The following is a 144179-nucleotide window of genomic DNA, read 5'->3' as shown; positions in this document are numbered from 1 at the left end:
GACTGACACTGTATGAAAGAAATTACATGCGCAAAAGTCTGAAATAGAGGAAGTTTAAGTTTTTGACTTATTTTGACAAGGGGATAGCTAGAGAATACAGCAAGATGTTCATGAATAATTTGTATAAAACATAACATGAGAGAAATCATAACACAAGACTGGATTTTGTTTCCTTCAGAATGAGACTTATTAGAGAAAATAATACTGATTCACATGAATAAACATGTACTCATCAGTCTTATTCATTAAATATAGAAATTATTATAGAAAGGTCATATGTTTAGCAAAACTGAGGTGACATTTATTGAAAAGAAATATCTAAGTATTGTTCAATTATTAAAGCTTTATATTTTAGGTAAAATATAAATCCAATGAAAATTTTAATTCCATATTTATATTTAACTTATATTTATATTTAACTTAACAGTCCCAAATATAAAACCATTTTTGGTATTGAATTATTTTATACTGTAAACTGAAGGGTTCTAAGAGTTGGATATAGTGCTTATTCAAAATCCAGACAACTAGTAACACTCTACCTTTTGCCTTGGATTACAGGTGTGTGCAAGCATGCATACTCACTTTAATCCTTTTTATTTCAAAGATTAACAGGAAATAAAGCTACATTTATTAAAACACTCATGAATTTCTCTTTAGTTTATATTACCTGATTTTTATTTTATTTTTTATACCCACCAGAGCTGGCCCCCTGGGAACATACTGATGTCACTTTAATGACGTGATTACAGTACAATCTAAGTACCCTGGAGAGGACTGCTAGGAAAAAGAAAGTGCCACCTTCAAAGAGAGACCAGAGATGGGGTAATAATGTTTTCACTAATTCAACTTCAGGAACTTCACAGTGTCTACCAACTTGTACGAAATTCTAAATACCAGCTCACTCTATTTTTTGTTCTCTTTTTGTTTGCTTTCCAAACAGTACTTGGCACTGTGGCTGAAGCTCAACTGATAGTTTATTTAGCATGTATAAGGTTAGAAGGATCCCCACACAAGTCTTGAATTTTGGATGGGATGGAAACATTGAAGGGCATCCTTAGCTACGTAGGAAGTTTGAGGCCAGTGTGGATTATGTGACAGACTGTCCACAAAATACAAAGCTATAAACACGTCCTTCAATAGTCTAAGAATGTTCAATCTCTACAGAATAAGGAGTTTCTTGATTTAAGAATAATGTTTAGCTTGCAACGGGGTTTGATTTCCTAATGTCATTATGCCCTCTACCACGGAGGACATCCCATATCCAAAATCATTTGTGATTGTCAAGTGAAAATGTCACAGAATTTTAAAGATTTTTATCTAGCAATAATAAGTGTCATGCTCTCGAAGCATATTGCCCAATCCAATGTTCTCATGACGTCAGTAATATAAATATCATTGTCTTCAGTTTACAGTGAGGCAGTGGGATTTCAGGAAAGTCATAAGCATGAAAAGACCATTCAAAAAGTGGTTCCCCCTGTCACTGTGGCGGAGATGAGACGCAAATTAGGTTATTTTCCATTGTGGCTCATCACTATCTCTCACACAAAACCACAGAGAAAATGTGATACTAAACTTAAAAATCAAGAAAAGAGAAAACATTAAAGACTAATTCTAGTGTGATTTTTAATTATGAAATAAAGCCTGAATATAACAGTTGCAAGTGCTGAAAAATCTTTGCAATGTACGTAATAACAGAGAAAAATAAAAATCAAAATTAAAGCTTTTAGTGACATAAATTTATTTTATTTTATTTATAAAGAGACATTGTGAGGGGAGGAAAGTCAGCACTTTCTCAGGTTTCCCTCGTGGTAAAATTTATTTTATTTTGTTATTATTATGTCTGTGCACGCGTAGATATCTGCATTTGTGCACGTGTGCATGTATGTGTAGGCATGCTAAGGCTTATATACAACAACATGCGTGTGGAGTCAGGTTCTCTCCTTCCACCTTTCTGTGGGCTCCAGGCTTGCATGACAAATGCTTTTATCCCTTGAGTCCTCTTACCAGTCCTTCTCATTTCTTTCTTTTCTCTCTTTCTCTCTCTCTTTCTTTCTCTTTCTTTCTTCCTTTCTTTCTTTCTTTCTTTCTTTCTTTCTTTCTTTCTTTCTTTCACATTTTTTTCTCTTTGTAACAGCCCTGACTATTCTGGAACTCAGTCTGTAGGCCAGGCTGGCCATGAACTCAGAGATCTGCCGACCTCTGCCTCGTTAGTGCTGGGATTAAAGGTGTCCTGCCAGATGGTGATAACTTAAAATAATAATAAATATATTTTCTTGTCCTCTTGACCAATATTTCTTAGATATTTTCTACACATTGTTGCCCATGCTGTTTTATGGAACCTGGGGTATGTAGATAAAAACATGGATACGCAAAACACATATTTACTGGTAATAATCATAAAGAAATGTTTAAGACAATTCTTTGGTATGCACACAATTTTACTAAAGATTAATGTAAGTTTACATATTAATGATCTATATTTGTATTGTTGTTATTAATAGTGAATTAAATCTTGACAAGAGATTAGGTTCTTTAGAACACAGAGAGACTTCATGTTTTCCAGAGTTGATTTATACTTTGACTTTATAGTCACCAATGTTGAGAATTCCATTTTAACCAATATGTACTATAAAGTACCAGAAGTACATTTATGATTATCTAAGAAAATTGTGGAAGCTCTGCTCTACTTGCATCCCATAATTTAATATTTTTTTTAAAAAAATGAAACTCAGGTAAACAACCCAATTAGCAAATTTTGAAATCTAAAGTTCTAACACAATGCAAAATAAAGAGCTAAGAATTTGATAGTTGCGTGCTAAGGAATGAGAACAGGAACATATTAAGATTGTTTGGTTCCCATAATTAAACCATCATGTTTCTGTAAGAGCAGAAAACTGAGCATACGATAAAATCACTACCATTCACAGCATATGATTTCATAACACATATGAATATGTTCTTGAATAGTCTCGAATGTGATGTGAGACGTTCTGGGCAGTGATTATGAGAGCTGTATAGTGTGACTCCATGCACAATGCAAACCATGATGTTGTGTTCAGAGCCAAGGCTGCAGTGACGTCATGGGATGTAACTTAGCACTGCCCGAGAGACCTCTGATTCACTGCTGAATTCACCACTGAATTTGGCTGAATTTTGATCATTGATGTAACTTTTAGTTACACATTTTTGTGCAGAATATGGGGTAAGGATACACAGTTTAAGAAGTTAGGATATAATCGGGTGGTGGTGGCACATGCCTTTAATCCCAGCACTCAGGAGGCAGAGACAGGTGAATCTCCATGAGTTTGAGGCCAAAAAAAAAAAAAAAAAAAGCTAGGATCTAGAGTTCAGGAAGTGCCTTTAGTGCCTGAACTAAAGCGCATAAAAAGCAAGATAAAGGAGATACAACAGAAGTCAAGAATCAAAGACTGGGATGAGACATTGGTGTGGTGCATCAAAGCGTAGTGACAACTTTAGAGGAGTTCTTGGACTGAATTTGTATCACTGTGGGAAGGTGTTTGCCTAGTGTGTGTCACGGGAGACCTTAGAGTCAATCTCCAGTGTAGCAAAAGGTAAAAATAAGATAAAAAATGAAAAAATAGAGCACTCCACAAGGATGTAAAGGGATGCCTCTGATTTTTCCCTTCCTTATGATTTATTCTTCTTAACTCTACTCTTTGATTTTTTTCTGACATCGTTTTCTAGTCAATAGCTTCTCTATTGCTCAGAAGAAACACCGCATGCTATAGTGGCTAGAATCTGACTCAGTAGGGAGGGATGCACCGCCTTGTCCGCCCTGCCCTTTCCCATGACTCTTGGTGTCAGCATGCTTCATCCTGCCTCTTTGCTCTCCACAGTGTGAGAGGCAGACAAGGCAACTCTGAGCTGTGAGGCACTCCAGTTTAGACAGCAGTAGGACAAGACCAGGGCTTAGTGATGTACTCTGCAATGCTCAGACAGAAGTCCCTGTAGCCAGCCAGAAGAAATTTCTAGCAATAAGCGTCAAGTTCAGGGTGACTCTTAGTCAGAACCTGTTGTATGTATTTTGCATACTGCAGACACATCTTTGTATCAGTAAGGGGTGGTGCCACATACGAACATACAGAAACGATTTCTTACCTCGTGACGGATCCACTAACTGGTAGTCTTTTACAAGTATAAAATAATTTCCATAAATGTTTACTTTTTTTTTTAGATGGTGAAAAGCCAAGGTTTTATTTATTGCTCAAGGATAAAGTTGATGTATCAAGGAACTCAAACATGAGTCAGGAGTTACTTAGGTCTTGCATTTTAATAAATGAAATGTCTAAATGCAGTATTTTATTTTACTTTTGTCAAAATCAAAATTAATTTAGGTCACCTGTTTTCTAGTTTATTACACACACGCGTGCACGCGCACGCAGACACACACACAGTGCACGCACACTTGAAATTCAATGGCTGTCATTTCTGTACACATAGACAAGTTTATAGCTTGGACTTCCAAGAGTTCTCTTGAGACACATCCATAACTGTTTGCAGAGTGTTGCCACTGAACTGCATTTCTGTTACATCAAATTTACCCCGTCTCAACTGCACTGGATCTCTCATGGATGCTATTATTCTTCTAGTCATGTGGATGAGACTAGAAAAGTCTGAGTCATCTTTTACTTTCTTCACGCTTTCATCTTCTAATCATGACCTGTCTCCAAGCCTACCATTCCTTCATCTTTGCCCCGCTCCCTTCTCTTGGCGTTCTCAGTACCCCCAGCTTTCATCACCTCCAACATAAATTACCGGGAGAGCCTTCAGGCTGCTCCCCTGCCTCCACTCCATCATCCTCTACTCTGGCTTCAGATCAGGGGCCTGTCAGTTTCACAGCCACTGGCTAGTCCAAACACTTCTTTGGGGATGTCTGGGTTGTTCTCATCTGAATCTGCTCTCTAAAGTAGCCCAGCATTTACTCTACACCCATGGGAGCCCATTTTCCACCCCACTCCTGCGCAGATCGCTCTGTATCTGTCTTGTCTTGAATTAATCTCTGTTCCTTTCTCTCTTTTTTCCTCTTATTCATATTGTATCAATTATTGGAAACTCGACGCAAAATTAGTGCTGCCCATGTTTGCTGGTCGCCTCTTGACAGTGATTCTCCGTCTTCTTAAGCCATGACTTCCCTTTTCATCATTTGCCTTGGTCCTTCATTACTCTTTAGTATATTAATGTGTTGATCTTACTAAACATATAGTTCTTGTGCGACATTAGTATTTCTTCTGTCTTTCATAGCTGTTGTGAGGATAAAAGTAACATTTTTACTTATGAATTCAGTAAACAAGCACCATTGCTTTTATAAATACATATGAAAAGAGGGTAAGGTTTCCCTCAATGTTAAATATTTTATGACTTCTTTAGATTTCAAATGCCTAATGAGTTTGGTTTTACTTAAATCTTATTCTGACCTAAATATTCAGAATACTCTTCTGTTAAGGGGAACAGTTTACTTGAAATAGGAGACAGTTTACTTGAAAGCGCGCGCGCACACACACACACACACACACACGTGTGTGTGTGTGTGTGTGTGTTCTTCTTTACTATTTTATTCATTTATTTATTTTGTTTTTTCAAGGCAGTATTTCACTGTGTAGCCTTGGCTCTCCTGGAACTCTGTCTGCACAAGAGGCTGGACTTGAAATTAGAAATTCTTTCCTATTTCAAAACACATTTCTTTCATGTGTGCTTCATCTTTTAATTTTCTAATTGTCTTGCTCTATTGAAGAATCAAAACAGATGAACATCTGAGCCTCTACACCTACTTCAATATCACTATTGATTTATGTTAGCAGGATAATTTCACAGACTAAAAAGCTGAAAGATGCAAGGCCTGTGTTTAGGTGAGACTGGATTTAAATAAGAATGCGACTATGTTGAGCTTGTGATTTTTCTGTACTCACTCAAAAGCGTTGTGAGCAAAGACAGAAGAGAAACGGTTGTTTCTAGTAAACCGAAACTGCATAAAATCCCAGCAGTTCAAACCGCGGCACTCTGGATCTTTTCAGAAATTACAACCGCCAGTTTAAGAGCCAGCCTTTGGGACCTCAGTGCACCAGGTAGGGTATACTGTTCCAGAGAATAACTGCTCTCCGGGGAAAAGGCATTTTGGTGACTTTCATGTTAGAAGCCAGCGCAAGTCAGCGGGTCATTTATCATCGGTGAGTGTCACTGAAAAGGTAAAATATAAAGGAAAGGGTCCAATGACAGAACTTTCAGAGGGGAAAAAAAATGTACAAATGTTCGTGATAATCTGACTTACAATGATTCTTCATGTTTCAATTATACACAATTTCCCAAATCTAAACGGAATCTGATCAAATTTTAAAACTTGTTTTACCGAATAAAAGTTTCATGTTTCTACAATGAACTGGTTAGGGTCCGCATCATATCACAGCAGAGTGAACCGAAAAGAAGCCATGTTCTTAACTGACGGAAGTGGAAACTTCTCATCTCTCTTTATAGAAGTTCTGGTTTTATATTTATTGACTTCAGCATAAAGAAGCGAATTGCGGTAAAGGCACCTATGCCATCAGAAATGAAAATCATGCTGGAAAGGCGTTAACAGGAGAAGCCCGGGGTATTGCTTTTCTGGTTGTCATTCACTTTTGAGACTGTAATAATTTTTTTTTGCCTTTATTTTTCCCTTTTTCTTATTTCTAAGGCTATAATTTAGTTATAACACTCCTTTCTTCCCTTTCCTCCTCCACAAGCCCCCATATACGCCTCTTCCATTTCCTTCAAATCTATGACCTCTTTTGTTAATTCTTCTTGCATACGTATTTATATGTGCATATGTATTCCTAAACATAACCTGTAGTGTCCGTAGAATTTTGCTCGTATGTATGTTTTCAGGGCTGGCTGCTGGCCCTGGACCACCAACAGGCATGCTGTTCCCGGTGCTGGTGTTGCTTTTGAGTCACGTGACATCCCGCTTGAAATTGCCTGCGGCAATCGTGAAAGAAGTCTACCTGCAAACTTCCAGGAGTGAATTGAGAAACAGAATAAACTATCGTATGCAAAACCTAACAGAACTCACTGTCGGCGGATCCAGCAGTGGATTCAGAAGCCGATTGTCCTCTAAGTGACATGACAAAGTGTTCCCGAAGGTTCCGCTTCAGACAACAGAAGCCACCTCAGGAAATCCGTGCTGGCACTTTGGGAGGTTGCGAAGGAGCTAACTGAATCAAAAGAGAAGCTGCAGAAATCGCCTGAGTCCTCACCCAGGTTCTTTCAATCTCTGTTACTAGGATGGCGATGGCCACGCCCACGTGTGTCCTGGTGTCACCGGAGTGGAGAGTTTAAGGGGTCTCTCAGGCATTAGGCTCTCCGCAGTCATTCACTTCTCTTATATTCTTGTTGCTGGGTAATAAGAATTCGTACCAGGTTCTGTGAAACTGTGTTCCTTCCCTTCTGTCTTCCACCAACCCTCCACTGCCCCATGTTAATAATTAGGGCTATGTAGATCTCATTGAGGCTAGGATAAATATGGTCCGGAGAATTAGTTTGACTGTGCTGAGGTGTGAGGAAATACCAGACTGAGAGTGAAATTTAGTGAGCTAATAAAAGTCTATATGTCACTGTACCATGTTGTGGACTATTAATTTAAGACGCATTACATTTTTAATGCTGTGGAATATTTGTTTAATGACGCAAAGATGTGCTGCGGTCTTTTATGTTACATTTGCTTAACCCTGCAAAGCTGTGCTACTTTGCCTGCCTGAAACACCTGATTGGTCTAATGAAGAGCTGAACAGTTAGGCAGGAGAAAATAAACAGGAGGAGAAATCTAGGGAAAACGGGGACGGAGCAAGAAAAAGAGAAGGAGAGGAGGGTCCCAGGAGCCAGCCACTCGGCCAGCCGTGGAGTAAGAAGGAAAGAAAGATATACAGAGTAAAGAAAGGTAAAAGAAAGGTAAAAAGCCCAGAGGCAAAACACAGTTAAAGAGAAACGGGATCATTCAAGTTAGAAAAGCTGGCTAGAAACAAGCCAAGCTAAAGCTGGGCATTCAAAAGTAAGAATAAGTCCCCATGTATTTATTTGGAGCTCGGTGGCAGACCCCCAAGAATAAAAAGCACCAACACAGTACCAGACACAGTTTATCAGAAGAGAAAGTAACATGTCCCCGGGGAATCTTATTCCTTACTTTTGACTCCTGTCCTCAGGTCAGAGAGGGAGGAATAGATAGATCTAAAGAGCCACAGGTCAAGCCTGCTGCCTGTAATCCTTTCTCAGCAATCTAAAGACTGGAGAGAAAAAGTCTCAATGAGTTGGAGGCCAGTGTAAGTTATATAATGGATGCATCTCTAAATAATAAAAAACTAAACAACAACAACAACAACAACAAAGGCAGCAACAAAATGAACAAAATCCGTGTTTAACATCCTGGGTTTTTGTTGTTGTTGTTTAAAGATCCACACCTAATAGAGAAATGGCAGAGCTATGGAATTTTACGGTTTCCATCAACTTTGTGGCTCAGAGAAAGAGGCAGGGGTGTGGAGAAGATAGAGGGACAACCCATCCAAAGAGGATCTTCATCTTACGTAGGTGGCCACAGGCAGAAGGGTGACAGAATCTTACTGTTGGTGACTGAGGTTGCATTTAGAAACCCCGACAAGCTCTCCAGAATCACAGTGCTGACTGTGATTTAATTGACAAGATTGTCACACTAGCTCAGATAGCCAGTGTAGAACCAAGAAGTGACTGTAGGCCTCAATGCCTTAGTTCATAGAAAGGCATCCAACTACTGTTCAAAAATAGACACGGAATCCTTGCTCACACAGCTGCTTCTCATTAGAACAAAGCAAGAGTAGAGCCCTCTGTATATGTAAGTATACACTTAAATGTATTTTGAAAATATGTGTCTTTATTACATATATATAATATAAAGGATACTTCAGCTTTAGTATCAAATGCAAAGACAAAAGCTAAATAATCGAGCGGAACATAAAGACTAGCAACATTTTAGAAAACTTGAGAAGTATCTGAACAGAGCCTGAAGCTGTTCTCTCGGAAAGTTCTGGAAAACATACCTTCCTGATTGGCAATCTCAAAGCAAATTTTTCTAGGCCTGCGTTTTTATTAAACAGTAATAGTTTCCTTCCCTATCTCTCCTGATTGCTTTTGACTGGAAGTCGAGCTTGTCAGATATTAAAATGGCGTCACCAGGTTGCTTCTTCGGTCTGCTTGCTTAAAGATTTTGTTTATTGTTTTGAATTATGTGTAAATGTGTGTGCGTATGGACATGCGCAAATGCTCTTAGAAGCCAGAGCCATTGGATTCTGGTGAGCTGGAGTAACAGACTCTTAGCACTGCGTGAGAGGGGTGCTGGGAACTGAACCCAGGTCCTCCGGAACAGCAACAAGAGCCGTTAACCTATGAACCATCTTCCCAGCCCCAGAAATTGAAGAAGCAAAAGCTCAGGTCACTAATGACCACGTCCTCTGCTAGGCCCGTTCTCGATGTTAAGGACTTGCCTTTTAAAGCACAGCCTGAAGCCACACGTCTTTAGTACCAGCAGGCAGAGGCAGGTTGATCTCTGAATTCCTAATCAGCCTGGTCTACATGGTGAGTTCAAGGATAGCCAGAACAATGTAGGGAGACCCTCTCTCACCACCCCCACAAAGCTCCCAGAACAAACAACAAGCAAACGAAAAACCCTTTTGGTAAAAAAGAAAGCATCCAACTTGACATCTATGGATTATTTCAACCGAGCTCAGTAAAATATCCAAACAGTAAAAAAAAAAAAAAACCCGTCAGTTACTTGACTTCCATATGTCTAAACCCAGTCAGTATGACAAAGTGATGTGAACGGTGAGGATAATACACTCAGAAAACATGTATCAACTACAATTTAAAGTGATCCATTAAAAATTTTTAATGTTTTAATTTATGAGAAGATTCAGATTTCAGAATAGCTTGGAGTCTCTCTTCTCTGTTAGGAAGAAAACGCATACCATATACGCAAATGTCTTTAATTGTTACTACATATAAATATTGGAGATTTGTGTGTATATATGTGCATATATATGTATATATGTAAATATACAATCTATGTATATGCCTCTATCTCACACCAATCTAGAAAGAACGTTGGGTCTTCATGTCTTGCTAGATAGTTTTATGTCTAAGTGATACAAGCTAAAGTTCTTTAAGATAAGGAAACCTCAAGTAAGAAAATATCTCCATAAGATAGGCTATCAGCATTCTTAATTAGTGATTGATGGGAGAGAGCCCAGCCCATTCTGGATGGTGCCACCCCTGGCCTGCTGGTCCTGGTATAGAAGAAAGTGCACTGAGCAAACCATGAGGAACAAGCCAGTAAGCAGCATTGCTTCCTGGGCTCTGCATCAGTTCTTGTCTCCTGGTTCTTGGCTGGTTGAGTTTCTGTTCTGACTTCCTTTGATGATGAACAGTAATCGGAAAGTGAAGGCCAAATAAACCCTTTCCTCTCCAACTTGTTTTTGTTCATGGTGTTTCATCATAGTAATAGAAACCCTAACTAAGACAAATTGGTATCGGTGTCATGGGATATTGCTGTGGCAGACCTGACCATGTTTTGGGGCAGATTGTGGAGGGACTTTGGATCTATAAGCTCAAGAAACTGCAAGTATTGAGAGCTCCTTGGAATGTTCTCTGGGAGCTTGAAAGTTAAGAATGTTCTTACTGATCCATGAACACAGGAAATCTTTCCATCTTCTGATCTCTCCTTCAATTTATTTCTTCAAAGTTTTGAAGCTCTTGCCACACAGTTCCTGCATTTTCTTAGTGAGAGTTATACCAAGATATTTTGTATTATTTGAGGCTATTTTAAAGGGCATGAGTCCCTGGTTTCTCAGCCAGTATATCATTTGTATATAGGAGGGCTACTAATTTTTTTGAGTTAATCTTTTATCACTTGACTAAAGGTATTTATCAGCTGAAGAAGTATCCTGGTGGAGTTTTTGGGGCCGTTTATGTATTCTATCATATCATCTGTGAATAATGATACTTTAATTTCTTCCTTTCCAATTTGTATTTCTTTGTTTTCTTTTAATTATCATATTGCTCTAGCTACAACTTCAGATACTATATTGAATAAGTATGGAGAGTGTGGACCACCTATTACTAAAAACAATCTATAGAGTCGATTAAACCCACATTAAAATCCCAACACAATTCTTTACAGACATATGGAAAAACAAAAAACCCAGGATAACTAAAAACAATCCTCCACAGTAAAAGGACTTCCAGAATATCACCATCCCTGGTTTCAAGCTCTATTACAGAGCTATAGTAATAAAAATCTCAGGATATTAGCATCAAAAACGGACAGGTTGAATCATTGCAATTGAATCAAAGACCCAGATGCAAAACCAAACACCTATTGATACCTGATTTTTGACAAAGAAGGTGCTGGTCTGATTGGATGTCAGTGTGCAGAAGATTCCAAATAGATCTGTAACTATCACTCTGCACAAAACTCAAGTCCTTAGTGGGTCAAAGACCTGAAATAACTTAAGTTACACTGAAGCTGGTAGAAGAAAAAGTGGAAAATAATCTTGAACATATTGGCACAGGAGACAACTTCCTGAGCAGGCACTAAGATTGACAATTAATAACTGGGACCTCATGAAATGGAAAAGTTTCTGTAAGGCAAAGGATACTGTCAATAGGACAAAACAGCAGCTGACAGAGTGGGCAAAGATCTTCATCAATCCCACATCTGAGAGAGGGCTTATTTATAAAATATATGAAGAACTCAAGAAATGAGATACCAACAAAGCAAATAGTTCTATTAAAAAATGGGGTACATATCTAGACAGAATTCTCAACAGAAAAATCTCAAATGGCTGAGAAACACTTAAGGAGACATTAAACATCCTTAGCTATCATGGAAATACATATCAAAACAACTCTGAGTTTTCATCTTACACCTGTCAGAGTCTTTGAGATCAAAGTAACAAATGATAGCTCATGCTGGAGAGGATGTGTAGCAAAGGGAACACTTCTCCATTGCTGGTGAGAGTTCAAACTTGTGCAGCCACTTTGGAAGTCAGTGGAGCAGTTTCTCAGAAAATTGGGATTCATTCAAAAGTCTCAGCTATATCACTCTTGGGCATATACTCAAAGGATGCTCAATCTTACCACAAGACCTTTGTTCAACTATGTTCATAGCAACTTTATTTGTAATAGCAAGAACCTGGAAACAAGCTGGATACCCCTCAACTGAGGAATGGATAAAGAAAATGTGGCACATTTACACAATGATTTTACTCAGTTGTGAAAAACAAGGACACCAGGAAAGTTGAAAGTAAGTGGATGGAAAAAGAAAAGTAATCATCCTGAGTGAGGTAACCCAGACCAAGAAAGACGAACACAGCGTGCACTCACTCTGCAGTGTTGGCACATCTAATCTTCAACCTACAGGCCTAGAATATCAGGCAAATTTTAATCTAATGCAAGAATTTTGAAGGACTATCTGGTCTTATTTTATGGCAAAGTTCAACAGTCTTTTGTCTTTGTGTCCTGCGTGTCCAGTTTGCACAATGTACTGTCAGCAGTCAAGCATGGGCAGTTTGTTGCCTAATGGCTAATTTTCCCATAATGAATGTAAATTCCATATGGAGTTTCTTGGATGCCCATTATCTTCTCTGAAGTAAATGGATGATGCTAGGAGCAGATGTGTCTCACTCTCATGAAAAGCCTCAGGTTATTAAACATTAAAATGTCATATTCAATAGATCCTTGAAGTGTTTGAATACCATCTATCTATCTAAATATATGGTGAACCTTGAAAACATATGTATTTATATATATAGACGGTCAGGCCTGTCAATCAAAACTGAGAACCACCCATGTTAAGGGTGGTTACCCTTTAGACACCAAGCTGCTCCTCCTCTTGAACTGCATAAAAGAAAGCCCAAGCAGTGATTGAAACCCTTGAATAATCTTTTAATTATATGACCTGCTTCCAATCTCAACAGTATATCCAGCCTGTGAGACAACTGTTTTGAATAGCGTTACCTTGGTACAATTTCAATCTATGTGCACTTTTCTTTCTTTCTCTATTTTTGGTTTATTGAAACAGGATTTCTCTGTGCAGTCCTGGATGTCCTGGAACTCACTTTGAAGGCAAGGCTGGGCTCAAACTCAGAGATCCTCCTGCCTCTGCCTCCCGAATGCTGGTATAAAGGGCATGTGCTGCCATACCAAGTTTTACTTCATCCTTTTATCTATTTAAACATTACAATTACCTATTTGTTGTATGTGTAAGGCTGTGCATATGCCATGACATGGATATGGAGGTCAGAGAGCAACTTGTGGAAGTGGATTTCTTCTTCTAGCATGAGAATCTTGGAGATTAAAGTCAGGTCTTTGCTTGCCAGTTGGTGTCTTTACTTGCTGAGGCTTCTCTTTTGCCTTCCCTCTTCAGTAAGACAGCAAGAGCCTGAAGACACCCAGTTCAGACTGACTACCTTTCCAGTTCCCTTCGAGCAAGGAATTGCTGAGAACTAGAACAAGTACATGATTGAAATATTTTTCAATTTTAAAATATTAGCACTTTTAACATAATAATTCATAAAGTACGAAGTTTCAAAATGGGATTCGAATTGTTTTGTAGTTGATGTACTGGGAAGCAAATCTAAGACCGTGGGCACACTAGGCAGGTTCTGTATGTACCCCTGGTCTCTACCCTCAGCCATCTGAGTGTGTGTGTGTGTGTGTGTGTGTGTGTGTATTTGTGTTTGAGACAAGTTCTCACTAGCTTTCTAAGATGGCCTTAACGAACTTTATAGGCCAGGAAGGCTTTGGGCATGCACTCCACCTGCCTCTCCCTCCTGAGGAACGGGGGTTATAGACCTGAACCACCAGGACTGACAGGAGGACTTGGTCTTAACAGTTTTCTTTTGCATACCCAGTCTTCCTGCACATCTCCCACTCACTTAAAAATATCCCTCTAGTCAGGTGGTGGTGGCACACGCCTTTAATATCTGTGAGTCTGAGGCTGACCTAGTCTACAAGAGCTAGTTCCAGAATAGGAACCGAAGCTACACAGAGAAACCCTGTCTCAATAAGCAAACAACAACAACAACAACAACAACGAATCTCTCATCACTGAGAGTATGCAGAAGATTACATCCACTTATGTGTTTGGGTACACATGGAAGCCAAAATTCCCTCATGTCCATGGTAAATTCTAAAGTATCTTATCGTAAAATTAGTGTTAGAATTCTCTGTGTTGAAACAAGTTTCCTGATGAAGTAGCTTTCCTCCAGTGTCTCCAAGACTTTCTCCCTCTAATTAATCTCAGTCCTTTGTATGGCTCAATATCCACAACAAAGTCTTTGTTCAGGTGTTTGGTGATAAGGTAATAACCTTATCCCAGAAAATGGGTTTTCTAAAAAGCATTACATGGCTGCAGGTTACTACATATGACAAAGGTAAAGAAGCGCGTGTACCTTGGAGTGACCTGAACTTGGAAGGCAAGTTTTCAGCATCACAGTAAAGCAGAAATTTGATGTAAGGAGAAATTGTCCAAGAGTAAGTTCACATCTCCATAAGGATGGGAAGAATTCTTGCCTCAGCATTTTAAGTAAAAAAAAAGTCTTATCTATATAGACAAATAAGCGTTTTTTTATTGCCTATGTATAACTGGTTGATTAGGCCATTGAAGATTCCTTAGTCCTAGAGAAAAGAAGCAACTCCAAAATTAGACAATGCTTTAAATGATGTCAGGAAAAAAAATAAAGTTAGACTAAAGGAGAAGAGTCATCTTACAAACAGAAATGGCCCCACAACGTGCAGGACCTGGTGAAACATAACTCGAGTCTCTTCTTCAGATGTTATTCAAAGTCTAGAAGTTTCAAGAACATTAAATTCCAGAGAACTCTGAATGCAGGGTCCCAGGAAGCTGCACAGCCTCCACATATATGAAGTATACCTTGCTGGAAACATGGAAGTAAATTTGAGCGACTCTTTTAAATAGCTTCAGAAGTTGTAAAGTACGTATGCTCTCAAAACAAAGACAAGCTAACTAGAAGAACAAATAGGAAATATAAAGAAACTCAGAAAGATTAAATATGTTTTAGTATTTACGAAATTTTCCCTCTTTCTCTAAATTTGGACTTTGTTTTAGCCTTGGTCTTTGTAAGAGTAAAAAATGGTAAATGTGTACTTGGGATATAATTTCTAGTATTCCTAAATATGTGTGTGACTATTGGAGTCCCCATGAATTATAATTGCTACCTTGATGCCAGAAAGGAAATAAAAATGTCAGTCAGGTTTATCTCTATATACTATTTAGTTCTCTCATTGGAAAGGATCTCAACATATACTAGAATTATATCAGTTCAAAAAATATGCAGGTATTATTGCAACTGTAAACTTCTACAGTATTTAATGATGACTCCATCAGTTGGTATGTTGTATATAATACAGGTATTTTCAAAAATTAAAATGAGAAATCAGCAATTAGTTTGAACAAATTTTCGTGAATCTAGGACATCAGGTTATCGTACAGAATGTGAACCGTGATGCTATTGAAGTAGGTAGAGATCTTTGTGCTCAGGAGTTTCTGCAGCCAGAACAGTCGTATAATAGCTATAGTCAATGACTTTGCCGAGAGAACCAAACCAGAAATTGTTGATGACAGCTCTATTATTTACCTCATACCGTGTTATCTTTTCACAAAATCTGCCAGTTACTCACAACATTATCCTTGTATAAATTACTTAGAGGTTGTGATTGTATTGTTTTCTTTTTAAAACCCCAAATGATGTGTTTCCAAAGAAACTGAAGCACTTGTATATGAGTCACTTGAACAGAATGTATTTTACTATGAAAAATCCTGAAAAGATAATTTCAGCCTGGGTTCTCCCGCATACCAATGCCAATAGAAAGCGAGTGAGAGTCAGCTGTGGCAGCTGGCAGACTGTCAAGCCCCCGTCTGCGTGCCAATCAGAGAAGATGAAGTTTTGTGGGTCTTAAGGAGCAGGGATGACAGCAAGCTATCTTTGAAATGAGGGTTCCGAATCATAACTAGGCAATGTGAAAATGACAGAAAGTGAGGAGCCCTGAGTCAGGTCACCATAACTGAGGAGTGAGTTGTCTCCTACAGAGAGCAGACGAGTGGCTGGAATTCCATCCTGTGGAACGTTACAAACCTTTGTTATCTTTGCACAATGCTGAGTTTCATTTGAAACTTAAGTTTCACTTATGCAATATCTTGAATCTTGAAAAGTACTTTTTTCTTGCACGTTGTTGTTAATTGCTCTACACTAAATAGTAGCATCAATTTTTTTTAAAAAAACTGATCATAAATTTGGATGTATCTCTCTCTCTCTCTCTCTCTCTCTCTCTCTATATATATATATATATATATATATATATATATATATTTACACACACACATATATATGTATACAAACATATATATTTATATATTTCAAATTCTTTTACAATTTTATCTACTGTATATTTGTGTGTCTGTGTGTCTGTGTGTGTCTGTGTGTGTCTGTGTGTCTGTGCATGTGTACATTTGGGAAGTCAGAGAAAAAGCTGCCTGAGTTGGTTCTCTCCTTCATCCATGCTGTGTGCTGTATATTGAACTCAGATTATCAGGTTTGGGAGAAAGTGCTTTTCCTTGCTGCACTACCTCATAGGCCCATGGGTATATTCTTGAAAACAGCCTTTCAGGGGTTGGGAGGATGACTCAGACAGCAAAAGCCTCGCCACACAAGAATGAGGATCTGAGTTCAGATGCCCAGTATGTAACAGTGAGCATCGTTTGCTAACTCAACACACCTGGGAAAGGAACTCTACAGAGAGCAGTCCTGTCCATCAGAATAGCCTGTGGGCATAACTCTGGGGGCATTGTCTTCATTGATAATTGACCTAAGCGAGCACAGCCCACTATGGGCAGTGGCATTCCTACCAAGGTAGCCCTGGACTCTATATGAAGGTAATTGGAGGCATTCCTCCATATTCTCTGCTTTCATTCATGCGTCTACGTTCCTGCTGGAGCTCCTTTCCTGGCTCCCCTTCAGGATGTACTGTCAATGTTAAAAAGAAATATACTCTCTCCTTACTGCATTGATTTTGGTCTGTGTTTAACACAGCAAAAGTGAACCAATGTAAGACTCTACATAGACAAAAGAGGGTAACGTGCATCTATATTTCTAGTACTCAGGGTGGTGAGCACAGACATATACCTTGGCCAAACTGGCCAACTAGATAGCCAGTCATAGTGTTCTAGGTCCAGTGAGAAACTCTGCCTAAAAATTTAGTCTACATTTATTCTGCCACTCCTGATGCCAGGGGTCTGGGCTGCCACCTAGGGCCATGTTGGTATCTGAGGGCTATGCAGCCACTGTGGCCATGCCAATCTGAGTTGCCTGTTCTGCCACCCAAGGCTATGGTGTTGTCCAGGCAGGGTTGCTGGCAAGGGCCATGTGTGGCTCCATGACCCTGCAGCAGCCAGGGTCTGAGTTGATGTCCATGGGTTCTGTAACTACTGAGGTCTGTGGGCGTGCCTAGGGTTTGGTCAGCCAGCTGAGACCATGTTGGTGTCTGAAGGTCAGACTGCCACTGGAGCCATACTCATCTGAGTAACCTGTGCTGTTATCAGGCCATGATGATGTCCAGGCATGAGCTGCTCTTTTTCTCATACTGGATTGCCTTGTCCATCTTTAATATAAGCAGAGGTACTTAATCTTAAACCAACTTGATATGTCATACTTTATTGATACCCATGGGAGGCCTACCTGTTGGAGGAGGCTACTAGTTTGTTCCCGGCCACTTAGCCCCCAAATAATCACACAGAAACTGTATTATATAAAACAACGCTTGGCCAGTTAGCTCTAGCTTCTTATTTGCTAACTCTTACATCTTAATTTAACCCATTTCTAGTAATCTGTGTATGGCTACATGGCTGTGGCTTACTGGGTAAAGTTCTATATGACTCCAGTTGGGCTACATGGTTTCTCTCTAATTCCACCTCCTTTCTTCCAACATTCCATTCAGCTTTTCCCACCTAGCTCTGTTTCCCTAAAGCTCTACTATAGGCCCAAAGAGGTTCCTTTATTCATTAATGATAATCACAGCATATAAAGGGGAATCCCATATCACCTTCTATTTTCTGTTTAAATAAAAAAGGAAGATTTTAAGTTTAACATAGTAAAATTAAATATAACAAAACAGATATCAAGCAAGAATTACAGTTACAATATTTATATATACTTTATCTTTTATCATGTCTAAGAAAAACTATAATTATAACTATTCTTCAACTTCATCAAAGACTTCAGAAGGATATAATATTACCTAAGGAAACAGGAAGTGCATTGTAAGCAACTTCCAAACTCTAGAATTGACAGAGACATCTCACCGCCTGGACAGTCACCTGAAGTTCGTCTGTGCCACCGCGGCATCCATCTTCAGCCTACAGGCCCATAGTATCCAGCAGGCTTTTCCATAAAGCTGGAAATTTCAAAGACAGTTTCGCCTATATTGGGCAGTTTTCAGTCAGTTTCTTCTGTGTCCTGCAGAATGTCTGGCAAACTCTTTTATGAAGGAGGAACCCCAAAGGCAGTCTCACCTTTAGGCAAGTTCAGCAGTCATTTCTCTGTGGGTCCTGCATGTCCAATTCATACAGTATAACATCAAGCAGTCAAGGCAAGTGCAGTTTCTTGTCCAAATGTCTACCAAACTCCATAAGGAGCCTCTCTGATACACATCTTCTTTAAGTAATTGGTGCTGCCAGGAGCATATATGTCTTATGTCATAAAACGTCCTAACTTCTTAAAATATTTTAAATGCCATATTCCATAGTCTTTGAAAGGTTTGAAGAATGCCTATCCATCTGAAATACATACCTGTCCATCTAGAAAATCTAACTAACATGACTACAAACTTGAGTATTATAGATGACTCTATTAACCTATATTTCTTAATTATATTTTATACTTTTAAATAAACTGCACAAATACAATACCTTAGTGAAGAGCAGAAATATACACCTAACAATATTGACTTTAAATCTGTATCAATAAACCAAGATCTATACCAATGTAAATATAGCATATCCTCCTTTAAATGTAAACAAACATTTATAAACAATATTTGGGAATATGGATGTAGTTCTTCTCCAAACTGCTTCCTGCTTTTTCTTAGGCAAAGTAATTTTGGGGGGGCATTCATGGTGACCTTTCAGGGGCTCTTGGTCCATCAAACCATATTAATCTGGAAGATTCCACAGGCTCTCATTCACTGTGAAAACAGAAGAAGAACCTCTTTCCAAAGCAACATATCCTTAGATCCATATTTTGAAATCAAGATACCTTTACGATATATATGTTGGTTTAGCTTAGCAGCCAATAAAATGAAATATCTCTCTGTACTTAGCTCCTTCACAGTCAAAAAATTCAAAGAAAACACAATAATATGCACAATCCAGACTCTCTCTATTCTATCTTTATGGGGCTTATTTGTTTAAAATCTATTACTTTTTAATATTTATTTTATTATCTTTATTCCTTTAATCTATAGAAACTGTACCCTGTCTCTTTAAAGACTTTACCTTTTTAAAACTGTTTTTATTTTTTTTTCTTTTCTCTACCAAGCCTACATATATCCAATGTGACCCATTTAAAGGACTTTTCCATCAGAATTTGTCTTTATTGTGTAGCTGTAATTATTCTCTGACCAGAAACACTTCTTTAAATGCTAAGGCCTTCTTATAAACTTCAGCTGCGCTGTTGCTAAGGGAAATATGGCACTTCCTGCTTGCCTTGCGCATTCCAACATGGCAGAGCTGCTTGCTGCTTCTAAGAGTCATGCACACCACCCCGCTTCTGGGCACACAGCCAGTTCACATTGCCATCATTAAGCTGCAGCATACTTCTCTCAAACCCCATCCAAATGCTCAGTCTTCTGAAAGAGCCAGAGGTTGCGCTGGCAGCACAGCCCAGAAAGCCAGCATTTCAAAATGGCGTGGCTTTTTTCCTGCTACCACTGAATCAGAAAAACCTCTTTTAAAGGAGCTGTGGCATGCCACCAGCAAGCAAAACCCATTCAGGAAAATAAATGTGGCTAAACATTGTTTTTAACTGTCTAGAATTGATTTCCAAGCCCCCTCAGGTTTTTCAGTGGATTTTAGTTGACCACATGGGCGCCAATTTGTTGTAAGGAGGCCGCTAGTTTGTTCCCGGCCACTTAGCCCCAAAATAATCACACAGAAACTGTATTATATAAAACATCGCTTGGCCAGTTAGCTCTAGCTTCTTATTGGCTAACTCTTACATCTTAATTTAACCCATTTCTAGTAATCTGTGTATTGCCACATGGCTGTGGCTTACCGGGTAAAGTTCTGTCCGGCTACAGCGGGGCTACATGGCTTCTCTCTAACTCTACTTCCTTTCTCCCAGCATTCTGTTTAGTTTTCCCTGTCTAACTCTGTTCCCCTATTGCTCTGCTATAGGCCCAAAGGAGTTCCTTTATTCATTAATGGTAATCACAGCATATAGAGGCGAATACCACATCACCTGCCATTTCTGAACAGAAACAGAGAGTAATAGATGTAGAGAGAAGGTAGGCAGAGGGAATGGTAGGAGAAGAGGCACAAAAATGCGGTCTTTATGCAAAATAAATAAATAAAAAGAATTATATGCAAGAAAAAATAAACACACACACATATATAATAAAGAAATGAGCAATAGAAGAGACACACAAAGTGAACCTCTGGTTTTCACACACATATGCATACATATCCAGCCATACATACAAACACACAAATAATAAAAAATCACTGTTTCCTGACATTTTCATATCTTCTAGTTTTCTTGGGTTTCTGAAGTTCCACTTTCTTTATGCATATATACATGACCTACAATCCTAACAAAAAATAATCAATTTTACAATGTTCCACATATAAAACTTGATGGATTTATAGGTATATAAATCACGCATTTGTACACGCATGACCAAACTGTTGCATTTGGGAGGGATTTCTGTCAAACCTGGAAGAATATGGTACCATCTATTCCTTGTCTCTTTACAAAGTTTCTCCCATGCTACACTGACCCTATGTCCTCCAATTATACTAGCAACATTAGCTATCATTTGTTAAATTATTTTGGCACAACAGACATTTTAAAGACATTATTTGTCTTTCAACTCAACACAGTTCTGAGAGATGTTTATTGTTTCCATGGTTTGAAGATGAGCGTAGCGTGGTTGAGAAAATTGAAACAAATCACATCAATATTGTCTCAAGTTTCATGGCTGTATCAAGTCCTCTAGGAAACTACTCTTTAGCCCTTGAAGAGAAAACTTAATATAACTTTGCATATTCTTTTTACAGTGCTTTCTCAAGACCAAGGCAGTCTATGGGTACTGGGGAGCTTTAACTCATCATGTACACAAAAGGTGCTGGGTGCTATTTTCATTCCTAGTTATTTCCCGATTTTTGGTAGTTCTCAATATTCACTCTCCTGTAGTGATATTTTCTCAACGTTTTGCTACAATTTATGATTACAAGGTAAAAACTTTCCAAGTACTTTCACTTAAAAAAATAAACAAACCTATCCTAGAGAATCTTGAGTTTCATACTTTCAGTATTTAACATTTACATGAAAGAAGTAATTGGGTAGTACACTCTTCTAAAGATAGATGATATTATTTCTTTAAGAACCAAAAAAAAAAAAAAAGAACTGAATGACATTTAAACAGGTGGTCATCAGAGAGTGAGGGTGCTTTACTACAGAAGTACTGAAATGAGTGGCCATCTCAGTAAGTTGACCATTTTAAGGATTTGTTATGTCTTATTATATCCTTTATTATGTTATGAATAGATTCTGTCTTGATATGCAAACTAATTCTATAGGTCGGGTTCAATTGTAATTTAATTTTTTATTTCTTAGTTTAGTGTGAGGTCGTATAGCATTCTCACAAGTAAGAGTAAAGGTAAATGTCGCACTGATTTCTGTTGATACTGATCCTGTCCCATTTGGATGGGCAGCACTTTAACTCATAGGATCTCGTAAACAGTTGTCCCTTCCTACTCTATCTAGTTTGTGGACTTGGTTCAAGTTGTCACATAGAACCATAAATATTAAATAATAGCACAGAAGAAATTGAATTCGTTGATTTAAGTGATAGAGAATTGTTAAAGACTACATTGTCAGCAAGAACACATTGTTTTCGCAGGCTGATAATGTAGCTCAGTTTAAGAACACTCACTTGACGAATGTGTGTGGGACCCTAGGTTCAGCCCCTAGCATTGCAACAGAACAGTCAAAACACACAAAGAAAAACCCTCAATAACAACAACAAAGAAATTCTTTGATTGATGATAACATTTCTTCTGTTTTCCAAAACTATCTAAAAATGTACCTTTTCATGTGTGATGAAATGGCACCCACATCTTACATGCTATTGTTTTAACCTCTAGTTATGTATGCCGAGTTTTTATCACTTACACAATTACATGCAGAACAGGTTATGAGAGACTCTGTGGTACTGTTAAAAATACAAGTGTCTGGACTTGAGTCAGACAGGCAGATCTGTAGTTCACATTAGCAGTGGCAGTTTGCACACAACATGTCATGTCAGAGCTTGCAGACCTTGGTTTCGAACCCATGAAGAGTTCCTTTGGTTAAACTATGACTGATCACCCTTAATCTAAGGCTCTTGCTTCTCTCTGCTTTTTTTTTTATAAACTAGGGAGTTGTAATAATGAGGAATGAGAAAGGAAGACTTCAAAATGTAAAGTTTGATTTCTTTTTAATATGGACCATCAAAAAAAAGACACTTGCTATTTGTGCTTCTTTACCATCTATCTATGAAGCTTAACCATTAGACAAATTCACTGTATGTTCTCTGGTAGACTGGTAACTATTAACTTAATGTGACATTTCTTTCTTAATTTTCTTCCCAGAGAAAAGAATCAAACTTAAAAGTAAACACTGGAACCCTTATTATTTCATTCTCTGTAACTGCATAAAATGGCTTACAAATGAGATTAGTACGAATTTGAGAGAGAAATGTGCAGGCTAACCTTCTTGATATTAGTTAATTGTAACCTTCTGTCAGTCTTGGTAGCTTTATTTCCAGGGTTAGAGCCAGTTTTTTCCTTTCTTTTCTTCTTCTTTTTTTTGGCATTAGTTCTTCCAAAGGGACCACATGTCAAAGATCCTTGGAACAGGGTACAATTTAAATTACTGGTGGTCCACTAGTTATTTTTAGTCTAAGAGAACAAACACCAGATGTATTGTGGACAGGCTTTAAAGAGCGTACAAAGAGACTACAGTGGACAGATAGTCCATTTCTCAAACTGTGGGATACACAAAGCATCACTTGGCTTTATAATCTCATTCTACAAGAATTCGATTCATATATCATCATGCTCTTTGAAATAATTCCATGAATGAAGAGTCCATCTATAAAGTAATTTTTATAAAAGCTAGACATGATTCATTCTTGATCAAGAGACCCAATTTTACATGCCTGAGTAAAAGTGAGGCATGTAGAGTTGATGTTTGGTGTAAAATCTTATGTTAAGATTGCTTGATAATGTCCAACTGTTTTTATTTATGAAAAAATATCTATTAACTCAAGAAATAGTTTAGAGTCATGATCTGTGAAAGAGTTCTGCTTATTAAGGACCAAACAAGTTTTAAAGCCATCTTCCTTGCTTATTAGACAAATACACTGCTGCTATGTTTAATTTGTCTCCTTCCCGGCCGGCCTTTTCTCCATTCTTCTCCTCTCTATTCTGCAGACCTCCGCCGCTCTTGGGGTGACATTGAAACGCAGCACAGCCACTAAGCGTGGTTTTGCTAACTGCTCCATGAGGTCAGGTGTGAACAGAGCAGCCACTGTGGCCAGCTGTGTGAAGCCTTTGATCTTTTATTTACATGTTGGTTTCATGTGTTTGGTGCTAGATGAGAGTTCTTAACCACTCTTGGCTAAATGGATTCTGAATCTCCTACAAACTTTAGCCACTGACAGATACAGGGAAACCTGTGATTAATGCTTGCAACATAGGGCTTTAGCACAATGAAGTAAACATCTTCCATTTATGTTTCCCAGTCGTAGAGAAATAAACACACTTTTCCTGTGGCAAATGGATTTTCTATTGTGCTATAACTATTTCCGAAGCTGCATTTCCACTGTGAGTAACTTCAATAAAATTTATTATTTGTACCATTTCTTAAACGTCATTGGATGATCTGAACGATATCAAAAAGAATTTTGTACTTTAAGGTAGCAGAGGTACAAATGACCTCGTGGTGTTACTTCAGGAGATCAAAATCTGTTTGCGAGTGAAACCTGTTACCAGGTATAGCCTTAAATTCTTTAGAATAAAAGTAGTAGGATGAAGGATCTGGCGGCATGGCTCAGTATGTTAGCATTTAGATATTGAAAGTTTAAGTATTCAAGACTTTTAGTTTTCTAAAAAAAAGTTACATTCTTTGTAAGATTGAACTCACTGTTTATAGCACTAGGGCCTAGTTAAGTAATACACTGCTTGCCTAGTGTGTAAAAGCCTGGAATCATTTCCTAGCATTGCAAATAACATAAAAATATATGGAGTTGATGATATACCTACCATTGCCATGTTGGTAAAAGAATAGTACAAAACTTAGACAGTTAGAAGCAATAATACTATTCTTTGATTTACAAATGTGTTTCTATAATGTTTAATTTACCTTTTCATGGTAAAATTGTTTTAGAAGATAAATTGTTTTAGAAGATCCTGATTTAATTAATTACAATAAATCTAGCAACAGTCAAGTCAAGAGTAAGTACATTGTTACCTACTGGGACGTAATGGCTGACATTAAAGATCCCGTTTTCCCCCTGGACAAAACAACTGTGGCTTTCACATTTGCCTTGCAAGTTAGATGAGGATTGTTAAACCAAATATGGGATAAGAGATTTAAAAACAAAAACAAAACCCCACAAAACAAAGATTGCATTTCCATTGCTCCCTCTGGGACTTTTCTTGTAATGGTCAGGTCCTAGTCTCAAAGGTGCACACATCTCCTGACGTCAGTTTTCAGGGCCCGGGAGACCCGTCAACATCTATAAACACTTCCTGTTTCTTCTGCTTTCTCATTCTTTACATTTGGTTTTGTTTGTTTGGGGTGGTACCCTGAGATGATGCTTTCAGTAGTTTGCTAGGGTTTTGTTTTTGTTTTGTTAGCTTCTAGTTTTTGCTTTAAGATACTATCTGGAAAATAGTCACAAATGCTTCCATTTGTGGGAAGACATTACTGTCAGAATATCATGTCTAAACAGATTGTAGGAAAACCACATTAGGAACATTTTCAAAGAGCTTTCTGGAATTGACTTGAAGATTAGACAAACTTCTGAATTCAAGATATTAGCTTAGAAGACACTCTTAATTTAGGTGCCAGAATCAGCTGAAGGGTAATTTTGTTTTGAGAAGAAAGACATGCACACACAGTGAAGGTGGGAGATCATGAGAATGAGCCAGAACCCAACTGGTTCCTTCCGACACAGTGAACAATCCAGAAACACTGACGTATGAAGTACAAGGCACGCTCATAAAGTTTTCAGCACTTCTGATTAGTTTTGCCATTGTGTTGAGTCATGAAGACTAGACATTCTGATTGGAAACAGCTTGATTGGGAAAATGCCTATGTCCCAGACGATGGAAATCACAAGAATTCATCAGGGTAAAGTTTTCATAGCTCACATTTAAGATCAAAATTTTTGTCATAAGATAACTTCAAGTATAATTAATGGAATCATTGGGAAAATGTAGACTATTAATAGAGTAGTATAATATAAATAATATATAGTACTGTTGTGATGAAAATAACGGTAACTATTTGCAAAACAAAATTGATGAAAAGGCATTGGTGACTGAATTAACATGAACGGGAAAATATTGTGGTGTGGACGTTTTAATAAATTTCTATAGGCTGTAGAGATAGGGTCTCCAAGGACTCAAGAGTGATTCTTAGTACCAATATAAGTGACTCACAACCAACTGTGACTCCAGGTCCAGGGGACAGCTCTGGGCTTTGTGCACCCACGCTCACGTGCACCCACCCTCATGTGCACCTACACTCATGTGCACCCACCCTTACGTGCACCCAAGCCTACCCCCACAAACATATACATAATTTGAAAAATAAATCTTAATTTAAAAAAGGAATTGATCCATCTGTCTGTTTTTATGCCAATACCATGTGGTTTTTATTACTATAACTCTGAAGTAGAGCTTGAAATCAGGGATGGTGATACCTCCAGAAGGTCCTTCATTGTTTTAACTCTCCTGGATATTTTGTTTTTCCATATGAAGTTGAGTATGATTCTTTCAAGGTCTGTGAAGAATTGTGTTGAGATTTTAACGGGGATGCATTGACTCTGTAGATAGTTTTTGGTACGATGGCCATTTTTACTACATTAATCCTGCCCATCCATGAGCATGGGAGATCTATCCATCTTCTGATTTTCTCCAATTTTTTTTTCAAAGATGTAAAGTTCTTGTTATACAAGTCTTTCACTTGCTTGGTTTGAGTTACACCAAGATATTTTATATTATTTGACACTACTGTAAAGGGTGTTGAATCTCAGCTAGTTTATTGTTTCATATAGGAGGTTCACTGATTTTTTTGAATTAATCTTGTGATCAGCCACTTGACTAAGGTTTGTTTTGCTTTGCTGTTTTGTTTTGTTTTTTTTTAAACCAGCTGTAGGATAGAGTTTTTGGGGTTGCTTATGTATACTATCATATCATCTGAGAATAATGATACTTTGACATTTTCCTTTCCAATTTGTATCCCCTTGATTTCCTTTAGTTGTCTTATTGCTCTAGCTAGAACTTCAAGTACTATATTGAATAGGTATGGAGAGAGTGAACAATATTGTCTTGTTTCTGATTTTAACAGAATCACTTTGAGTTTCTCTCCATTTAATTGGATGTTGGCAATTGGCTTGCTGTATAATGCTTTTATTATTTTTAGGTATGTCCCTCATATTCCTCATCTCTTGTAAAACAAACAAACAAACAGACAAATATACTTATTTTAAATAAAGACATTTCTTCAGAGATTCAGAACGTTAGGGATTACATTAAAAGGTAAATAAATTCTGGATCTGGAGAGATGGCTCAGAGTTTAGGGGAGGACATTTTTGTAGAAGAGGACCTGAGTTCAGTTCCTGTACTATATGCCACTTTCAACCACCTGTAACTCCAGCTCTAGGGATCTGTCACGCCTGTCTGTCCTGCTTGGGAACCTGAACTTGGGTGCACAAAGCCCCTACATATATTTAAAATGTAATAAATTATTAAAAATAAAATAAAATATCTTTTGGAACCTGTAGACATAGTAAAACTATCCATGCGGGTTGTGCTTAATGATTGCCAATCTAAATCCAGGTACCAGAAGGAGAAAGAGCTATAACACAAAGTCACCATGTTGGAGTAGGCTTGAGACTCTTGGAAGAGCAAAGTGTTGGTTATTATAATAACAATCATAATATTGATGATCAGCAAACACTCTCTTCAATTAAGTCCTCCAGATCTAAACTGGCATGAAGACACAGGTATGATTTACTGATAAAGACAATGGAGAAGGAGGAGACAAGACATGGAAAGAACCAACCCCATAAAATCTTTTTCTTAGGCAGACGCCTCCAGAGGGGAGTTGTGCCAGTTACAGTGGAACTTAGGGTGTGTAGTTTGTCTTGGGGTTGCACTGCATGAAAGTAGTTCCCCTTAATATTGCCTCAGGACCATCCCAAGAGAATAGAAAGTGCTAAGCACTTTCAGTTCACTCTTGGGTGAGGATTCCCAGATTCTAGATTCTAAACGAGAAACTACCTTGTGGATAGTAAGGAACCAGCAAAGCAGAAGCACCACCCACCTATAATGGTAATGCTAAGGCTGTAATAGAATTCCTCTCGAATATAAGTGCTAATTGTTAAAAATCGGAAGGAATGGAATTTATTTTAACAGCCATCAAACAGCTAAGAAAGTCACAAACACATATACAATGTTCTTTCACCTCTCTTCATAAGAAAAAGGGCGCCAAAATCGATCCAGACTCACAGCCATTTAGCCACTGAGGTTTTGGAAAACTCATTGAGTGGACTAAACCTTCGCCTGTTTATCTGACAATAGGCCCACTGCATAACTTATTTGAACTGTTAAATGTATAAGCTATTTTGCACAATTTTTGACACATGGAAAAGCACCGTATAACTGATGGGTAATAAGAATGTTTTCTGCACACAAGAGATTTAGAACTTCAGGGCCATAGAAGGAGTTCAGCAAATTTATGATGTTAAATCCTGTTCTGTGATTCGTTGACTTCTAAAAATAGTGAAAAGTGGAAAATTATGTTGCCTCTCTCCTGCTACCATTTATGTCCAGTGTGAACTGAGCATAGGAAAAAGGCTACTTTTGGAATCACAAACTTTTTAGTGCACATATAACTTATAAACATTTTTAAATGAGAGGAATCTTCTGTATTTTTTGCTTGCATGTTGTATGAGCACTTATGAAGTAAAATATCAATTACTGATAACGTGGTAATTTTTATACATGAGATAAAAATGGCCAAATGGCCAACAATTTTTAATTAGCAAGACTGTTGACTCAACTGAATTACAGAAGTTTATTAAGTTTAAAAAGCGTGATCAAACAGGACAATCATTTTAAGGGGCTTTGTGCTTTCTACCTACCATGAACATGTCCTGATTGTTTTTGTTTGGTAGCAACCTAAAGTTTTGCTCAGTGTTTCACACTTCATCACTGTTACCATAACAATGAACACAGGAAAATTAATAGTCCAGTCTCTATACTGAGAATAGTTAGGCATTTAAGTTCTTAAAAATATCATTTCTCTACTTGTTTCTAGACTAATTGAATTCTACCATCTATAACTAGCTTATATTAGCCCACCAGGGACTTCTGAAAACGATTTGATCACAAAACGGAGCTGAATATCTTTAAGCAAGGCCAAATATTGTTGACACAAGGCCTTTCATAAGAAAATGCTTGTAAGGAGCAGTATGAGGAAGGCAGCTGGGCTACATCACTTTCTGCTCGTCCAGTTTGAGCATTGTTGACCAAGAATTTGGAAGCCATGCTTTCATATTAATGCTCTATTTGCCTGCACCATCCAGCTCATTGTTTAGTCTAATGGTCTCTCTGCTTAGTCAGTTCCATTCACGATTTTCTAATTCCCTCCCACTTGGCTCTTGTTATGCATTCTTGTGACTGGGTGGGCATCCTGAATTTCCCATTTTTCTTATTGGGAAAGAATGTGGAACATAGACCTATTCTCATTTTGATTTAGTAGAATGACATTCTGTAAGACTTCCCTGAGGAAAGAATTATAATGCCATTAATAATGTGGCTGAAAGTGTACTCAATCTGCACGAGGCACTGCTATGCCAATCATCAAGCATTCGCCATTTTATCCGGCTCTCAAAACAACAATTCTTGACTCTGCACCATAACCAGAACACTAATAGTCTACTGACATCTGATAGAATGACAAAGTGTGCATATTGTTAGCGAATGATTTCATTTTATGTCATAGCAAGTTAGTGGTAGAATCAGAGGTTGAGTCTCTATGGATGACTCCAGAGAAATACTTCTGAGTAATTATTGTTTGAACATCTCAGGACTTAGGAAAAACACACATGGAGTGAATGGAGATGTCCTATGCATAATACCTATCATGAACAGTAGTATCATTTCAATAGTTGTTATAGTCATTTGGGAGAAGTCAAAAGAATTTGGGAATTTTTCAGGAAATTGGAAGTTTCTGACTTTTGTTGGTTTTTCTTTTCTGGTTTGGAGAAAAGATGAAAAGTAAATCAAACGTTCCAATTAGAAATTTTGGAGTGGAAGAGACAGGTGTTGGTGATGAAATCAGTGTTCTTTTAGTTCTTAGGGTATGGGTTCTGACTCAAATGCATCAACTGGGTCCGAGTGATTGAGAAGAGTGAGGCAGGGAGCTTTCACGTTGCACACCGGGTCAACTAGAGAGGGCAAGTGACTCCAAATCAGCTCTGCAGTTCTGCTACGAGGTCCCAGTGTCATGGGAGGATTAGAGATATTCATAATTAAGCAGTCCTGGTCAAGACGTGGCTCCACCCATCACTGGTCCTACTTGGTTTATGCTGCAGTTATAAATTATCAGTACCAGGGCAAAGAAATCGCTTCTTAGGAGACCAGTTCCTCCTTTGCGTCATGCCAGGATTTTTGCCTTTTCCTTTGATCCTGTGGGATGTTTTTCTTTAGGATTTCTGCTATTTCAATAATCTGATAGTTCAGGAGAAAGGCTCAAACATCTCCTTAGAAGATATTTCTTCTGCCAGGATGGCTGGAAAACATTTCAGTGGCAACACAAAATCACCCAGCTTCTTCTAAAGGGCCGGGCACCCGCTGCAGACAGGAAGGCAAGAAGGTTTGTTTTCTCATGGGCTGGTGTCTGTTTAAGGGTTTCTTGGAGAGCTTCTGTCCCTGGAGCCAAACAGTGCTGTTCCTGCTTCCTCTGGAACAGCTCTGCTCTTCTTGGCGCACGTGTGGAGAGGTGTGCACTTCAGCCGACAGTGTGCTTGACCTGGAATCATCGCTTGACATTTGGCCCTGTGTTTTCTTGAGAACTCGGAGGCACACTAGCCGAGCACACCTGCTGATAGGTTCAGCAGTTCACACCACGCTTCTGCTACATCCTATCTTCTGCTCTTTCCCACAGACTGAAGTAAAAAGGTGCCCAGCAAATGAATTAGAAAAAAAATCAGAGAAAAATTCTTGTGGTTGCTAGAACAAGAATGACTGCTTTTTTATCCCCCCTTCGAGAAGATTTCTAAGTAGTCGAGATTTAATTGCTATTACAATCTTTCTTCTCTCAGATTAAATGTGGAGAGAGAGAGAGAGAGAGAGAGAGAGAGAGAGAGAGAGAGAGAGGAGAGAGAGAGAGGAAAACGGAGAGGAGAAAAGAGTGAACTGGGTTTCTTTCTCCTTGCTTATAATTATTCTCTCCAATCAGGAGGTAGTTTCGAGGGTGGCCAACACTGTCAATCACCCTGTTCCTCCTTTGAAACTCACTGATTATGGGAAAGTGCTTTGCATGTAATCACTTCAATTACTCAGTAAAACTTCCTGTGCTCTTTCTGCTGTGTCTTGAATTTAGGATTTTAAAGAAGCCTTGGTGCATTTTCCTTACTTTTTTATATATACACAAAGAAATAGAATAAAATAAGTCTGAAATGTGACCACACATCGAGCCATCCAAATGAGCTTACCCTGCGTAGTCTTCTAGGATTAGCATGGACAATGGAGATGGCAACGTCACAGAAAGGAGCTTTCTGCAGAGATTTAATCCAAGGCTGCAAATTCCAGGGAGATTGCAAGCTGGGAACTTGGTCAGTAAGCTATTGCATTCGAAACCATTCATTTTGTCAGAAATTCCTTTGGCATGAAGTGCTGGGGTTACTTTATGGGTGATACACTTCTCTGGCCTTGGACTTGGATGAAAACAAAACAAAACAAGCAAAAAATAAATAAATAAAACAGAATCCTGAACCATAATGTGCCCCCGAACAAAGCCTCTAGAGCGAAACCCTCCGTTGCTGGAACTTACAACACAGGGAACGGAACTTGAAAAAGAGATGGCGGCCTGCGTTTTTGAGGGCAACGACCTGCTTCACGGTATTATAGTTAGTCTGTTGGCAAAGCTGTCAGGGGAAGTTGCCAGGCTTCTGACCATGGGTGGTGTGGGGTTTGTAGGACTAAACTGAGGATTCTGCCCCAATTGGCTCAGTGATGGCTGTCCTTTCAGAATGGCCAGTCACTCAAGCGACATGGTGCCAGGGGTCATAGACTTCTCCGTGTGAACCTCCGCACCCTTAGAAACCCAGTCATGGGCAGTGTAATGAGATTTCAGTCGTTTCGCATCCCGCTGATAGCCTTCTTTAATTTCCGCACTCCCGACTATGTCAGCGTCTTAGGGAGGCTGTGCACACAACTATTTAACCACCTACCACCCTGCAGAACATGCACAGCACACCAACAGCACGGAGGAACCCGAGGTCTGAATTCTCCCTCCAGGAGGTCACAGCTTAAGGGAGAAGGACCTTTTCCCTATGTATGATGATCAGAAGCCTCCCTACTTTTCAATGGACTCATTATTCATTCCCAGAGTAAGAATAAATAAGACAACTGTTCTCCATGGCAGTTTCTGAAGCTAAATGTTTCTTAGAACATTTATCTATCCAACACGAAGCACGTTGCCTTGTATCACCCAGAAGAAGATAGCCTCTGTTATTCAGGTAAACAGGATAAGAAGAACTCAGAACAGTGGGGTAGCAGACTCCTGGCGAAGCATCAAGAAGCCACTATTTGCATATACTAAAGTGTAGAGCATTGCATCTCCTCTGTTACAAAGAAAACTTCTTCAGTTTCGGTTAGTAGATGCTCATTGTCTTGGGTCTACTTCACGAGGACTGTCACAGACAATGTCTGCAGACCATGAATAGTTGTCATTACATTTGACCACAGCTCTGTTTACTTCATGATTCATCTGTGGAAACAGCATACTACTTCTCTGGGTTTTCTTTCGTCCCTCCATTTGAGTTGGGAAACAGCAATGGAGACTCAAAGCAACAGTGTGAGCCTGAAAACCTACTGCAGCAATCCAACTCTACTGATCCCATTCCGACAAGATAGAATTGAAATAAGCTTCAGATTCGCTTAAAAATCTATCTATCTATCTATCTATCTATCTATCTATCTATCTATCTATCTATCTATCTTTCTATTTATCTATCCATCCATCTATCTATCTATCTATCCATCCATCTATCTATCTATCTATCTATCTATCTATCTATCTATCTATCTATCTATCATCTATCTATCCATCTATCTATATATCTATCCATCTATTGATTATCTATCTATCTATCCATCCATCTATCGATCGTCTATCTATCTATTTATCTATCTATCTATCATCTATCTATTTGTGTGTATACATGTAGAAATGTGTCAGTCCCAACTCACATATGGAGAGCAGACCTTAAGAGTCATTCTGTTCTTCCACGTAGACTCTGGGGATCAAACTCATGTTGTCAGGATGACATGTGATGTTTTGCTGACCCAGCTTCTGAATTTTTAAGCCTATTCTTAACTAGAGCTACTTAAAAGTTTTCCACTTAAGAAATTTTGGTCTGACCCTGTACACATATTTTTGTGGGGAAACCGGGGTCTGAATCACCTTCCTCACACTTTCGCAGCAAGCAGTCCACCCTGGAAGTCCTGTTTTCTAGGGCCTCCAGAAGTTGGCTTTCTGCTGGGATGTAGCTTAGTTTTGTAGAGTGCTTGAATCCTTGGATCCAATACTTAGCACTACATAAAGCAGGAATAAGGGCATACACCTGTAATTACGAAACTCATGACGTGGAGGCAGGAGAAGCAGAAGTTCAATGTTTCCTGTTGATGCATAGCGAGTCTGAGCTATGTGGGACCTTGACGGGCAGAGACAGGTTAAGTTCCCAGGTTGTTTTATGAATACACTTAAGAGATGAAATAAAATTGAATAATTAATTCATTCAGCAACAAAAATAAAAAGAAATTTTTACATAACCCTGATATAGAGATGTATAATGCGAGTATGCCAATCAGCATTTACTAGTACTAAATCATGCAGAAAATTACTTTCAAGCAATTTTTGATATATATAATTTTATCACTTATTATAGACATGAAAATTTGTATACTAATGAGATTAATATGCTTATTTGTTTTAAGTAAAGAATTCAATGTTGGCTGAATATTTGATTCTGCAGGGCTTAAAGCATCTTTCAAGTCTTTTAGAGCTGATCATAATTTGGCTTTGTAATTGTTAATGTTAAAAGTTCCACTCTACATACACATGTAGTACAAAATGGCAGAAGTATATTTAGGGTCATTTGATAAATTATTAGCACATTTGTTCTAATTGAAAATCACTTCAGCTTTTTTTAAGTCCAGTTAACAGTTCAACTAGCCATTAAATCAAAACAAAACAAACCGACCAACCTATCAAACAAAATGATTTAACCCAGTGATAAACGAACTTGATGCCAGGGAATGAAGTAGGAAAATATTACATCATTGAATGCCATAATTAATCCATTTCGCTTCAATAGAATCATAAAAGCGTGAGTGTGTGTATGGTGTTTTGGACAGCGTTTGTAGGATTCGTAGTGTATAACAGCACACACAGAACAAAATGTTTACTGTGTTCTGAAACAAGGCTACAGTGTCGCTGCACAATGTAACACAGGAAAGTGCTTGCGGAAACTGCATGGTTTCGTTATGCATTTGATTTTAAATTTATTTTTGGTCCCATTTCACTGTATTGCTATATTTGCTATCAAATCTTGACCCAAAACTATAAGGAACACAGTATATAAGAAAATACAGAATTGGGGAGACAGACGCCGGCATATCTCTGAGTTTGAGGCCACCCTGGTCTACAAAGCAAGGTTTCAGAACAGCCAGGGTTACAGAGAGAAACCCTATCTTGAAGCCCTCTTCCAACAAAAAAGGAAAAAAACGATGATATGACGTTTAAAATGAAGTGGAAATGCACTTCTCAGTTAGTATTGGTGTAGGATTTGAAGAAACTAGTTATTTACTGACTAACTTTAGAGACGAGAGACGTCGATGCAGACAACATGAATGCTATGATTAAATTTGCTTTTTGTCTTACTTTTATTTGAAAATAAGTAATATGTTTAAAATCACTATAAAGTAGTTGCATTCATGTCTATATTAGGACGTGAAACCCTTGAAAGTTTCCACTGTAGGCCATGAAATCCTTGAAAGTTTCCATCATGAATCTTTCAATTACAAATCTTGTCTCTTTCATACAGAGAATTCATGTCCTGAAGTCTCAGGATTGGATCCTAGAACTCACTTCTAACCATGTGGAAGAGAGAAACACATCTTATGAACACATTAGCAAGTCTTTAGGGGTGAACAATGAATTTTTCAAATTGTTTTCATTGAGCTATATTTTTTTCTCTGCTCCCCTCTCTTCCTCTCCTCTCTCCTTTTAACCTCTCCCATGATCCACATGGTCCCAATTTACTTAGGAGATCTTGTTCTTTCCTGCTTCCCATGTACATTAGATCCATGTATGTCTCTCTTAGGGTCCCCTTTGTTGTTTAGGTTCTTTGGGATTATTAATTATAGGCTTTATGTCTTTAATTTTTGCTTTATGTCTAAAAGCCACTTATGAGTGAGTACATATTTTGTCTTTCTGGGTCTGGGCTACCTCAATCAATATGATATTTTCTAGATCCATCCATTTGCCTGCAAATTTCAGAATATTATTTTTTCCCACTGTGTAGTACTCCATTGTGTAAATGTACCACATTTTCCTTATGCATTCTTCTGTCGAGGAACATTTAGGTTGTTTCCAGGTTCTGGCTATGACAAATAATGCTGCTATGAACACAGTTGAGCACATGTCCTTGTGGTATGATTTAGCATCCTTTGGGTATATACCCCAAAGTGGCATTGCTGGGTCTTGAGGTAGGTTGTATCCTAATTTTCTGAGAAATCACTATACTGATTTCCAAAGTGTCTGTGTCAGTTTGCACTCCCAGCAGCAATGCAGTAAGGTTCCCTCTACCCCACATCTTCTCCAGCATAAGTTGTCATCAGTGTTTTTGATCTTGGCCATTCTTACAGGTGTAAGATGGAATCTCAGAGTTGTTTTGATTTGCATTTCTCTGATGGCTAAAGATTAGCATTTCCTTAAATGTCTTTCAGCCCTTTTAGATTCCTCTATTGAGAATTCTCTGTTTAGGTCTGTACTCTTTATTTTTTATTGGATTATTCGTTCTACTGATGACCAATTATCTGAGTTCTTTGTATATTTTTGGGATCAGACCTCTGTCTGATGTGGGGTTGGTGAAGATATTTTCCCATTCTGTGGTCTGCTGTTTTGTTGACAGTGTCTCTCGTTTTACAGAAGCTTCTCAGTTTCTGGAGGTCTTACTTATGAGGTTCAATGTGGCTGGCTTTATGTTGATGTCTTTGATACACTTGGACTTGCGTTTTGTGCATGGTGATAGATGTGGATCTATTTTCAGTCTTGTACATAATGATATCTAGTTATGCCAGCACCATTTATTGAATATGCTTTTTCTTCCACTTGGTATTTTTTGCTTTTTTTTGTCAAAAATCAGGTGTTCAAAGGTGTGTGGATTGATATCCAGGTCTTCGATTCAGTTCCATTGGTCCTCCTGTCTTTTTTTATGCCAATACCAGGATGTTTTCAGTACTGTTGCTCTGTAGAGTTTGAAGTCAGGTATTGTGATGTCTCCAGAAGTCCCTTTATTGTACAGGATTGTTTTGGTTATCTTGGGTATTTTGCTTTTCCATATGAAGTTGAGTATTGTTCTTTTGAGGTCTGTGAAGAATTTTGCTGGTATATTGATGAGCATTGCATTGAATCTGTAGATTGCTTTTGGTGAGATTGCTGCTTTTACTATGTTAATTCTACCTACCCAAGAGCATGGGAGATCTTTCCATTCTGGTATCTTCTTCATTTCCTACTTTAAAGACTTAAAGTTCTTGTCATACAGGTCTTCCAGAGTTATCTGAGATATCTTATACTATTTGTGGCTATTGTGAAGGGTGATGTTTCTCTGATTTCTATCTCAGCCCACTTACCATCTGTGGACAGGAGGGCTACTCAGTTTTTCGAGTTAATCTTGTGTCCTGTTACATTATTGACAGTGTTTATGAGTTGTAAAATTACTTGGTAGAATTTTGGGGGGTAGTTATGTAAACTATCATATCATCAGCAAAATAGTGAGAGTTTGACTTCTTCTTTTTCTATTTGTATCCCCTTGATCTCCTTTTGTTGTCTTATTGCCCTAGGTAGAAACTCAGGTACTTTACAGAAAAGATATGGAAAGTGTGGATAACCTTGTCTTGTTCCTGATTTCATTGGGATTGCTTTGAGTTTAGTTTGATGTTGACTGTAGGCTTGCTGTATATTGCCTTTATTATGTTTAGGTATGTTCCTTGTATCCCTGCTCTCTCCAAGACCTTTATCATGAAAGGATGTTGTACCTTGTTGAAGGCTTTTTCAGAATCTAATGAGATGATCATGTGGGTTTTTTTTCTTCCAGTTTGTTGATATGGTGGATTACATCAACAGATTTTCATGTTTAACCATCCTTGCTTCTTTGGAATGAAGCCAACTTGATCATGGTGGATGATGTTTCTGATGTATTCTTGGATTTGATTTGTTAGTATTTTATTGAGTATTTTTGCATCAATTCTCATGAGTGGGATTGATCTGTAATTCTCTTTCTTAGTAATATCTTTTTTTGTGGTCTGGGTATCAGAGTAATTATGCCTCATAAAAAGAATTTGACAGTGTTCCTTCTGTTTCTATTGTGTGGAACAATTTGAGGGATATTGGTATTAGTTCTTTGAAAATCTTGTAGAATTCTGACTTGAAACCATCTGGTCCTGGATTTTTTTTCGGGGGGAGACTTTTGATGACTGTTTCTATTTCTTTAGCAGTTATAGATTTATTTAATTTGTTTATCTGGTCTTGATTTAATTTTGGTAAGTGATATCTGTCCAAAAAATTGTCCATTTCCTTTATTTTTCCAATTTTGTGGAGTACAGGATTTCGAAATATGATCTGATGATACTCTGGATTTCCTCCATGTCTCCTGTTATGTCCCCCTTTCATTTCTGATTTTGTTGATTTGAATATTCTTTCTCTGTCCTTTTGTTAGTGTGGATAAAGGTTTGTCAATTTTGTTGATTTTTCTGGAAGAACCAATTCTTTGTCTAATTGATTCTTTGTGTTGTTTTCTTTGTTTCTATTTTGTTGATTTGAGCCCTCAATTTGACTATTTCCTTCCATCTAGTCCTCCTGGGTGAGTTTGCTTCTTTGTTTTTTTTCAAAGTTTATTAAATTATAAAAGTTTCCATTTCCGCCCCCCTCCCAACACCCTCCCACTCCCCCCACTCCCTCTCCTCCTCCCTCTCCGAGTTTGCTTCTTTTTGTTCTACAGTTTTCAAATGTTTTGTTAACTCACTAGTGTGGGATTTTTTTTTTGCCAGTTTCTTTATGTAGGCATTTAGTGCTTTGAAATTTCCTCTTAACACTACTTTCATTGTGTCTCATAAATTTGGGTATATTGTGTGGTCATTTTCATTGAATTTTAGAAAATCTCTAATTTCTTCCTTGACCCATTGATGATTCAGGTGTTTAATTTTCATATATTTTTGGGCTCTCTGAAATTAATGTTGCTGATGAATTCTAATTTTAAGCTGTGGTGATCTGATAAGATCCATGAGTTATTCCAATTTTTTGTATCTGTTGAGGTTTGCTTTGTTACCTAGTATCAATTTTTGAGAAGGTTCTATGAGGTGCTGAGAAGAAGGTCCATTCCTTTATGTGTGGAAGGAATGTTTGTGAAGTCCATTTGAGTTATAACATTTCCTAGTTCTCTTATATCTCTCTGTCTGACAGACTTGTCCAGTAGTGATAGTGGGGGTTGAAGTCTCCCACTATTGGTGTGTGGGGTTTAATGTGTGCTTTAAGTTTTAGTAGTATTTCTTTTACATCTGAGGGTGCCCTTGTATTTGGGGGATAGATGTTCAGTATTGAGATTTCCTCTTGATGGATTTTTTCCTATGACTTATATGAACTATCCTTCTTTGTCTCTTTTGTTTGATTTTTGTTTGAAGTCTATCTGTCAGATATTAGGATAGTTACACCAACTTGTTTCTTAGGTCTATTTGATTGGAGATTATTTTCCCAACCCCTTACTCTGAGGCAATGTTTGTCTTTGAGATTGAGATGTGTTTCTTGTATGCAGCAAAAGTATGGATTCTGTTTTCTTAAATAATCTTTTAATCTGTGTCTTTTTATAGGTGAGTTGAGTCCATTTATATTAAGGGATATTAATGACCAGTGATTGCTATCTCCTGTTATTTTAGGTTTCATTGTTGGTGATATTACTATATGTGTTTTTCCCTTTGTTGGAATTTGCTGCTGGGAGATCATCTATTGCCTGTATTTTTTGTGGATGTAGCTAACTTCCTTGGGTTGCAATTTTCCTCCTAGTACTATGTATAGTTCTGGGTATTGGTTAAATCTGATTCTGTTATGGAATATCTTGTTTTGTCTGTCTATGGAGACTGAAAGTTTTGCTTGGTGTAGTAGTCTGAGCTGTATCTGTGATCTGTTATTGTCTGCATAATGCTTGACCAGGACTTTCTGGCTTTCATTATTTCCATTGAGAAGTCAGGTGTAATTCTGATAGGTCTTCCTTTATATGTTGCTTTGCCCTTTTCCTTTGCAGCTCTTAATATTTTTTTTATCTTATATGTTTAGTGTTTTGATTACTATGTAGTGAGGGGATTTTATTTTTGGTCTAGTCTATTTGGTGTTCTGTAAGCTTCTTGTATCTTCATAGAGATATCTTTCTTTAAGTGGAAAAGTTTTCTTCTATGGTTTTGTTGAATATATTTTCTGTGCTTTTGAGTTGGACATCTCCTTCTATCCCTATTATTCTTAGGTTTGGTCTTTTCATGGTCTCCCATATTTTCTGGATATTTTGTGTTGAGATTTTTGTTATTTAATGTTATCTTTGACCAATGAGTCTATTTTTTCTATTGTATCTTCAGTGCTTGAGATTCTCTCTTCTATCTCTTGTATTCTGCTGTTTATGCTTGCATTTGTGATTCCTGATCATTTTCTCACATTTTCCATTTCCAGAATTCCATTGGATTGTGTTTTCTTTATTGTCTCTATTTCAGTTTTCAGGTCTAGAATGGTTTCTTTTATCTGTTTTATTTGTTTTTCTTTAAGGGATTTGTTGATTTCTTCCATTTCTTTGTTTGTCTTTTCCTTCATTTCTTTGAGGGGATCTTTTATTTCTTTTTTAAGGACCTCAAACATTCTCCTAAAGCTATTTTTTAGATCTTTTTTTTTTGCTTCATCTACATTGGGGTGTTCAAGTCTTACTGTTGGAGAACCATTAGTTTTTCTTGGTGTTGTGTTGCTCTTTGTGTTGTCTACCCATCTTTTCCTCTGATTGGTGTAGTTGGGGTTGTGTCTCGGGTGATCAATCTTCCAGGTTTCACTAGATGCAAGGCTCCTTGTTGTACAATCAGGGCCACAATTCCACTCACTCTGGAGATCACTATATATTCCTGCAGGTTGCTTGGCACTCCTAGTGATCGGTTGGCAATGCTGGAGGTTGCTTGGGCCTGCTCCCAAGAAGGTTTCTTTCTTGGGGTTTTCCCCACTGTTGTTACTGGCTTGGACCTGCTCCCAGAGGTCATTGCCTAGGGCCTGTTTTCAGGGAGGTCTCTGGCTCAGACCAGGTTCCACAGTGGTCTCTAACTCAGGTCTGCTCCCTCAGCAGTAGCTCCCTTCTACCTGCTCCTGTGGAGGTTGTTGCCTTGGACTGGCTCTGGAGGAGGTTGCTGGCTCGGGACTATTCCCACAGATGTCCATGGCTTGGGCCTGCTCCTGCGGAGGACCCTGGCTTGGTCCCCTTGTTCTCTGGCTCAGACCTTCCCCCTTGGTGGTTGCTTTCTTGTACTTTCTCCTGCTCATGTGGAGGTCCCTGTCTCTGGCCTACTCTGGCAGAGATAGCTCATGAATAATAATTTAATGAAGTGATTTTTTTTATTGTTCTCTTTTCTCTTCTTTTTGGTGTTAGGGATTGGTCCCTGGTCTTGTGTATAACATGCTATTGCTATTACCACTGATTTTCATCACTAGCCCCAGACAGTTCTCATTCTTAAATCAAATGAATTGATTCACTAAATTTTGTGGAGTTTATCTTAGAAAGATGTTACCCTACTAGACATCCTTAATGAGTAGCTGCCAACAGTTCTGTAAATAAGACAAACACAGTTTTGGTAAGATGATGTTTTAGTGCCCAACTACTGACTATCTGAAAAATATTTTTGAATTTATGTATTTTATCTAAATACATCTCAAATATATGCAAACACATTTATATACATACTCATTTTCATTAATATCTTCTTAAATTATTATATGTAAATAAATGCAAATCATAGCATACAAAATTTGGAAAGCATTTGATCATTTAACTATTCATTACAGAACACTGTTGTTCCAGTATTTAATATCTAATATGATTATCTGAACCAACATAGCAGAAAGATGATTTGCAAACTACTGCATAAATTCAAGACATGGCTGAGTGGTGGGGGTTTAGGTCAGTGTATATGTTTAATGTTTGCCTGGTATTAATAATACCCTGTTTTAATACCCTGGAACTGAAAAAAGACAGAAAGCAGTTGAGATAAATTTAATATAGAGAGCATCAGGTTAAGTGGCAGCTTCACTGTCAAGTGTGGGTTCATCTCTCCTTCATTTGAATGGCAAAGATTTACCTTGGTGAGATTCTGATTGCCACCCTCTGAACAGAATGGAGTATGCAGGAGGCAGGAGGCAGCAGTGTGCGTGCGTGTGTGTGTGTGTGTGTGTGTGTGTGTGTGTGCGCATGTGTGTGTTTAAAGGAGAGGCTATGGATACGACAGATAAATGCTTAGGAAACCTGCTTTGGGCTCTGCCAGATGAACTGAAGTGCTTATTTTTCTTACTCATTTTCCACTTCCTTCTGGAGGAGGGCTTTTTCTTCTTTTGCTTTTTGCACAGGCAGTCGGCCAAATGTTAATAAATTTAGTGAGATCTGACAAGCCTGTTTATATTTTTGTGAACTATGAAGATCAGGAGGGTCCTGGAGCAGATATGAAAAGAGTGTAAGGTGTCACAGTGTTAATTTAAAACACATTACTGGACAGTTATTCTTGCTTTTAATGCTATTGTAATTGAATTTTGTTCCTGTTGAAAAACAAGAATTTCTGGTTTTGAATGTGGATAAATATTTCAAAGACCTTTCTCCATGATTCATGTATACTTTTGTAGCATTCTTTCTTTCTCTCATTTTTGTGTTTTTAACAACTCTCTTAATGACAAATATCTTTTCTGAACTATTGTAAATTTCATTTTGGATAAACGGCCAAAACGTCTATGATTAAGTATTTACCTGTTAACACTGTGCAACTGAACCACATGTAAATCTATGGACTGACAGGCATAACCTCGTAAGCCTGAGCTAAAGAAAAGCTTACGTCAGAGAATCATACTTTAAAATTATTGCTTGTAAAAGGATTTATTATGTGGGAATGTTTTAGAACATCATTTTAATACTGCTATAAAATATATTTAGGCACATTTATACTTTATTACTCAAAAATACCCACCAAGTAGGTGAAGGAAGTGTCATGAAACTGCTGAGAGTGATACTGAGCGGGCACTGAGAGACTGGGAGAAGGCAGTGGCGAAACATGGAAAAGGGATGCTTGCATCTGGGTGGAAATGGCGTGTGGCTCCACCTACAGTGCCTACCCCAGAGGCTGGCTATGGAAACAGAGTGTTAGACAATGGTCTTTCCAAGATCTTGATATATAATAACTTACCAACAGATGGCAGGGTCAGCCCTGAATCTAACTGACACCACTGTGGTTTCTAGTTTATATTCTAAAATGTGTGCACGTGTGTGTGTGTGTGTGTGTGTGTGTGTGAGAAAGAGAGAGAGAGAGAGAGAGAGAGAGAGAGATCCTTCAACATTTGATGCTTTGATTGGCTGATGAATGAAGCTGTTTGGGACAATGGCTTAGCAGAGTAAAGCCAGATGGGAAATCACATCAGACAGATATAGAGAAAGTAGGTGGAGTCATAGAGACCCCATGTAGCTGCCGAAGGAGGACATGCTGGAATTAGGAACCTTGGTGATACACAGATTGATAGAAATGGGTTAATTTAAGAAGTAAGAGCTAGCTAGGAATACACTAGAGTCATTGGTCAAACAGAGCTGTAATTAATATAGTTACTGTGTGATTATTCAGGACTGGGCGACTGGGAACCAAAGAGCAGTCTCTCTCTCTCTCTCTCTCTCTCTCTCTCTCTCTCTCTCTCTGTGTGTGTGTGTGTGTGTGTGCGTGTGCGTGTGTGTGTGCGCGTATGTATATAAGTTAAAGGTCAAAATTGGGATGTTTCTTAATCATTCATCACCACATATTGTAGAGTCAGGGTCTCTCACTGAATCTGGAGCTAATCAATTCAGCCAGACTGATGGTCCATCAGCGCACAGAGATCTACCTGTCTTTGCCTCCCAAGCACTGGGCGGTATGCACTGTTGCCCACATGGGTGACAGGAATCTGAGCTCATGTTTATTCATGCTTGCATAGCTCTGACAGCTGAGCTATCTCACTAGCCTTTTTTCCCTCCTCTTCCTGCTTTTTTTCTTTCTGCTTCCCTTCCCCTCTCACTCTTTCTTCTCTCCTTACCTTCCCTCTCTCTTTCAATTCCTTCATTTTTCCTTTTGCCTCTTCCTTTTTTCTCTGCCTCTCTTTTCCTCCTCCTGTCCTTCCTTCTTTCTCCCTTGTTTCCTTCATACTTTTCCTCTTTCTCCTTCTCCTGCTGATGCTGAGAACTAAGCACAGAGGCTCACTCATGGTAGACAGCACTTTACAATTGAACCTAGAAGATTCAGAGGCCGTTTGAACAAGAGCATGACTGAGAATGTCTAGCTACAGGACTAAGACTTCTGATCACCTCAGATGTTGGGAATAATCTTATTTCCTTTGGCTTTCAAAGGAAAATTTATGAGAATTTATGAGAAACTATGAAGAATTTATGAGAGTTATAAGATACTAAATTTGAGAACAATGTGAGGGAGAATTTTTTAATGCTGCAACAATTTAACAGCAGAAAAAAACTACAAATGATAGTGAATTTCTGGTCTTTGAGGAAGAAATGCGAGAGAATGAATGACATATCATCAATATATGGTTGAAAGTGTTGTCAAAAGCAATGGTTTAACTAGGGTGCTACAACCAATATCTTATTTCAATTTCCAAGAAATGTGTGTAATTCAAGAGATAATCCAAAAGTGACATAGAACTATATGAAGGATTGGGAAATTCTAGAAATGGCTAAGACAATTAACCCATCTATCTTTCCCCCTAAGAGATGAAAAACTTCTTGTTATCAATGAATATAGTTCTATCCAATTTCTACTTTCAATTCAAGTTCAGAATTGAAGAAAACCCTTACCTTCAACTACCTGGAGGCTATCTTTTCTTTACATGTTCATAGCTTGAATGTTTGAACTTTAATCTAACATTTTTTTTGCATTTTGATCATTGATTTACTGTAACTAAACTCAACACCGACCTATTGATGGAGGTAGAAATAGCATCTATCCCATATGCTTGCTATGGGAATAAAAACTTATTGGAAAATCTGAGATACAGAAAGTGTTTAGAATAGAAATTGAATTGAAGCCCTTTTATTTATGGCCTTGAGTTTATGCAACTAAATATTTACTGAAAAATTAATATGAGAAATAGCCCAAGAATTTCATGTTCATATTTCTTACATTCATTAAAATGGCATTTTTACTTATAGAAACTAAACATAAATATGAATAACTGGAAAAGTACGACTCTTTGGCCAAATGACTGACACTGACTGAATTTTAGAAAGTCAAGAAGGAAGAAAGATGTGTAAACTGGGTTCTACTTACTCACCAGTTGAAGCATTACAATGTAATTCAGAACAGAGAAACACAAAGTTGAAGACAATGAGATAATGTTATATACATATACCTATACATTGTATCTGAACTTTAATAACAACACTTAGGTTAGTACTCAGTGGCTTATTGGTCGAGAATGGTTCCTTCTTTGAATGGGAACTGTGCCACCCATTTCTTTAAATGACTTCATGTCTATCAGTACATCGAGCACACAGTGGAATATAATTGTCACTTCCGGGCAGGTGGAGAAACTGGAGAATGTTTTCAGCTATGATTTATGTTTGTAATAAGATATGTAAATACAGCAGTCATCGACGGCATAGTAAATGGGACAATGAGGAGAGGAGGGAGAAGCGCGCTGTCAGTTCCTTCCTTTTCACCCACGGACTCTGAAGGACCGGACCAGGCCTTTGTCTTTTCTCAAGTTGTGCTTTCCAGACTTGATCCAATTGCTAAAACTAGTTTTTTTTTCTTTCTGTTTTTTAAAAATAAATGATGTGTTCTTTTTTCCTCTCTCTGCTACATCAACTTTTCTATTCCGTTTTGCACAGGCGCTTCGGGCCTCCATCCCAGAGGAGGCTCTGGGAAGCCTTAGGGTATCAGATAAACTTGTGATGGAGGAGAGCCAGGAGCACAAAAGCATCTCCAGCTAGGAGAATACCAAGCCGTAAATTCCTCCTTCCTAAGGAATCTGACTAGATAAAGGACAAGTTAGTTTTGCAACTTCCCTTTGCAGTGATACAGATCTCTGTCTTTCAAAATAGCACTATTGTTCGCCAATCTGCCTGCAAAGTCAAGTGTAATTTTGGGGCTTTCTCCAGATCACTTGAATAAACAGCACATTGCAACACGCTTCTCTCAGAAGGCAGTGAATGCATCATTACACCGGCAAGGAAGACACGACCGGGGGGGGGGGGGCTGAGATTGCCATCAGAATCTAATGAGGACAGACTCTTTCTTTAGAAGAAAAAGCTTCCCTATTATATTAAGCACTCAATCAAGACTATTCCTAACACTCCGTACATAGCATAGAAATAACTACACTCTGAAAGGGTACAATGCGTGGTAACAGAGAACTACAAATTTGGTGCCTGTAACATGAAGAAGGGCTTGCTTGTTGGGTTTCTGTCCAGCCCGGTTCTCACAGCTGTTTAGCTCCAAAGAAAAATCACACGAAGATCTCTGTAAGTTATAAAGCTGATTGGCCCATTAACTCAGGCTACTTATTAGCTCTTGTAGCTTATATTAACCCATTATTCTGATCTATGTTTGCCATATGGCTCAGTATCTTTTCAGTGGGACAGATCACATCCTGCTGCTTCGGTGATCTGGGCAAGAGTGGGAGGAATCAACTTCTTCCTTCCCAGAATTCTCCTGTTCTCATTGCATCATTTCTACTTCCTGTCTGGTTTTCCTGCCTATACTTCCTGTCTGGCCAATCAGCGTTTATTTAAAACATGATTGACAGAATACAAACAATTCTCCCGCACCAGGTGCCGAAAAGGAACTCAACTAGATTCCCTTTGAAATTTAGGTTTTAAGTCTGACATTGCTCCAGCCAGAATAAAGCCAGGTTAACTTCAAGCCAACATTTATTCCTGAAGACTCCAGGAAACAATTTCTTACACATTTCCAGCATTTATAAGCTCACATCATTTAGTCTGTGGTTACCTTAGACAGTCTTTAAAGCCAGTGACTTTGTATTGGTGCTTTAGCCCCCATACATTTTTCTGGACATGGTTGGGAAAGGTTCTCTGATGTAAATACGTTGCAGGATGGGCACACCTGGATGTAAAGGTGCTGGAGTTTGACTCTTGAGGATACCCCAAAAGTCTTATGTAAAAAAGTTAATTGCCAGGTCAGTGATTCAGGGATATGGTAGAATCTTTAGAAGAAGGGGTTCAGAGCAAAGCCGTTATGTCACTGGGAATGTACCTTGTGGTAAAGGAGGTTGCAGGGCCTGCCTCCACGCTGCTGTTGCTCCTGGTCACCGGTGGGCTGTTTTGCTACACCATGCTCTCTTCCCAAAGGCTACATTGCTTTAGGCACAAATCAAAGGTGCCGGTCCTGACAATAGCATGGGAGGCTCAAAACTGTCATCCAAAATAAACCCCTTGTCTTTATAAGTTGTTTATTTAAGATGTTTTGTTACAGCGACGCAAAGTTGACAAATACGCAGGGATCATTTCATCACCAAAATCACTCCTTGTCACATGCAAGCCAAGTCATTTTTGCTGTGTAAGGAGTTATAGCTTGGGAATTAGTGCATCAGTACCATTGGGAGGTATTGTCTAATACAATACTACAACACACAAAAAAATCCTTGTCTAATCTTAGAATTTAGAAGGGTGCCCCATAAATATTTTGAATCAATGAATGAATATAAATATGTGTGTGACGTTATAAGGATATAAAGAGAGCATAATTAAGTTCATGTACACCGACTGCAGAAAAAACCTTAATGTCTTGTGTGTGACTCCAGAAATGTCTTTAAACTATTTCAAGGCAAAGATGCAATGATTTCAATGTAGAATTTGTAAATGTATACTTATTTATACTATTGGAACTATAAAATTGAATTCTGGTGTCCCCTGTCAATACCTTGTAAGTTTTGCTATTATAAACCACGGGCAAAAGAAAACTCAGTCTTCTCAATGGAGTATCACTGCGTGTACCAACTACACTCCAGGGAAGGCCTCATGCCAAAAAAAAAATTGGCCAACAATAATGAACTCTATAGTGTTTATCGTGGACATGGATCTTGAATTTTGTTCCGAATCTACATATGAAGATATATATCAGAGAACTGGAATTTTTTAGAGTTCTAGAAACAAACCCTTTCTAGTTTCATTTCTTTGTTTTTTTTTGTTTGTTTGTTTGTTTTTTTATTTTTTTGATTTTTGAGACAGGGTTTCTCTGTAGTTTTTGGTGCCTGTCCTGGAACTAGCTCTTGTAGACCAGGCTGGTCTCAAACTCACAGAGATCCGCCTGCCTCTGCCTCCCGAGTGCTGGGATTAAAGGCTTGCGCCACCACCGCCCGGCCTCATTTCTTTGTTTTACAAATTGTCAGGTCTTAGAGACTATAAGATCTAGTAGATCACTATGTGGTAGTGGTTACCATCAGAGTAATTTATGATGTTGTATAGACAGATTTTACTTAAGCATTTGTGTGTGTGTGTACATGTGTTTGCCTAAAACTAAACGGTGAATTCAATATTATCTTGTTTTGTTTAAAGTAGTGGTTCTCATGATTCTCAATCTTCTTAGTGCTGTGACCCCTTAATACAGTCCCTCATGTTGTGGTGGCTCCCTACCATAAAATTATTTTCGTTGTTGCTTCATAACGGTAATTTATCTACTGTTACAAATCGTAATGAACGTATTTTTGGAGAGGGAGAGATTTGCCAAGGGGTTGTGAACCCCATGCTGAGAAGCACTGGTTTAAAGACAAATGCAAAATACTGAGTATGCTGGATGTGAGTAATACCTACTCAGAGTCTGCAGAGATGTCTTAGTCAGTGTTCTATTGCTTTCAAGAGACACCATGGCCATGGCAACTCGTATAAAGGACAGCATTTAATTGGGTCTTGCTTATAGTTTCAGAGGTTTAATCCATTAGCACCATGGCAGGAAGCATGGCAGCATGTAGCAGACATATCACTGGCGTAGAAGCTGGGAGTTTTCCAACCTGATCTGAAGGCAGCAGGAAGAGAGAGCCTCTGGGCTTGACTTCAGCTTTTGAAAACATCACAGCCCATTTTCATACCATACCTTCTCCAACAAGGCTACATATCCTAATCCTATTAAATAGTGCCACTCCCTGGTGACCAGTATCTAAGTCTATGAGCCTATGTGGACCATTCTCATTCAAACTATCAGTAGTTTTTGGTAGTTGCTAATATACGCTGTTAGAGGTTCCTGTTTATGAGATAAATGTACCTATTCAATCACATACTCTACAAACAATAATGAGTGGCTATCTTTGTTCGTTTGAATTAAGAGAAAATCAATTAACATTTTAGCATTGAGAAATTTATTCAATAGGAATGTTTTGGACCAAGCGTGTTATTGATATGACTCCTTGCATGGAACAAACACAAACATTCTTAATTTCTGAGACTCTATTTTCCTTAAATAACTGCAAGAACATTATTTTTAAGTCATGGCATATTGGCACACACCCTTTAATCCCAGCTGCCAGGAGGTAGAGGCAAGTGCAATTCTATGAGTTTGAGGCCAGCCTGGGTTACAGGCTGTTCAGGACAGCCAAAAATACAGAGTGAGAAACTATTTGAGAATTTTACAAAAAGAAAACTTGATGATATTTATCCAGGCAAGAGGCCAGAGCAAAGTTGGGCATGATCGAAACTATTTTATGTTGTAAAAACATCTACTTAATAATTTTTTCATTAGAAATATTTTATAAAATGGGTTTCTGTTTTTTTTTCCTCTCAACATGAGTTAGTATATGGAAACATGGAAAACCTAGTTCATATTTGGTTTCATATAAAGTTTATTATAATATTAGCAGATATTTTGAATTAAATAACTGTAAAACACGAAGGGACTTCCTAGTACCCCTATGCCAAAATCATGTCTTCACTCTTTATTTTAAATTAGGTGTTTTCCATTTGAGATATCTTAAATGTTTTAGTATCAAAAATAATTCTAATAACTAAAACTGAGTATATACTAAAATGTGCCCCTGGAGTTTTGTATTCTTATGCTCTGTAACCAAGTATTAGAACTATTTTTATGTTATAAATATTACGATAAATATCTGTTGCAATTTCTATTAGTGTAAGTTTTTAAAGAAATACAACAATTTTTTTAGGTTTTTCCCATTAATAAATTACATCATTATGATTTGAACTATTGAGTCTGGACTTTACATTACCTCAGTATGTACAGTAAGCTGGAAATAAATAAATCCGTAGCAAGAACCATTAATAGCCAGGTGTTGAAACTATATAGCATGGTAAAATAAACAATTAAGTAAAGTACATATTTTTGGAAAGTAACACTCAATGCTGAGCTGCAAGAAATAAGATGCACTGTGAGAATGGTAGTATAGCTTTCAATGGGAGAAACTAGAGAGATGCACGGCTTACAAAAATGTTTTGCTTCACTCCTCGAGGACAAAGCTGCAACCTTACATATTTATATCAAAATGATAAATTATTTCGTCAGCCATGTGCAAGAGGTTGTACAATTTCAAAGAACACATTTTGTTTATCCGGGCAAGGAAAATGATTTTTTTTCCTCTTTCTTTAACCCAGGTGTGTGTATGTGTGTGTGTGTGTGTGTGTGTCTGTCTGTCTGTCTGTTCGGAGGTGAAAACAGTTCAAATCAGGCGCTCTACCCCTGAATCACCTTTCCCGCCTCAAGGTTTTATTTTGTTTTTTAAGGAAGGTATAATCTAATGTTCTTCATAGTGGGTGTTCTGCTTAATGTCATCGCCTATTCAGTAGATGACGCGTGGATCTGTTTTGGAGCTGTGGTGTGGGAACATTGGGCTCACTATTTTTTCTTTTTTCTTTCTGGACTAAATGAAAGCTTTGGAAAAGGTACTCCATCTATTCTTTACACTTTACGTGGTCTAGAATTCTGCTGTTTCCCAATAGCTTTGCTGTGACTTGTGAAACCACGTGGAAGGTTAAATTGTTTAACCATGGCAGCGTTAAATAATTAAAAGGCACAGAAGTTCCAGATACCAGGGGTTTCTATTTTACACCAAATGTTCCATAGCTAGAGAAAAGCAATGTTTCCGGTGGATTTGATAGCCCCTCAGCTCTCCACTGCTGCCACAGGCCCGAGGAAAGCCAATATTCCTGCACTCAGGGAGAAAAGGAAGAAGTTTACCAAGGACTCTCCCACTTACCAGGAGGACTCTAAAGATTATAGATTAGGGACTCCTGTGTAAACTTTGTACAAACCTCAAAGACCGCCATAAATTATAAACCAGACATACATTGAGCCATTCAAACTGTGTTATATAGCCACCACGCTAACATCACATCAACGAGGTAATACGCTGTAAGTAATTGTGAGTATAGCCAACACACCAGATAAATTGTGTACAATATAGCGTGTATGTATATGCGTATATGTATGCATGTGTGTATATATGTATGTATATGTGTATGTGGAGCTTTTTCTCCCAAGTTTGAAATGTAATTCCTGTACCTAGTACCATCTGGCAAATGGAGTTGCCCTCAGATATCCCCCAAGACCACAATAAACATGCAACATGAACAAACAGTGAAAGAGAAACCTCAATTTTATGACATAGCTTTTAAGGTGCAAGATGAATGGATTAAACAGTTGCTTTGAAAATCCCCTCACTGTGAAGACTGCATTTTTTTTTTTACACCAAGGTTTTTTATCTTCATTGGATTCTAAAGTCAGACAAAAGAAGGCGATTTCCCCCAATTCCTGCGTTTTACTGATATGCCTGGGTTCACATGCCAGGTGTGGAGTGCTTAGGGTTTATAACATTCGGGCACGTCAGATTTAACAAAGCCACCGACACCTGGAAATACATAAAAGCTGGCCTTTAAGCTCAAGGTGATGAGTGTTAGTTAACTAGGCCCCTGGATCCAGGGAACAGTCCCACGTGGCTCAGAATACAAAACCTAAGAGGCAGCGTCAGAGTTTAGTTTCAGCTCAGATTTCCTGGGGCTCTCAACGCCTGTCTTCTCTCTACTCTGAAAGCCAAGCGTGTCTCAAGCCATGCCTGTTATAGCACAATCTCCGCATACGTGCTACGGTACTGTTGCTTCATAGGTATTAGTGAGCTGGATGAAAAATTATTCCTGCCTGTCTATCTAGCAAATTTCTAGAGAAGCAGTGACCCTCGTCATTTGAAACGTGACGATTGCTACCCTTGATGATTCGCTCTGACCCTTGCTGGCATTTTCCTGGAGGCTGCCTTGTGGTCTCACCGCAGGTTCTGCAACACATTTCCTGAGGGTGTGCCCAAAGTCCTGGGGGCGGGGCCGAGTGTCTGAATTAATTGAGTAACCAGTAGAGTCCTTTGAGAGATTCATCAATATTGAACTAATTAAGAAAATCAGCTTTGCCTTAAGTCTATAGTGTGTCCTAAAATCCTCTTACTTGTTTCCAATTAAGCCGTGTGCTTCCTCCGCAGAGCACAAAGACTTGCGTGTTTGCAAGTTTCAGAGACCTCTTGGCTCGGCGGATTGCGTCACATTCCTCCGTAGACAGGTGTTTTGTGAAAAATGGCTATGTAAGACCATTTTTCTCATGACCGTGTTCCCTGGGTTTGTTTCTCACATGGACAACTTCACGAATCTTCCAAATAACGAGTTCCTTTCTGTCACTGTTTGTTGCTTTATGGTCAGTAAAACAGCTATATTTGTTCAGAGTGTCTAAAAGTCCGTCAGGAAGTATAGGAGTTCACATCATAATGACACCAACAAGCACTGTTTACTATTTCTGGGTTGTTTATATTTTGGTTGTTGTGATTTTGCATCGTTGATTGTCATTGACTGGCTCTCCCTTTCTGGTTGAGCCGATATTGACACGAAGATGGCAGTTAATGAACCATTTCAGATTAATTAGTATTATATCCAGGGCTGCTATGAAACGGTAGGAGTGCTGGTTGGTTCTTGTCTGCATAACACACACCTAGATATATCTGGGAAGAGGAATCTGAACTGAGAAATTGCATCCATCAATTGGCTTGTAGACAAGTTTGTGGGGCATTTTTTTTTTTTTTTAACTAACGGTTGAAGTGGGAGGGCCCAGCTCCTTGCTGATAGTACTGGCCCTGGGCAGGTAGGGAGTCCTGAGGGTATTAAAAAGCAGGCTGAGCAAGCCATGGAGAACAAACCAGTCAGCAGCATTCCTCCATGACTTCGGCTTGAGCACCTGCCTTGATCCTGCTCTAACTTTCTGGAATGACAGAAATGACAGTCATCTGGGATAATTTTTGGGGATGCAGCTGCAAGCTGAAATAAACCCCTTCTTCTACAAGTTGTGTTTGGCTATTGTGTTTATCAGAGCAATAGAACCTTAACTCCGATGATTGGAATATTCTGTATATTCATTATCTATTACGGGAACTGCTAACCACACATGTGGCCACCCAACACAATGAGCGAAGCCTCTTCTTTTTCCACAATTGCAACTATTTAACTTAAATCCTCAAACTCACCTGTGTAAACCATGCAGGACAATCTCTACCTAGAGAGCTGCACTGCTGTTGTGTCTACAAAAAGGTATCTTCAAGTGATGCAGCGTTCCACATGTCTGCGTGTGACTGTTTTCTCTCTCGGTCTGCAAACGTTGAGTGACTCAAGGTAGTAATAACCTTTGTAATATTTCCTACAGTAGGGGCAACCAGCATAAATTCTCCAATAGAGAGGTCGAAGTGAAAAACAATAAAGGCAGAAGCATAAAAGCAAAGGAATGAGAAAGCACAGGAAGGAAAGCTGAATCCGCGATCTCAGGTGTGTGGAAGCATCAAAGAATTCACATATGCACAAGAAGGGAAGTCTGAGCCTGCAAGGAATGTTGGGAATCTTAACATAGAGTTTCTCTAATTGCTGTTTCAAGAAATATATACAACATCCCTCAAAATAAAAGTATGGGATAATAAGTAAAAAGTGCTTAGCAGCATCCTGTTTTGGTGATAGGGAGGCTCAAGTACTAGACTAATTATAATTATCTACTAATAAATTTAACAAGTAGCCTAGCTAGGATTTGAACCAGTCTTATGAATGACTTCAATCTAAAGAGTGCTAATCAGAGAGCAGAATGCCAAATGTTGTATATCAGGCACTTAATGAATGGAATGATTGTCCTTATGCAGGAACTCTATAGTGTTCTGAGACCACATGATCACATCGTAAATTCAACTTACTGAGGATCATCTTTGTATGTATATCACTTAAAGTTGACAAGGACAGACCTTTAAAAAATATCAGTGTGTGTGTGTGTGTGTGTGTGTGTGTGTGTGTGTGGTATTGTCATTCCCCATGCACCAAAAATTTATCTTAGGACCTCATGCATACAAGGCAAGAACTCTACCACAGAATTGTATTCTCACCACAGGCATGTGTTCTAAAGGTAAGAAGGCATGCAAAATGTACATTAATATACTCTTTTCCTTTCAATCCATCTAAATTATATAATGCACAGGGGAGCACGATTTTAGGATAGAGTTAGAATGATATTTTACAGCAATGGATATCTGTCATTGTTAAAATAATTGCATAAATTACAGTAAGTAAAATATTCTCTTAGAAAACTTCTAATTGCATCAAAATTTTTACAAACATATTTGAAAGATTTATAAAAGTCAGTCAAAACCAGAAGGGAAAATTGTTATGATTTAGAAAATGGAGCGATGGGCAGGTAAAACAATGGCTGTATTAGTAATTTATTAAATTTAGGCATTCCATAATAGATTTAGAGGTTTTTAAACTTTGTGTTGAAAATATTTTTAAAGATAGGGTTCTAGTATGTTCATAGGCTTGCCTTGAACTCATTACTTCCCATGTAGCTGGGATATTAGACTTTGTGGCCTAACACGCCCTAGAATGGCCCCCATATGCTCACATGTTTTCATGTGAACTGCTTGGTAAGAATGAGGAGGTGTATCTTTATTAAAGTAGATGTGTCACTGTTGGGAGAAGTGAGACACTGGGGGTGGGCTCTGAGGATTCAGCAGCCCACAGTAGGCTGAGACTCTCTCTGCCTGTAGCCTGCCAATCAGGATGTAAAGCTCTCAGACACCGCTCTAGCGCCATGCCTGTCTCCTTCCTGCCATGATAATTGACTAGCCCTGTGAAGCTGTTAGCAAGTCCTCAGTTAAATGCTTTCTTTTATAAGAGTATCTTGTTCATGGGGCCTCTTCACGGCAATAGAAGGCGAGTAAGACAGGCCTGTACCAGAATTCATTATGTAAGTATTTAGCATCTCATAATTCAGTTGTAGACTAACTTTGGCCATTAGAATCTTGAACATGTAATTCCAGCTACCCATGAGGCTTAAATAAATTTATCCCTGCCTACAGAGTATGATCAGTCTTAGTGAAACCAACACCGGAATAGTTACTATTTTGTGATCTTGGGCAAATTCACTTGCGTATAAACAAAATTTACTTATGTTTCTTTGACTATAATGTGGGGAGTAAAATGATTCTTTTTTATATTTATCCCAAGGTTTAAATCAAACAATATAAAGACTTAAAATGCTTTGCATGTTCTAAAACACCAGTGAATATTAGCTAAAATTTCAATGAACCAAATAACTTGTCAGAATAGATTAAAAACAAGGCATACTTAAGTAGGTGTAGAGTGTTTACTGTATTTGCTGACAGTTAAAATTTATGAAAATATTCCTGTGTTGCTCTGTTTTATCACAGATTTATTTGGTCCTAATCTTTTAAAAATGCTTGTAGTAACAGTTATTAATTACACATAACAATGAATTTCACTATAGCATTTTGACATGAGTATATTTTGATCAAAGTCACCCACAAATTATCCTTTTCTTGTCATTTTCCTGCTCTTCTGCCTCCCCTTCCTCTTCACATTGAGTCCTTTTCTCCTCAAGTGTTCATTTATTTGAAGGATGGTGTGATAAAGTGATCACTAGAATTTTCACCAGAGTGTGGGCAACCCCTGAGGAAAATGTTATTCCCCCAGCAACTATTAACTGCCTGTAGATTGACAAGACACTCAGGACGGCAAGGTCCTCGTGAGGCCTTCCCTGGTCTGTAAACTCTGAAGACTCTACACTCTGTGTGAGAGGAGAATCTCTCTCTCACACACACACACACAGGAGTCCTGATTGTTTAAGTTCTTAAAAATTTACAGGGAAAAATGTTTTCTAAAAATCCCTTTTCTTTCCATCACAGCATTAGAGTTGTTGGGAAGTAGCTTGGAATCATGGTCAGTTATATACTGAAATTTAGATGTTTTTAGAAAGTTCAGTGAACTCTTAAAAAAGTAAAATAGACAATTGGAACAGTGGACAGGAACTGAAAAAAAAAGTGTGTTTGAATTAGTCTTTACACAGAAAAGTGTTGAAAAAAAAGAACAACAGGAAACAAGTAATATAAAGTAGATCCTTCAAGGGGGCTGGAGAAACGACCCAGCAATTAGGTTAAGATCACAGCTTGTTTGTCCAGGGTTCAACCGACCACTGTTTAACTCCAGTTCCAGGGGATCAGACGCCCTCTTTTGGCTTCTGAGAGGAACAAGCATGTCAGTAGTAAATAGCAAGTAAAGCATTCATACACATGAAATTCAAAAACAAAGTGTGAGTTAGTGAGCTTCCCCAAGCTCAGGTCAGCTGTCTCTGACGTCTAGGGGGCCTGCATGGCACCAACGGGGGCCTTTTGCATCCGGGTGACAACTGTGTCTTTGGTGAGACCCAAGCGGTGGGACCAGAACGGATTCCTGATGCATTAACAGGCTCTTCGGAACCTATTCCCTACTGTGGGATGCCTTGTTCAGCCTTGATGCAGTGGGGAGGAGCTTGGTCCTGCCTCAGCTGGCTGTGCCACGCTTGGTTGACTCCCACAGGAGGTCAGATCCGAGGTCAGATCCCATCTAAGTAGAGATGGAAGGAGTGGATGGGGAAGGGGTAGGAGGGAGTTGGAGGGAGGGATTGGGAGGAGAGCGGCTGGAATATAAAATAAATAAAAGATGATTAAAAATGTTTAAAAATAGAAAGAAGTAATGTGTAATGTTATTTATTTCATCATGCCAGTTATTCCTAATTAAAGTCAGTATTTAAATGAAAAAAAAAACCAACCCAAAATTCCTCAAAGGAGTTCTCCTTCATGGCTAAATACCCCACAGCCTAGTTTCTTTCCTCTTTCCTTTCCCTTCCTCTCCTCCTCCCTCCTCCTCCCTCTTCCTATTTTCCTCATTCTTCATCTCCCTTCTCTCTTCCCTGGCTCCCTTTCTCCAGTCTTTCCCTCTCTCTTGTCTCTGCAGGTAGCTGTAGCTGTTCTGGAGGAGGGTGAAGAGAACTAACTGCCCTTGCTGATAGAGGTAGAGGAAGGCCATCCTGTTACTGACTTTCCTTTCGCCCTTGGTTAACTCTGTAGGTCAGCAGGCTCCTTTAGAGAGAGAGAGTCTCACATTCTGTTGGTGTTCCCGTTCCCGAAAGAGGTTCTACTTCCTGTAGGTATCCACCTCAGGAATACACAGAGGCAGCTATTCCTCAAAACCCACGAGAAAGGAAGTGCTCTGTCCTCTGAAATGTCAGAGCACACCCCCCCCCCCCCCCGCCCCGTGTTGGTAATAAAAGGAGAAGTCTGCGCAATGATCTCACCAAAACGTGATACTCAGGGATCACGGCCCCTCCACCACCCGCCAGTGCGTCCTCCCTCTCCCTCAGACTGTGTGATGCTGTGGGGGTGTGCAGGAGGAAAGAGGTGCAGACAGTATTTATGAATTAAAATAGCTCAAGGGATCTCACGTGACAGTCTTAGGGCACACATAGTGGCAGGCATACATATGTGACTGGGTACAAGCTCAGAAGGACGAGCATCTGTTTGCTTGTCAGGGACAAGCAATGGGCATGTCTACCCCTTAGACGGCTTAAGAGAAAGCATCGCCAGATACATCAGAAAAGAGACCTTTGAAAAAATGTATTTGGCATCCATCTGTGGTGGCTTGGTGTAGCACATCTCGCGAGGAGAGCTGCCTGTCCTGAGCCCATTAGACAGGGCAGTTTTCTGGCCTGAAACCCTGGGCGCTTTGCTTCTGCTGTTATTTATCCACATCCCTCAAGGCCACACCCGTTTTTACCTGCCCACTTTCTACCTGGGCTGTCCTAAACTCAACCCCCTGGCTCCCTCCCTCTGCTGCCACTGTCCCTTAAAACCCAGGGAACTGGGGTCAGTGTTCCATCCATGGGTCTCTCCAGCACTGCAAGTTCGCAGCCTTGGGCGCTCGGGCTCATTTGGCAGAAGGGCTGCTCCGCTTTCTTCTCATGCTGCTTCCCCTTCCTCTTTTCCCAGATAGATATGTAAACACATGCATTTTCCTGTTCAAACGGGGCGAATTGCTGTTCTGCCTGTTCCTTGACTTAGCGATTGGGCTGAGCCTTGCTCCTCCCTTCTCTGCTCGGATAGGAGCCACAAGGATCTGGAGCTCGGGCTTCCAAATTGCAGCTGGCCTCGGGCCAGGTGACCTTTGCTTTGTAAGTTTCTTTCGGGGGGGGGGGGAGTGCGTGGAAGGGGGAGCTGGGTTCTGTTGGGTGTTGGGGGGGGGGGAGTTGAGGAAAGGAAGGGGCTGGAAGCGAGTAAAGGGCTGTTGTTAAACAGTTTCTTACCGTAAGAGGGAGTTCAGACCTGAATCTTTCCAGTTAATCACACAACAAACTTAGCTCATCGCAATAAAAGCAGCTCAGAACCGACCGGCTCGCAACAGGATTCTCTCAGCCCGGCATCTCCTGCAGAGGGATCAGCCTGCTCGAACTGCAAGCGTGATGTGGGGGACCAAACTTCTGCCGGTCCTGTTGCTGCAACACGTCCTCCTGCACCTCCTCCTGCTTCCTGTCACCATCCCCTACGCAGGTAAGTTTACTTCTGCTTCACGGAGGTGCTTGAACTCTCCCGCGGACCGGCTCTTTCCTTCCAAGAAGCTCTCTAAGCCACTTTCAGCATCCTTTCTGAACTCCATGTGTGGTGCGGGGCTTCCTAACCCTTCCTTATGCTTTCTTCTGGCATTCCTTTCTGTTTGGAAAAAAACATGTAAAATGATCATTAGCATCCCTCTGCGATACCCCCACCCCCATGGAGCCCCACCTCATTTAGCCAAGCTGTCCGGAATTATGGGATAGGAATGAAGTGCTAACCCTGGCTGGAACTTTGCTTGTTTGGCCAAGTTTTTTTAAAAAAAAACAAAAAACAAAAAACAAAAAACGAAGACAGACTTTGGCTTGAAGAGGGGAGAGTGATAGTCCATCTAACCGGGGACCCACGATTTCCCAAAAGGAAAATTTCCTATAAGCGTCCCTCCAGGCAACCTCCAGCTCCAAATTATGACATTGCGCAGGTCTCCACTTGGAGGAGGCAGATTAAGCTCTGAGTCCATGCATGTTATAAAAATGAAACAGAAAGCTTTTCCTTCCAAGCTCCTCTTCTCTCGGGGTATGGATGACTACCCTGGATGCTGCAGCGTGGGGAGGAACCACATCTGTGGCTTGTATGGATGCAGCAGAATTGTCCCTCTGCCTTTGCTTGGTTTGTAGATTGGGGAGGAGACCCTTGATCTCGTTCAGATTGCCTGAGTTTTGGAGGGTCTCAAATGCTGGTAGAGGAGGTTTTCTCTTAGTAGGGAGAGTGGAGCAAACATCTGTATTGTGTCATTGCTGCAATGGCCGGCAGGAGAAGCTGAGGAACTTTAGGGTAGGGCCCAGGGAAATAAAGACTGTAGTGGGGGCCTCGACAGCAGCTAGGTGACCTTGTAAAAGCAAGAGAACAAGGAAATGGCCTCCTAATTTAAGATAAGTTAACTATGACATTTATCGCACCTCTGATCTAGTATCTCATGTAACACAAGAAGTAGCTAGTGCTAATAAAAGTATTGAACCCACCTGTGTTTTTCTGCCTTGGGAAGGGACTCCTTTTCAAAGAAAGACACGTTGGAAAGTGTCCTTTGAAAGGGTGTAGGCAAATATTTCTGAAGAAGTGGTAAAGAACTTAGAGAAGCATCATACTAATACCTTTAAGACATTGTTAGGTTAAGGGGTGTTAGAATTAATTTTGATCTTGGTCCAGTTTGTTGGTTTCAAAGGCTAAAATGTTGTTGCCCTGAAGTGTGGTTACCTGAACTCAGCTAAGCTAATGCAAGACCTCGGTTTGGAAAACTCAAACAGTAGATCGACCAAAGACAATGTCTCTTTATTTTTCTGGCGTGCAGCACACACTTTTGGCAGGAGATAGACATTTGTAATTATCTTTCACTTTGGCTAATGTTGAGATGACTTTGTTTCCTGAGTATACAGAGAGCAGTCTGAGAGGGTGCCGGCAGGCCAGGATGGGGCTGTTGGGAATTCCAGCTATATGCTATGAATAATTCCTGAAGTGGGCAATACTAAAATTGTCATCAAAAGAGGGCCCGTCTTTGTTGCGTTTGCAGCTTTGTTTCCACAGTCTCCTTGTTCGAAATGACTTCCAACATGGAAACAGGTAGTTTTTTTTTTCGAACATGTGATGGGAGTTTTGCTCTATGACTTTCCATGTGACGTTGAATATTTACTGTGTCCTTGTTACTTGAGTGGCTATTCACCCGACAGCAAGCGGGTCCTCTGACATGCTGAGAGGCAGTCGTGAACAGAAGATGTCATGGAGATGTTTTTTTAAAGAGGTTTCTTGAGAAATATTTGATGCGGATGATGCAAGCGGTTTTGATAGGAGCTTATCTACGACATAGCATTACCATCCAGTCCCTCACACTGAATACTGCAAGCATATGTTGAATACTCCATTGGAGAAATTAAACATTAAATGAGCACCTGTTGTTCAAGGGTCTGAGGGAAGGCAAATGTGATCAGATGGGAGAAGAACTGTGTTTCTTGAGCTATAGTGCTAAGAAATGAAACTAAAACTCATTTAGTCCTAACACCTGCATTCTTCAATCTATTTGACATGTAAAAAAGCGGGGTTTGAACATCTTAAAAGTTATCTTTGTTAACTACGGTACTGACCTAAAATTTCTGATTTCTAAGTGAATGGAAAATGTAATTTTTCTCTTATACTAAAGCCCAACACTGCCATCAGTTCAAGCATACTTATGAAAAATCATTTGGCTAAGTGATTAAAAAAGGAACCAACATTAGCAAAAAGGAAGACAGAACATTTTTTTTTTTGCATTAGAAAATGTCATTACAGTGTAGAGGAGAGTTCCTTACTTTAGTCTTCATGCTTAGTTAAAGATGCTTGTCGTACCTAAGTCAAATATGAGAAGATGAGGTACAGCATTGATGGGTACCCTGGTAGGATTGTTTCAGGAGTTGCCTGAATCCCAAAGGTAAGAAAGTGTAGGAGATGCTTCAGAAAGACCTATAGACAGCAAGGGAAGATCACTTCTAAGGGCTGGTATACTGGGTTCCTAGTGGGAATATAGCCCTGTGGTTGGAAAGGGAAGGTGGGATAGAATGACAGCCTTGCATGTCATGCGAAACCAAGGGGTCTCAGTTGTGAACATCGGAGGGAGCAAGTGAAAATTTTGCACGCACAGGACACAAATAGCTGCACTTCAATGTGGTTACTTTACTTGCTGTGTAGAAGAGCGTTGCAGCCAGAGGGGGGCAGAGGCAAAGGAGATCAGGACAGGACATAGACAATGAGGAATCCCAGAAAGGAAGTAGGTAGATGGGGAGACACCCAAGCTCACCTTGAGCACTTTATCCAGCAAGTCTTCAGGAGAGAGGTTATTGTGTTGCTTCTCTACCACCATCACTCAGTCTAAGCTTTTGATTCTCACTGCCTTCGTTTACCGTGAGATTAGCTCCTCCAAAAAGGGGGAGCACATTGCTGCCAACGAGTCAAGTCTGAGTCCTAGACGGTAGCAGTGGAAAGTGGGACTTCTTTTGGTGATCCCTATCTCCAGGAGTTAAAATTCTCTAGGCACAGCCATTGCCTTCCATCAATTCTTTGTACACTTTCCTCTTAACGTCTTGACAGTTCAAACTGTTAATCACTAATCATGTGGGTAGTTGTCTTCAGTTACGGGGAGCCAGGCTCCTACTCTTTCCACACCCTGCAAATCCTTCCTTGGCCTGGCTTGCCTTTGAAGTCCACGGTTCTTCCACACAGAAGGAAATATATGAGGTACTGAGAGAAATGAGCGTTGGGCCCAGGGGCCGTGGGAGAAATGCGTCTGTCTGTGTCTACCTTCACATGCTGGACGCTGCTTTCTGTGTGTAGGTTTCCACCAATCTCGGTTCTAAACCAGGGACTTCAGGTTGTGCAGGAAATGTACCTTCCAGAATATTTTCCTAAGCTGGGAAAAGAGAAAGGAGCATAATTGAAAATACAGGAAAGTGGACAAATTTGCAGGGCTCTCTTACCCTTTGATTTCACTTCAGTATTTTCTTTATGAACTTTAACAGACACGATCAAAAAATAGTAGGCAAAAAAATCTGTTCCAAACGTATTTTGAGCCCCCCCCCCCGCCTCCCCAGGTTAAGCTTGGCTTTTTAATTGTTTTCAGTAAAACAAGCATCAGTTGCTACACGTGGAAAAGGCAGTGACATCTATTTTCAGCAAAGGAATTCCATTTTCAGATGCTGATTTTGAGTGGCTTCTGTTTTGCCTTTTTTCTCTTATTGAAGAAGTAATTAATTTTATAGACGCGAGAAGTGAATGATGTATACGCACTTTGAACTTCATATTCTGGACTAATGAGCGAGTGATCTTGTCTAGAGACTGAGTTCTGAGGGGAAGTTCAGATATTCCAGTGTCAAGGGACTCCTGGTATCTGGTTCTGACTGGTTCTTATTGGCACTGAAGCTCTGGGGCTGCGACATTACACAGCGAGGCGAGATTATGGATTTACTTATTTTTCAGGACGCTTTTTGATCTGTAGTCGTTCAGCCTCTACTGGCAAGCAAGAGGAGCTGGTTCTAGGAGGCAAATTCGTGCATGGACACATTTCAGTAGGACAGCGGAGGATCTGTAAAGTTAATCAGTGCCTCCTTTCCAGAGATCAGTGTGCACTCTCTTATAGCATTGGCCAGTGGCTCTGTTCGGATTGATAATTACTAAAATAAATGCCTTAGGAACTAAATGCTTATCAAAGCTATTTTGAAATTACTTTTGTGTTTTTAATATCCTTAGACTCATACATAAGACCAATGATATATTCTTAGTTGGCAAAATTCACATATACACATATATATTATACATATATATACTATACCTATATATAGGTATATATATACTATAGGTATACATACCTATATATAGGTATAGTATATATATGTATGTATATATATGGTTAATTTTGACAAAAGCTATTTTTAAAACAAATATTGCTCAATGTAAGCTCCTACCACTTACAGGAAATGCTTAAATTTATAAGGAATTAAATTATCTTTATGGTATGAAGTATTTAGGAGCACCAAAGAAGTAGAGAAATAAGGCCGCAGAAAGAGGAACTCATGATGGAAAAATTATCTCTCATTAACAAGATTCAATGATGAGAATGTGGATCTGCCAGTAGCATGGCTTTCTTTCTTGTAAGAAGAGCGGTTGTGCCAGAAATTCAGTGATAAAATTTCAAAAATAATACCAGAACTCTAAAACATCCATTTCGTTGCAATTCCTAATTGTATTCATAATATTTACTTAATGAATATAGCTCAAACAGCTCTATTGATTAATTTAGCCTTTTTATTTCTAGATTGAACAATCAGTATCTTAAAATTTCATGTCATTACACAAAGTCAATTGGCAAGTCAGTAAAAAATCCCAGCTTCAGCTGCCTGTCAATGTTATGCAAGGAATTTTTGACCCCAATTTCATGAAATAACATACTGATAGATTATTTGATTGACTTTATGTATCAAGGTTTTGTTTAAACAAAATCTCTGACATCATAGTAGTTGTATCTTATAGCCCAAGGGAAAGCATCACCGCAGGGGTTAGTACCAGTCTGTTGGAATCTGTGTTCTGGAGTTTTGCAGAGAACTCAGACCTTGGAGAAGTGCATGTTTTCTCTCATTTACTGTTGACTTCAGGTTCGGATAGACGTTAAGGAGCAGCATCTGCATCCTTAGTAAACCAACCGGTGCCGGTTGTTGCTGGCAAACGGGATGATGCCCTTCTCGGCACTGCACTCCGGGAGCCATCTCCCCAACTTTCCCGACCGGAAAGCTTCACCCTCCTTTCCTGACAGACTTCACAACATCTAAAGAGAAGGAATTCATTTCCTGTGGTAGCTTCCAAGCTTCTCTTCAACTGATAGCTCTGAACCAAATGTTCAGGAAATGTTTACAGAGCCCATGTCCACATACATTCTTAGCAATTCTTAGATAAAAGATGGCCATGTGAATGGGTCTGGGTGCTAGCTTTGAAGCTGGGTCTCTGCTTTTCCGGTCTGAAGTCTTCGAAGCGCTCAATTCATTGCTCCCTATGTCTTTCCTTACCTCCAGCTAAAAATGAATGCACTAAATCGCCATTGTCTTAAGGGATATTAAATAAGCGGATGGGCAGATGTGCATGGTCCCATACTTGTTTTGCAATAGCTGTGGTGTAATAGATGATTGGTGCAAATTAGTTTGATCAGTATTATAATGGGGTACTTTTGGGAAATTAATAATGAAGGAATAAGCCCGGCGGTGGTGGCACATGTCTTTAATTCCAGAACTGTGGAGGCAGAGGTAGGTGGATCTCTGTGAGTTCGATGCCAGCCTGGACGACAGAGGGAGTTCCAGGACAGGCCCCAAAGCTACACAGAGAAACCCTGTCTTGAAAAACAAACAAACAAACAAGCAAAAAGAATGAAGGAATAAGTTCTTATTACTTTCAAATTATACATAAATTTAAGATCTTTATGAATTGTTGGTTCTGTTTTTCAGGTTTATAGTAAGTTTCATGCTATCTAAAGGTCTTGCCCCTTCATGAAGAAAATTGGTATTGCTACATTAAAGGATTAAACTTTCCAGACATTTGATTTACAGTGTTTAGATTGATCTCAAAACAAATCGTTTCATGAAATTGAGAAAGAGTGTCCCAAACACGGTATACATTCTTTTTGCACAAAACTAAGAAGAGAGGGGCTAAAATATGTATAGTATGGAGCACTTAAAAAACAAGTCAGAAGAATTTGTCCAGTGCAAAGATTTTGTGAGAAGTTTCTCACTTGCCTTTGAATAGATTTACCTAGTTCGCAGTTTAGCTTCTATAAGGAACCACTGAGAGGAGAATTAATTACAAAGTATCCATGTGCCTCTGGCACCGATGTTTGATTCTGTGTTGTCTGGAGAGCATCATCTCTTTAGGGTGAGCTTTGTCCTAATTTTGAAATAATTATTCTTTAAGGTTGTTTATTCTTTGGGGTGAACTTTGTCCTAATTTTTCAATGCAACCTTTATTTGAAAGGATGTAGATTAGTGGATTTACATAGCAACTATCTGTTTTTAAATACTTATAATGTTCTTCTCTCTTTCTCTTACACATCCTCACTCAACTCTGTCCAACCCTTAGAGGTATGCTGTGTTGTTCTACAAAATCATTATTTTGAGGATGTTCCTTAAGACATTTCCCCCTCTATAAATATTAAAAACCTTACTTTCAAGTTGAACTATTTAATTTTTGTATTAATAGAAGGACAGAAGAAGAGAAGAAATACACTTCATGAATTCAAAAAGTCAGCAAAGACTACTCTCACCAAGGAAGATCCATTATTGAAGATTAAAACCAAGAAAATGAACTCAGCGGATGAGTGTGCCAACAGATGTATCAGGAATAAGGGCCTTCCGTTCACTTGCAAGTAAGTCTCTTTGTTTCTTTATTGGGTATTTTTCAAATAAAGTAAGTATATAATGACCATATTTTCTCTTCTTTTTTGCTAGCCAATGCAATGGGTCCTTTCGAGTAAGTTTGAGTCTAGCTTTAACTCATCACAATAGCAGACAGAGCTCTCAGCCGGTGGAAGCTGAATGAGCATGTGCGACTCTGAAAACTGCCTTTCAAAGTAAACAGTTGCATTGGCTATGGATTTTCAACAATTAACATGGAGCTAAAATTCAATTGGACTGAATTTTATCTCTTTTTTGTTTTGTTATGTGTCTTGTTTTCTTCCATAGCAGAACGTTGCAAGGATTTTCTGGGTAGGAACTGGGCAACAGCCAAAATTTCCTGCAACCTCTATCATCTCTGTAGGGATTTCAATAAAACGTGTTGATAGACTCATATAAACCTAGAGCGACTGGTGTCAGCAGCACAGACTGCTTCAAAGAAGCTGGGGAGATGTTGATAAAGCTATGGCGGAGAGGGGTGGAGCCATTCCGAGGCTCGAGTGGCTTCAAGTAGAGAGGGTCTTATCTTTTGACAGCCCCCTTCTCCCTAAGAATTCCTCATTGCCTTGCCAGTGATCTCAGAGGCGAAAGCTTACAACCTTGAAATAACAAAGTGAAAATTTCATCTGAAGTGGCAGTAAGAACATCAATTTCCTGAGCAAGGTGTAGTGCTGCATTCTTATAATCCCCAAATGAGGAAGTTGGTCATTTCAAGTTCAATACTAGCCTGGGTTACAAAGGTATACACACACACACACACACACACACACACACACACACACACACCATACTTAAAAAATGTGTTGTGTTGGTTTATTTTCTAGTGTTGTTTAAAAAAACAGCACTGGGTGCTGGAGAGATGGTTTGGTGGTTAAGGGCACTTGCTGCTTTTGCAGAGGACCTGGTTAGTTCCCAGAACTAATATTAGGGGCTTCCCTAACCCCCTCCCCCAGCACCCAACACCTGTACCAGTTCCAGGGTATCTGATGTCCTGTACTGGCCTCCAGAGACATCTGCACACATGTGGTACACATTAATTCCCTTAAGCACACCCATATAATCTGATAATAAATAAATCGTTAACAAAAGATTATGTGCCTGGGATGTAACTCAGTGTTGGTGTGTCTGCTGGGAATGCACAAGACCCCAAATTTTATAGATGGTATTAAATATGAGATTTTTGAAGACATTCTATGAATGTTCAATTCTTGCATATTCTGCTTTTTGACAGTGGCCTTTTATGAGAATACAGAATTCAGTGGTTTCATGTGAGTGGTACCCATTTAGTGTTCCCTGGCTCAGAGAAATGAGGATTATGGGCCCGTAGGGCAGGACATGGTCACAGAAGGTCTTCAGCAGACTTAGGCAGAGGAAAGACTATCTCTTCTCTGTTTTCAAAGCCAACTGCCACTCCCAGGAAGACATTTCCTGGCAACCACAGTGGGAACTGGATTTGCAAGCTTGTCCCTAGGATAACTGGGTTTCAGTTTGACTTTTGTGTAAAGGCCTCGAGATTGGGGAAAATGAAGCAGGAAAGATTACTCTCAATCAGCGTCCAAGCTGCATGAATCTATGGAGATGTTCTATTGGCAATTGGGCTGGCGTTGGGTCTTCTCTCCTCAGAGTTGCAATGGAGGGGAAAAGCAATAGAAGACGCACATTTTATTGTGATTATTTAATGCAGAACTTGAAGATAAGGATGAGGTAAATTTAGAGAAAAATTCAATGCTAGGAATGTGATGGTCCCACATACTTCACATAAAGGAATACCATAAAGAGCCTATGCAGTTATAATCAGAGGAAGGAAAGGTTCTATACACTGGAAATCAAAACTGCTTTTCTGACTGAAATTACCTTTAAAAAAGCTAAAATATTTTCCGGTATTTATCAATTTGTTTTAGTTAATACTTTTAGTAAGCAATGTGAAAAGCAGTATAATATTTGCTGCAGGAATAATGGGGACACATGTAGACGTCTTCCATGAGAATATGAATTAAAAACATATTGTCTAATGTTAATAGTTTTGAAATAAAAATGTATATGATAAACTTATTTCGGGAGTATTGACTTAGAAACAGTACCTTATAGTGAGACATCCATTCTATTTAGTAAATTTCACATTTTATGGCTCACCAAACAAGGATATTGTATGACAGTTTCCAAATATTTCACTCAGATTCTTCTTTTTTAAGACACTATTTAGGGGTGGTGATTTGCCTAATACAGTTTTTTTTCCTCAAAAATTTCTTGTATGCTTAGAATATATCTCAGTCATGTCCAGTCCCCAGTGCATCCAACTCTTCTCAGGCCCCCAATACATCTTGCTCTAAAATTCATGTCCTTTAAAAAGAAAAAATGCCCACTGAAAGACACTTACGGAAATGTTCAACATCCTTAGTCATCAGAGAAATGCAAATCAAAACAACTCTGAGATTCCATCTTACCCCTGTAAGAATGGCCAAGATCAAAAACACTGATGACAACTTATGGATGTGGGGTAAAGGGAACACTACTGCCTTGCTGGTGGGAGTTCAAACTGATGTAGCTCCTTCAGATATCAGTATGGTGATTTCTCAGAAAAATAGGGAACAACCTTCTTCAAGACCCAGCAATATCACTTTAGGGTATATATCCAAAGGATGCTCAATCGTGCCACAAGGACATGTGCTTGACTATGTTTATAGCAGCATTGTTTGTCATAGCCATAATGTGGAAGCAGCCTAGATATCCCTTGATTGCAGAACAGATAAGGAAAATGTGGTACATTTACACAGTGGAGTACTACACAGTAGAAAAAAATAATGACATCTTGAAATTTGAAGGCAAATGGATGAAACTAGAAAACATCATTTTGAGTGAGGTAACCCAGACCCAGAAAGACAATTATCATATGTATTTGCTCATAAGTGGTTTTTTTTAAACATAAAGCAAAGAAAACCAGCCTATAAATCACAATTTCAGAGAACCTAGACAAGAATAAGGACTCTAAGAAAGACATACATGGATCTAATCTACATGGGAAGTGGAAAAAGACAAGATCTTCTAAGTAAATTGGGAACATGGGGCCCTCGGGAGAGGATTGAAGGGGAGGGGAGAGGCAAGGAGGGGAGCAGAGAAAAATATAGAGCCCAATAAAAATCAATAAAAAAAGTTCCCACTGAGTTCAATTCATGGTACTTACATGTGCATGACTTTGGGTCGTCTAGTGAAACATAGACAATCTACTAGTGGCCACACCCCTGAAAGAAAGGTGACCCTTTCTCCCTTAGCAGCCATCGGCTGGCCATGGCTCCTCAGGAGCCGGTCATCATTCCATGCTGGACACAACTGGCTTGGTCTTGTGTGGGCAGCAAGAGCTGCTGTGAACTGCTCTGTGGAACGGCCAGGTTGTGTCCAGGGGTGGCATTATTTCATAGCACGCCTCCCCATCCCCCAGCTCTTACACTCTTTCTTCCTTCTTTTGTAGGATGTTCTTTGAGCTGGGGGGGGGGGGGGGCAGGTCCCTACAGTTACTGTTCTTAGTACTTCGGCGGTTAAGGAGACTGTGCATTAAGCACTATCTACTTTGATAGGAAACTTCCTTGACCGAGTATAAGAGATGCACAATGCTATTTTTTCCAGGAGCCTAGGGACACAGCCTAATGCATCTAATCATTCTAGCTATTTTATTGCAAGACTGAGGGGGGACATCTAAATCTCTATCCATGCTAGGACATGAATTCCACTGACCTATATTCCTAACCGTTTTATATATTTTGTTTTGTTTTGAGCCAGGGTCTTGCAAAACTGTTCATGTCTGCCTTGAACTTACTCTGTAGTCTATATAGGCCTTCAATATATTTCTCCAATCTCAGCATCCCTGTAGCTGGACACAGGGCTACATCATTAGGCCCACAGGATGTGTTATTTTGAGAATACATTTGGATATTTACCAGCTTTGCATGCTAATTAAGATATCGCAAACGTAATCACTTGATTATAACTAAAACCTTCCAACTAACTGGACACTTCCAAAACTATTAAAAAGTCTTCAGAAATAATCTAGGTAGTTGTTATATGCAATGTTGAAACCTTCAGTTTTTCTACAAGTCATTGTGATTAATGTCAATACTTTCCAGAGTATTGATCTGGTTTTCTAATCGATACCTACAAAATCTTTGTTTTGTCCTTCCTTTTTGTTCCATCAAAATCAGGAACACACACACACACACATGCACGCACGCACACACGCATGCACACACTACTGTATTTTAATATGCAATAATGCCCTATTCTGTATGTCCTCCTTAGTAAACCATGTGTCCATTAAAAACAAAAACCAAAACTGTTGAATTGTGCCATTCTTTCCTTTCACTCGGCTGCCTTTTTCAGGGCCTTTGTTTTTGACAAGACAAGAAAACGATGCCACTGGTTCCCTTTCAATAGTATGTCAAGTGGAGTGAAGAAGGGATTTGGCCACGAGTTTGACCTCTATGAAAACAAAGGTAATGGCCTTCTTTCTAAGCACTACATGACGAGATAAAGGGTAATCCCAACACTTGCATTTTCTTGCCACTAGGTCTTCCATGCTGGTGTCCTGGTCAGTCCTGACCTGTGACCCGGTCAGGCACTGATTAAGGCGGAAGAACCTGGTGCCTTGACTATGGTTGTCGGGATACCGCGTTAGACAGAAGGCTGTGCTTCCCAGATTTCCCTTCATTTAGATCCATCTTCCGCCTCAGCTTGTCTTTTCAACATTCATTTTCTGATGTGTCATTTAGGCTATGAGATCAGCATACCCTATACTGTGGCAAATTTTAGGATTAAGGTAGTATTTTCAATTATAACAACTTTGTGCAGCTCATTATATTGGCGGTTGGTGATGATAACAAAGCATGAAGATTTGGGGCAAATAGGTTGAGTTCATGTGTGCATGCTTTAAAATTATTTAATTAAAGAATTAAAATTGTTAATTTGTCTATTATGTGAAATTATATTATATATGATATAATATGTAACTATTTACACTGTTTAAAAAGCAAAAATATACCAATGAGATAATTATATAATATTAAATATGCTTTTGGCAGGTTAAATATTTCATTATGTGACATAAAAATTATTAATTGAACTTATGAAAATGATCTTTATTTTATTAATTTTTTGTAAGAACCTATTGTAGCCTCTTGAATTAGAATATGGATGCCAAACATAGACACCTTTAGGTCAATTTATTGGATCTTTAAGTAAAAGCTAATAGTAGGAAGTAGAACAATTTTTACATACCCCAATAATTTTACATATCTGAAGTCTAATTTGTGATCAACCAGGCGTCCTTTTACTCAGTCTTCCTCCAGTTGACTAGCTGCAAAGCCTCTTGTCTAAAACTCATATGCTCCTGTTTAGAATTCAGTTCCCTGTGCTAGAAGCTGATGTTATTTGAAAGTGCAGAACGATAATTGACCCTGCGTAGTTATTTCACACCACCACACACATACACACATAGAGAGGTAATAACAACCGCGAAACCAAACAAAACCACATGACTTTGCTGAGCTGGGAAAGACAAATCAGTTTCACTTTCTGATATATTAATTCATAATTTAAAATAGATTCTGGAAGTTATCTATGTTTTGCTTTTAATATTTTCTTAGGTGTATTTATTCAGTCAAGTTCCAGTGGTCTACCCAGCGGAGTTTGTAAACTCATTCAAGTAAAGGATGAAGAATAATCTCTGTACTTAGCTTCTATTATACACACAAAATTGAAACGTGTGACTGCTTGACTTGCTTGCTTTGCTTCCCTCTGAAATGTCCTGCTTTTAAAACACTAGTGCCAGCTTTCAGTATCGTTGGAAATGGTTTGTATCAGTCAGTAACTCACGTGCATAAGTGGATTCTTACCTTTCCTCTCCAGTGAGTACAGCACGCGCTTCACATAGTTCTAACCTTCTTTCCTCTTGGTTAATCAATAGACTATATTAGAAACTGCATCATTGGCAAAGGAAGCAGCTACAAGGGGACAGTATCCATCACCAAGAGTGGCATCAAGTGTCAGCCTTGGAGTTCTATGATCCCCCACGAGCACAGGTAAGAACAGCATGGGGAAAAGAGGAAGCAAGCTAGCCTGTCTGCATGGGAACAGTTACTCGTTAGTTCTCTGGCTAGTTCAGCCTTCCACCATTGCTCAGTCAGTTTGCTGAACTACACAAGGCCAAAACTTACACAGAATTTTATGGAGCCATCAAAAGATTCACAAGTTTATTATTTAAATATGGCCTAGCTTTTTTTTTTTTTTAACTTCAGTGTCTCAGTTTGTTATTGAAAACGATTATCTCTGCTTTTTGCCTTTGAGAGGGTACTTGGAATTCATGGGAATCCATGATTTAGACCTCACAAAAGGTGCGCTTAAACCTTGGTAGGTCTCGGCTACGGCTGCAGGTTAAAATGACTCACTGAAAACCTTGGAAACTTCCACTACCAAAGTTACAAACAGATCGACTGAATTAGATCCTCCAGAGTAGGGGTGGGGATAGCGGTCCTCTATTGGTTCTGAAGGGCAGATGAAACTGGAGCCCATTAGTTAGTGCTCTCTTGCCCCAGATTAACTGGCTTGCTGCTTCTTATGTCACCTGTTGTTAAAGTCTTGAGAAACATTTTTCTTCCACATTACACATCTACACCGAAGAGAACTTTATTCACTATAGCAGAAGAAAAGGATTTGAAGATCAATAAAGATAGTATTCATAGGCTTATGAGTTTCTGATCATCATGGAGGAAAAACATCAACATTTCATATGCACCAGAGAATCAAATGTCCAGACCTATTTCACAAATAGTCTCAGTAATAACTCAACTAGTTTGAAACAGCTCTATCTGGTTAGAAACTTCAGCTGATGGTTAAGTTTACCATGTTAGACAGTTAACCCGGTAGACAGTTAACCTGATTTTTTTCATATATTCCTTAGACAAATAACACAGCACATGTCTTTCTGTTCTTAGTTACGTAGTGCAAATGTAGCCCAAACAGTCTAGTGTTTTCAAGACAGTTTCCCAGGGAGCCCAGAATGTGCAGCAACCAACCCTCCAGCATGAGATCGTGACTCTCCCTGCAGTGTGTCTTTTCTGACTTGTCTGTATTAGCAACACGCGATGCCTTTCCTTGATGAATACACATTTCATTCCTTTCTACATCGATTTTTTAATTCATTTTACATAACAGCCACAGTTCCCTCTCTCTCTTCTCCTCCTCCCTACCTCTCCCTCCTCCTCCCATCCACTCCTCAGAGAGGGTAAAGCCTCCCATGGGGAGTCAACAAAACCTGTGATTTCAAGGAGAGGAAGTACCAAGCCCCTCCCCTCTGTATCAAGGCTGACCATGGTATACCACCATAGGGAGTGGACTCCAAAAAGTCAGTTCACGCTCCAGGGATAAAACCTGGTCCCACTGCCAGAGGCCCCACCAAAAGACCAAGTCACAGAGCGGCCACCCACTTTCAAAGTGCATGGTTTGGTCCCAGACAGACTCCCTGCTGTCGGCCCAGAGTCCGTGAGCTCCCACTAGCTCAGGTAAACTGTCTCTGTGGATTTCCCCGTCATGATCTTGACCCCACCTTGGTCATATAATTATTCCTCCCTGTCTTCTCCTGAACTCCAGGAGCTCGGCCCAGTGCTAGGCTGTGGATCTCTGGGTCTGCTTCCATCCGATGAGCATCATATTGGATGAAGGTTCTATGATGACAGTTAGGGTAGTCACCAGTCTGATTACAGGGGAAGGCCAGTTCAGGCACCCTATTCCCTATTGCTTGGAGTCATCCTTGTGGATTCCTGGGTGTTTCCCTAGCCCCAGGTTTCTCCCTAACCCCATAAGGGCTCCCTCTATCAAGATATTTCTTTCATTGCTTTCCCTCTCTGTCCCTCCCCCAAACTGACCCATTCAGTTCCCCCATGTTCTTATCTGCCTTCCCCCCTCTCCCCACCAGTTCCTTTCTACTTTTAAAAAGCATATGCTTGCTTGCAAGATTGATTTTGTTTTAGCAAACATATATGAGTTAACCAACTGAGGTATAATGTAAAAGTTAGGTTGTTCAATGCTGTAATGAAACCTTGGGACTTTGCCTGACAAACCCTAGCTAGTGACTGTCCAAGTTAATTGAGTCTGTAGTAGTATTTCAATAATAGGAAACGACAACGTTCCAAAGTAATTTACAACAGTTTTAAAAGAATGTCTCTAAAACATGATATTGCCTCTAGATCAGAAATAATATAATGAATTTTGTTCTTCCTTATTATAGGTGTGCGTAAGGAAGAAAACTCATTGGTTGATAGTTAGACCTAACTTTTCACTAGCAAAGAAATCCGATCAAAATCAATCCAACCTTAGACCAGGAGAGTTCTAGACTCAGTTGAGGTTTTATTTTAACCCGAATTCTCTATAATTGTCATTCTCTGCTTGAAGAGTAAATGTGAAATGAATCTCCCTGGGAACTGGCTTTTCTATCCAAGTAGATATTGTGCCAAGGAACATAGGCAACTTACATATTATTCAAATCCCCATTTTGTTCAAGGAAAGCAATACTTAATTTTCATCAATTAGCAGTTTAAGGGGGCTAGCTTCGTGATAACTTAACACTTTAAAATGAGGTGGTAACCAAAGTTTAATTTAAAAAAGAAATATGTTTTTGTCTAGCAGAGTGATTTATTGTTGACTTTCTAAACTGAAATATTTTACAAATGGCTTAATGGAAAGATGATGATAGATGTTGAAATTAGTACAAAAGCTTAACAGAGAATCAGGTGACCTGATATCTACATCTATATCCATCACTGGCTTCCTAGCATTCATTAATGAAGCAGATGATAGAATAGATCAAGTTTTCGATGAACACAGTTTATATTAAAAAGAAAGAAAAAAGAGGGAGCCTAGCACCCAGAAGACCTAGTTTATGGTTTAGAGTATATTTGGACATAACCCAGTTTTAAATATTTCTTCAACTTATCTCTCTTAAACTTTGCTAACAGCAAGGACAGAGATAAAAATAGTATCTATGTGAGTAACAGCTCAGTACAGACCCCACGGGCTGGCACAGGCCTCTTGTGGAACAAGCTCTCATAAACATTCGTCTAATGAACACCTATACGCGAAAGACCAGATGAGGCTTCATACCCTGACCAAGTGTGGGATGTTGCCTGAACACCTTGTGACACAGAAGAAAGCCAGCTACCTTGGGGGAAGGTCGAAATCACCAAATAAAGAAACGAGAAGCTCTTTAACCTCTATGACCCAAAGAGAAATTTGATGTCAATTGACTCATAATTATAAAAACAAGAACATCTTTTCTCTTCATTTTCTGACTTTAACCCCAGTGAGAATTTTTTCTTCTTTTGGCCATGTTCTTCCCCCGTCCCCTCCTCTCTTTCCCTCCACCCGACCTCCAGCTACTTTCTACTTTTAAAAGAACACATTCTAAAATCACTAGTCTCTTCCTTCTTTGGTTATACTGGGCAATTTTATTTTATGATTTGAAACTTTTTTCCTTCTATTAAAATCAGACATTTTTTCTTACACAGTGTATCCTGATTATGGAATACCCTTCTCTCAGTTCCTCCCCACCTCCCCTCTCATCCAGTTCTCTGAAATCACTAGTGTCTTCAGTAAAATATTGTTCCCTTGACAAACCTGTAACCAAATAAATAATTGTCTGGGGAGCATCATTCCCACACCAACCAGGTGATAAGTATGTACATATGATGCAGGGATGGCTCTTAACTAATATTACCACTGCCCTTTCCTAATGTAAATTTACAATAGACTTTCCTTAAGTGAATGTAGTTGATGAGTTACTTCATCAAATATATAAAGTAAAAAAATCAGTTTTATTTCTCATAGAGCAGTATTTTGTTATAAATTTACTATGAACATTTGGAGAAGTGCTAATCAATGAAAGAAAATATATGTCAGGCAATATTACAAACACAGGACACAGACACAAAATTCTAGAATGACGGAACTGCCTGCAACTAAGAAAAGATCAATGGTTTATCTTTCAGAATCAATTCTTGTGAAGGCTTTAAAAATTATAATTATCTTTAATTGCATTATTTAACTTCCACCAATCACATGACCTAATGATGTCTTATTTCTATTTCCTTTGTTTAAAATGCGGGTGAAGCAAGGATACGAGTACTTTATGGAGCTACACCTTGCAATTGCTTAATTCTTACAATGCTAGTTCGGTTCCTTGCCTATGTTTAGTAATGTCTTAGATTGGCTATTTAATTTTTGAGCACTAATTTATGTCTTTTGAAGGCCTGGCTGTGGCATTCCTTCATGCTCAGACAAAACCTTCTATTGTGAAATGTTGCTTGGAACAGGATACACGCCAGTATTCATTCTGTGGTATAACATCTTGATTTTTAAAACGATTCCTCTCACTTTCCTTTTTGCTTAGTACATAATAACTTTAAGTGTAGTGAATGATATTTCGATTTATGTCATAGACCAGCTCTAGATAATTAGCCTATCTGCTACCCAACTATCATGTCACTCGATAGAGAACTCATTTGAATCATATTTAATGAGAGACTTAGCTCTTTATAGCTTGTATTCATGCACAAAAGTGAGGCCAATAAACGTAGAAACATCTTTTAGCAAAAGCCCAGTTAACTACTAAACTTGTGACTGGGTTGAAATGTTTTTACTGGCATTGTCTATTGAAGAATGGTCTTCTGTTGTGATGCTTTGGAGTGAACAATTAAAGGATCTGGTACTGTAAGCATTACAAACAGAGACTGCTTTCACCTTTTCTCTTCCTGGAGTATACTTCTGGGTCACAGACTGCCTCTAGATCTTTAGATATTTTTGGTGAAGCTACTAAATTGATCTCAATATACCCAATGACACACACTTATGGACTAAAACTGAGAACACCAAATCTCAATCTCAGCCATTGTTAGCAAACCTTTGGAAGAGAACAAGCCATTAGCTTCCTTGTGACGGCACTGACAATGAGTTGGGTCTCTTAATTATAGGTGTCATTTGTCAAGTGTCTCATCATCTCCTTCAAGTTCTCACAGCAGCCATATGAGATCTAAGTTCTTATAAGTGCTGGGTTCTTAGTGAATCACCGAGCAAATGGTTCAGAGGGGTTAAATTATGTGCTGGGATCTCACAGTTGGTATGAGAAAGAGTTGAAAATGGTTCCCAGGCTTATTGATCCTGGATTCTTGGCTCATGCTACATCATCAATCTTTTTCTCAACTGTGAAGAAACAAGGTGTGTGTGTGTGTGTGTGTGTGTGTGTGTGTGTATGTGTGTGTGTATGTGTGATTTCCCTCCTGAGGAAAGCAGTGTATAAGCAGATAGCGACCCCAGATAAGCAGTGTAAGGTGAGGTCTGCAAGTCAACTGCAGAGATGGTGGCTTAGGTTTTTCTAAGTCTGGGAAATTGTTACCTGTGATTTGGAGTGTTGAAATTGCATTTTATAAAACACGATTATATTTCAGAATATTTGGGCTTGAGGCAATTCAGAGGCTAGTCATTACTGATTTGGCGTGGGATACCGAGAGTTCAGTTAGGTACATTTTGATAAAATGCAAGTATTTAAGCATATTGGAACCAGCAAAATTTAAGTCCATGCTAAATTGCATGAGTAGATGTTTCTCTACTTTGGGGGAAAGTATACCCAGTCACTAGTATAATTAATAGGCTAACACTAATGCTGCATGCTCTTATACTGTGACGATTATCATTTTAAAACTAGCTTTTTGCCTTCGAGCTATCGCGATAAAGACCTGCAGGAAAACTACTGTCGAAATCCTCGAGGGGAAGAAGGGGGACCCTGGTGTTTCACAAGCAATCCAGAGGTACGCTACGAAGTCTGTGACATTCCTCAGTGTTCAGAAGGTAAATGAACCTGAATACCACGTGGGGCACTACCTGCCCCCCGTGTATAGAACTGTAATTCACCTTAGAGGTTAACAACCATGAATCAGTTACAGTGAATACGCTGTTCATTCAAGTGCAAGCATAGATGGTAATGGGAGCGTTTGCTCACAACATATCACAAACTTGGGGTCATCAGAGGCATGCAAGGTAACGGCGCCAGTTACCAATGCGAATTGCAACACCAGCCTGGAATAATCTTCTGTGAAAAGGAACAGTGGGCATTTACTTGTTCACTGAAGCTCACCTACCTCTAATTCTGCTACCGTAGACCAGCTGAGAGCACCTAGAATCTAGGTCAACCTTTGCGGGTCATGTATCAGAGAGTCCTGCATATCAGGATGATTCATAACAGTAGCAAAATGACAGTTATGAAATGGCAGCAAAGTAATTTGTGGTTAGGGGTCGCCACAGCATGGGGAACTGTGTTAAAGGGTTGCAGCATTAGGAAGGTTGAGAACCACTGCTCTAGATAAAACTGGCTTTGATTGGTAGTCTTGGTGCTGTTCATCCAGCTCTTGTTTCTGAAGAAATGTGGTTAAGGCTGTTTTAAAGCCGCACAGCCCAGACTGGATAGATTTGAGAGACGATATGCTGGGGTTCCCCCAAACTCAAATTTCCATTTTATTTGGGGGGTGACTGCAACCACGTGTGAGGCATGTCTGCAGCTCTGTGCCATTTAAAAAAGTGTTGGAGAAGATCAAACTGGGGTCCCACGCTGCCTTGAAGGCGAGCGCCTAAGCCACTTCTTGCACTGTGTTCTCACTGTGAATATATTCTGTATTTCCTTTCGCACTGGAAAGCTGGGTGACCAGCAAGATGGTACAGTGATCGTCTTAGCATTGTGTGCAGTTTCATTTCTCTCAGTCGTTCGACCACAGAATTAATTGGGTTTTTCAGTTCTGTCAAAGCTCCTATGATCTCGCAAGTCCAGATGAAACACGAATTAAATCGTTTTCAGATTTCTTAGGGATTTGAAGTACTTGGGGAATGGAAAAGACCTCTGGAATTCTGTCCATTTTTTAGAGTAGGATATCATACTTGTTTATTAATGCAGTATTTTCTATATCCTCCATGAATACCTATTTTATATTATGTTGCTATTTATCATGGAAGTAAAGGCGTTGTTGGCTAACTGTCATGGAGAAGGAGAATATGTTTGTCATTCGTTAAGTTGCAGCTCTCGACTTCATGTGCTAGACAGTGCGTCTCTGTAACCTGCTCTTCTCCATCCCATGTCATATTCTGTTCCCTCCAACATCTTCATTGTTTCCTTTCCTTTTACAAATAATAAACGCATCTGTGATAACACTATGAATAAGTCTGTTTTGTATGACTAAGTCTGTAATGCATATTGGTCTCTAAATTACACCTGAGAGAAAATAAACCTCTACATTTAGAGAAATCTCCACAAGCATAATTTTTCTGAGATTGAGAATCATTGGCGAGTGTTTTTACTGCTTTCGTTTGGTCTGAGAAAGTATTTCGGAGGGCAGGTAGTTTGTCCAAACTTTCTACAGCCTGACTCCTGCATTCCCTTCCTAGTTATTGGGATATGATTTTCATTCCTCGCTCCCCTTTTGCAAACACATTGACATTTATTCTCAGGGGTGATGTAAAATATAAGTGCTAGAAAAGAAGTATTTTAAAAACACTCTTGTTTTTAGCTATGCTTAGGAAGAGGTAATTCCTTAACATCCTTCACCAGTTTGAGGTCATGAAACGTCTCTTAGAGGAGACCATCGTTCACTGGTGTGGAAGACATGTGGTGTCGTGCACAGTGACACAAGTGTACAGATAAGTGCTTTCTGGAGGTCTGATCACAGCAGAATCAGCCTTTAGAAGTCAGTGCACACCTGCTCTATTGACGAAACATGTTCAGGCATCGAGTTGAACAGGGAGATTCTAAATTCAAGCTAAAGTGAGCTAAGTTCTATGTGGATTTTAATGAAGAAAAATTCAAAATAAGCAATTTTGTCAATACACCCATGAACCATAGAACCACTCATAAAAAGGGTATTAAAAATGTGAAACTGACATACATGTGATGTGAATAGAAACACGAAGGAGAACTCTCAAAATCCACCTAGCTTAAACAATATGATGAATTGGCTGTCTGTTATTAGGTTTCATTTCTTAAGTGGTAAGTGGCAGAGATTGCCTCATTATGAATGAGTTAGTAATTATCAAGAAGCTTTATAATTTTATCATTTGAAATAATAAGATCCTATGATCAAATTTTGTTCTGTAGTCTTTAAAAGAGGGACTTCTTGGACCTCTCAGAGGGCCTGTTCATCTTTTACACCAACCATGACTTTGCCTCCTACAACTTAACATTAGTTTTCTAACTTATACCTAATTAATTTATTATATATTACCACCATTTGCTGATTATTTGTTCCTGTATATGTTATTAATTTTATCTATACTTTAACGCCCAAGAAAAACTAGTCTCCGAAAGCCATTCCCTCAATCACATAGAAGTTTTCATCCTATCACACGGTGGGGTCCTGCTGCCAGCAACATCAGGGTCTTTTGAGACCTTATCATAGCTGCCCACTCCAAACCTGCTCAACAAGGACTTGACAGTTAAGGAGAGCTGAAGGTGACTTTTATGCAATTTAATGTGGAGGCACGTTAATCTCCCACATTCATTCTGGAAAGTAGTCATGTTATGTAGTCACGAATTTCATCTGTGTAGCAACTTTTTCCTAATGCTGTTAAACTCGAAGTCGGAAAATATTTTATAATAATTCCCACAGGAATGCTTCCAAGAAAATAGTTCTACTCCATTTTATTGGCAGATATATTATTACAAACTGCAGAAACAGTTTTGAGCGGTACATTACAATGGGAATAGGTAATCTACTTTTCACTGAATACAAAGGAACAAGCAACAAGAACAGTACCATTTTCATTGAAAATAGCAAAGCTTAACATCCTTTTAAAAATGGGGAGAACAATAAATTTGTTTCATTCAAATGAAAGGTGAAGTGTTATGAGCTGTAACCCAAGTGAAGCATTTCGGTATGAATGATAGCAACTAAACTGAACACCTTTATTTGTGACGCCACCCTCATTCACAGTTCCGGTACTTATTGACTGTATCCTGTGCAATCTTTGCATCACATGCAAGGAACTGAATTGGTCCTTCGTCTTAATTCATGGCTTATCCTATAGGAAAAGAAAGTAGATGGACACTCCAATACATGGATCATATATTCAGACAGCTAACAGTTAATGTCCCGTTATGTTATTAAAGTAAACATTTCAGAAGAAGAGACCATTCTAATGTCACATACCGAAACACTCCCAGTATTTATTAGGCAAGAATCCAGCAGATAAATTAATTTTAACATTAATATCTTTCCTCACTCCAGCTAAAGTTAGATGATCAGTGCTCACAAGATACAAATGATGTGTTTGGGGAAGCCGGACGGCTTCGTAGGAGAGCCATGCCGTGATTTATTCCACAGGATGCTTGCTGTGCTACAAATCAACCTTCTGCTTGAGAAATCTCATTTGCAGCTAGTTGATGGGACTCAGTTTTCAGTGTGACTTGAAACCAGCCAGAGGTGAACAATTAATTAACCCACAGAGCCATCAGTATGATCCTGCATAATTAGATCAGCTTATACATTTTTAAAGAGTGGGCGCACGGAGTTCAGTAGCAGGTCATCTTCCGTCAGGTAAGAATGCTAGCTTGCCCACGTACTCGGCATGAATAGCTACTAACAGAATGGAGCTGTAATTCCCTGTAGATTTGCGTGCAAAAGCTTGTGTTTTGAAATTGTAGCTGACCAGTTGTTTGGTTGCTCTCTTAAGTGTGTCAGTTCTTTATGGACTGGAGGTATATGATACATGCTTAGTTGAAGTCCCAAGATCGTATGCATGTGTGTAGATGGCAAGAAGAGTGAGAACCACTAGTGTGTTCGTGATACACGCACTAAGGTCTTACACTGTAGTTCACAGGGGAGCAGTCTGTGAGGGTCCATCTTATATCTCCAATTTTTATGTATTTTGGAAGAATTACTGAAAATTAGGCAGCATTATGTCCCTACATTAAATCTGGATGGAATTAAGTTAATATAGTATAAAATACATGGTGCATTCCATAGGTATTATTTTATGCTGCAATTTATGGGCATACGATCCCAATTTAAAATTAGGATGGAGTGTATGGCTATTGAAGTTTTAATAACTGATTAATTTACTGTTCTAAACAGAACAATGGTATTGGTTTTACCACCAGAAACAATTAACACAGCATATTTTAATTTTATTAGTTGAATGCATGACCTGCAATGGTGAAAGCTACCGGGGTCCCATGGATCACACCGAGTCAGGCAAGACCTGTCAGCGCTGGGATCATCAGACACCTCACCGGCACAAATTCTTGCCCGAAAGGTAACATCTCATCACATCTTGCTCCCATAGCTTCCTCTTTACGTACTGTTGTTCATTCTGTAACAAACCGCCGTGGAAATCCTTTCTTTATAGCGCAGAGCCAGGTAATATGGAATTAGCTCTTCTACTCTGGCTTCTGCCACAGTTGTTGGGGTCTGCAGAACGTAGTCCTGGCATGAGAAGATGTGTTTACGGTTAGACATTTGAGAACAGTAGCTACACTTTCGGCTGAGTTGCTAAAGTAAGGAAGATTGTTGACCAAAACTGCCAGAAAGATGCAGAATGCAAGCAGTAGCAGAATCTTCTCTTGTTTCCCGTAGCAATAAACAAACAGATGAAAACAAAGCAAAAACAAACAGTCCAATGTAGCTAATGAGATAATGGTTACTTTGATAGACCCATCCTTTTGGCAGACAGTACATTGCTAAGTACAACCAAATTTCCTCTAGCATCTTCAGATAATTAGGCCACATGTCTAATACCTTAGCATAGTTCGTGTCCACCATGGAAAGAAAAGACAACGCAAAACAATCCTCTGGCTGTTTTAGCCTCATGCATTTTAAAATGGCCAAAATGTCATGTGAAAATTTTGAGTTGAGAAAAGAAAGCAAAATGTAATTAATTTTACAATAAATGATTGAAAGGCAAATAATTAGTCTGTTTCCACCTTCCTTTAGAAATTGGTGTAAACTGGTTTTTTTTAACTTTTCTCCATGTTTTTGTTTATTTCTTCTCTTTGCTCTTGTAAATGGAATGAAAACTCTATTTTTTAAATGCGTGTCATTTCTTTTAAGTGAGACCAGAAAGGATATGGTAGCAATTAAATTCAAACCACCAGTCCAGGGTGCTGCTAATTTAAAGGGAGGTGGGATGTGGGGAAAGTGGTGTGATGGAGTTTGTCTCTTGCTCTGGTGGAGGTGAGGGCATGACCTAGCAAGGCTCCATTTCCAAAATTGAGCTGTCATTAGCAGCAGAGCTATTGAAACCGGACTTCGGTTTGAAGTTTAAGCCTGCCCTAGAAAAGAACCTGCTCCCTTAATGAACATTCTACACAAGGTCATGTTTGTGAAATTTGTCTTTAATTGGACTCTGTGGAAAAAAGAGATGCAGTTGGAGATCCTAACTGGGGGACAGGTCCAAAACGGACCTACTTTAGTAACAAAGAGGGTGATGCTGTATCTTTAGTGGAATGTGTAAATGAAATTGGGCAGTTAGCGGCTGGCAGACCCCATAAAGCAAAAGGTGGGAAACCCATCTTTTCCATGCTCTGGCTACCAGGCTAAGTGGAAAGCTATTCTGGGAATTGAGGGCTGTGTATGGTGTTTCCAGGCAGATTTACGTGACACTTTTCCTGGTGTGGTTTGCAGATATCCCGACAAGGGCTTTGATGATAATTATTGCCGCAATCCTGATGGCAAGCCGAGGCCATGGTGCTATACTCTTGACCCTGACACCCCTTGGGAATATTGCGCAATTAAAATGTGCGGTAAGTTAGGGTCAAATTTATTGCTTCCTTTCCCTTTAACAGATTGGATCTAAGCAGCAATTATTCGGAAGATAGGTCAGCAACTATTATACTTCATATCTTGGTATGTGTGAGTTTTAATAGTCTAAGACTGTTGTGTCGTTCTACCCAATCTTTTCAATTTTCATATAAAATTGTTTTGAAAGTGATGCATGCATAAGTGTACACATAGAAACATGTTCATACATGTGATAGTAAAGACTTGCAGGTCAATGCTACCGAGAATTTTTTTTTTAAGTCTAAAGACAGAGAAAATGAGCAGGGAATATGCACATCACTCCGAAGTTCGTATGGCTGAGATCCCTTTTGAGTTTACACCTTTTCCTGTACCCTTTCTCCGCCTTGTCTCTCGGAGGAGTAGCTTGAGCTATTATCTGATAGCAAACCTCTCTTGGATAGAGGTAGACCCACAGTGGGGAAAGTATGCCTCACTGAAGCTTCTCATGGTGTCTGTAACCTCGAGAGAGTGATTTCTTCCCTCTGGCTAGCCTCAAACCTGGCCTACATTTTGTTTCAATTTACTATGTCCCTAAGTTCTGTTTCTAGATGCTCACACTGAGCTAACTGCTCGGGAAAGAAGCTAAGTCTCATGTCCTCTAACTTATGATATCCCCTTAAATTTGTGCACGTGGCCTCTCGTAATATCTGATTTGGGCTTTTCCTCTTCTTTGAAGTTATACTGTGTAATAATAATTAGATAAAGACATGCTTTTCTATGTTTAAAGTTCTTATTTTTGCAGCTGGAATATAAAATGCTTTATGATCAAACTGCATACATTTATAAAGATAGAATAATGTAAATTGGCTGGAGAGTTTAACGTTATGTATTGATATGGAAATACATAAGAAGATGACCTATAGAAAGTGATATAGCCACACCCAGAATAACACGAAATTATGAGCCCGTGGGTAGATATTTGGATGTTTCCCTGAACCAGGTTGATGAGGAATATCTTCTGACTATATCCTAAAACATTATTCAGGGTGTTGAACTGTCGGTCTCTTTCTTAGAGTCACCAGTAAGAGAAAGTGTTTGGGCAAGTCGTGGAGAAGGGACAGAGCATATGTGCATCCATCACAGCTTCTGGAAGCTTCTGGAAGCCTCTCAGCTGAGACACAGTGTTCCAGGGAGATTGAATCATCTACTCTGTCCTTTAAAATCTACGCTGACTCCTTTGACAGTGCTGCTCTGTTGAGACTGGATTAGTTCCACCCATTGACTTATTTAATCATACTCATTTCTCCATCTTTTTAGATCAGGGAGATACAATACACCGATTGTTTCTCTTTTATTGTTGCTGCCCTAGGCATTATTAAAGCCTCCTCCTGGAATAGGGGTAGTAGACACACACAGGAATGCTTGGCGAACGAACCCGTGAGTGTAAACTCACACCATATGAGCTCACATTCACATGTATTCTCACATACATGTTCACCTTTTTTAACGTGTATAAACAGGAAAGCCTAAATACTATTCTCTATAGTTCTAAACCAAATCACGAGAATGTTTTAAAAAGAGGTTGGGAAAAGAAATAAAGAATGATACTTCTGTTATTATTCTTTCCTGGTTTTGGGGACAAGGGCACATATCTAAGACCCCCTGAATTTTACTAAAATGCATTTGCCTTGAGGTTTTAAAAACACTAGAGACACTAAAATCAGAGATATTTTGAAAATTCATTAGACATATTTATGGCATTTATCAACACGGACTATTAATAATTCTATATATCTAGCAATCATATAGACATATATATGTACACCTAAATGCTTATATTTGTGGATGTCCTACAATCATAGGAAATTTAGCAATTCAATTTTAATATATGAATTTATTTCAAAGCGCTATAATGAGGCGAGAAATAAAAGATGCTCTCACTAAAGTATCTGAAATACAGGCTACGAAGAAATAGAAGGTAAGCCAGAGGAGCAGGCAGAGAGAAGACAAAGTGGAGAGGGGAGGTGTGGACGGCATTCAAGAGGTTGAATGTGAAGAACATCTGTCACATTGGGAGGACCTGGACGCGGGAGGAAGGAAGAGCAAGTTTCCCAGGGTGTTGTATACATGATTATGTGAGAGGTGTTAACCTAAGGATGGGAAGTGCCAAATTTGGGTGGGATTTACGTAAATCCACCCTTCCGTCCGCTGTTGGGGAGTGTCCTTAGTAAGTGGTGACCGAAAAGCCTTGGCTGTGAGGCCCTGTCAGCCGGGTGACAGCTTCTGTGGGCATGGATATGATGAGCAACTGCTACGTGTCACACACCTGACCAGTTGTGAAGGATGGGAATGGGACTGAGCTGCACAAAGCGATTACCCTGGAATTTCAGAACTTTCGCAAGAACTGCAAAAGCATAGCTGAACTGTCTTGATAGAGAAATTCATGACTCACAGAGTCACAATTTAAATGCTATTCTTTCTTTTTCTGATAAATGAACTCTTTCTAACGCTTCCTATGGTCAGCGTGTCTCTGGAGGTGCAGGACGGGTGTTGCTCACTGTCTGCCAGTGTGTGCCAGAGTGCTCTACAGAAGGATTCTTGTCCTTCCTCACAAAGGGGCGGTATAACGTTTGGCAGGCCCAAGCCTGTGTGGTGCCTGTATGGAATATTGGCTTTCTTTTTTTATGCTTTTCTTTGGGACAAGCTCATTTTTGCATGCTTGTTTTGCATATTAGTCAGAAAGAGTTTTGGTTGAGATTGATGGTATCGGCCACATTAGTCATCTGGTGCTCATGAACCTCCCGTGTGAATGATGTCCCTTAGAAAGCTTCATTGATTGTTTAAGTCAATTTACAAACTTCTTGGACTGTGTTGGGGGAGGCTTCTGTCCTGATGACCCCACAATAAACACACAGAAACTGTTATTTTCGATAATGCTTGGCCAATTGCTTAGGCGTATTTCTGGCTAACTCTTACATCTTTTTTGTGTGTTTGTTTGTTTTGTTCATCATTTTTTTTTGACAGGGCTTCTCTGTAGATTTGGAGTAACTCCTATATCTTAAATGAACCCATTTCTATTAATCTGTCTATCACTGGCCATGTGGCTGTGACTTACCGGCAAGGTTCTGGTGGGCTCCTTGGCAGCTACATGGCTTCTCTTGGACTCCTGGGTGGCTACATGGCTTCTCCTGACTCAGTCTTCTTTCTACCAGCATACAGTTTAGTTTTCCCACCTAGCTTTACTCTGTTAAGCCATTGGCCGAAAGCAGCTTCTTTATTAACTCATGGCAATAAAACATATTCAAAGCATGCAGAGGGGAATTCCACATCGGGACTGGAAGCATTTTCTGCTCTGTCATTGGGGTCTTCAACATATCTCTGTGGGTTATGTGAGCAATGCTTACCATATTAGAAATTAAAAGCATGTCAGCTCATTAGTAATTGTGAAAACATTGGCTAATAACACAGGTAGTTTTAATAAGAAAATATGTAATTTTCAGAATTAAAGAAATAAATCTGTGGCATTTTAGTCTTTTGCACCTTCCTTCCTTCCTTCCTTCCTTCCTTCCTTCCTTCCTTCCTTCCTTCCTTCCTTCCTTCCTTCCTTCCTCTGTCCTTCCTTCCTTCCTTCCTTCCTTCCTTCCTTCCTTCCTTCCTTCCTTCCTTTCTGTCTTTTCTCTCTTTTTTTGCAAATTTCTTAGTACTATCTTAAAAGAAGGCAACCAGGCATGTTGCATTTGCTGTGCCTTCAGCATTTTGGACACAAATGACCTTATAGTGTTACTGTGGAGATAGTCTTGATTCCGCAGGCCCCTCGGGTTCTCAGGAAAGTCAAGTGTACATGAAAGCACTTTTTTTGTTGAGTTAGATTCCTGACCGTTGATTTGGTCCCTTGGTGTGCATGGCATGGAGCAAACACACCTGTTGCCTGCTCCGATTGATCTCAATCTCTCAGCACCAGTAACTTAGCGACCTGAGGACTTCTGTCAGACCTTTCTCTTTGAATTTCTTTATTAACCCCTTAGAAGGGTCTATTCTGGGATTGAAATTCTCATTTGCATGGTTGTAGCAATTGTTTAACTTGTTCAGAATATAAAATCCCAGGATAACCCCATCACTATTGCTATCCTCCATATTTCCTTGTTGGTTCCTCACCTAGAGCTATCTGTGGAGTCTTCTGTGAATGTCCCCATTCGCCATTTTGTTTCATCACTATCCCCATTGTCTCCCCCAAAATATTATTTTTCATCATCAGTATATGGATGAATAGTTTTATGAGAGTAGTTATAATTTCTTCACGGTTTTCCCCTTCCATTTTCTTTTATGCACTATGAAAGGCTAATAATGTTTGCAAAATTCTGGTGACATTAATTCTCATCCTTAAGCTGTACCATAACACGCACACACACAGACACACACACACACACACACACACATACAGACACACACACAGACACACACACAGAATCAAAATACTTCAAAGGCTTTCTTTGATCCAAAATGAAGGCAAAACGAAGTATCTTTTGCTCCTCTCCCACAGTTTTAATGTTCTAAGTGACCCCATAGTCCGCCAGCTTTCTCTCCAGGAGTCTTGCTTGCTGTCTCAGGTACAATGTTTTTTTACTTTTTCACCTTTTCCTTTTCTTTCTGATGTCTCATGCACTCCGAATTCCCATGGCAGTTCGTTTCCCCTACTCTGCCTTTCACAACCGTCTTCTTTCTTTCCTTGTCTAGATTACAGTCATAACTTCTATGAACTTTAACCTGGCCATCATCCCCAATAGAAACACTTTCCTCTTCCTCCCTCTCCTCCTCCAGCTTGTCCTCCCCTTCCTCCTTTCCTCTTCCTCCTCTCTCCTTCTCCTTCCTCCTCTTCTTTCTTACCCCTCCTCCTGCTTTATCTTTTTCCTCTTGAGACAGATGATATGATATAGCGCTGGCTGTCCTAGAACTTATTGTATAGTTCCAGGTGGCTTAAAGATAGAACATCCTTCTGCCTTTGCTTTCAACCTGCTGAGATCACAGGTGTGCACCACTATCATTTCTAAATTTATCCTTGATTCGGTCAAATATCATTCATTTATTCATGAATCAGGGTTTTACTATGCGGCCCTGGTTTGCTTGATATTCTCTATGTAGACCCGACTGAACAGTTCCCTGAGATCTGCCTGCCTCTGCCTCCTGAGTACTAGGATTAAAGATACATGCCACAATGCGCTTCTCCTGTCCTTTATTGTATATTCATACCACCAAAACATCCCCTTTCATGTCCTTAATTAGTCTGAATATTTCAAGTTTATTTTTTATTTTTAGTCTCTATGCAAATCTGTAGATTCCAGTTAAGCTGAGTATTTGGCTATGGCAGGAGTTTAATAAAAAGTTGTTAATGAACGCAGGTTGATTCTTAGAGGCGTTGAGTTTTTCACTTTTCTTTTATTTTTTTTTCTGAATTTTTTTCTGTGATTCTTGATTTCCACAAAAACAAGACCTAGGGTGTTATTCCACAGTTCTGTACCACGTCCTTAGCTCACAGATAGGCTTCAAGGTTTACTGGGCTATTGCGATTTTTACTGCCTATTGGCTTAATAGATTTTCTTTCAGTCTTGTCTTATCTCATTTCTGTTAAACTCTTTCTTCTCTCCCTTCTCATTTTTTTTTTAAATTTGTAGATAAATTGTATTTGATCGGGGACATTTTAGAAGTATGTGTTGCCCAGATCATACATAGCTCAGGAATCTGTTTATGGCATGAAAATGGTCTGAATGTTACAATCCCTAAATTTAAATACTGTTGCCTTAAATCCCCACATGATTAGATTTTGGCATAAGTATTTTAGAAGGGATTTAACATTAAGTGGAGTTCTAAGAAAGAGCCAAAAGTTAGTGGAGATAATGGTTTATAACAATAGGAAGATAATGGTCTCCCTATGTTCCTCCATCATTCGAGAACAAGGCAAGAAGCCAACCATCTACCCACCCTCATTAGGAACCTTGTTCTTGGACTTCCATGTCTCCAGAACTGTTAGAAAATAAGTTACCATTGCTTGAACTACTGAGCCCTCGAAATTTTGTTATTACAAAATAGCCATTGATAACAAATACAGAAAGACTTCCTTGTAGTAAAACTCAATATGAGCCTCTTTAAAAGAGGGTATCATTATCTATAAAAGTTCAGTGTACTCAGATGCTGGGAAAATATTTATGACAAACTGTCTTCCTTCTTAAAAAAAATACTGACTGTTTCACTGAGTTTTATTGGGAAGTTCAACTCCAGAGCAGAGATTCATAGAAATAAAACTACATTCTATTTCTATATTCATAGAAATAAAAATATATTCTCAGTCAGGAAGAAAAAAAATCATACTATCAATGCCCCTCTCAAGGGAAAAGTCTTTCACTTGGATGGCTTTTCTAAGTCATCTTCTAAGAAATAATACTACAGACTTGAAGACGTTTCATGAATGCCTTGTCTCCTGTGTATTTTGTACCAGAAGAGTCTTGGAGAAAGTCCAGAGAAATGTTTCAATATGAATACTGGCTTCGCATGGAGAGCAAACGTGCAAGCAATTTGAGGTTTGTACTTTGGAGGTCTTTACTACTTTCCCATGTCAACTTTAAAGCAAGAAGCTCTTTAAATTTACAGTGGGCTTGATCCTGCCCTTTGTGGTCCAAGGAGTACAAGTACTGTTGACAGGAGAGCGGCTTTATACAGTGTACTCAAGCCTCTGAGGACCATCATGAGGTGAATTCTGTGTTTCATTGGTCCTCAGTAGCTATGGTTATGAGGCTATGAGGGGGTATGAACTCCAGCAGATAATCAGGTGCTTGTCCACTGGCATGTTAAGCAATTTATTATTAACTATTGAAAAAAATAATAGGAGTCTGGGGCCAAGGAGCAACAACAGGGGCAGTGGGTAAGATTGATTACAAGCTTGAGAACCTGAGCCTGCATCCCTAACATCCATGTGAGAGTAGGGGCACCGCTCTTTGTCTCTGGAATACCAGCTGTTTTCTGGTCTCTGCACACATGTACACACACACACACACACACACACACACACACACACACACACACACACACTTGAGAGTGGCGGGTGTCAGGCTCCTTAGCTCTCTTGGGAAATCTGAATTATTTTTGACAAGGATTGTAACTTGGTGAAGGATTGTGAATATGAGGGTTTGGCTGTCTGTAGAGAACTTAGCCCTGGGTGTGGCTCTTTGAGACCCTTACACTCTAGCTCCCATTCATAAACATTTATTTAAAAAAATACAATTTCTCTGCAAAGACCTGGCAAGATTTTTCACAGAGAACATTAATTAAATTTATTTGTTTACATACTTACTTATGTAGTTCAGATAGGGTGTTCTTGTACAGTCCAAGCTGACTTTGATCTTACGAACCAACTTCTTTAGCCCGCCAAATACAGGATTACAGGTGTATTCTGCCATGGCTGAATTCATCTGTTTTTCGTGATCTGTTTCTACTTATGCCTATCTGGAAAAGATGTTTACCCTAAGAATTAGATAAATCAAACCTCTTTATCTAAACATATCTATTTAAACTTGCAAACTGCCTTCAAATGTTCTGGCAACCAGATCACCCTGAATTCAAACCAGCAAAGTTATTCGAATGTTCCAAGAAGCTCCCACTATATTTGATGGTTTTGTAACAAGGCAGTTGAAATTTCAATAGCGAATGTTGTGTTCTTTAAAGTATTTCCAAACAGAAATGAAGTGGGAGTCCCCTTTTGTGTCAATCACCAAAGACGAGAATTCCTCTTAGGCTAGGCAACAGAGGAACCGTTAAATATCTTCGAATCTGTGTCCAAAGTCTGGCCACCACTGACACCCTTGGCAAGATATTTTATTTTGCGGAATTCTCCGAAGAGTTCCTGGTATGCTTAGCGTGAACTTGCACAAATATTTGTGTGTGTGGTGATGATGTATTTTAAAAGTATGTTGTTTTACATCAAGTTGATCAGCTCCAGCAGATACTGGGTTGTGATGCTGTTCTTCCTTTACTCTTGGTACGGTCACTAGAGACACTTTGAACCTTCCTCAATCTGAGTCCCTTGTTGAAGGACTAAGAACAAAGGAATGCCTTTCCCAGTGTTTGACAGCCCTTTTCAAATCAGTTATCGTGAAGCATTTGATTCTCTTTTGCTTTAGGTTTTAGTGTTTATACAGTAGGGCAGCAGAAGGAACCTATTTTATTGTTGTTCAGAAATAAGTTATTTTATTTATATCATGGTTTAATGGTCTATGGACAAATCAAATATCATGTATAATATCATTTATCAGATAATATTTATTGAACAGCTTCAAAGAGTCTCTTAATATGTCTTATTGATGAAAATTACTTAGTTGCCCTAAGTGCTTCTACTAATACATCTTCATTCATCCAAACTATTTACTGTATGCACTGTAGAATATGTTGTTCTTGATGGGGTCACTCTGAATTCAGTATCATTATTTGTGGCTAAAACCATGATATATTTCCAATAAATTAAAACAAGGAAAATAAAAACTAAGATATTTAAGATCCTATAAGGTTATAGATGCTCATTAAACTAATAGGTAAAAATGACGATCATTGCTTACTTATTTTTCATCTTTATGGAGCTTAATGAAGCATAATGTTTATCGACACAATATTAATTTTTCAAATATTTCAATTATTTCAAATATTAATTTTTAAAATTTGGGCATTTTATAATTTCGATGATTAGAATATTTTGATTTTTGAACTAAATTAGAATATTGTATGCAATACAAACCCTCCGTTTTGTGTGTTTGTGGCATATGTATGTATGAGTATGTGCACATGTGCGTGTGTGTGTGTGTGTGTGTGTGTGTGTGTGTGTTGTGGCGACTAAAGTTTTAAAGCATGGTTCTCTCTCAGTTATTCTTCATTGTTAATTGTCGAGACAGAGTCTCTGAACTGATAACCCACTGATTTGTCTAGACTGTCTACCCACTTATGTCCTGGGATCTGCCTGTCCCCAGCAATCCCACAAACTCTGCTGGGTTACAGTACCCATGAGCAGACTCAGCTTTTATGTGGATGCTGCAGATTTGAATTCAGGAGCTCAAGCTTGTGAGCAAGGTATTTTCGTGGCCGAATCCTCATAACTCTGCTTTAATGTTATGATACTAATGTGTTTTGTTGTTATTTTTAGTGAATATTGACTTTTGAAGATAATTTTCCATCAAAATCTATAAAATACCCTCCTGAGGTGATAGGGATGGTGGTTTATGTCTGTAATCCCGTTTGGGAGACTGAAAAGAAAGCCATTCCTGTGTTAATAAAAAACCCAAACGTCACACAGTAGTTATGACAATAATAATAATGACGGGGGGGGGTGGTGGTGGGGGTAAAAAAAAAAAATAATAATAATGACAATAATAACATAAACTGATGCAGTAGTTAGAAATGTGAATGGAAGACGAAATGAACAGACAGCTTAACAGTTCAAGGGATGAGCATCTTATAATTACATTTAAAAGTGGAATGTTAGTCCTGTTGGAAACCTCTTCAGCTGTGATAAAGTCAACTCTAGCAACACCGGCTTCTTGACTTGACTCTGATATTACAGTGGGTAAATATTAGTGAGATATGTTCCTAATGTCATTAGACAATTGATTTTCCTTGTTTTAATTAGTTTTTTTCTTGCAATACATTTTGGACTGCAAACTCCTCTCTAACTTCTTGCTTTCCTATCTATCCAACTTCAGGTTCCTTTTCTTTTTGGTTTTATTGGAGTCACGTTTTTTTCTACTGTAGGTTTTCCTGAAATTTAAAAACGAGCTCACTCATTGAAATTATTTATTTTCTATTGGTATTTTAAGTTTATTTACTCCTCAAGTTTTTCTGTTGATTATGATATTGCTCACAATCATTCATTGCTTCTGCCAGAGATTGATTTCTTATAAGTTACGGTCATCTTTACTTATCTTAATAATCTTCTTTCACCAAGCACATTTCAACTCGTCTTTGAATACTCTATGTAGTTTTTCAGTTTTATCAGCTCTCATAGGTCTTAAATTTATTTAAGGTCATATTGAAAATGAATAGGGAGCTGAGGCAGAATGTCCTGTTTCCAGATATCCCTCTGACATCTTTTTTTCTGTCTAAAAGAAGCTTCACATAGTCGAGAAAGCAGTCTTCCGAATCTGGTAATATATTAAGGTATTCCATCATCAGGTAATGACCAAATTCCCAGTTATGTCTGACTACGTTACCCTTTAATTTTTCCTTCTTTGGTTAGTATCTGTCAAGACAGAGCATATTCATTTCTTTGAAATAAAGTTTGAGCTGTTTTCTCAGGGAAAGTATCAGGCCTCATCTAGTCACGGTAGCACTGACTGATGTCCAGGGAGACTGAGCTGTGGGGCACAGGAGCAACATGGCAAGAACAGTGGTGGTCACCAGTAAACAGGAAACACACAAATGAGGAGGGCAGTAAAGAGATAAAGTGATTAAGACACGCAGTATAACTCTGAAAAGACCCAAAGAAGTATGTTTTTATACTAGCATCCCCAACTGTGAACTCCATTCCATCCTCAGGATTCATGCTCTGATCGCTGTCATCAGGTTGGTGTAAGAACTTGTGCCCCAAGAGCTGAGTATCTTAGTCTCTTTTATGTTTCTATGACAGAGGGGATCATTTAGCTTAGGGTTCAAGGCTGAGTCACAGCACGTGGTGAGGCATTGACATTGCCTTGAACATCTTGGAAGGGAGAAGAACAAGTAGACACATGAGGAGAAGAACAAACACAACGAGGCGTTGCTTTATTGAGACACCTTCAGTAGAATGCACCCTGTCTTTTAAGAAGTGTGAATGTCTCTTGATGACTTGATTGCTCTAAAAGCCCCCAGCTCCCCAAACCAATACAATCAATGGCAACCAGATTTCAACAATCCAGAGGAAATGTCCATAACCTAACCATAGCAATGGAGGAAAAATATGGATTCTTCAAGATATGTTTTTGTCCTTAATCCTATCATAGAATAGTAAGATGTTCATAGTAAGATGTGCAATGTATTAGTACAAGGTCTGCTTATCTTAGAGTTATTTTTATTCCAAGACATTCCATATTGAGTCTCCTCCAATTACTTGATTCTACATTATCTAATTTGATAGAACTAACTTTGATAAAATATAGTTACCAGGAACTATGAAATCCATCTTATTTTGCAAAATGTTTCAGTTAATATCAAAATCAAGTCTTGAGTTCTCAGTACAAACTTCTATCCAAGTCATTTAACAGAACAATAATTTTTATTATTTATGAAGTTATTACCTATCCTTTATCTATTCATCCATCTACGTATCATCTCCCTATCTATTACTAGTAACACTGTTATTTTATGTATTGCTATCAAATAGCCATATAGAGTTCAATCGCCAAACGTTTTTATCTTCATTTTTTTATTAATTAGGGTATTTCTGAACTGTAGTTCTATTTTCTAAAGAAGATACATGAAATATTGACTATTGTAAAAGAATTAGAGCAAAGTTATGATTTTGATAAGTTTGAAGAGAAATTAGAGGAAACCCATTGTTTCAGCTTCTTTTCTTGTTGCTGTGAGAGCATCTGGCTCACGGTTTAAAGTCACAGTCCACGTGGGGGGATGTTAAGGTGACAAAGCTCGATGTGCCGGCTCATGTCACATCTGCGTCAGAAAGCAGAAAGCAAGATGAGGGTTCCTCGGTCCCTTCTTTGCCGTCCAGTACCCACAGAACTGTGCCTCTCATGTGTGAGGGTTTCCCACCTCGATTAAAATAATCATGGCCACAGGTATGCTCTGAAGCCCACCACCCACAAATTCTAGATTTTTGTCCAGGAGAAGTGATCTCTTGTGTGACTGTTTTTTATTGCTGTTTGTATTTACAAAGCTTTATAGAACAATGATAAACTTACATAGAAATAGCTCAGAGAACTTAATGAAATGAAGCCTCTGTCTACATGCTAAAGAGAAATAAATGTAGAAAAGAAGTTGTTTTACTAATCTTATACTGTTGCATATAAACGGCAAGTAGAGACCATTCTGTATTTGTAGAGGGGACCCATTTAGTTCTAGAATGTAAAGCTACAGAGAAATTTACTTAAATCTGAACAGTCTGAGATGGTTCCAAACTTGGCTTTTATCCAGAGATTGATGCATGATCATCTGTCATAAAGATACCCGCAGTGCTTACTTCTGATTTTATCAAACCAAGCAAAGCTTTATGCATTTTCCTTGGGGCTTTGTTTTGAGGAAGAGTGTTAGCATGTCCCAGGCTGGTCTCAAACCTCCGTCTTCCCCTCAGTCTTCTGAGTGCCCAGATCCTTGTGTACAACCTCACACTCAACTCCTAAAATGCCCCCAGTTATACTCGGTGGAGAGTACATTCAACACGGAAAGAATGACTCTGCTTTATGGTAAAAATAAATTTCATGATTCTCTTTATACAGTAAGAGCATCGTGTGCGCACACACCCACACACACACATAATGATGTGTGATAGTTGGAAATATAAGTTTTGTAAATCCCCAAAATTCAGTTGAAAAGATACTGTATTAACTTCCATGTTTACCATAGAAAAGAAATTTGATGATGATTAAATTGTTGCGTTTTTGTGTACTGAAGAAACTTGAGTGTTGGAATGACAGTAGTCATTTCAGAAGGAACTGATTTCAGCATGTATATTACAGAGACATGTGGAAGTCAATATCTTTATAGAACTCTTCATGAAAAAATTAAGTTAGGGTTGAAATGAAAGAAAAATTGGAATGGAGAGAGTAACATGTTAAGTCGATTTCTGACTCCATTTAATTTTCATGTAAACTTTAGAATGATAAAAAAAATCCCTAGTACCACAATGCAGTGGGCAATGACAAGAGGGATGACATGATGAAAGAAAGGTGTCCTCTAAGTTCATGGTTTTTGCGCCAACAGCTCACAGTTCTGTGAATGATACAACTGTCCCTATGGAAACAACTGAATGCGTCCAAGGCCAAGGAGAAGGTTACAGAGGAACCAGCAATACCATTTGGAATGGAATTCCGTGTCAGCGCTGGGATTCTCAGTACCCTCACCAGCATGATGTAACTCCTGAGAACTTCAAGTGCAAGTGAGTCGATTTTGGAAACACCACAAACTTCAGTGGTTCCCAGGGAAATGGGCAGATGGGGTCTGCTCACGTTTGTATTAGCAAACCTCATTATTTGATGGCCTAGGTCTACTTAAGAGAAAAATGGGGGCTTCAAATAAACAAAGTGGGGGGGAATCCTATGTGGTCCCTTCCTAGACAGAGAAACTAGCAGTCCATGACTGCTGAGGAGGTAATTAACCTTATCCATGGGTGAGCCCCCTGACCCCTGACTGAGTACCCAATACAAAATGGTCAGCCCTGAAACCGGGTGCACACAAACAATAAAATGGATTAAGCAGTCTATATTTATATTTGCCCATACATAACAATAATAGTAAAAGAAAAAGAGGTCATTGATTTGAGTGTTGGGAGGTGACATGGGAGGGGTTGGAGGGAGAGCACATAAGAGTAGGAAAGATGGGAAAAAGAGAAGTGATATAATTATATTTTAATTTAAAATGTCAGGATAAGTAAATACATAATATAAATTAAGAATAATACTAGCAATTAAGCATATGAAAACCCAAGGTTACCTTTTTATCTAAGAAGAGGATGATTATAGAAATTTGGTTTGTAAACTGCTTACTTGAAACTGAACCATGAAGAGTTAAATTCCGCATCTTACAGGAATTTATATTTTCTTTTCTTAATTAACTAATTTGACGAAAGTAACCTGACATAATTTCCTCTCCAGAGTTGGGGCCGTTATAATGTTACTAAAATGTGACACAATATTTTGCTCACAATATTGGTTTCCTATTTACCCTTTCCAGTCTAGCAGAACCAGGAATATTGGTTAGATGTCTCTGCTTCTATTAAACAGGATTTGCTCCCAGGCATATAATACTGTAACTGAGCTATGCTATTTATGATGAGTACACATGAATTATCTAGTCTTCAATTCCCTTCAGGAATTGTAAATAACTCCTCAATTAAATACATCAAAATATAGAGACAATTTGGGCAGATCTCTGTATTTGTTTGGATCTATTCTATGCTAAGCTGGCAAATTTGGGGGATGGTTCTAAAACTAGGCCCATGAAGACATTTGGAATTTTAGATTCATTTAATTATCTTGCTTTGAATCAAAAGTGCAAAATAATTTAACTGAGCAGTTATGTATTTAGTATTGTAAACTTATGTGAATTAAATACAAAATATTACATATATATAAATACTTTATATAGAGAGAAATTTTAAAATGTAATTTTATGATTTTTTTAAAAAAATAACAATTTTATTCATGTTTTCCAGTGATAAATTTGATAATTGTAGGAGTTTGGGTAGGGGTTGATCCTTTTCCATGATATGATTAGCCACTGGTCATCTTCTCTGATATTTTATTGAGTTTTGTCAACAAGAAAATGGCCCAGAGGATCTACTAACCAGGGCTCATAGGGGATCACAGAGACTAACCGAACAATCAGGGACCCTGTATGGGTCTGACTAGGACTGTTGGAGGAGGGGGCCTCTTGTTCTTCCCAGATGCTCGGCTAGCTTACACCCAAAATAATCACACAGAAACTGTATTATTTAAATTACTGTTTGGCCCATAGCTCTAGCTTCTTACTGACTAACTCTTATGTTAACTTAACCCATTTCTATTAATCTGTATATCACCACATAGCAGTGGCTTACCGACAAAGATTCGGCATGTCTGAATCTGGTAGTGGCCCCATGGTGTCTCTCTGACTCTGACTTCTTCCTCCCAGCATTTTGTTCAGTTTACCCCGCCTACCTAAGTTCTGCCCTATAAACAGGCCAAGGCAATTTCTTTATTCATTAACCAAGAAAAGCAACACACAGACAAAAGGACATCTCACACCATAGGACCTCTGCGAATATGTTACTATTGTGTCCTTTGGTATTGTGGAACCCCTAACAGTGGGAGTTGGGGCTCTTTCTGACTTTTTGCCAATTTTTGTTGCTCTTTTCTTCCTACTCATTTGCCTCATCCAACTTGAAAATGAGGTGATGTGGCTACTCTTATTGCAACTTGTTATATCATGCTTTGTTGAGGCCTGTCCTTTCTGAAAGAAAAGGAGGAGGAATGGAGAAGAAGGGAGATGGGAGGAGGGACTGGCAGGAAAAGAGGGAGGGTAAACTGTAGTTTATGTAATATATGAGAGAAAAGAAATAAAAAGAAAAAAATAAAGTGGGGAAAGGTAATGGAGAAATGATGTAATTATATTTTTTATTAAATTTAAGATATATAGTTAAGAAATGAGTTTCTGTCAGGATTGAGTTTGACAAGATAGATTTATGTAGACAGAAGTTTCTGTCCTACCCAGTCCCTCAGCCATTCACTCCCAAATAAACACATAGAAGCTTATATTAATTATAAATAGTTTGGTCTATTACTCAGGTTTATTACTAACCACAACTCTTGCAACTTAAATTAACCCATAATTCTTGTCTATTTTGAGCCATGTATCTTGGTAGCTTTTCTTAGTAAGGCATTCTCATCTTGCTTCCTCTGCATCTGACTGTCAACTGCATCTCTGTCTTTCTTCTTTCCAGAATTCTCCTAGTCTCCAGAATTCGCCCTGCCTACATTTCCTGCATGGCAACTGACCAATCAGCATTTTTTAAACCAATATGAGTGACAAATCTTTTCAGTGTACAAGAGCATTATTGTGCAACAGATTTACTCATTAGTTTTCTGACTAAATGCAAGCTTATGCCTCACAACTTTGTCTGTTTCTTAGATTTCATTTGGATATTAAAGAGATTGAAAAACACTTAATTGTGCTGACACAATGACAATTCGTTCTAGAAGATTGTACATGCGTGCGTCTATGTTTTGTTCAATATAAACCTTATCAAAATAAAAACATAGATGATGATTTAATGCTTGTAGGGTAACTGCAAACAGTACCACAGTAAGCAGATGAAAATACCGGTAAAATAAGTTGAAATCTAAAGAACTTTAAGAGACATCTTAGGCTAGGGAACTCTATGTTTCTAATTAAGACAATGATGAAAGATATACATGACCTACATGGACAACTTACTCTACTCTTAGGGACATGCATTATAATTGACTCTTAATTGCTTAGCTATACCTATAAAGATAATAAGTAACCTCTCTAAACTGAGAAACACTCTTCGATCAGAAGAAATCTACACACCAAACTACATGTATCAAATAAGTACATAAATCAAGGGGAAAAAAGAAACCTTTTGATTTTATTAAAACTTGGCATAGTTTCAAATTCCATTTTAAATGAGAAGTAGCTATTAGTAAGTTTTCTTCAACAAAGAGAATTATGAGTTTCCCCATCATTGATAAATTTGTTATATATATTAAATATATATAGTGGGAGTCAAGATTTGCTACTCAGAGATAACTGAGCACTGTTCTCGCTCTCTAGTCCCTCAGGCAGCTGCATGCTTGGAGAACCCTGAGATTTGAAGGACAGTGTTTATTTAACAGTCCTGGTGTGTGTGCTGTATACAGAGTTCCAAGTTATTATCACTGTTCTAATCAAGCCAGGCGTACATCTGGGATCCGGGAAATGCAATGGTGATAACTTTGGGCTTACCTTAACGTGCTTCCTCTCCACAGGGACCTTAGAGAAAATTATTGCCGCAATCCAGATGGGGCTGAATCACCGTGGTGTTTTACCACTGACCCAAACATCCGAGTTGGCTACTGCTCGCAAATTCCCAAGTGTGATGTGTCAAGTGGACAAGGTAATAGCTGACATTTTGTGGTAGGGGCATGATTAAAACCAGGGGAAATGCCTAGAAGGGGAACACATTCAATTTCTTGTTGAACTGCTCTTGAGGCTCACAAGGAAGATCCTTGAACAGGAATGGTGTGTTTTAGATATCCATTTCTTCGATAATTCCTTCAATATTTATTTACTCGTGTATTTAGTTAGCTGTTATTTAAGGGATTATGTGGTTATTAAGGAATTACAAAATCAGTACCAGTACACAAAACTAAATATCTTGCTCCAGAGAACTGCTTTCTAGTAGGCAGAAGCATGAAATGATAGTGCGTTATTATGTAAATTTGTGCCTAGATACCAGAGACAAAATGAGCTGCAAGTGAGAAGTGAGGATGTTGATCTCTTATGTTTCCAAGGTTTGGGTGGATCTTCTGTGTAAAGGATAGGGGGATGGATTTAAGGAGAGTTGGGAGGACAGAAAACTCCGCCTCCCATCCGTACAAGAAAAGAACATTCTGGGAAACTGTAAATGCAAGTAGTTCAAAAGTTTAACAGGAAATCAATTCTGTCACTCTGGCTGTGGCCTAATGAACAAGATGGGTCAGCAAATGAGATTCTAAAGACAATAGGGTAAATGGCGTCGGCCTTGCAGGACTGATAAAGGAGGCTGAGAAGTTAGGCGATCTGAGTGGAGCTTCAGCTGGATCGCACTGGATGCCTTATGGAAAGAGAATTCCCAGCGAGAGTTTCAGATAGGCGGCCAAAGAAACTGCGTTTCAGCAGATCCTGCACAAGGAAGTGACTGGGACCTGGGTCTTAGCGAAGATGAGCTCATTGCAGGGTGTAAGGAAAATGTCTTTGTCTTGGAATCGTAAGTACCTTAAGACAGCTGATTCAGGGCGCAGTAGTAGATGGATCGAAGTTCACTCTGTGGAGATAATTGGTCACTGGTGAATAACGATGTATTCTGTACACGTGTTGATGTACAATCAATTGGAAATTATATTCTTTATGATCATATTCTAACATAAACTTAAAAATCATGGCTGTTGTTGTGAAAAGTTCAAGCCTACCTCCAGCTCCATTTCTTCGGCTCATTGCCCCTATGTATTTTCTACCAGGGTCAGCGTTCAGGAGCGGTTCTGACCACAGTCTGTAGGCAGAGAGAGGGAGGGGCTCCTTTCCTTTCATTTCACTGTTTATCACGCTTAAAGGTCAGCTGGAAATAAAGATAAAGCTAATAATTAAGGGACATTTGCTAGCAGCTGAGTCTTCAGCCTCCCTCTCTCATTCACCAGGACAGTTTGTGACATCCTTGTAGGGGAAGATGGACACAGACAGCTGTTTGGAGAACTTTTGGCGCACTTTGAGATGTTCTCACACACACGGCCACCTACAAAAGACTCAGGGAACAAAATATATGAACATTTTATTTAATGATTAAATAGATAATAGTGCTTATCTAGTAAATATATTTAATAAAGACGAAAAGTTTACTTTAGTGAATAAAGAAATTTGCTCAAATGATTTAACTTGAATGAGCTTGAATTAGACACTCCTACCAACCTTTATACTTCCCATCTTTTCTCTCCTTGATAATTTAAAAACTTATTACTTAACAATATATCTTCCCTAATATAAGTAAGAGTCTGCTAGACTTGGTCAGCAACATGCTATGAAGGAAGCACACAGCCACTACTCAGGAAATATTGTCAGCCAATTCAACATTCAATTGCTACATCAGAAGCTATGCCTATGATCTATTTATCATCTGTCTATGTATCTATCTATCTATGTATCTATCTATCTATCTATCTATCTATCTATCTATCTATCTACCTATCTATCTATTTATCTATCATCTATTATCTATCTATCTATCTACCTATCTGTCTATCTATCATCTATCTATCTACCTATCTATCTGTCTATCTATCTATCTATCTATCTATCTATCTATCTATCTATCTATCTCCCTATCTACCATCTGTCTATCATCTATTCTTCTAAATCTATAATCTATTATATATCATCTACTGATTATCTATTACAAGTCTACATTCTATAATCTTAGCACAAATATTTATTACATGACACTATATATTGCAAATTCCTTTCTCTGTCTTTATATACACATATATGCACACACATGTAAAGCAATCTATATATATATATATGCATATACTCATATAAACTGATGTTACTCTTTCCTTTTGGGTTAACAAGTATAAGTTTTATCTGTAGATGAGTAAGTTGGAAACATTTTCCAGTTGGACAATAACAGAAAGTGAAAAAATTATTTAATTCCTTTAATATCTTGTAGCAACAGTATCTGCTAGGTTATGAAGGTAGAGTTTTATATATTTAATCATCATAATATATGATATATAATATTATATACTAAAAGAGTTGAGATGAATGAAACCAAAAGAAAGAAAACCATCATAGTAAAAGCATACAAAAATACACCTCGGAAAAATATAGACTCAATGAATAAATTGAAAGATTTAAAAATTAACAAAAGCTAGTTCCAGAACAGCTACTGTTACAGAGAAAGCCTGTCTTAAAAAAAAATTAAAAAATTTGCCAACAGTCTGCTATCCAACTTAGGAAGGAGAAAAAAAGATAACAAAACAGCATTTGCCTAAGGAGAGAAGTGACTACCAGAACAGGCAATTGGGAAGCACAAATAGTTAAATTTTTATGAAAATTCTCTCCATCATCCCATGGAGAAGGAAGTGGGATGTGGAAGACCAGACCACTTCTCATCTGAGACAGTTTCACACAATCCTAGGTAGATAGAAATAGAGACTCAGTATACAAAAAGAATTTTCAGTCAATAAATAATAAAGAAATTAATTTTGATGTATTTCTTTGGTATATATGTATTTTGTTACTTATTAAAGATAACATTTACATACGAATTATATACAAATGATTGTTTATAGAAAACTCTAGTCCTGACTGAATGTTTGATACTGCAGTTCCCCAACAACGTCAGTGTTTCTCAGAGTCGGTGCATGTTTTCCTTTTACAGTTTCCAATGCTGAGAAGACCTTCACATTAATAATTAGCACAAAAGGCAGAAGTATGTTTAAGGCTGCTTCAGAGAATTCACGGATGCTATCAATATCAAGACAAAATTCACTTAGCTACTTTATAAAATTCAAGTTTGTAATTCAAAGCCCAATTAAAAAAATAAGCATTTAGATGCAAAGACACTAATTTGAACTTACATGCTGGATGATGATGACAGGGAAATGTTTGAGCATCAAAAGGAATGGGACACACATACACACACACACACATACATATCATAGTGTAATGCATATGTATCTCACACATATATGAGAATAAATGGAATGTGCAAGTCTCTAAGCATACCACTAATTCTATTAATATTAAATGGAGGAGGCGGATGGAGAGAAGAATTACTAGAAATAGAAAAGTAACCATTCTATGAGCGACACATTAAACCTGACTCACGAAAACCCATCATCCTATGCCTCAGCGTTTGGTGAAATTTTGTTTGGAAATAGGATGGTTACTCAGTTTAAAACCTGGCAGATTTAGGATCTGCTGTTACTGTTACGTGCAAAGAGAAGTTTTTCCTTTCCATCACTTACCCAAGTGACCAGATACATCAGCAGTGATACGCCAAACTGACGTCACGTGCCGAGGATGTCACACGTGGAAGAGCACAGACTGTCACCAGGACCCTATTCCTGTCTTCTTTAACTTGCTCTCATAGTAACTGAGACTGAAAACATTTGTGCAGCAGCTGTCCTGGGTGACTCAGGATGTCAACATCACGAGAAACCCAAATCTAAACACAAGTAACTGACTGGGGTAGAATTTTATTATGTTATTTTTGTACCAATGTTTGTATGCTATTTTCTGCACAATGAAACATTTCTAAAGAAAATCCCGGGAATTACAAAGATCACTTAAAACTTTTTATTTCTTTGGTGTCATAAGGAGCCTCCTTTCTGATTTTTTTATATGAGAGGTGTTATTAATTGGGGTGCTCAAATTGATATGAGCATTTACAATTGGGATCAAAACTGGACTGAGACTAGAGATATTTTATTCTGGTATATTTCTCATTAATTCACACAGATGTTAGCTTGTGTTTTTATTATTGTGTTGATTTTGATGGCTTAACGAGCTTACAGAGTGTGACTGTGTTCTCCTTTACAATAGTTTTGAGTCCTGTGTGTTTTATACCTAGATTGTTATCGCGGCAATGGGAAGAATTACATGGGCAACTTGTCCAAAACAAGGTCTGGACTTACATGCTCAATGTGGGACAAGAATATGGAGGATTTACACCGGTACATAGACTTCTTTCTTCCTACTCACAAAATTTGATGATAGTAGTAATTATGTATATTCAAATATATACGCATTTATTGCCTTCTATTCTTTGATAGACGGAGCCAATATAAACAATAAATTGATTCTATCTATATAACTTATACCATTGTTCTTTGTCTATGGAATGCTTTTAAATATGTAATCTACCAGTGTGTATTTGTGGAACACTTAATATTGTATTTGAAATATAACAGTTACTATGGGGGAAAAGAAAGTGTAGATATGTAGTTTCAATCCCAAATTTCATAAAGGGTCTAGTCCCAGTGACAAAAGAATTACATAACACAACAAGAGAGTACAGTCGGCAGGTCAAGGGTGATAGTGCTAGTAAAATTAAGATTAACAGTGGGTTGTGACATAAATGCATAAGTGATTATAAATAAATAAGTGATATTTATTTATGCATAAATATGCATATTTATATTAAATATCCACTTTAAGAGAATTTATGGAAACAGATTTTCCACAGTAGCTATAGGGTATAAAACTTTAAAGTCACTACAGAAATACTCTCGTAACTTGAGAAAATATTTTTGAAGAACTGTATATAATTATGATGGATATTTTAGTAAAGATGGTAGCATCCACATGGGACTAGAAACAGTGTTAGCACTTGTGAAACCATAAAGGAAACTTGCACATAGTTGTTGCTTAAAACGGATTACTAGTAAATGCCTCAGGCTATATACACCAAAATAAAAGAAAAAGGTATGATATTTTATTAAATGCTTGTCACACAGCTTCTTACATCATTTTTGTGGTATTTTATCATCATACTTTTATCTGAAAGATGTTTCTATGTGTGTATAAGAAACCAAGCACTCAGAGAAGCTGAATCACTTTCCTTCAGGTTGTATTTTAAATGTAAAGTTCTTCTCTTCTAAGTTGAATGCTACCATGGTTTATATTTTTTAAATTAATTGACTTCACGAGTAAATAGGGATAGGATATATAATTTTTAGACAGGGTGTGATTACGTAATACAAGCTGTTTTTTAAGTCATAATCATTTATGACTCAATTTTGAAACTTTTGAGAGCACGGGTGTGCACCAATACATCTGTTGATAACCATTCTTAATTAGCTAACCATTCTTAATTAGCTGACGTTAGCTTTAATTGTGTTGGGGGGACCAATTAAAAGTCACTTCAAGACATTGTAGAGGGAACTGGGGAATTACTGAGCTTCACAGTAGCATTCTGGCTTAGGAATGAACTACTCAAAGGCGAGGTAGACATAATAGTTGACTCTGAGGAACAACGCTTGGTTCCAACACCCCCTCTGCTACTCACAAGTCATGTGGTTTACAATAATTAATTTTCTCTTGGATTCTTGGTGTCTCCACGCATTAGTATAGCATTGTCTTAGAGCCTCCTTTGCAATGTTCATTCGATGGTGCATAAATAACACCACAATCAAGCATACGGGAAGTGCACTGTTCTCTGATTAGTCTAGAAAGTGAACCTGCATCTGGAAAGGTGCTCCAAGTTTCAGTGTGCAAGCGCTCGCCAGTTTTATTTTAAATCGTGTTTAATTGTGTTTAAAAATAGTAGTAATTAATAACACAAAACATTTATCTACAGTTTTTAATGACTTGATTAGAAGTCACTGGGTAGGACTTGGTTTAATTAATATTTCTGAGGGAAATGAAAACATAAACTTATAAAAATGATCATAGTCTTATAGAACAATACCTTTTTTTATTTTGAAAAGTTCACCTATAAATTGGAAAAATTTGTTATTTAGCTTTCAGCCAGAAAACTCTAACTTACTAGTATTAGGCCAAGGAAAATTTAGAATTAAGCTGGCAATTTATTAAAGCTTTCCTCATTCATTGTGGCAATTCTATTGCTAGTGATGATGCTTCCACATGTGGAAGATGGAGAGCATTTTACAGTAACTTGTATTTTCTACGTATTTTATAATTTAATCTTCAGTATCTACCTGCTTTGCTTTTAGATAGTGCTTCTCTAGTTTTATGCATAAAGTTATTATTTCACATCAAGGGAAATCAAGGTCCCCAAATCTCTCATAATTTTGTATGTACAAAGTATGGAGCCCTATTCCATATTCCCTAAACTTTTAAACTGAAAATGTGTTTTCCAAGCCATGGAGGCAGCCGCCAAAGTTTCTGTTGAGTACATAATGAAAAAGGTGTGTGAAGATCATACCTTCTTGTAACATTTTGCTTCTCTTGGCTGGAAGAGGCACGTCCTAATGTCCGGTTTGTTTTGATAGTCATATTTTCTGGGAGCCAGATGCGAGCAAGTTGAACAAGAATTATTGCCGGAATCCTGATGATGATGCCCATGGACCCTGGTGCTACACGGGGAATCCTCTTATTCCTTGGGATTATTGCCCCATTTCCCGTTGTAAGTACATGTCATGTTCTTTCGCGCTTGAAATATTTCAAATGTACTGCATCTCCACTGAAACAGCTCCTTAATCAGGGGTTACAATGCTGTAGGACTCTGCAGTTGATTCGACAAAAGAGGCTCCCCAGGAGCGATGCACACAGCCCACAGCATGTCCCCTCTCTTCATCCTCCCCTCCCCTCTCCTCCTCTCCCCTTTTCTTACTTGCTCCTTTCTTCCTTGATCACTATTATCATTTCTCTTATAGAAAAGAAGCAATTGTGCTCATTTTACAGTGTTTATGTGCCGAAAAAATTCCTATTTGGAAGAAAAAAAAAACAGTAAACTTAAAGCTTCATCCTAGCACCGACATTACCTCATGATTCTCTGGCTACAGCAGAACTCTTAGTAAACTTTCTAATTCTGCAAAGTCTGTGGGACCTGAAATCTTTAGCAAAATACTAAAACAAATGGAGATTAAGCTCTTCTTTTCTAATTGAAAGATAACTTTTTAAAAAGTGTGCATGTAAAAATGATAGGTATAAAGTATCATTCGATATACTTCATACAATCTGTGTGCCATATTTAATGAGCTATACCAATAAATAAAAATGCAAGAATTTGGGAGAGATTTACAAAACCAGCCTTTTAAAATAAATACAATTAACAAATAAGTGAAAAGGAATTAAAACCAGCATGATAAAAAAGGCTGAAACTTTATGAGAAATCATTTCTTAATATCAGATAAAAATGCTTGACAGTACTCAGGATTAGTGAGCATAAAGACAACACTAACGCCCCAATGCTGCACTGCTTTGTGCAGTGGGAAGTCCTGTCTAGAAGCCAATTCAGACAAATGTATCAAAAGTAACAATAACACATACGGGATTGCACTACAAACACTTTCAGGGAGGCTGATGTGTGTAGGACACTTAGTTCCCTTTTTGCTATTTACTACGTGACCAGAAACAACATTTTCCCCACTAGTCCTGAAAGTGGGGAAACGCTTTCAGACACGTACAATGTCTCACCACCGAAAAGAATTTTCACAAATGAAATGCGCACAAGTGCGCACGCACAAACACACACACACCGAAACAGAAATATATTGCACATACCTTAATGAGTGAAATCTCCAAGTCAGAAAACAGGTGGTAAGAGAGTATTTTTGCAGTCTTTCAACAGCTCTGTGTTTATAGCAAGTTTGATGGCAGAAGTTCAGTCACCAGATCACATGGTGGACAGAGAGAACCAATTCCTGAGCACTGGACTCTGTTCACCATATATTTCCTATTGGGTGTGTGTCCACACATACATAATCATGTATGCATTTACATACACATAAGCATAACATTAAAAACAAACCATTGCATTGAAGAAACAATGTGATTTTGAAAAATGTTATGCAAACACATCTATAATTTTAGCAAAAATTAATGTTGAGTTAAAGAAAGACTTTTTCTTCGGGTATCTGGAAATGCAATCTCGTTTCATGGAAATTAGTTATAATAATAAGTGAGTTCCTCATAAAGAAGCTGTATTTTTGTTATTAAATTTTTTATTCCCTCTGGTTATAGTCTTTCAAGTTAATCGATCTTTTCTAATTATTTTCATTTTTCTTGATTATTGATTTCATATATCCTAAAAAGTTTTCCAAAATAAGATAACTTCCATGTTTCAACACTAAAACAAACAAATCTCCTTTACCAGAGACTACAATACAAAAATGTATTATTAAATTAAAAAACTGATATTGTTAATCATTTTGCAGTTCTGGGGATCAAATCCCAGGCTTACAGGCCCCATTATCACACTCCTACTAATACCCGCCCCATCTTTCCTTTCTCTGAACATTCATATGACTTCACTGTGTCTCTAACATTCTATGATTAAGAATAATAAAGGCTTATATATTATACAGTCATGGATGGAAGGGTAAAGAAAAATTCTCTGGTTTTCAAATAGATCATAGCAATTTCCCTGTTAAGTCTAGCTCAACCTAGGACAGATGTCTAGACTAGAGGAACTCAGGGCTTGTGGCTTGCTTTGCATGCTTAAGGGAGGAAGCGCTCACTATTTTCAGGATTTCAGAAATGATATTCTACTGACCTTGGCAAACAAAAAATCAGAACGATGCTGATGAAAGATGCAAGGGTGTTACTGGTGTTGTATCAAATGCTCGCACCAATAACTCACTTTTATTAAAATGTGTACTGAACACTAATTCCAATAAATATTTTACACTGTCATTTTTTCTACTTGTATTTATAGTTAGGATTTATTTACATTTTCTCCCTGTTGAAAGGCTAATGCAATTTATCTTTAGAAGATTTGAGCTCTTATTATTTATTTAACCTCAGAAACAATATTCATCATTTTTGCACTCTCACAAAACATGTGAAGATTTGTGTTCTTTAAAATTGCCGAACATTATCTACCATGTATTGTGATGTGGAGCTTATCAAGTCAACAATAACACACAAATGGCTATATGTTTTGTGTATTTCTGTGCAAACACGCACACACACGCGCGCACACACACACACACACACACAAATTCTCTCTTAAGTAGCTTAAGTAAATTTTAGGTGTTGAGAGTGTGGTAGTTGATTTCAACTCAGATTTCTAAAGTAGAAAAACTATGGCTCTACAATTGTCTAAGTCAAGTTACTTACACACACACACACACACACACACACACACATATGATATATATTCTGTGTTTGCAAAAATTGTGTAATATGAGTAGAAATTTTACTGGGCTGTTGTAAATAGAATCTGTAAGTACAAAAACATTTTATTTATTCATTCTTCTGTAATGTGTGCTGCAATTGTATACAAATGCTTATATAATAAGCTAGTTATACAAATTATCTATATGCTGTCTTTCAACCTGAAGTGGTTTCCAATATGGAGTAAAGCAAACTTATAAAACACTATAATTATGTTGTTAATGTATATTACATTAATATATAAAATAATGATGGGAATATAGATGTTTGGATGGCGATATAAGATATAAACATACTATTTTGAATTATAACTGCAAAATCGAACTGCAGGAAATGAGGTTTCTTCATGCTTTCAGTAAGATCCTCTATACTATGTTTCTGAGCTGCTGAGAGGCATACACACATGAGTGAATGCACACACACGCAAGCGCACACACACACACTTCCAATCTTCTGTAAGTAAAACATTTGTAATTGGCAAGATTATAAAATGCTTTCCTTCATATTTAAGGGAATCATGGAGACAAGATTTATAGTCTTCCTTGATTAGACGTGAGTTTTAGGGAAGGTAGAGGAAGGTAGGCAAAGGAAAAGACATGTGGTTAGTGTTCAAAAGTGAGCGGGAAATACCCAGAGAACAGTTCCTCAGTGTCTTTCTTATAGTATGTACCAAAAGAACTTCCTATGTTCAGACATACCCAGAAAACTACAGTCCCCACAGTCTGGCTGTACATGACATTTCAGCTTATTTTTAAGTTTGAGAATCAAAATAACTCTTAATTGTTATTAAGCCACTGATTACTAGAACATCAGATATAAGATTCCCTTAAATATTTCAAACTAAATAAAAATACAACCATGAAGCAACCACTTGTGAAACTAATCATACTTAATGTGGAATTTAGTATAGAGTGCGTATCTTAATCTTTGTTATGATAAGGTAAGGAATGAATATCAAATTACTCAAACATTTCAAATCATTAACTTGAGTAGCAAAACTAACATCGTTTCTGCGTTAGTGGCCTCAGTGCTTGCTCTATTATGGACTGAAAACCTAGGCCTTGGAGGACTCCCCGGGAACACCCCACATAAAATAATGATTAAATTTATGTTTGCTGTATCTTTATCCACCTATAATACCGCAACCTGGAGCATGACCATAAATAAAACCCCTCTAGTGTGCATAATTCTCTCATGTGCTCTCATAAATAACAATCGCATTTGCATTCCAAAGGTGTCTATGTGTCATTACTGTTTTGTTGCTGGATTATCTGAGCTCAGGGCATTTCCAGGGATTAACGGCCAGCTGGGTCTCAACTGTGCCTGGCTGAACTCTGTGCCATCAATTCTGAAGAGTTAAGACATTAAGACTCAGGAAATGTCTTGTGTCTCATTCATTGCTGTTCAAGTACTTCCAAAGTCCTCGCATCCTTTAAACCTTCCTTTATGCAGCAATTAAACCCCAGTAGAGAGATCACGGAAAAGGTTTATTAAGTCATGAGAGTTCAGGTAGAGTTATGTGTAGTGTCCAGTGTTTTCTTTTCCAGTGCTTTCTTTTTATCATAGTTTTCTTTCTTCTTTTACAAACATCTGGAAAAGCTAACTTTTGGCATAGTCTATCAACAAAAATAATTATTTACCTCATTTTCTGCAGAGATGACATTAATTTCTATTTTCTATTATTTCATAGGTTTACCAAGCACATACAGTTTCAATACTCTTCATTCAAGTGTAAATAAAAGTAACCTTTAGGAAAAAAAATGCAAACCAATCAAATTGCACTGAAAATAAGACAGTCGGTCTATATGAAGTACCCACTCAAACAATAATGAACAAGAGTGGTACTGTATGGACAAGCCTTGGGGTATAGTGCTGAATATCTTGCAGAATGAGGTAATCTCCAGCTACTGTTTGGAATCCAGTCTGTCAAAGGCCACGAAGCCACACACACACACACACACACATACACACACACACACACACACACCTGCAGCCTTCAGAGTCACAAACAAGACTTTCCCACATCCTGTGGTACCAAGAGGGAGATGCTCACCATGTTAGATAGGAAGGAGGACAGAATTATTCAGAAAATTTATATTACATTCACAATTTATTTTGATGTTATAAGCAAATTATTGATTTTTAAGTAAAGTAAATGTCAGTTATTTTAGGAAATTACAACAAAGATATTGATGTCGTGGTTTGATTTTTATACAGATTAATGAATATGTGTACATCAATTGTTATATATCATAAAATTCATTTCTACAGGTGAAGGAGATACCACACCTACAATTGTGAACTTGGACCGTGAGTAGTATTCAAAACATAAAACATAATTGACTTTCTGTGTGTCACAAATGATTTCATTATGGTCCTCATAGAATGAAGGTTAAAAAAAGTTACGAAGAAATCTTTGGTATATGTGAACAGTATTTCGCACTATAGTAGCATCCCATCTAGTCAATGTCGTTTTTCTATTTTGTTTTAAACTGTGTATATGTATGTGTGTCAATGAGGGGGTATGTGCACTTTGATGCAGCAGCTCAAGAAAATGAGACAATGGTGTCACCTGCCCTGGAGCTGGTGGTGACCCAACTGATGTCGGTGTTGGGAACCGAACTCCTCTGCAAGAGCTGGGCTTGCCGAACCGTGCCTCTGACCTCTTTTTGCTTTTATTCTAAAATTCACACTGTTCTGATTATAGATGTGAAGAAGTCAAAAGAACTGCGTATGACTTGAAAAATGTATTTGCACACTTTTAATTTGAGGGACTCCATATACAGTGGATCACATTTATACACATCCCCCTCAAAGAGACAGGAGAATATTAAAGGCAGAAACAAAGAGGCCAGGTTTTGGACAGTTCCCTAGCGTCTACAATCTGTCCTGTCCTAAAGCTCTTACAAGCCCCGAGATCTGTTAGGTGAGAGACGGGGGCGTGTGAGACAGTGACTTCCTTCATCATGAGAACAAGAGCTTCGTGAAGGCGTGCACTTGGTTTTCTCTTGTTCCTGCTGCTGCTGCTGCTGCTGCTGTTTTTGTTTTTTAATTTTTTTCACGCTCTTCTTAGCCCAAAAGAAGTTAGTCAAGCATTTTGTTGTTTACTAAAAAAAAAAAAAAAAATGGGGATGTACATATCATGGACTTGACAAACAACTCTGGCCTTTCTCCAAAATGCTGTTTAATGCCGTCACACTAGTTATATCTGTCTAGCTATCATAGAATTTAATAGAAGTTATAGGTACTGAGTAATATCATGACCAAGTGCTCTATGTGGTCTTATTTTTTAGACCCTGTCATATCCTGTGCCAAGACAAAACAGCTGCGGGTTGTAAACGGCATCCCAACACGGACAAACGTAGGATGGATGGTTAGCTTGAAATACAGGTAATTATTAACGGTCGCAATCCCAATAGTCTGAATACTTGCAAAAGCATTTTTCAGCTTAAGACTGCAAGAAGACTGTGCTCTATACAAGATACTAATCTGGGGATCAACAGCTGAGTTGTGTCCTTACCAATCCTTATAATGGATTGTACAATATATGCACATGATAGTCCTTGTAACTTGTAGCAAAGTTTCCATTAATACTGATTGTATGTGACACTGATTTGGATGAACTGGAAGAAAATAACACATAAGACCTATTTATACCTTAATGTCACCATGATAGCTATGGTACGAATATTAATTTTCAAATCTAGGATACTTTAAACTTATGTTCTAAGATGATTATACACAATCACAGATATGGCATTTTTAGTTTCCAATATCACTGAAATGAATAATAGCAATTTTAAAGTGTTTTATTATGGAAATCAATAACCTAGAATAATAATTAGAATAATTGGGTGGTTTTGATTTTTATAATCAGCTAGATATAGAGTTTTTAATATGTTTACTTTCAAAGGTCTTAAGAATCACTAATATGATCTCTGTAAAATCAATATACAAGTTATAAAGAAGTTTAGAATTGTCATAAAAATGAAGTATCTGACTCACATTGTTCAAATCTTATGTATAGTAGTCCAAGTTCTTAGTAACCACAGATGTTTGATTATGTTCCCGAAACACACACTGAGGGGAATAGAAGTTAAGGCTCAATATATACTGTCATCCTCCTGTGTGGCAAGCCGTAAATAACTGTCCCTTCAGCTGGGTGTTCTGAGTGTTGGCTCTGAAGCCACAGGCAGCTGTGTCCTTGGAAATGTGACTAAGAGAGTTCTGTAGTCCTTCCATATTTCTGCCAAAAAAAAATGGATTTACAGAATTTCTAAATCATCAAATAAGCACACTAGTTCTTATTCTTCTGTACAAATATTTAAAAATTCCTATATGATTTATCTTGAAAAATTATTTTGCTTTCATAAATGAAAAGCTATAGTAAGTGATCTTACTTACACTTGGCAAATTTATCTAAATCCAGTCTCCTGAATGGAGACGTTGGAGGGGTAGTTCCATGTAGAAAGCTTTCTTTTAGCATATCCAGGGCCTCCACAAAAAGCAAAACCTGAAACTACTAAATAATGGTAGAGTGAAAAGGTAATGGTGTAAAAGTAAAAAATAGGATAAAACATTGTTACCATTGGGTGGTTGTTCAGAACTGTTTAATGAAATCTCAAATTATCATTTTTATTGTCAAATGCTGAATTTTAAACGCTTCTACAGTTTTATTCATTTATAAGTTTCCTTTATTTGCAGCATTATTATTATTATTACCATAAGCATAAACGCATGTATTGGGAGTATATTCTGGCATATGGTGACGACTTCTCTATTGTAAACTTCGCCCTAAAATTTAGTCACAGTGTGAAAACAGTTACGGATGCCACACTCACCAAATACCACCCTCAGACAAAAGAACTGCTGTGTATTGTTCTGAGTAGATTGGTTTTATTCTTCTTGACAGTTCATTCAGTTTTGATAAATGAAGTTATAGGTTGTCACTAATTGGCAGGAAGTTTCGTTTTTCGTGAAGATGTTACTGGTTCTTTTCTCTTTCCATAGAAATAAACATATCTGTGGAGGATCTCTGATAAAGGAAAGTTGGGTTCTGACTGCAAGACAGTGTTTTCCATCCAGGTAAGATAGTTTTTAAATCAACATTTATTTGAGGCATCTAACTATATCTTCTACTGTGATTTTGATACTGAGCATTTGTTTTACAGAAATTTATCAGAAGAAGGGAACCATTTAGTCTACTTTAAATGAAAAATAGTGTGTGTGTGTGTGTGTGTGTGTGTACTTGACATGGCTTGCAGGTTGAGGTCAGAATCAACTCGTGGGAGTCAGCTCCCTCCTTCCGCCAAGTGCATCTCTGCAATCAAATTCCACAAGCATGCTTACCCGTAGAGTCATCTTGTCAGCCCTTTCTTTTAAAATTCTATTTTAAAAGTTTGGCTTTACTGATACTTTCATATTTAGTGCTCATTCAGTGTTTACTGTTTATTCAGCTGGTTTTTTTCTCATGATTGACCTTAGTCTCACTTGGGGAAAATATTTCTCTGAATTACGTAAAACACCATGTTCTGACTTCTCACTTTTACTCAGTACTTCTAGAGCGGTACTTGTGATGACCAGTAGGCTTCCTTGAATCCTTGCATCTTTTTTTATCTAGCTTGAGGACCAGCTTAGGGATAATTTCAAGGACAATGACCTCAGCAAAGATAAGGAGGCTGTACTTAGAGCTTCCGTCTCAGTTCCCGTCATACCACTGGGTTTCCGTGAATACCTTCAGCCTTAGCGATAAGCCAAATATATACCCAGCTGAAAGGAAACAAAATTTATATGCAAATTATGATTCCTGTGAAGAACATGAAGAATTTGTAACAGGTGTCTTTCTGTATGGCAAGTGTAATAAAACATGTTAGAAACCGAATGGCCAGAATTTGTACAGCTTCAAAGTTTCCTCTGCTTCAACACATTTGTGGTGCTCAGAATCTCCCTTAACAAACGTGTTGCTATGTGTTATACTTTGGATCAAAATTTAAGTGTGGTGTTTATCCTTATACGTTAAAACGACAATGGAAATGAATACTAATCTATACTTAGACACTATAGTTTGTATTTCTTTTCCTACCTAGAAACAAAGACTTGAAGGATTACGAAGCCTGGCTTGGAATTCATGATGTCCATGGGAGAGGTGATGAGAAACGTAAGCAGGTCCTGAACATTTCCCAGCTGGTCTCTGGGCCCGAAGGCTCAGATCTGGTGTTGCTGAAGCTTTCTCGGTGAGGTTCTAGACAGGATCTCCTATTTTCGCGGAAACCCGGATTACTGAAGCACTGCTTTGCAGCTGAGTTTCTTCTTCTCATGTAGATTCATCATTATCTCATATATCATGTGGATGCACTTTTGTGTGCATGTTATGTGGACATATAATAGAAAGAGGTATAATATGATTTTCATATAGCAGTAGAAGAATTTCACACAATATTCTACCTACCTTAATACTGAAGCTTAATGACAATTATTTGACTCAGAAAAAAATCAGAGTAATTCTTTTGCACAGTGAACATTTATTACAGACTAATAAATATCTCCTTAATATTGCATATGTCACGGCATGTCCATGTTTCTGTAGAATGGTATTCCCGGAGTACTCATGCTGGATTTTACCTTTTCAGGCCTGCAGTCCTAGATGACTTTGTCAGTACAATTGATTTACCCAATTATGGCTGCACAATCCCAGAGAAGACCACTTGCAGTGTATACGGCTGGGGCTACACTGGACGTAAGCTGATTTTTAAGACATGAGGGAATGTAGTTATCGAGCATATGAATGCCTTTTCTTTTCTGATTTCCTTGCTTTTATTCATTGCTCATTAACTGTATATTTTCTGTGCCGTTCCAGAGATCAACTCGGATGGTTTATTGCGAGTAGCCCATCTGTATATTATGGGGAATGAGAAATGCCGTCAGTACCACCAAGGCAAGGTGACTCTCAATGAGTCTGAACTGTGTGCTGGGGCTGAAAAGATTGGATCGGGACCATGTGAGGTAAGAAAAGTTGTTTAATAAAGTCTGACTATCTGACTGTCCATCTGTCTGTCTGTCTGTCTCCCTGCCCTGCCTGCTTATCTATCTATCTATCTATCTATCTATCTATCTATCTATCTATCTATCTATCTATCTATCTATCTATCTTCTATCTTCTATCTAATCTATCTACCTACCTACTTACCTACCCACAGGTGGAACAATCCTGTAATCCTAGAACTTGGGAAGCTAAAGCAGGAAGATTAGATCTTGATAAAAGTCTATCTTATAAACCAAACTGAACCAAAATTGCCTTAAAAGCCAATGCCATATTTTCTTGTGTGTTTTCTGTTTATTTTTGTAAAATCAAAGTATTTGTATACCGAGACATTCCTAGAGGAAGGAAGTTTAGTAAAAGCCTTCTGTAATTTTTGTGCATTTCTTTTAATTGACTAATGAGCCAGCCCATGCTTCATTCACAAAGCACGTTCAAGCCATTCTTGTCTAAAAAGACTACCATACAAACTGCAGAAGTCTCAGAGGAAGCTGTGCCCACAGGAATAGCTGGCCTGAGCCAGGGGAAGTTCACTAACACCTGACTGACAGTGGAGAAGCCTGCATAGGCCAAAACTAGGCCCTCTGAATGTGAATGACAGTTGTTTGGCTGGGACAGTCAGTGGGGCCCCTGGCCCTGGGACCAGAATTTATCCCTAGTGCTTGAGCTGCCTTTTTGGAGCCCATTCTCTTTGGAGGGAGGATAACTTGCTCAGTCTAGACATAGGGGGAACTTGGTCCTGCCTCAAAGTGATGTGCTAAACTTTTTTTATTCCCTTTGGGAAGCCTTACTCTCTCTGAGGAGTTGATGGGGGTGGGGTAGGTGGTAGACGGGGGGGGGGGGGACTGGAAGAGAGAGAGAGAGAGACAGAGAGAGAGAGAGAGAGAGAGAGAGAGAGAGAGAGAGATGTGGAATGGTATGTAAAAAGAGAAAACATTATTTCAAAAACTAAATAAAAAATAATAATATACAAAAAAGAAGTATGCAAATTAATCTTCTAGTGCATTTCTTAATGTGTTACTCTTTGTGAGTCTCCCTGGATGAACCCTATTATTAACATTGGGAGATACAAGCTTGTTTTGATGTTTTTAAGGGTGCTATGGATAGATATTCATATTTTTAAAGAAATTCTATTTTTTAAGTAAAAGGTCAATGTTACTGACTTTAATACCTTAGTTATTTTCATGTGTTAGGCAACTGTTCTTACAGCTTGGCATGGTTTTCACCCTTGTACTACACAGACAAGCTGCTAAGTTATCATTTTAGGTAGATATTGAATATGAGAAGCATATTCTTCCAGCCTCATAGCTGTGGGATTCTGGGATAGTCTGTGTAGTGAATTCAATAATAGTGTGGTAGTAAAAGAATGTACTCCTAAGTGTAGAATAAAGCACACTAAGAGGTATGCCTGGCATATACATCTTTCTCTGGAATTTATTCCCATCAAGTATGTGTTTATTGAGTTATGGAATTTTAGATAAAGTAAAAAAGGTTGGTTTCTTTCAAAACAGTGAGCACCGTTATGGTATAGTGAGAGGAATATTTAATCAGGAGAAAAGATATTTCTTAGCCCTAAGAGTTCTGTGAGCTCAGGAGTTTGGAATCATGGAGTTGAGAGATCCTCTAGAAGGAAATGCAGATGCCCTCCGTGCTACATCACGTGATCCCTTGTGGAATTTCCTTCTCCATCATTACTATCTACATGATCTTAGTTTCCTTACTTTAGCCTTGAATTATTTGTCCTTTTACCCTTTGTTTACAATTTCCAAATTCGTGCAGAAGAGTGGGCCTTACATCACTTGCATGTCTCCCATAGAAGATAAAGGTCATCCCAAAGAGTCACATGTTTACATGTGACCTTCCCTTCCTCTCTGCTCTCTCTTCTTACATTCCTCCTTTCTTCCTAGCTTCTTTTCATCTGTTATTTGGTTGTTTCATCAGTCAAGAATATTTGAAGAGAACGACCCTAAATTTCTATGTGGTAGAAGTGGTAGAGTGTCTACAGAAAGTCTCCAAAGACAGTCATTTTGAAAAGTGACTGTCAGGGGTGGCTGGTGTCTTATTTAAACCGCAATTTTATTGCCTTATGGGGCTTGTTGTCTTTTTTAGAAAAAAGATTTCTGTACTGTTTGATATTTGTTTTCAGGTCTGCCTTAATTTACCTTAAATTACCTTTATTTAATTTGATAAATTTATATTTATCAAAAAATATATATCAATGACTCCTTCTTTCTACCCAACATACAGATATAACTTTTATAGTTTTTATTTAATTTTTAAAAATTTCATTGCTTTTAGAGGAAAATGAAGATAATCTCAAACATTGTTTTTTGTTTGTTTGTTTTGTTTATGAGACAAGGTTTCTCTGTAGCTTTGAAACCTGTCCTGGAACTAGCTCTTGTAGAACAGGCTGGTCTCAAACTCATAGAGATCCACCTACCTCTGCCTCCCGAGTGCTGGGATTAAAGGTGTGCACCACCACCACCTGGCTCACACATTCTTATTTATATTTGAATGCTTAACGCTAGTCATTGTGGTTCTTTGTTATGTGTATATATGAGTGCTTGTATGCTTATACATACCTCATATGCATGCTTGGTGCCCATGGAAGCCACAATAGGGTGTCAGGTTCCCAGTAGCTGGGATTATAGTCAACCTCAATGGGTGGTGGGAACCAGAGATGTAGGTCCTCTGAAAGAGTCCTCTTAAATACTGAGCCATGCTTCCAGCTCTGTAACTGTACTGTTAAGAGGGTGTGTGGCACATCAAAGTGATACAACACAATTCTAACAGTTATCTCTACAAAGGTGTGCAGTATGAACACATGCATATTCATACAGTTAATATTTTTGTATTAATGTGTATATCATATATGTATATACACAAGTTAATCCATATTCGTCATATTTCTTTACCTGATGATATAGTAAAACATTTAAATTACAACTATATTAACTACTAGTATCAACTGTGAATAGAGAAATAGTTCAAGCTTGGAAAAGTAATTTCCAAAGTATATAAAATTATTGTTTCAGTTATAAGGATTTCTTATTTAAATTGTTAAGATAATCTTTTGGTGGCAGGCAAAGAGTGTTTTAGAAAGGAGAGAAAGTTAAGGTACTCTTAACCATTAAATCACGTGATTACAAATGGATTTTCTCTATATTTTACAAGTCTATATATTTTCCAGATGTTGATATTGAACACTTGGTGAATATCCATAACAAAATAAATATAAAATTGACATTACTCGGCAGGGGGATGCTGAGAGATGGTTCGGTGGGTTAAGGCACCTGTGGCCAAGCCAAAGGAGCGGAGTTCAAACCCCTGGTAGACGGAGAAAACCAATCCCCACATGTTATCTTCTGACTGCCACATGCATGGAGATATATACAATAATTAAAATGTAAAAACATTGACGTCATTGAATTACTATACCGTTTAGCTGCAAGTCATCAGGGGAATGCTACTGAAGAATTATTGTTTATTTCTACTTACAAAATAATTTGTTTTGTTGTTGTTGTTTTTTCTCCTTAGGGAGATTATGGTGGCCCACTCATTTGTGAGCAACACAAAATGAAAATGGTTCTTGGTGTCATTGTTCCTGGCCGTGGATGTGCCATCCCAAATCGCCCTGGCATTTTTGTCCGAGTAGCATATTACGCAAAGTGGATGCACAAAGTAATTTTGACATACAAATTGTAATAGCCGTAGAAGAAGCCAGTGTGTTGGAAACATCCATCTATACATGAGGATTTCAGAGACGTCGAGATTAAAATGTAACCTAAACCAATCCTAAAACAGCTACTTGAGTGTTGTGAGTGTTCAGAAACTCATTAATATATATGGGTGTTTTCTGTTGTTCTGTTTGTCAGTGTTATGTTGTAAATGTTGAAGTGAATTAAGGTACCTGTAAGTGCAGTAACATATCTCCTGAAGATACTTGAACGGATTCAAAAATGCAATAGTTGCTAGATGCTAAGAGATTTAAAGGTTAAGGTTGATTATCATTCTATGCTGCTTTTCAGGTTAATATCTTAATAATGAATCAATCGTAAGTTAAACATTATTTTAACCCCACCGAAACCAATCTGTACTTTGTGTTTTTAACTTCTAAATCTATATTAAATTATATTACACTTCATATGGCACATGTTATAGTTCATTCATTTTTTTTCACAACATGTATCCTGCAATACTGGCACACAAACCACCTTTCATGAAAACAGATGACCATAACAAATGGCTGAATACACATGCAGTAACATTACAGCTTGAATCATGATGTATCTAGTGTAATATCTAAATGTTTTGGATGTATGTATCTATATTTATTCGAAAATGTAAAGTTTTTGAAAGATCAGTGGGAATATTCAGGAAAGGTACAAAGTATAAGTGTTGATCCTTTGTACATATCACATGTGACCTCCACTGGAAAGTGTTCATGGTCAGGACAGGACCCATAGGTTAAAAGAATGACTAGCCTGTATGTTTATTTATATTTATCAGCCTAGTTATTTTGTGTGCTCTCTAATTCCTAGAAAGCAGAAAGTAATTTGTGTACTTGTCTTATTTCTTTCCTCCAAATTTGAGCTACCTATTTATGAAGGATATTGGTAGATCCATTTTCTTAAAACATTTATTCAGCTTTCAAGCATGTCTCAATGAAGAAATTTGAAAGTGTCTTTGTCTTTAAAAGATGTATTTATATGGGTTAGTATTAAAACTTGCTGCTATGATTGGCTTCTAGCTCTCCTTAAATTAAAAAAAATGATTTAGCATAAAAATAACATGTCTGCAAAACTTTGTGACCATACCTTCATTAAATTTTACTTTGAAATATTTTGAAGAAAAAAATTAAAATACTTTCCTTAATCTAAAAATTCTTATTCTTTGAGTAATAGAAAAAATATGAAGTAAAATAGTTTTTCTAAATTCTTTAATTCAATGACTTTCAAAAGTATAATTGATTCTGAAAAATCAAATATGTTGGAAAGATTTCATATTTTCTCATTTCTTTTTAACAAAACTCTTAATGACATGGAAGAGTCATTTAGATTTTATAATCTATATAACATTTAAATTATATTTATTATTCTACTGGCCATGACTAGCTAAGAGCTGTATATACAGAAGTAGGATACTAAAACGTAATAAGACAGCTTCTAAGTTCTCAGTCTTCATGTGTACATCAAGATTATTAAAAGTTATAATTTGAGTGTTTTGAATCCAGTGTTCCCATTCTTGAGACTGAATTCTTTTAGAGTATCTGAAATCTGAAGTTTCAAAGGATGCCCTAATGCATTCGCAGAATTTCTGGAAGGCAATCCAGTTCTTGCACAAAAACTATACACACACACACACACACACACACACACACACAAATGCATATATGTTTTTGATAGCATAGGTGCTGTGTTGATCAACAGTGGATGCAGAGAGACCCAGTGAATTGCTGTCCTTATCATTTTACATCCATTACATTTTCTTTCCTTTTGCAACATGTCATTCAAACAAGGCATAAATTTCAAAGATATATTATTAAAATATTAAGGTCCTTCTCATAGCTTCTTACTGAATTGAATAGATTTCAATGTTACATATAAATTATATTGATAAAGCTGTTATGATAATTATGATACTTTAACATACTAACATTCTACAATACTTCCTACAGTGTATTTTTTGTAATTATCCATGAGAAGAGGAACAGAAATTACCTAGAAACAATATGCAGTCAAGTTTTTAGATACTTTGGAATCAGTGTTTCTACTTTTAGTGAAAAGCAAACAAATATGTCAATAAGTCACCAACATGGTTTGTTAAGCAACTCTTCCCATTTTCTTTGCAATGGTCAAAGTCGGAGCTGACAGTGAACAAGATCCATAGGGTCTTACTTGCTAGAAAATGGTAGAGTTATTTTCTAAGCAACACTATATATGGGGTGGTTTTCTATGAATAAATTTCAAAGGAAAAGGAGAGAAAAATTCAGCTTATTTAGAAATCTATATTATTTTGTCTCATGGACAAGCAGCCCTTTTGAATTATGAGCTCCAAAGTTGGTTTTGTTTTGACTGGGTAAGAGTTACACACTGTCATAATTGTAGACATTTTCTTATGTCTGTAGGAATAGGAGTGTAAAACTAAAATCTTAGTCATGTGCCTCTGCTGTGCAGAGAGGTGATAATTCTTTTGTATTTTTCTTTAATGTTATTGTAAAATGTAAAGTAACTTTTACCAATTTGCTGTGGGCAGGTCCTCAGTATAATTGTTTCTAGTGAGTTGGTCTCCATTCAAAGGCTCTGGCTTGCCGCCTAAGTGTTTCAAGCTACAGGAATGGGAAACACTGGATGGCAAGAAAAATGACAATAATGGCAATGTGTCAGAAAGGCTGTATTTCCTGTGGATGCTTTCTGCTGGTACCAATGGCACTGTGCGGAGCTGATGCTCCAGCTACAGCATCCCTGAAAAAGAGCACTGTCAAGAACCAGTAGTCGCTGTCAGGCATTTTCTTTTCTCTTACAATACAAACACTAGCTTTGTAATAGGGAACGGAAAATGTCAATACTATATCATGCTAAGTAAAGGGAAACCTTAAATTGATTTAAAATAACTACTTCTACTCACTGAGTGTATACAACCACTCATTTACATTTATAGAAAACTCATAAAATAAAACGGATTTGGGTAAACACAATATATTTGCCTTTTTACAAAGAGTAATTGGCAATAAATCACTCTGCAAAAATTAAGTCCAAGTAAGAATATGTCTTTCAAAATTCAACTGAAGTTTGTACCAAGAACTTATTAATAAGAACCAAACAAACAAACAAAAACATCGAACTATCCCAGACCCTTACCTCTTGACAGTGCCATTTTTGCGTAGGCTCATTTCTGTTTGTCCAGAAAGCTTCTGTCTTCAGAAGCTGAAAGCCGAATCCTGTGGCTATCACAGCGAGTCTGCCTATGTAAACAGGACAAGGGTAAGCTGCCGATTGAGTGGGATAGCTGGATGCTTACCCCAAAGAGAACACTGTGGTGATGGCTTGTATTATAAATTCTCTGTAGTTAATAAAGTTGTTATTTTTATAACCATAATTATATTGTTATTCTTAATAATAATAAAATATTTTACCAAATGTCTCCTTTCTCTTTTATAATCATACGTTTATGTAACTGTTCAAGGACTCTAAAGTGGCAACCAGCAACAACATGGGTTTAGTAGATAGAATTAACATACACTTTATCACGAGAAATACATAATTTCTGTATACAATTAAGTAAAAATTGCATATTTTTCTGCCTTCTTTCCATGGCACTGTCAGGGCTCTCGAAAAAATCATTACCATCTATAAACTTGAATATCTTCAAGTGTAAAGTAGGTTTATTTTACCATTATTTAGATTCGCTATGAAACTACTATGTTGCCTTTTGCAACGATACAGAGAATATTATAAATGTCCCTAATTTCCCATACAACTAGGTGTTATAAAATTGTTTATAAGTTTCAATTGAGCTATGCAATCTTTACAGGGTTATGGGATAATTTCACAATACATATGAGTCCAAAGAATGTATTTACTTAAATGTAGAAGAACTAATTATTAACTCTCTAAACAAGAGCTCTGTAAACCATTGATTATTTATACCTCTGCCGTACTGTCTCTCCCTGACCCAAAGTAGCTAATTTTATATAGATTCTTATTGCAAATGATGATTCTCATATATATAACTTCATAGGCACAGTGAGACAGCTTTTCATTTTTAATGGTATGCTTAAAGTTGATATGCACACTTATCCACTATGTCAGCATGATGTTTAAGAGTCTATACAACAAATTTTTAAAAATTCACTTTATTCTACAAGAGTTAGTTCCAGGACAGGCACCAAAGCTACACAGAGAAGCCCTGTCTCGACAAAGAAAACAAAACTAAAAATTCACTTTATCCTTCTCTACAATCTATCTCTTGTATTCTTTCAAGTAAAGAGTCCAGAATTCTTTGAGAAATATCGTTGCAACATTTCTCAGATAAGAGAACAAACTTCATAGGTAAACTCAGAAAACGTGGGCTCCTAATACAACTTTGTTATTCTTCTGTACTGTGCTGCTCTAACTAATCTCTAATTTTAAGTCTTAAATTTTTACAGTAATTACTAACACGCTTAAAGAACGGTAACTCGTTCATGCTTTCTTGTAGAAGTTCTCAGAGCTATTTTTATTGAGTGATCAGTATTGAAATGAACTTTTCGTTGCTGAATTAAGCTGATTTTTAATATGTTCTTTAACCTTTTCATTTAGTATTTGAGAATTGCACACATGTATGCAGTATATTTTGAGCACATTTCCCCATCCCCACAGCTCCTCCTGAATCCCTTCATATCCTCCTCCTGACATCACATCATTTATTATCATGAGCCACTGAGGCCAATTAGTGCCGCCCGCATACACATGTATGTGGGGAAGTCCACTGGGGCACCATAATTAATCGTTATTTGTCCAAGACCCAAAAGAATCATTTCAATCTGTATTTCCTCTATGCTTTGGTCCAGCAGTCCTATCGTGGTTCTCTGTCATTAATCTCATAAGAGTACTCTCCTTCACCTAGGCAATTCTAAACTAGCTCTCCACACCCTTTTAAGCAACGACCAGCTTGTCGTGTAGGAGTAGCAGCAAGCAGTTTACTCTAAGAAGCTTGGGATTGTCTTTTGCAGTTTACATTCACAAGTATCTCTGTTGCTGTAACATAAACGGGGGCCTGCTTGTTGGGGTTTCTGTCCAGCCCAGTACCCTAGCTGTTTAGTCCCAAAGAAAAACACACAGAGATCTCTATAAGTTATAAAGGTGATTGGCCCATTAGGTCAGGTTTCTTATTAGTTCTTGTTAATTATACTAACCCATCATTCTGATCTATTTTAGCCATATGACTCAGTACCTTTTTCAGTGGGGCAGGTCACATCCTGCTACTTTGGTGATCTGGGCAGAAGTGGGAGGAATCAGCTTCCTCCTTCCCAGAATTCTCCTGTTCTCATTGCATCATTTCTACTTCCTGTCTGGTTTTCCCGCCTATCCTTCCTGCCTGGCCAATCAGCGTTTATGTAAAACACGATTGACAGACTACAGACAATTATCCTGCACCATGTTGCATATGTTATTTATGAAAGAAGAAGTTCACTGCAAGTTAAAGGTGTATTTGAAGAAATTAGGGAAGAAATTATGAAACCATCATCAACATGCTACTGCCTTAAGTATGTCGACTGAGATAGAAATAAAATAAAATAAAACTCACTTTTACTTCATGGAACTCAAAAAAATGTAATAATAGTTTATAAATCAACTGTGTGCTCATTTTTGGTTTAAAATATAAAACATTAAAAACATAAGCCTTATAGCAACATGTGGGACCCCAGGCAAGCATTAGTTCTTCGTCGCTCTCTAATATTCTTGAATAATCAGTTTTTCATGCTCACTTCTTCTAACATTTTTAAATGTAATCCTTATGCCAGAGTTCACCAGAATTTTTTCTACCATCACTAAGCTTTCACATTTCGTGTGGCTGCTGTTGTGTCTGCATTCTCAGCCCCAATCTAGAAGTCCCCCTCAGCCCCTAGAGTGCTTGTCCCTGTTCACCTGTACTTGGTTGTAACTGCGCTGCGACTGTCCTGGGTCAGACTTGCTACAGTGGGTATTATTTTTGCTCTGCACTGTGTGACCCTGAGTTTATACTTCATAAACACCAGCAATGTCCTGTTATTAACATTTCTATAGTCTTGATTTTTCACAGTGTTTCACATATAATGGTGGTAAAAAATATCCATAATGAATAATAAAAAATGAGGTCTCTTTTTTGGAGACTTAATACTGTTTCTAAGAGAATTTGATTTGGATACAATTTATACAGTTGTCACTAAGAGTTATACATTGTAGATCTTACATTTAATCCAACTATTTAGATTTGAATTAGCAAATGGGGCTAATTTAAAATGTCCTATTAATTGCAGGTACTAGGTGACGCTTGGAAAATATTTTTTTCTTTATAACCTGATACACAGAAATTATGCATGATATGTGTGGGGCATCTTGTGATATTTTGGCAGTGTGTATAAAGTACAATGTTCAAATCAGATTAAGTGTATTTTCTTGAACACACATAATTTCTTTATGATAAATCATTCTGCTGTTGTTTAAATATGGAGGACATGTTTATTATCTAGGGTTTCCTCGTTGCTCAGTTGCACACCAGCATGCCTTGCTTTGGACTAAATGGAATTTAGTACCCGTGGGTTAACTCTCATCGCCATTCCTCAACTTTACCCAGATTCTGGTATCCACCGTTCTCCTCTCACATCGATGAGACTGTATTTAAAAACCTAGTGTGTGAACAAGACTGTGGCGTTCGCCTCTCTGTTTGTTGCTTATTTCAAGAAACAGGATGATCTCCAGTTCCAGCCACGGTGCTGCAATTAGCAGAATTGAATTCATTTTGATGTCTTAAAAATACTCCACTGTGTCTATCTGCCACATCATTCAGTTGATAGATAGCTAGATTGATTTCTTACTTTGAATGAAAGTGCTGAAATGTGTTGGGGAGTGAGGATGCCCTGGTAGCAGACAGAGTTTATTACTAGCAATGGAATCTGTGGATTGAGTAGAGGTTCTGTTTACGTGTCTGGGGAGTTTCCGTCTTGGTTTTCACGATGGCTGGGTTAATGGGAACCAGCATTCCCCTTCTCATACCCCGAAGCTCTAGTTTAGCTTTGTGGGTTTTCACAATAGTCATTCTTACGGTGAAATGATGGCTCATTGTGGTTGAATTTATGCTTCCACGATGATGTGGAGTATATTCTTTTAAAAAATATGTGTTGTCCATTTGCATCTTCTTTATAGCGTGTCTGTTGACACCTGCTTTCTGTTTTTTAATAACTGGGCTGGTTTTCCAGGCTTACAATTTCGCTGCCATCAGCTGAGCTTTGTGCCCATGACCGCGTGTTGTCCTCCGGTCAGCTGTGCAGTTGAGATTTATTTTCCTGTCCTGTCCCGTGAGCTGTCTTTTCCACTTTGATGGTTTTCTTGGCTGTGTAGACGCTTCCCAGTTTGCCATCCTACTTTTATAATTCTGCTTTTGTTTCCCATTTTCTTTTTTTTTAGCTGAAAAATAAAAAACCACTTCCAATTGTAATGTGTTTTAAGTATTTTTTTATATTAGTCCGATCAGATGTTCAGCACTGTTGTGATAACAGTGGTTATAACAGGGGGCATTCTAGTATTGATTCAGATCCTAAAGAGAAAATTTTCATCCTTACTGTATTTAGTATGATGTTAGCTCTATTGCATATCATCTTTTTATCCATTTAGTTAATTAATTAATTTTTGGTTTTTCAAGACAGGGTTTCTCTGTAGCTTTGGAGCTTGTCCTGAAACTGGCTATTGTAGATCAGGCTGGCCTTGAACTCACAGAGATTCGCCTGTCTCTGCCTCCCGAGTGCTGGGAGTAAAGATGTCTGCAACCACTGCCTGGCAATGTATCATCTTTGTTAAGATGGGATACATTACTCCCATTACTAATTAAAAGCGTTACCATGAAGAAATGTTAAATTATATCAAATAATTTTCTGCTCCTCATAATGATCATATTGATGTGGCTCTTCATTCAATTGACATGATGTATCATGTACATTGTTTTGCATATGGAATGAAGCCTTGATCATGGTCAATAATTTGTAGGATTTGGTTTACTAATGTTCTAGAATATTTGCATCTATGTTTATCAGGAAGATTTTGAAGCACTTTCGTGTTTTTGTGTGCTTATCTAGTTTTAACATTAGCATAATCCTGCACAGAGATAACAGTTTAACATTCTGACGTTTCTTAAAAAGTGAAGAATTATTGACTTTCAAAAAGTTAATGTTCTCCTATTTGTAGATTGATTTTAAAAATAAAAATGGGAAATTCAATTTTTATGGTTTTTGAAATTGTGATAATTGCACAGTTTTCTCTTAGTTCTCGCTCCAACATTTTCCATGCACGCTCTAGCTTTCTTTCAAATTCCTGGCCTCTTTTTCTTTAGCTGTTTCATATTAAATACATTATCGACCTGTATAAATTCCTAAATACAATCTTCTTATTCAGGATTGATCATTTGGTCTATCTCAAATCAATGGTCTTTTTTTTTATTAATTTATAAAAGTTTCCACTTCCGCCCCTCCTCCCAATACCCTCGCACTCCCGCCACTCCCTCTCCTCCTCCCTCTCCAGTCCTAAGAGCAGTCAGGGTTTCCTGCCCTGTGGGTAGTTCAAGTTCCTCACCCCTCTCTCCAGGTCTAGGAAGGTGAGCATCCAAACAGACTAGGATCACAAAAAGCCAGTACATGCAGAGGAAACAAGTCCCAGTGCCACTATCAGTGGCTTCTCAGACAGTCCCTGTGCCAGCCACATTCAGAGAATCCGGTTTGATCACATGCTCGTTCAGTCCCAGTCCAGCTGGCCTTGGTGAGCTCTCATTAGATCAGTCCCCATGTATCAGTGGGTGATCGCACTCCTCACGGTCCTGCCTTCCTTGTTCATGTTCTCCCTCCTTCTGCTCCTCATTTGGACCTTGGGGGCTCAGTCCAGTGCTTCAGTGTGGGTCTCTGTCTCAATCTCCATCCGTCGTCAGGTGAAGGTTCCCTCTGATTCTGCCTTCCTTGCTCACGTTCTCCCTCCTTCTGCTTCTCATTTGGACCTAGGGAGTTAAGTCCAGTGTTCCAAGTGGGTCTCTGTCTCTATCTCCATCCATCGCCAGATGAAGGTTCTAAGGTAATATGCAAAATATTCATCAGTATGGTTATGCAAGGCCAGTTCAGGCACCTTCTCCTCTGCCATTATGGGGTTAGGGAGAAACCTGGTGTTAGGGAAATTCCCGGGAATCCACAATGATGACCCCAGCTAAGACACCTAGCAATGGTGGAGAGGATGCCTGAACTGGTCTTCCCCCATAATCAGATTAGTGACTACCCTTACTATGATCATAGAACATCCAGTCACTGATAGAAGCAGATGCAGTGACCCACAGCCAAGCACTCAGCTGAGCCCCTGGAACTTAGTTAAAGAGAGGGAGGAGGGATCATTTGAGCAAAGGGGTTCAATATCATGATGGGAAAACCACAGAGACAGTTGACCCAAGCTAGTGGGAACTCATAGACTCTGGACTGACAGCTTGGGATCCTGCATGGGACCTAAGATTTCTGAATGTGGGTGACAGTTCTATGGTTGATCTGTTGGGGAACTCCCTAGTAATGGGACCAGGACATATCCTGGGTATATGAACTGACCTTTTGGAGACCATTCAATATGGTGGGATACCTTGCTCAGCCTTGATACAGGAGGAGGGGCTTGGTCCTGCCTCAGCTTGGTATGCCAGACTTTTTTGACTCCCCAAGGTAGAGGCCTTACCTCCTCTGAGGAATGGATGGGAGATGGAATGGTCAGGTAGAGGTGGGAGAAGGGGAGGGAGGGGGAACTGGGGCTAGTATGTAAAGTTAAAAAGATATCTTAAATAAAAAAGTAAAGGTGTTTTCTTAATAAAACAAATACAATTTAATTTATATAAGGGTATGTTTTCCAATTTTGTATTTCACATGAACAGTCAATGCCATAAACACTGCAATTACTGTGAATATTCTCAGTCAACACTCAGGATCGTCTACACATTGCTTGTGGGTAAAGCTGTCACTGGAGCAGCATTAGAAAGCGTCATAACACTGACACTGTCACTTCATCAACACAAGATTTCCATTTGAGGATCTCTTTTCAGCTGAGAAGCCAACATAGCTAGCAGGCTGCAAAGAGATACAAGGAAGGATTTTTGCATTGATCCTTCCATATAGTTTATAGCTTTTGAAATATATTCTAAAGTTTTCAGATCTCTGAGTTTTCATATGACATAAAATATAAATATAATCATAACTGAGAATACATGAGCACACCCTGTATTTCACGATTTATACAACCTATCAACCACAATACTTTGCTCTACACTTATGTCAATCATATCTCAACACAAATGAAAAAATATTGCTGAGAAAATCAACTACTAAAAGTAATCACCAAAGAAAAGATATTTTATGAAAAAAACTCCAAGAAATGATTTTTTTAAAAAAGCATTTAAAGGTCTCTAGACTATGGGGAATAATTTTTAAGAACATTTTTCTCTTTGGTTGTTCAAAGAGTCATTATAATAGGAAATGCTTAAGTTATACTGATTGTGAGAATCTGGAAAAAAAAATGATGACACCTTAATCAGATAGTTTTGGCAATAATTCTCAGTTGTGAAGGCTGAACTCATATAAATGAATATGAAAAACCACAGCAACTCTAATCTTGGGCATTCCCTAGGAAATAATTGCTCAATTAAGGTTGGATTTTACTCAAACAAGTCTTTCATGTAACTTTTCAGAACCATGTGGAGAAAACCATGTGTTCAAGGCTTGAAAAAGTGTGGAGGTACATGGAGGTCTCAAATTCTACTCCACACTATAGTAGTTAAGACACTTGGGATAATATTTACATTTTTTCATTAATAAAATTTCATTCAGCTTGACATCAGATGTACAAGTTGAAACAACCAATGAGACAGGATTCTTGCCAGTTAATGTCACAACACAGGAGGAAGACAGAGGAAGTGGTACTTTGGTATAGTGACAAAACACTCAGTCTCGTGGGACGTTATTTGAATTTAAAGCATACCCCTGGGAAGGCTACTGTGTATAAAGTCAAGCAGGGCACAGAAGAGCATTTTAGCAGTACTGTGTCTAGAGGCAACAAGAGAATGCAGTTTGGTTGTCATTAATGGGATGATTATATTGCATACAGTATGAAATGCACACTACGAAATGCAACGTAGACATTGAAAAGGGTGTCGTTGAAGAAAATGAATCCATATAAAAATAGCTCCTTGACAATATATGCATGATCACATTTATAGAGGACACTGAGATTGAGAGGCAAACTCCTTTAAAAGATAACTTTAATTTTAATCATCCCATTTCCCAAGCCTAGTAAGAACAAATAAATAATTACACAACAAGAAAACTGGGTTTCAGATCGGAAAGTCCACAGCTCAAGAGATAGTGGTGATGGGCAGCAACCACCTGAAGAAACAGAAAAAGGGAACTAAGAACAAGCTGGTAGTTTTATAGTTGAAACCAGATCTAGGCAGAGGACTTTTCAAAATAACTTAAGACACGAGATACAATCTGGACACATAAAGTGAAGAAAGTAGATAAACAAACACATACATATATTCACACACACACACACACACACACATATATACATATATATATATGTATATACATATATATGTGTATATATATATATATATAATTAGCTGGATCCCCTGTTAAACTAAAAAGCAGCTTTAAAAAGATTCCTAAATGTTTTACACAATGTTGTTAGCCTAGAGTCATAAGCAACCACATCCAAATGAGGTAAGCTAAAAAAGTAAAACAACCTTTTTTGAAGAGCAAGTAAACACTGTATACTATGTACAGATGGCACATGGTGCCAATCTCTGATGCAGTGGTCCAATTGAGCTATGCCTTTGCTACGGCCTTGGACAGATGCTGAGCTGTGTACAATTCAGCTGTGTCGGAGTGTTGATCTTAGCATGTTGGGCGTTGCAGACTTGTTCTTGATAGGCGTGTATTTGTAAGTTTAGCATTGTTGAAAGAAGTTTCTGTCCCACCTGGTCCTTCAGTGGTTCAGCCCCAAAGGAATCACACAGAGGTCTACATTAATTATAAACTATAATTTATTAGTTTGATTGGCCTAGTATCTCAGGCTTCTTGTTAATTAATTCTTATAAATTGGCCCATCATTGTTGCCTATGTTAGCCATGTGGCTTGGTACCTTTTTTGGTGAGGCAGTCACATCTTGCTTCCTCTGTGGCTGGGTCACAACTACAGACTGCAGTTCCCTTTTCCCAGCATTCTCGTTGCCTCCCCTCTACTTCCTGCCCTGTCACCCCGCCTATACTTCCTGTCTGGCTACTGGCCAATTAGCATTTTATTAAAAATAATACAAGTGATGGAATAAAAGACCATTGTCCCATAGCACACCATGACTACATTCTTAGCCAGGGGCTGTGTGACAGGCAGAAGGGATTTGTCTATGTAGAACAGGCAGTGCTGCAGAGTTGGTGTCCCATCACTGTTAAGAATTTTCATTGCTAAGTACAAAGCTCCGACTACAAACTTTGAAGGAACAAAGTGCACCATGTGGTGGTCCAGCATAGTGAGCTCCATGAGGTATCTGGCCGAAGTTCAGCATCAATCTCTCCAATTTTGGACATTCTGTGAAGGAAGTGCAGAGGCAAAGGGCGACCCAAACTGAAGTTTAAAACTTTTAGAATCTTTATTTCCATCGATCTGATTTGGTGCTTAGTGTAAGTGTTGCTAGTCAGAAAAGCAAAGTCCCCTATTTCCGGGTGGTACATTTCTTCATATTTGTTTGCAATGAACATGGCAGTCACGCCAGCCAGCTCCAGCATGTTAGGCACATAATTATCCCGCATGAACTGGTCGGTCAATGGAAACAGTCATGTACATGTTCTCCTGCAGCAGCCTAAATTTCATCAGAACCCGTGTCAGCAAGCCAATTAGGAAAGTTTTCATGTTTCCCGTGATTTCTCATGATTCCAACGGGTCTTTTGGTCTAACCGACTGTTCTTCCTCAAGTTGTCTGAGACAAGCATACACATCTTTCACACATTCACTACACAGGCTTGGGTCAGCTCCATCATCTGCATCCATGTAACATGAAGGGCTGGCTTGTTGGGGTTTTCTATCCTGCCCAGTTCCCACAGCTGTTTAGCCCCAAAGAAAATCATACAGAGATCTCTATAAGTTATAAAACTGATTGGCCCATTAGTTCATTCTACTTATTTGTTCTTGTAGCTTATATTAACCCATTATTCTGATCTATGATAGCCATGCGGCTTAGTACCTTTTTCAGTGGGGCAGATCACATACTGCTGCTTCGGTGATCTGGGTAAGAGTGGGAGGAATCAACTTTCTCCTTCCCAGACTTCTCCTGTTCTTCTTGCATCATTTCTACTTCCAGTCTGGTTTTCCAGCCTATACTTCCTGCCTGGCCAAATAGCATTTATTTAAAACATGATTGACAGAATACAGACAACTCTCCCGCACCACTTCCACATCACTCATGGCAAGAATTACAGCAGAGAAAGCCGGACACAGATACTCTTCTGCAGGGGTACATCCAGATGTTTCCATTGGGCTTGGAGAGGGATTATCAACCAAAATAGGTCCGGGAGAAAGGTTTTCTTCCATAGCAGGTTTAGGCTCAAAAAGTTCCACCTCTGGTTCACTCACAGACACTTTCTCTAGAGGTTTTGGTGGGATTTTAGATGAAACTTTTCCAGGAAGTGAAGATTTAGTTCCTTTTTCGGAGGGACTCTTGACACTACCTGTTCGTTGACTTTGTTACCGATATCTTCGAGAGCTGTTCTTGGTCTCAGCCCAGGCTTGGAGGCTGCAGCAATTACCGCAGGTACACGCTTGGCGCCAGTCATGCTGACCTTGGTTTTATTTTCTGTGTTACTTTTCCTAGTGACCCTGAGACCCATGGCTCCTCCTGAAGAAGAGGCTTGGCAACCAGAAGCAAATAACCCGACCCCTGACTGACCATAGTCAGACACCATCACCTGATCCTCCGCAGCATCCTGCGGATAATATTTACTTTTATTGCAATGAAAAATTCTCTTTCATATTCGAGACAATGTTTTCTTTCCATTTTAAGGACTGATTCCTGTATTTACTCTGTGGCTTGAGAGTTCTACTCTGTTCAAAATCTGTGCTGACTTTTTAACAAAAAATAACTTCTAGAAAACCTATTTATTTGACACAATGTCCAATATCAATATTCTTGCTCAAGCTTTCTCTTTTCTAATCAATGCAAAAATGTTAATACACCTAGGAATATTTGAATTGCCTTTTTTTTGGACATTTGTAACATTTATTGAAATTCTCCTGTCATTTATATTATTGCAAAATTAATTATTGCAACAATCGAATAGTTTTCTTATTTTGTTACCATTAAAGCTTTGAAGAATAGTGCAGCTTGTTCTCATTGCAGTAGATTTTACAATGTCCTTATTATATCTGTTACTTTTTCATTTTTGGAAATAGAGAATTAAGAGAAAGTTAACAAAAAAAAAGAAGTGGGGGAAAGATTTTAAAAACTGGAAGAGCTTTAAGAGGAAATTTACAAAGATTCTATGTATTCCCCAAAGCAAGGTTAACGGAAGAGCTAGGAGCCATGGTTCCTTGCTCGCCTTCTTTCTTCTAATTCATTGTCACTTGTGTTGCTATGAAACTGTGTGATGAGTTGCCCCGAACCTAAGTATGTAAGAAGAACAGCCTGTGGGTGGAGTAATCTAATCACAATTTGTTTTTTACTTTTTAAATTTTTTTTAAACAGGAAACAAACTATCTCCTTTCATAATACACACCAACACAAGTTCCCACTCCCTCCTCTCCTCCCATTCCCTCCATTTATTCCCCCACTCCACCCCCCATCCACTCCTCAGAGAAGGTGAGGCACATTGCTTTTGGGAAGGTCCAAGGCCTTCCTTCCTATATCTAAGCTGACTAAGGTATCCATCCAAAGAGAATAGGTTCCCAAAAAGCCAGTACATGCAGTAGGGATAAATCCTGGTGTCACTGCCAGTAGTCCCTCCGTCTGCCCCAGCCAAACAACTGTCAACCACATTCAGAGGGACTAGTTTGGTCCTATGCTTGTTCCTTTCCAGTCGGGCTGGAGTTGGTGAGCTCCCATTAGCTCAGGTAGACTGTTTCAGTGGGTGAACCCATGTTGGTCTTGACCTCTTTGCTCATATTCTCATTCCTTCCACTCTTCAATTGGACTTCGGGAGTTCAATCCAGTGCTCCGAAGCAGGTCTCTGCCTCTGCTTCCATCAGTTGCTGGACAAAGATTCTGTGGTGACATTTAAGATAATCATCAGTCGGACTACAGGGCAAGGCAAGTTCAGGCTTCCTCTCCTCTCTTGCTTAGGGTCTTAGCTGTGGTCATCCTTGTGGATTACTGGGAATTTCTCTAGAACCAAGTTCCTTGCTAACCCCATAATGGCTCCCTCAATCAAGATATCACTTTCTTTGCTCTCATCTCTGTCCTTCCTCCACCTCAACTATTCCATTCCCTCCAGTTCTCCTTGCTGCTCCCCTTCTCCTCTCCTCTTTCATTTCCACCCTCCCTTCTCCCCACCCTCATGCTCCGAATATTGTCAGGCGATCTTCTCTATTTTAACCTCTTGTTGGATCTATATACGTTTTTCTTAGATTCACCTTATTACTTAGCCTCTCTAGGATCATGAATTATGGGCTCAATATCTTTTATTTATAGCCAGTAAGCCCATATTCATCTTTTTGGGTCTGCATTACTTCACTCAGAATAGTGTTTTCTAGATCCATCCATTTGCATGATAAATTCAGGATGTCATTGCTTTTTTTAACCACTGAGTAGTACTCTAATGTGTAAATTGCCACATTTTCTTTATCCATTCTTTGGTTGAGGGGTATCTAGGTTGTTTCCAGGTTCTGGCTTTTACAAATAAAGCTGCTATGAACATAAATGAACAAATGTCTTCGTAGTATGATTGAGCACCTTTTTGGTATACACCCAAGAGTGATCCTGAGAAATTTTCTGAGAAATTTTCTGAGAAATTGCCATACTAATTTCCAAAGTGGTTGCACAAGTTTGTATTTCCACCAACAATGGATGACTGTTCCTCTTACTCCACATCCTTTCCAGCATAAGCTATCATTGGTGTTTTTAATCTTAGCTATCTGAGAGGTATAGATGGAATCTCAGAGTTGTTTTGATTTGCATTTCCCTGATGGCTAAGGATGTTGAACATTTCCTTAAGTGTCTTTCTGCCATTTGAGATTCTTCTAATGAGAGTTCTCTGTTTAGTTCTGGGCTCCATCTTTAATTAGGTAATTTGGAATTTTGATGTCTAATTTCTTTAGTTCCATATATATATATATATATATATATATATATATATATATATATATATATTGGAGATCAGTCCTTTGTCTGATGTGGGGTTGCTGAAGATCTTTTCCCATTCAGTAGGCTGTTGTTTTGTCTTATTGACTATGTCCTTTGCTTTAAAAAAGCTTCTCAGTTTTAGGAGGTTTCATTTATTTATTGTTGCTCTCAGTGTCTGTGTTGCTGGGTTATATTTAGGAAGTAGTCTCCTGTGCCCATGCATTAAAAGGCTATTTCCCACTTTCTCTTCTATCAGGTTCAGTGAGGTCGGGTTTATATTGAGGTCTTTAATCCATTTGAATTTGAGTTTTGTGCATTGGGATAGATATGGATGTATTTACATTCTTCTACATGATGACATCCAGTTATGGCAGCACCATTTGTTGAAAATGCTTCCTTTTTTCCATTGTATAATTTTAGCTTCTCTGTCAAAAATCATGTGTTCATAGGTGTGTGGATTAATATCCAGGTCTTCAATTCAATTCCATTGATCAAACTCTCTGTTTTTATGCCAAAACCAAGCTGCTTTCATTACTGTAGCTCTGTAATAGAGCTTGATGTCAGGGATGGTGATGCCTCCGGAAGTTCCTTTATTGTACAGGATTATTTTGGTTATCCTGTGATTTTTGTTCGTCCAAATTAAGTTGATTATTTTTCTAGTGTGGGAGAATTGTCTGTATTCTGTCAATCATGTATTTTAATAAAACGCTGATTGACCAGGCAGGAAGTATAGGCGGGTCAATCAGATAAGAAGTAGAGGCGGGGCGATGAGAACAGAAATATTCTGGGAAGCAGGAAGCTCCCTCTGCCATTCCTGCCCAGACCACCAAAGAGGCAACATGTGAGCTGTCACACTGAGAAAGGTACTGAGCCGTGTGGCTAACATAGATAAAGATAATGAATTAATATAAGTTACAAGGACTAATAAGAAGCCTGACCTAATGGGCCAATCAGTTTATAATCTTATGGAGTCCTGTGTGTGATTTTTATTGGGGCTTGCTGGCTGTGGGGTCTGGGAAGGACAGGTACCCCAACAAGCTGGCCCCACATGTTACAATTTTCTTTCAAGGTCTGTGAAGAATTGTGTTGGGATTATGATGGGGATTGCATTGAATCTATAGATTGCTTTTGGTAGGATTGCCATTTTTGTTATGTTGATCCTACCTAACCAAGAGCATGAGAGACATTTCTACTTTTTGGTATCTTCTTTGATTTATTTTTTCAAAGACTTAAAGTTCTAGTTGAACTAACTTCCTTGGTTAGTGTTACCTCAAGATATTTTATGCTATTTGTGGCTATTGTGAAAGGTGGTGTTTCTCTGATTTTTCTCAGCTTTTTTATCACTTGTATATAGGAGGGCTAATGATATTTTTGGAGTTGATCTTGTATCTTGCCACATTACTGAAGGTATTTATCACCTTTAGGAGTTCCCTGGTAGAGTTTTTGGGATGACTTATATATACACTATCATATCATCTGAAAATAACAAAAGTTTGACGTCTTCCTTTCTAATTTGAATTCCCTTAATACCCCTTTGTTGTCTTATTGCTAGAGTCAGAACTTCAAGAACTATATTGAAGGGATATGGAGAGACTGAACAGCCTATCTTGTTCCCGATATATTGGAATCACTTTGAGTTTCTCTCCATTTAATTTGATGTTGGCTGTCACCTTGCTGTATATTACTTTTTATTATGTTTAGATATGGTCCTTGTATCCTTGATCTCTCCAAGACCTTTATCATGAAGGGGTGTTGGCTTTTGTCGAATGCTTTTTCAGCATCTAATAAGATGATCATATGCTTTTTTTCTTTCAGTTTATTTATATGATGGATTATATTGATAGATTTTTGTATGTTGTACCATCCATGCATATCTGGGATGAAACCAACATGATCATGGTGGATGATTTTTTTGATTGTTCTTGGATTTGAGTTGCCAGTATTTTATTGAGTAATTTTGCAACCATGTTCATGAGTGAGACTGGTCTGTAATTCTCTTTCTTGGTTGAATCTTTGTGTGGTTTTGGTATCACAGTAACCGCAGCCTCATAAAAAGAGTTTGGCAATGTTCCCTCTGTTTCTATTGTGTGGAACACTTTGAGGAATATAGATATTAGCTCTTCTTGGAAATTCTGGCAGAATTCTGCACTAAAACTATCCGGCCCTGGGCTTATTTTGGTTGGGAAGTTTTTGATGACAGCTTCTATTTCTTTGCAGTTTATTGGTCTATTTAAATTGTTTACCTGATCTTGATTTAATTTTGATGTATAGAAACTACCTAGAAAATTGTCCTAAGCTCTGTCAAGAGGGGTATCTGCCTGCCTGGGGCTTTTCTGCCGGGTCTGCCCGAGCAGAGCCCTGCTCTCTGGGAACTCACCTCCCCGCTCGGGGAGGGACTGGTTAGGGCCTGGGGGGGCTGTCTCAGACAAGATCGCAAAAGTTAGGAGCATGAAGGTAGGGGTGGGGGAAGGGGAGAGGAGGAGAAAAAAGGGTGAAGGGAAGGATTGGGGAGAGCTTGGGGGAGCAGGATGGTTGAGATGGAGGAAAGGTGGATATGGGAGCAGGGAAGAAGATACCTTAATTAAGAGAGCCATTTTAGGGTTGGCTAGAGTCTTGGCTCTAGAGGGGATCCCAGGTGTCCAAGGGGATATCCCCAGCTAGGTCCTTGGGCAGCGGAGGAGAGGGTGCCTGAACTGGCCTTGTTCCATAGCCACACTGATGAATATCTTGAATATCACCATAGAATCTTCATCCGGCGATGGATGAGGATAGACACAGAGTCAAACATTGGAGCACTGGACTGTGATCCCAAGGTCCAGATAAAGAGCAGAAGGAGGGAGAAGATGAACAAGAAAGTCAGGACCACAAGGGGTTCGTCCCCACACTGAGACAGTGTGCCTGTTCTAATGGGAGCTCACCAAGGGCGGCTGGACTGGGACTGAATGAGCATGTCATCAAACTGGACACTCTGAATGTGGCTGACAATGGGCGCTGACTGAGAAGCCATTGATAAAGGCACTGGGACTTGTTTCTATTGCATGTTCTGGCTTTTGGGGATCCTAGTTAGTTTGGAGGCACACCTTTCTAGGCCTAGATGGAGGGGGGAGGGCTTTGGACTTCCCATAGGGCAGGGTTCCCTGCCCTCTCTTAGGACTGGAGGGGGAGGGGGAAGGGTGAGTGGGAGAGCAGGAGGGAAATGGGAGGAGGTGGAAATATTGAATGGTATTATTTATAAAGCAATAAAAAATCTAAAAAAAGAAAATTGTCCATTTCTTTCATGTTTTCAAATTTTGTGGAGTATAGGTTTTTGTAGTATGACCTAACAATTTTCTGAATTTCCTCAGTGTTTGTTGTTATGTCTTGCTTCTCATTTATGATTTTGTTAATTTGGATGTTCTCTCTCTGCCTTTTGATTAGTTTGGATGAGGGTTTGTCTATCTTGTTGATTTTCTCAAAGAACCAGCTCTTTGTCTCCTTGATTCTTTGTATTGTTTTCTTAGTTTCTATTTTGTCGATTTCAGCCTTCTATTTGATTATTTCCTGTCTTCTACTCCTTCTGGGTGAGTCTGCCCTTTTTGCTCTAGAGCTTTCACGTGTGCTGTTAAGTCACTAATGTGAGCTTTCTCTGTTTTCTTTATGTAGGCACTTAGTGCTATAAACTTTCCTCTTAGTGATGCTTTCATAGTGTCCCATAGGTCTGGGTATGTTGTGCCTTCATTTTCACTGAATTCTAGGAAGTCTTTAATTTCTTTACTTCTTTCTTAACCTAGGAATGGTTCAGTTGAGCACTGTTCAATTTCCATGAGTTTGTAGACTTTCTGGGAGTAGTGTTGCTAAATTTTAACTTAAAATCATGGTGATCTGATAAGAAACAGGGGTTAGCCTAACTTATTTTGTATCAGTAGATGTTTGCTTTGTTACCGAGTATGTGATCAATTTCAGAGAAGGTTTCATGAGGTGCTGAGAAGAAGGTATATTCTTTTTTGTTTGAGTGGAATGTTCTATAGATGTCTGTTAAGTCCATTTGATTCATTACATCTGTTAGTTCTCTTATTTCTCTGTTATTCTTTCTGTCTTGTTGACCTGTCCAAAAGTGTGAGTGGAGTTTTGAAGTCTCTCTTACTATTAGTATGTGTTGTTTAATGTGCGATTTAATCTTTAGTATGTTCATTTAACATATGTGAGTGCTCTTGTATTAGGAGCATAGAAGTTCAGGATTGAGACTTCAGCTTGGTTAATTTTCCTGTTATGAGTATAAAGTGTTCTTCTCCATCTTCTCTTACTGATTTTAGTTTGAAATCTGTTTTGTTAGATATAAGGATAGCTACATCCGCTTGTTTCTTAGTTTCATTTGTTTGGAAAACCAATTCCAACCCTTTATTTTGAGGTAATGTCTGTCTTTGAAGTTGAGGTGTGTTTCTTGTATGCAGCAGAAGGCTGGATCCTGTTTTCATAGCCATTCACTTAGCCTGTGTCTTATTATAGGTGAATTGAGTCCATTGATATTAAGTGATATTAACAATCAGTGGTTGTTAATTTCTGTTATTTTTTGGTAGTAGTGTTTTTATGTTTCCCTTCTATGGGTTTTCCTGGTAGGAGGTCATCTGTTGCCTGTGTTTTTGTGGGTGCAGTTAGCTTCCTTGGGTTGGGGTTTTCCTTGTAGTACTTTTTGTAGAGCTGAATTTCTGGATACATATTGTTTAAATATGGTTTTGTTACGGAATATCTTATTTTCTCCATTGATGGTGATTGAAAGCTTTACTGGGTAGAGTAGTCTGGGCTTGCATCCATGGTGTCTTAGTGTCTGCAGCACATCTGCTCAGGACCTTCTGGCTTTCATGGTTTTCACTGAGAAGTCAGGTGTAATTTTGATAGGTCTACCTTCATATGTTACTTGACCATTTTCCCTTGCAGCTCTTAATATCCTTTCTTTATTCTGTGTATTTTGTGTTTTGATGATTATATGGCATGAGGACATTTTTTTGATCTAATCAATTTGGTGTTCAATAAGCTTCTTGTACCTTCATAGGGATATCCTTCTGTAGGTTGGGAAAGTTTTCTTCTAAGATTTTGTTGAATATATATTATGTGCCTTTGAGTAGGAGTTCTTCTTCTATCCTTAATATTCTTAGGCTTGGTCTTTTCATGGTGTCCCAGATTTCCTGGGTATTTTGTGTTAAGAATTTGCTGAATTTAATGTTTTCTTTGACCAACGAATCTATTTCCTCTATAGTATTTTCAACACCTGAGATTCTTTCTTCCATTTCTTGTATTTTGTGGGTTATACTTGCCTCCTGTTCATTTACCCAGATTTTCCATATCCAGAATTCCCTCCGTTTGTTTTCTTTATTGCCTCTATTTCAATCTTCAACTCTTTAAGTGTTTGCTTCACCTGTTTGATTGTTTTTTTCTTGGGTTTCTTTGAGGGCTTTATTAATTTCTTCCAAATTTTTGTTTGCCTTTTCTTCCATTTCTTTAAGGAAGTTTTTCATTTCCTCTTTAAAGGTCTTCATCGTCTTCATAAAGTTATGTTTAAAGTCATTTTCTTCTTCTTCTTCTGTGTTAGGATAATCAAATCTTCCTGTTGTGTGACTACTGGTGTTGCCTTTTAGGTCGTTGGGTAAATTTTTGCATTGGCGCCTACCCATCTCTTTCTTCAAATGAGATCGGCAGTGTTTTGCATCTTGGTCTAATTCTTGCAGTGGCTGTCTGAGGCTTTGGTAATTATTCTTGGTCTGCTCTGTACTGTCAATGTGTGTGTCTTAGGGAGCCACTGAGGTCTCTCCATGCCTGCTTTCTTGATCTTCTCTCCTGATTTGCTCTCTTGGTCCCCTCAGTATTGCAGTAAGCTCTGTTTCAGAGTTTCACTGAGGTTGCAGGAGTATAGGTGAGTTTGTGAGTGAAATGGAGCTAGTAGCTTGCAGCATCTGGTGCATGGGGGTGGGTATTGGGGCAGTCTACCTGCAGGAAACTCTCCTGATGGCTAACTAGAGAAGCCAAGGAGAGCAGCCCAGGGTTTTGTACCACTATGGAAGTCCTAGAGAGTGGGGTGTCTGACCATGTGACTCACCTCTTAATCACAATGTTTTAATTTATTCTTTAATCTCTTTTTTGATGTGTTTTAAAAACCTTTTAAATTTATCAATGATATTCTAACAATTTTATTGAGGTATTGTTGACGAACATACATATTTAAAGAGTAAACTTGATGGTTGACATACACATACACCATAAAATAATTAAAGCAAGCTATTAGCACAATTATCACCTTACACTGTTAACATTTGGGAGGTTGTGAGAAATGATCATGAGAACACTTGTCTTCTGTGCTTAACAACAGAGTATTTAAACTACAATTACCATGTTTCAATTAAGTCTCCAGTGCTTATTCACTTTATGACCATGAGTTTGTATGCTTTGAGCAAAACAGAGAAGGTAAGCTTTCCTTTACAGTGTTTCTACCTTTAAAGAACTCAGCATCTCCCCAAAGCCACACCACATAGGCAAAGGAGCCTAGAGCTTCGTCAAGGCTGCTCAGCTGTCCACAGGGACCTCCTTGTTGGGGTGCTCTCTTAGGTTGTGAACTGAGTATATCCAAAACTGAACCTCAATTCCTACTTGTTTTCAACTTTCCCAATCCAAATTCTGCCCTTAGAGTGCCCAAAGCAGAATACAGAAAAGCACTTTCCTCTATACTTGTCCTCTTTTGACATTCAGGTGATCGTCCAGGTGCCAATCACACCTCCTACACTTTGTCTTCAATCACCCACATCTTCATCCCCAACGGGCTCATCTTTTCCAAGCCATGGTATTTCCTTAATTTAATTAGAACAAATTCTGAGACCTGTTTCTGCACCTAAACTCCATGTCCTATCCAGATTAAGTACAAATTACACAATTAAAAAATATAACTGTAATTCTCTAGCTAAAAATCCTTTAATAGCTCCTCATTGGTTGATCAATGTTTAAATCGATTGTCTCTGAATATCCAGTTCATCAGGCACTTCCTTTCCTTTTGCCGACTGTATTACAGTTTCTATGGGCACTTTCAGTACTAAAAACTGAGTGCACTCTTTTCCATCAAACCTCTTCATCTGCTCATCTTTCTGTCGGGAGTCATCCCTCCGCCCACAGTTTTTGCCTGACTAATATTGAGTTCACCCAGCTTAAAAATCACCAAATATCCCCCCACCCACCTTGCTGACCCAATTACACATTCCAAAGTATGATGCATTTCTATTTCAGAACACTTCCCCCAGTCAGCTTATGTATTGTTTATATATACACATTTTGTTGTTATTTGCACATACACCATGCTTCAACAAGGTATCTTCTACTAGACCAGAAGTTCCCTACAAACAAGGGCTGAGGCCGTATTTGCTTCCATTTGTTTTTCATTACTGACTCAGGACTATAACCCACATAAATATTTGCAGTGATGTTTCATTTACTTCTTAAACACCATCATATTAATGCATCTTAATCATATTTACTGGTTAAGAAGTGACATCTACAAGTTCCTTTGGTGTTTCCTGGAGATGCGGTTTTTACTGACTTCTGTCACAGACTTCTGTTTTACATCAACAAACAAGCATTGGTCTACTACTGCGACATTGTAAGGCTCTGGCGACACAGCTGCCCAGCAAACAAGACTCAACTCTTAGGCTCATAAAACATAAAAGCCTGGAAGACAGATAGGGCAGGAATGTGGATGATTTAACAGACAACTGCAAATAGCATATGGCAATGTTGGAAGATTTTAAAGATTCAAAAATATTTTCACTGATTGTTTTGAACTGGCTCTTCTT

General features: G+C 38.4%; 1 protein-coding gene, 2 long non-coding RNA genes and 2 pseudogenes across 4 annotated transcripts; 1 reads left to right on the top strand and 4 right to left on the bottom strand.

Moving 5' to 3' along the window:
* Positions 1-50939: 50939 nt before the first annotated feature.
* On the bottom strand, positions 50940-58134 carry LOC146889329 (uncharacterized). Its single transcript, XR_015000107.2, has 2 exons — positions 57998-58134; positions 50940-56335 (listed from the first exon to the last, which is right to left on the bottom strand). It is a non-coding gene; the product is annotated as an uncharacterized LOC146889329 (long non-coding RNA).
* Positions 57948-123438, top strand: Hgf (hepatocyte growth factor). 2 transcript variants are annotated; one of them, XM_048433552.3, is made up of 18 exons: positions 57948-58241; positions 65001-65166; positions 69566-69678; positions 71148-71262; positions 76950-77077; positions 81403-81523; positions 82891-83009; positions 95929-96103; positions 99693-99820; positions 104033-104135; positions 106416-106549; positions 111535-111573; positions 112557-112653; positions 114274-114348; positions 115350-115496; positions 115893-115999; positions 116120-116265; positions 119837-123438. In XM_048433552.3, exons 1-18 carry the CDS (start codon positions 58154-58156, stop codon positions 120002-120004), a joined length of 2169 nt encoding a protein of 722 aa, XP_048289509.2. In that variant the 5' UTR covers positions 57948-58153; the 3' UTR covers positions 120005-123438. The 2 variants fall into 2 exon arrangements, with proteins under 2 accessions (XP_048289509.2, XP_048289508.2); XM_048433551.3 differs by having other exon boundaries at positions 57949-58241; positions 76935-77077.
* LOC146889328 (uncharacterized) lies at positions 93751-101214 on the bottom strand. Its single transcript, XR_015000106.2, has 2 exons — positions 100875-101214; positions 93751-100729 (listed from the first exon to the last, which is right to left on the bottom strand). It is a non-coding gene; the product is annotated as an uncharacterized LOC146889328 (long non-coding RNA).
* An 8432-nt stretch (positions 123439-131870) lies between the features above and the next one.
* On the bottom strand, positions 131871-133924 carry LOC125400005 (G2/mitotic-specific cyclin-B1-like; annotated as a pseudogene).
* Positions 133925-138652: 4728 nt separating this feature from the next.
* On the bottom strand, positions 138653-138779 carry LOC146889327 (Nuclear RNase P; annotated as a pseudogene).
* Between the last annotated feature and the right edge of the window lie 5400 nt (positions 138780-144179).

The sequence above is a fragment of the Myodes glareolus genome, chromosome 27 (genome assembly GCF_982192425.1).
Source record: "Myodes glareolus chromosome 27, mMyoGla1.1, whole genome shotgun sequence".
Taxonomy (NCBI): domain Eukaryota; kingdom Metazoa; phylum Chordata; class Mammalia; order Rodentia; family Cricetidae; genus Myodes; species Myodes glareolus.
This window is presented reverse-complemented; position numbering and strand designations above follow the sequence as displayed.

What these genes read in the sequence shown, in the direction of transcription:
- Hgf (XM_048433551.3), top strand. Translation starts at nt 58,154, where the DNA reads ATGTGGGGGACCAAACTTCTGCCGGTCCTGTTGCTGCAACACGTCCTC. An exon ending in ATGATCCCCCACGAGCACAG is followed by an intron (nt 71,263 to 76,934) that starts GTAAGAACAGCA and finishes TTTTAAAACTAG; the next exon opens with CTTTTTGCCTTCGAGCTATC. An exon ending in AATATGGAGGATTTACACCG is followed by an intron (nt 104,136 to 106,415) that starts GTACATAGACTT and finishes TTGTTTTGATAG; the next exon opens with TCATATTTTCTGGGAGCCAG.